The sequence below is a fragment of the Dipodomys spectabilis genome, unplaced genomic scaffold, assembly GCF_019054845.1.
Source record: "Dipodomys spectabilis isolate Male_0828 unplaced genomic scaffold, ASM1905484v1 ptg000145l, whole genome shotgun sequence".
Classification (NCBI taxonomy): Eukaryota; Metazoa; Chordata; class Mammalia; order Rodentia; family Heteromyidae; genus Dipodomys; species Dipodomys spectabilis.
Genome location: NW_024870822.1, coordinates 19061010 through 19205188, shown reverse-complemented (window position 1 = coordinate 19205188; position 144179 = coordinate 19061010).

The following is a 144179-nucleotide window of genomic DNA, read 5'->3' as shown; positions in this document are numbered from 1 at the left end:
ACGCACAGATAACTAGATGAACTTGAACTTGTGTACTGTTACTTAAGCCAATAGATTCATATTTATGAGACAGACATGCATTCCTTCAAGCACAGAGGTGAACACATTCAGACACGGCTCATAGGAGGATTATTACCCACATCTCATAGGCAAAATAAACACACACACACACACACACACACACCTCTAGCAAGGTAATTTCTTTGCTCACTCCTGCTCCCCACCTGTGTATGCAAATCAAGTTTTCAGAATGTTCTAATCCTTTGTTGACATTTATTAAGACAAAACAGAGGTAGGTAGACACAGCCTCATGGTTGGGTGGATATGTCTTTGCTAGGATGTAATGTCAGAAACTGTTGACGCAGAATTAATGCTCACTTTTACGAGTTTATCTTATGTCATAGAGTTGAAAAAAAAACCCACTCAGTGTAAATATTCATCATATGGCTTAATTGGTTTGATGTACCGTAGCAACAAGCACAGCGCCAGACGCTTGCTATGGAGGCTTCCGCGTTGTTTCAAAGTCTTTATTATTATGACAGCAAAGTCTTGTTCATTAAAGTTTCACAATCCATTTTCATTAGGTTGAAGCTGAGTCTGTAAATGAACAGTTGCTCTGAAAAATCAAGCCCTCACAGTTCTCGCTGGGGAGGCAGCGCGTCTGTATTAATTATCAGGACGCTGGTGTCGATCGACGATGTTAATTGCACTGATGGCTCGTTATTTGGGGAATTGCCATGCATTTCATGCAGGGATAATAAAAATGAATTTTTAAACAAAGAGACTTAAAATAATATCAAATCTGCAGAGAATACCAACATCAAAGGCGTATCTCAAAGCTTTGAATTTTATCTTTGTGGTCCAAAATGTTAAAGAGGCGCCTGCAATGCAGTTGGTTCAAGTTTGTAGTGAAGGAAAACAAAACAAGAGTTAATTAACTGTTATTACAAACCTTTTCAACTTTAATTTGACTTTCAAATATTAGCATTTATCTATGAACTGTGCTTCTGGGTTTGACAAATTAGTTTTCACAGAACAAGTTTAATTAGGCGTCATTGTGCTTTTATGTCAGTTTTCAGAGCTCCAGACAATGAATGGATTAACTTATTAAAAGTCATCTGTTTAAAAGACTTTGTCGAATGGCAAATGGGTGGGCAAAGTTGCTGGGCTTTGCTAGGAGATAAGGAAAATGATATTGTTGCTTAAGTGTCAGGGGGCCTGAAGATAAGATGAGGTGAGAATTGGCCTTCTTTCCAGCTACGCCTGATTCTTGGGCACCCCTACTTTCTTGTTCACTCCTGTTGTGAAGGGATATGGTACCATGTACTTGGGAAAACAGAATTTAGGAAGGTGGCATATTGTGGAAGATGTAGCATAGTGTGCCTGCCGTAGCATTTAGGATCTAGTCACCTGTCATTATTCACGTCAATCTTCATTATAGACTATGAATCTCTAGTGCAAAGATCAGCAAACTTTTTCTGTAAGGGATTATTAAGTCTGTGTTGCAATCACTCAACTTTGCCATTGTCATGAAAGTAGGGGTAGATAGACAGAAGTGGCTGTGTTTCAATAAAATTTTATTTATAAAAATATGAATTAGATCTTTGGCTCAAGGATCAATGTTTTCTGGTCTTTGTTCTGGTTGAACATAATGTGTTGATTTGGTCACACCAACAAAACTGCATTCTACGAAAGAAACTTAAGACGTCTCAGTCAAACATTTCTAACCTTCATCTAAACTCCTAGGCACACTAGGCAAATGGTGATGCGCATTTTTGAACAATGCTTCCTGCTCTTGAAAATGTCATATTCCTATAGTGGGGTTATTTCTTTGGAATCTGCCATATTAAAATCAAAACACTTAGTTGTTTTGACTTTTGAATTGCATAAAGAGAGATGTGCTAGAGCAGAGCCTGTGCGGTCTTGAGGACAAATAAGCTCATTGCTGTAACCCTGAGATTCATCACAAAAGCCATGGGAGCTGGAGGGACAGGACCAGGACCAGAACCAGGACCAGGAGCAGCCTCAGGGTAGAGTAGGGCCAGGGCAATGCAGGTCAAGCAGCCAGGATGTGGAATTCAGAAGGTACCACATTCAGATGTATGACGGGAACAAATTGTCCAGAGAGACATAATTTCTTTGGCTCATGTTCAAAATGGAGAACAGAAATCCAGAAGGAGATCTGGACTAACCTGAGTTCAAACTGTAGACGGAGTAATAGGCTTACAAGTAGGGAATCCTAAGGAGATGAGCTCTCAAGAGAGAGGGAGGTAGATACCAAATTCCTGCCATTTTGGTTCCATTGCTGCCCTTTGTTCCATCTCTGGCATCTGCTTCTTTACATTCCATTTATGGGGTCACTGTTCCTTAATCTCATAGAAACAGTCTGCCCTCTTGCCCAGATCAGTGGGTACATTAGGATTTAAATTACAGAGGTATATTTCCACCCTTGCTGAAAATGGTACACTTTCAGGGGCTGTTCGTCATATCCTTGTGATGGTTCTCTGTTCAGCTTCTGCCTGAATTTTTTTTCTCACTTCCCAAATTCTAAGGTTGCCTAGATTCAGGACTTGATTTTGATTATGCTCATATTGTGTGCAAAGCCCCTGTCTTGAAGTCAAGTTGTGTTCATGGCCTGGATAAACATCCTTGGGTCATCCCTCCTGAAAATTTCCCACTTGTATAACTCTGTGTGCTAACTGCCCTCCTGCTCTGTACTTCTGAATTACTCCCTGATCGTTTCCATATCCAGAGATTTCTGAATCTCTGAGAGTTGAGACTTTGGTTCTCAGCCTCCACAGAGGCCAGACACTGAAAGTGCCCAGGATTAACCCACAGTTCCCTGCAGACTTTTATCAACCTTGAGATGCTGATGCTAGAAGCTTCCTGGTCTTCTACTCTGGGCATAAGTATGACATTTGGAAGACAACTCATTAGGGAAAGGGGAGCATTAATAGTACCTGGCAGTCATGGTTTGTGCTTAGGATGGATGAAGCAGGCTTCTTCCAGTCATCCAAGTCTAAGATTACTGTACAGATACACCTGTCACCCCACCAAGAGATGCTACCCCCCCCCATGAGAAGAAAAGCAAATTAATCTCAACAGATACTTATGGTAATCTTTCAAGGACAGATTTGGTATTCCCATTTCAGAGATGTGAAAACTGAGCTTTGGAGAAGCAAAATGACTTGGCTCAAAATGCTGTTAAGTTGTGAGCCTCACTCTAAGAGGATGCAGTCTCCTGGCTTCTCACATTGACTACCCTCTGGAACCAGGAGGATTCTGGCTGGCCCAGGGCTTCCTAGCTGAGCACACAGGGTGTCCTCTTCTCCTTACCTTGTCAGTCTCGAGAAAGACAATGACGGCTTGATGCACATATGCAAATGACATCCAGCTTCTCACTGGAGAGCCCTGAGCACGAGCACTTGTTGTTCATTTCTATAAATGTTAACATATCAGGATGTATTTTGACACACTACTAAGATAAGTGCTGGAGCTGACAATAATAATGTATAATTTATGTCTCTCATATTACCTTCCTATCACTGTGCTTACATTATTACATAAATTAGTTTAATGTATCTGACATTCATCAGATAATTTAAGCATTTGTTCTTTTGTCTCTGTCTCCTGCTCGGCAGGCTTCTAGGCTGAAGATCATGGCACCATTTTGGCATTGAATGGAGGAAGCCCTGGGAAAGTTATGGAAAAACATTTTCTGATACGCACAGAGGGGATTTACATGTTGAGTGATTGGACCATAGAGTGTCAATTGTCCTAGAAGCAGACCTCACCTCTGGATAAACTGCAAATATGGCCACAGATTCTCATCTTCCCAGGACGCACATTCCTTTATGACTTTGAAACTCTTCCTGTCCTGAGGTGTAGACTATTTTTTTGCTTTTAAATTTTTTTTGAATCTCAGCATGTGGTGGTTTAGGCCAGAGAAGCATTTGCAGCATTGTGCACAGTGATTTGCCCTCTTGCAGTTCTTATAAATATATACTTAACCATTTGGAGCTCATTCACATGAGCTTCAAATAGCTTGGTAGATGGGGATACCAAGGCCCAGTTACCTCTTTGCTCGACCAACACTCAGTTCTCTACCAATGATTTGTATGTGAAGGAGGCCATTGACTACTAGCTGACTGTAGTCATAAAGACAAGCAAACCCAGTAGAGACTATTGGAAGAATCACTCAGTTAGCTGATTCTAGGATGGAAGATCCATAGAAGTCTGCATGAGTCTCGTTTCATGTCAGTATGCTTTGGGGTGAATAGTGACACAACAAAAGATGACAGGAAACTAAGGTTGACTGACAGAGAACTCCTTCTTAGAGTTGCCAGAGAGGAGAAACGGACATTTCATGAGCTCCTACCCTTCTTTCTGTCTGGGCTGGGCACTGACATTTATATTCTTGTCTTTTGTGTTCACACAGTATGTGTAGTAGTATAACAGAATGCTTAGATTTCTTGCCCAAGGTCACAAAGCTAGTCAATGGCGAAGCCAGGATCCAAATATCTCTTGAACAACCCAGCTCTGATCATTTTATTGGAATCTTTAAAATGGAGAATATACAGGTATATCCAGAGCTTGTAGTTTTTGTACTAGGTAAGGCAATATAAAACAACTCCAAGTGTTTGATATGGCCACAGTCCAAGAAAAATCACTACAGTGATTTGCAGCCCTTTTCATTCACATTCTTGTTTAATCATTCTAATTATGTGGAGTCTATATATTTTTCTAGGTGAAGAGAGTAGAAGTATAGTGTGGATCCCTCCTAAAGAAAGCAAAGGAATTAGGACTTGAGCTCAGAGCTCCTGACTCCAAATCAGGGACTGCTCTCTTGAGGCAGCGATCTCCTTTCCCAGTTTTCCATTATGTAAATCTCAGCATTAAGAGAGATGAAGACGGTATTTAGAGTGACTACTGTGAGCAGGCCCCTTTATCAGCCGTAGTGGGTTTCAGAGCCAGTATGGCATCAGCCCTACCTTCACAGGGCTTGCTCTCTTGTCTGGGAGACATCACTCTGCAGTGTGTTAAGTCTGGGTGTAGCAGTACCATTGGATGGCGTGTCATCACATAATATGGTGTATCAGCACCTTCCTTTCAAGTGATGCTGACACTTGTCCACTTAAATAAATCAACTTGTCCATTTCCACACTCAACGCCTGGGCCTTCTGGAGGTCCTATGGGAGCCTTCCAAAGTGCATGTCTCAGTGTTCATGTTCATGAATGTTAAGAAGCAAAGATTTAAAAATGAAATGTCTAGTGTGGGCAACAATCTAGAGGAAAAAGCATAGAAGTAACAAATTGACAAGACATTTTACTGGAAAGCAAATTGGATTATGTAACAAAACATGTAAGCTAGTTATACATTTAAACTTTGAACTCTAGGGATTTATTTGAAGAGAACTACCTACTATTAAGATGTACAAAGATTAGCTATAATATTTTTATGATGATGCCATTTAATTGAAAACATCTTTCATGCTAATAATAGCTATTGGTTAAATAAAATATAGATCCATGGGAGACTGGTAACTAGTGAGTTAGATTGACATTATAAATGATTCAAATATAATTCATAAGAAAGGTAGATTACAAAAACAATAGTGTGGTATGACTTTACCATGCAAACCAAGTATGAATAGAAAAATTCTGGAGGGGCTGGGAAGGTGGCTCCGTGGTAGAGCGCTTGCCTTGCATGCATGAGGCACCACATAAGCAAAAAGAAAAAGCCACAAGTGGCGCTGTAGCTTAAGTGGTAGAGCGCTAGCCTTGAGTTGAAGAGCTGAGGGACAGCCCCCAGGCCCAGAGTTTAGGCCCCACGACCGGACCCAAAAAGAAAAAAGAAAAAAAAAAGAAAAATTCTGGAAAGTTTGGTACTGTTGTAATGGACATTTATATTAGAGGAGTTAGGAAATTAGGAGTATATATTTTTTGTTGTGATGGTTGCTTGTGGGTCGTGGGGCTTGAACTCAGGGTTGGGGCCCTGTTGCTTTGAGCTTTCTCACTCAAAGCTAGCACTCTACTACTTTGAGCTACAGTGCCACTTTTGGTTTTCTGGTGACTAATTGGAGATAAGAGTCTCACAGACTTTCCTGCCATGGCTGGCTTTGAATCTCAATCCTTAGATCTCAGCCTCCCAAGTAGCTAGGATTATAGGCATGAGCCACAGGCACCTGGCTAGTATTTATTTTTGTCTTTATGTTTATTTGTATTTCTTCATTAGTGGTATAATATTCTTTTTTGGTCAGTAATAGGGCCTGAACTCTGGGCCTGGGTGCTGTCCCTCAGCTCTTCAGCTCAAAGCTAGTGCTCTAAGTGGTATAATATTCTTATGCTTAAAAATGGTGAATGCATCAAGCAACTTGAATAAAATTTTCACAATATAGCCAAAGCCAGTAGCACATGCTTATAACCCTAGCTACTCAGGAGTCTGAGATCTGTGTTTCAAAGAGAGCCTAGACAGAAAAGTCAATACAACCTTCTCTCCAAAATAACCAATACAAAGTAAGGTGGGAGGCATGGCTCAAATGGTAAGTGTGCCACTGAGCTAGCAAGCTTGTGAGCACCAGACCCTCTGTTCCAACCCTATTAGAGAGAATAAAGGAGAGAGAGGGGAGAGAGATATCTGGGTACCAGTGGCTCAAGCTGGTAAGCCTAGTTCCTCAGAAGGCTGAGGAGGATCCTCAGGAGGATTGCAGTTCAAAACCAGCCTGGGCAGGAAAGTCTCTGAGACTCTTATCACCAATTAATCACCAAAAAGCCAGAAGTGGAACTATGGCTCAAGTGGTAGAATGCTAGCCCTGAACAAAATATCTCAGGAATAGTGCCCAGGTCCTGAGTTCAAGTACCAGGACTGGCATTTTAAAAAATCACAATATGTGTTCCTAAGCCTTGGAAAACTGAGTAATACTAATGGTCTAGATCTGAGTAAATTAATAGTCTACTAATAATACTAATGGTCTAGATCTGAGTAAATTAATAGTCTACTCTTAACAAGAGTAGTTGCAGAATTTAACAAGTGAGCAATATGACAGTACTACCAAGATTTGAGAACCAATATTCCATTCTTTTTACTCCCCTCTCCCACACTATTTGGGTTTCTTACTCCCAGTGTATTTGACCCTCATTTTGATTCAAATAGATCTACCCATTATTTAGTGCAAAGAGGAAAGACTTTGTTTGGTATAAGAAAAATAGGGGCTTGAAATTCTGCCCTTCTTCTAACTCAATGATACTGAGTGAGTCATCCCAATTCTCTGAGTATCCATTTCTTTGTCTATAAAGTGTAAATGCATAACCTAGTTTGCAGTCATGTGAGAGTCAGACATGCTGAGAGAATATGTAAGAGTCAAGCACATTACCTGACATATAGTTAGTAGTCAACAAATAGTGTTGTTATTGTTTTGGTATTTCTTTGTAAGGAACCAGATAGCGTGGACATTATTGCCCTTATTTTCTTATGAGCAAATTTATTCAGCAATAGAAACATTCTGTCTTATAATCCTGGTTGGCTATTGAGATGGCTTATCTCTTAAATGACAGTGGCATTTTTGTTGTTGTTGTTGTTGGTTTTGGGGCTTGAACTCTGGGCCTGGGTGCTATCACTCAGCATTTCAGCTCAAGGCTAGCAATCTACCACTTCAGCCACAGCACCACTTCCAGTTTTCTGGTGTCTTATTGGAGATAAGAGTCTCACGGATTTTCCTGCCTGGCTGTCTTTGAACCGTGATCCTCAGCATCCTGAGTAGGTAGGATAATAGGTGTGAGCCACCAGCACCTGGCAACAGTGGCATTCTAAACTGCTTACTACACACTTCTCAGGGCCCAACCTAAAGTATCTTCACTGCTAGAGAAAAAAAAGCATGTCTCCCTGTGTAGGCAGCCTAGGTTTTTATCTTGCATATAAGTGAAAATATATGGTTCACCTCCATATAACCTAGAGTTGGGCCTAGTGCTTCATTTTGCATGCCTGTGCTCATGGCTGCTGTTAGGAATTCATCATGGTTCTCTTTCCTACCAAACCCAGGAATGATATTACATTCTTCTCGATGTCATCTTTCTGTAGCTATTACCTCTTGATCAGAAGTGGTACATGAAATGAAAACTGGGTTTGTGTAGGAGGTGAAGGATAAGGATTTATTTCAACCTCCTAATTTACTCCTTAGAGAATAGTAAGGGTCTTTCTTCCTCTGAAATTCATTTTCCTCATCAATCCAGCCAAGTGTTAGGATTACATCACTGCAATTGGTAAATTTCCTTTCATATATCTATTTTCATGAATCCAAGTGCTATGGTAGATTAGTGATATCTGAGATGGCATGGAATGGGTTGAGTAAGAGACAGATGGACCAAATGATTGCAATTTCTGGATTGGATGATTTATAGAAGCTTTGGATTTCTACAGTTCTAGGAAAACATGGCTCAGAGGGAGACTTGATTGATCCAAATAACTCTGTGGCAAGGCCAAGACTATAACCTTGGGGCTTCATTCTCTGTTTAGGTCTTGTTCCACCAAGACAAAAGCCCTTGTTCCACCAAGACATAAGTGCTCCTTGAGTGAAAACGGAAATGAATTTATGTGGGAATAACTGATGTCTATTCTTCCTCGAGGCTGAGGTCTCTTCTGCCTTGTGGTGTTGTCCTCTCTGCCGATGCGCTGGCCACAGCTGTGTGTTCTGTAGTTAGAACAAGGTAGCTCCCCCAAGCCTGCCTGGGGCCTCTCTCTGGGTCCTTTTTAAAGGGCTTGAGGAAAGAAGTGGTTATATCCCCATGCCTTTCCCCTGGGATAGAGTTGGGGGGTGTGAGGCATCTCCCAGACTGGGGCTTGGACTAGGCAGGGGGCTCAGCGAAGAACTGCAGAGAAGCAGCAGGGGCTCCTTAAATATGCAGAGGGAACAGCTGCCTTTGATCTCTCCAGTGCAGAAGCAGCCACTCCCTGCTGAGCCTGAGTGTGCAAGTGTGACTGAGGGTGGCATGTATGTGTGTTTTACATGTAAACGAGAGCAGACAATGTATGTATTGTGCATGCACATGTGCATTGTACATGAGCACTGCAGGTTTACATGGGTGTATACATGTGTCCATGTGTTCCTCTCAGCATGCAGGAGTTAGTGTGCGCTCACATGTGTTCTATGTGGAATGTTGGGTCAAATGCACACTTGCATACTGGTATATTTGAGATTATCTTTATAACATAATGTATCCTCTTAGCAACCCCAATCTGAGATGATCACCTTTCTTTTTCTCTCAACTTTATTGCTAGCAGGACTATATTAAGTAGCACAACCTGGTGTTGCCCAAATAACCGATGGATGAGTCAATCCCAGCATGTCATCATGTGGTCACAGAATGTTAGGAGATTATGTGAAAGGTTCAAACTTGTCTTATCTCCTACCCAATGGAGTGAGAACTCAGGTCACATGTGCCAGGCTTAAGCAGAAGTTCTAAGAGCTTTTGCCATCTTTCTCTCTTTCATGAGACTTAAAATATTCAGATAGTGGCTGTTCTACCAACCTGGGTCCCAGGAAGAAGATGGCATGGGACAGAGTCACAGCCAGTCTACAACAATGGCCTATAGATGAGAAATCTTGTGGGAATGAACTTTAAAACAAAATCTTGTGAGAGCAAGGCATGGAGATATTAAAGGCTTTTGTTGTTACTGCCGCATAATCTATTCTAAACTGCCTAAAACTGTGGGCACTGAGATCAATTGTCCTTTCCCTTGGGTTTTTGGTTTTGCTACCAGAAAACATGTCGTTATTTCCATTTATAGCACCATGTGTGGTCAGAGATCAGGATGTGTGGTAATGTCTCCTATACATGAATAAAGGCCTTGATTCCCACATTTGGCTCCCTGTTTTTTATGGTAAAGCCAACATAGCGAGACATAGAAATCAGCAATAAGGACCAAATCGACTCATAAAGTTGATAAAGTACCTGGCTCTGAATTCAGCTTATCCTGAGGCCCAGTGGCAACTTTGTTTTATTGTCCCTCATCTTGATTTTTTGTTAGAAATAAATGCCTTTTTTTTAAAGTAAGTAAATGTGATGCAGATATCTAACACTCACACTAGTACACTAATGTAATGTGCACAAAGATGTGCAATTATACACTTGTGTATATTACACTGTTATGTGTTTGCATGCATGGTATATGTTCATGTGTCTACCCCCTCTAGAAGATATAATTCAGTTCAACTGATGTTTGTGCTATACAAGTACATGACTTTGCCAGATATATGGTAGATGCTCAATAAATATTTCCTGAATGAATATACTAGAGTACAACAAAGTGTATGCATATTTGTTTCACAATGACTAGCAAGGATAGAAGTGTGTGTGTGTGTGTGTGTGTGTGTGTGTGTGTGTGTGTATAGGGGATTAGTTGTGCATGGTGACATTTTGCTGACATTTCTTGGCTGTATTCATGCTTCTATCTAGCAAGCTTACACATTGAGTTTTCAAGGTACCACTAGGCATGGATAGAGGTTTCATCTGACCTTGGTACCTTGACAGAAAACAACAAAATCCAGGTCTACCCAGTCAATCTTTGGTGGTGATGGATGGCCACTGTGAAGAATGGGCAAGTGTATCAGAAGGCACTTCTGGTTATTTGTTAGCTGGAGCTCTGGTCAAACATTCTTTGTTGTAATAGGGGATTTAATCAGCAGACTTTTCTCCATTTGACTTTGGCAATTTTATGATCAGGTGGTTTGATGGAAACTTAGGCCTTGATTTCTGCTATTTGCACTTCATTGTCATGTGTTAGGGAAGAATTTTGAATTGGTGAGGTGGAAAGATTGAAGAGACAGCGGTGAAGGGCAGTGGAGGCGAGATGGCAAGGTTGCTACGAAGAGGGGACGCAGCACACTTGGGACTTTCCTGAGTGGGGCTAAGACCAGCTGGCCCAACAAAACTGTGATAGTAACTGTTCTGTGCTGAACCCCTACCAGCCTCAAGGCAATTTTTGTTCTTAACTTGGGAGGTTATAGCGAATAAAGGCCTACCCAGGATAGCCATTGTTCTCTCTCTCTCTCACACACACACACACACATTCTCTTTCTCATTTTCTCTTTCCCTTTCACCTTTCCCTCTTTACTTTCCTCATTGTTCTTTACTCTCAATCCCTCTCTCTCTCCCTGTCTCCCCTTCATTCTCTCTTTCTTCGTCCCCACCTCTCCCCCAGCTGACTGTTTTGAACGTTTAACCTGTGTGTTTGCCTTGGATTTGTCTCTTGGAATAATGCAAGTCTAAACCTCCTTCTATGGGTATCTGCAGAGGCTGGAGTTAGGGGAGTGGTGCCTTCTCTAGGCCATTTAGCTGCAGTTCTTCCTCTCCTAACCTAATTCTAGGCTCCCTTCCTATTTTGTCTTCCCCCTCAGACAAAGTGAGCTTGCTGACTTCGCTCTTCAAGTATAATTTCCTGTTCCAGACATTTGAATGTTTGAACCTAATTGAACCTAGTAGCAGCATAGATGAAACCACTCATTCAGTCCCATTTGTGTCTCTGAAGTCCCTTGAAGCCCACTGGAACCTCGTGGTAAAGAGTCCCTGAAATCCTTGGGGATCTCATGTCCTGTCAAGATTGTCAGTAGTCATATCTAGAAGATATAATTCAGTTCAACTGACAGATATTGAAAGTATAGAATTTAGCATCAAGTGGGACCTTAGTTTCTACCCAGTTGGGTGGCATTTCTTAGTTATCTAATTTACTAACTAGTAATGATTACTCTGAGTCCCAGTTTTTTTTTCTTAGCTGATTTGCAAGGGGAAGTCAGACCTGACCCATGGGCTTTCTATGAGGCTTAAATGAAACACATGGTAAAATACTCAAAACAGTGATTCATCTACCTATCTAGTTGTTCATTCCTTCTATGTTAGGAGGTTGGGGGATTCACTGGTAAAGCCCTTGCCTTCACAGTTTACATTACACACACTTGCCACTGCTTCAGCAAATATTGACACACAGGAGGTAGAGCTGGGCCACTGGATATGGGCAGAGATACAGAAATGATTATAGAGCAACTTCTCGGAAGGAACTGATGTTTCAGGGAGAGTACTTTGCCACTGTGGAGCTGAGAAGGGCAATGACCCACGTTTTTAACCTGGAATATTAATTTGATGCTAAGTCCTAGAAAGAAATTGGACTTTCTTGGTGACTGGGATGCTGACCAAAGACGAGGTCCAGTCTGTAGTAGGAACACCTTGGAATTGTAGATGTTTTACTTCTCAGAGTACAGCAAAGAGAGAACCTGAAAGAAGAAAAATGAATCTCTAGTCTAAGTCAGTTCAGACCAACTTTGAAGGAAGGTATAGGGATATGAGGTGTGTTGACTCTATTCCTGAGGGCCTAACTCTTGTTCATTCATTCTTATTTATTGAACATTTTCTATGTGCCAGATATGTACAATATGCCCAGAGATCTTTCTCTCCCCTCATGTTTTTCCAATATCAGTGGGAGAGAGGAGAGTTAGTTGTTTAAACATTACAACCCAATATGATGATTGCTCAGACTCCTATGTTATAGGAAATAGAGAAGGACTAGTCTCTATCCTGACAGTGGTTTTGCCTGTAGGTAATTTTTCTCTCTACTCTGGGACATTTCACCATGTCTGGAGACTTATTTGGTTGTCACAAGTGGAGCAAGGGCTTGCTATTAGCAGCCCAGGGCTTGAGGATGATAACACGGTTAAAACACACTGCAGTAGAATGATTCTTCAACAAGGAATTATCTGGCCTAAAATATTAAAGTGTGCTGATCTTGAGAAACCATAATCTAACAAGATCTTATAACACTTCTTTTTAAAAAAGTAGAGATATAAAAGTTGGGTTCATACAGATGAAAAATTAACTGGATATGGAGTAGGTGCTCAGCAGACTTTCCAGAAAGAAGGCTAGCATATTCATTTGATTGAGAGGAGAAGACAGGCAGCTGAGGTTGGAAGGAGTGGACCACCCCAAGACCTAGAGCTGTAGTGCTACCAGTGTACAACTTTAGCTTGAGAGATCCAGGGACCTACGACTGACTCAGCGTAGAGGAGCTAAGTGTGGGCTGGGCCTTGTAAAGCTGTGAGGGAGGGAGGGCCTGGCTCTTGTGTGTCAGGAGTTAACCTGAAGATGGTTTCTAGAAGATCGGTAGGGAATCTATGATGGTGATTCTCAAACTTTGAGATTTAGTGTTGTTTGTCCTGTTGACTTTGACAATGTACCCCACTGATGTTTTGTCTTGTCTTTTTCTCGCCTTTCTTTGTCTTGTGCTAGGAGAGTCTTCCTCTGGCCATCATATGGACATTTGTCCTCCGTAGAAAGTCAGATCCCTGGAGTCCCATTCCTGCAAATATTATCCACCTATGTGTCCAGAAGGCAAAGAAAATGAACTTTGGGACCACACAGCTTTCTGTTTTTGCTGTAAGCAGAATGGAAGGGAGAGTTCAGAGACAGGCAGGCCACTTAGAAGAATTGGTGACATCCAGTACCAAAGGAAAAGCAGTGTTCATGGGGCTTTTTGAGAGACAGGGATAAGGCTGCTATCAACCCTGAGAGTTGAAGTCACAAAATCACACACTGGTTTGATGAGTTCTTTGATAAAACTTATCTTGGAACTTGAATCCAAACTGCCTTCTGACCTTGCATTTGTCTTATGAGAAGTTCATCAGAGGATGACATTGTCTATGCTGCTCTGGGAATTCTATTGTTGATGTAAAGTGACAAGGTTCGGTCTTACTTGAAAAGATCATTGGAGCATGAGCAAAGGGTGAGGTTTTAGGGGTACAAAGATTATCCAGTATTCTTCTTTGATACCTCAATTCTTTAAATTGCACAAAAAGTCATTTCAACAATAGGAACATACTCGTTCTGTGCCTACTTCTGCGCCAGATGCTAGAGATAAAATAAGGGAGAGATGGGAGCCTCCTCCTCAAGTGATTTGACTTTTCCACCAGGGAGTCTGAAATGATTCATGTGACACAATTATGGAACCCCAAACCCCAGAGTCTGGGGAAGTAGGTGCTAAGTGTTATGCGGCTCCCAGCAAGGTGAGACAAATGTGGACAGGTGTTGATGGAAACATGTAGGAGGGAGTTGGCACTTGGCTCTCTTAAAGTTCACTCTGAAGCATGCCGTTTCTGCCTGACCTTGTGCATTCCAGAGGGAAAAAAGCACGACTTTGGAAGAAGGTAGGTCCAGGTTTGGAGCTGGCTTGTATCTCTTACCAATTCTACGATACCAAATAAGGATGGGTAAAGGAGATATCATAAACAAAGAGTGCTTGGCTCAGAAGTCATCTTCGGTTAAGTGGTAGATGCTGGATCATAAAAGAACATTAAAAGTAAATATTTTGAAGTCACAATTCTTGGCTGTGAACTCCAGCTTAGCCCCTTACTTTCTGTCATCTTGGACAAGCCACTTAACCTCAGCTTTTTCATCTGTAAAACAGGTATCTTTCTATTTCTTATCTTATGCAGTTGCAGTAAAGGTTCAATCCCAAGAATGCAATAGTGCTAAATTCAAGTTGTAGCTATTAATGTCACTATTACAAGAACATACATGATCATTTCTACTCTGAGAAATGGTGTCACTGTCTGAAGAACAATAGGGTAATCCTTACCCTTGCTCTGTGTGGGGTGGGAGTGGGGGTGGGGCATGGTGTTTGCATATTGTATGTGACGGGAAGTGAGGGCCCCAACGATGTTGCCTTTTTCACTTTATGACACTGACACACATATTTTAAAATAAATTGAGCTCCTGTTTTGCTCCGCTCATTAGCAGCAGCCACAGGTTCATAGAAAAATCTGCATAGACAAAGGAAAGGTGCATCATCAACAGGGAGGGAGTAGGGATGTCAGAAAGTCAATTTACTACTCATCAAGATGAGAGTATTAATGACTTTTTTTTCTATAAAACATAGTCCAGCGTGGTTCATAACAGCTAGAGCAATCACTTACTGAATGTATACTATGTGTGGGGAAAGGTTGCTAAGTGCTTTAAAATGCATTTTCTCATTAATTTCCACAATTCCCTAGGATGTTGGTATTATTTGAAAGGGTTTGGTTAACCAGCCTGAGGTCACACAATCAGTATTTGATGGAGCCAGGACAAACGTATAAACCTCTCTGACTTCAAAAGTCAAAGGTCGTGGCCGCAACTGACGATCACATAGGACCACTGGATGGTAGGCATGGTCTTTCCTGATGTGTGCATCTCCTGCTACACTGTCAAATTAGGTCTTTATAAACAGAGATGAAAGGAAAAATATACAAAGGAAAAAATGTGGGATAGCTTTAAAATTGATTATACATGGGTGTGAATCTGAAAGGAAGTAAGACAATTCAAATGCAGGAGAACCTTAGTCCTAAGGCAGTCAAGTGTGTTTGCCACAGGAAATGGGTGTGGAGGAAGGGGAGGGCACTGAGTTACAGGTGTGATTTGAAAAAGCAAACAACCCTGCCATTGCCTTCTCAGGAGAGATGCTGTTGACAAAACAACAACAATGATGAAAACGTGGCAAAGGCAAAAAGCACAAAATGAAAGAGGAAAGAAGTCATCAATGCTGCAATTCTTATCTCTTACTTCTTTGAAAGCTCAGTGGCTATAATTTCAGAAATGCATTTGTAATATTCCTATAGGATAAAGGTCTTGAACATAGCGGTCTCTTCCGATGGAAGAGCATCTTGACAGTCATTCAACAAACTCCTGCCAAGGTATGGAAAAGGAGAAGCATGCCACGTTTGATTCAATCTAGCAAGCAAGCAAGAAAACAAAATTGTCTAAAAGGAAATTTTCTTCGTGTGTAAAACTGAAAAGCAGAACTCAGTACAGTACGTAATCCTAACAATGCCATATGAAATGCAGTAAAAATAGAGTCAATTATACACTGTCAAAGCTTTTCTCCAAACAGCTGCCTAACAGAATATGACAATTTTTTTTCTACAATGTAGTAAAAAAAAAAAATTAAAAAAAATAGGCTCTCACAATGCCGACTACACAAGGCCGAATTCATTAACACTTTATTACCTTAAACTTCATTGTAAGAGAAAAATAATGTGACGCAACTTGTCACTTTTTTCTTTTCTCGGTTGTTACTGCGACACATTAAGATTTGGGTGCCTGCTAGTGTGTTGTGATCTACATTTAATGATCTTAACAGGGACTTTGTAAGACATTGTTCATTTCTCTTGTGTTATCCCTGAGCGGAGTGTTACATGAACAGTGAGACCCAATTATATCATAGTGTAATTTACAAAGGAGAGGAAAAAAAGTTATTTTCATGGTGTGTTCCCCAAGGAGTCTAGGGGTATTGTAGCAGTTTCTTGGCTCTGCTTTGCAACAATATAATTAGCTATAATCTGAGCATTTGCATATAGTACATAGAGCAAGAGTAATTCTCCACTTGCCGGGTTAGGATGTAAAACAGTCTTTTATAAGACCGTTGCTCTGATACACCTAATTTTCCTTAGCACATTTGCATCTAGGTTGTGGCTCATCATCACAAATGGAAATTGTCACTCTCAATATGGAAGCAAAATGAGGAAATTCATCATAATGAAAGGTACTTTTTTTTAACCAGTGGATTTTAATGGAGAGCCTATTGTGCATTCTGGACTAGGGAAGAATCCTGATGCTTTTGAAACAAAAGGCTGGATTTTATTTTAGTTCAAAATAATGGCCTAATAGTTAGGATTGCATTTCGCTCATCTTTTAATTTATATCTGGAGGTGTCAAGTCTTTGGTACCATGACAGCCAGAGCCTCGAGTCTAAGCACAGGTCTTTGCTCCCTTAAAAAAATAAAAACACTAAGGAAACAGTAATGGAAAGAGAATTTGTCAGCTTGCTATTTCTTTCTTGAAAATGCTCCACTTTCTCACTCGCTTTGTGTGATTGAAAGGATCTACTAATTCTCCAACCTACAGTCATATGAGAAACTCAGTTCAAAAGACGGATGCCTTAGAAAGAACCAATCCTGTACCACCTATACTGTGGCTCTCAGCCTCTCTAACTTTGCTTAAGCTACCCATTCTGTGGAGCTTTGTTAGGGCAGCCTTAGTAAACATATATGGTGGGTAAACTGAAGTCCAAGTTTAGGCTAGTAGAGGCTTCTTGTTTGGCCAAGTAGTAGGTAATTTTATCCTGGCTTGATTCACTCTGAAAAATCTTATCACTAGAGGCTGTTTTGGGGAGGTCAATGTTCTTCATGTGTGATAACATTCCTTAAATGTTTAGGAATGTGTAGGATAAGAAAGCATATATAATAATAACAGAATCATAGCAAAAAAGTTGCCAATCATTTTCTACTGTTAAGTCTGCTTTACTCAGATAACAAATTTGTGAACTATCAGTGAACTTTTCCTACTTAATAAATAATACTATATTAGGAGATGTCAGAGTTACTATTTATATTTTTAGATTTTTTTGTTGGAAGTTGTGAAGGCAATAGGGAAGAGAATAAAGTGTACAGAAGGAGAAAAATAGAAAAATGAGAAACTCCAGGTATAATTTGTCCTTTACTATTTGCCTTTTAGCTCAAAACAAATTTAATCATAGAGAAAAGTTTCAATAATAATAAAAACAACTTTTACATACCTTTCATCCAAGCTCACCAGTTATCAACATCTGTTACAATTTTGACACATTTCCTTTATCATCTATATGTATGCTCCTTTCTTCCTAAACGTATTAGTGTGGCCCTTGAGTGAGAATATTTCCTTCTATGACTGAAGTATGATCAAAATCAAGAGATTTAACACTGATATTGACTAGCAAAACATCCAAATCATGCTAATCATATCCATAGTACTCTCTAGATTATTCTCCCCTGTTCCCATTCAGGATCCAATTCAAGATCAAGAATCTCTAATATCCTTTCATCTGGAAATTTCTTGATATATTTTGAAGACTATAGAGCATTTGTTTTATATAGCATACTTTTTGTGTTGCTATTGGTCTGATGTTTTCTTGTGATTACCACTTCTTTTTGCATATCTGGTAGGAAATCACTGATATCCATTGCGTTCTTTTCAACCTAATGCTAGAATATCAAAAGTGTCTCACCAGCTTCTTCTCTATTCTGCCAAGTCGACAAAACAGCAGGTTAAAAATGAATACAACTAGGGATAGTGTTTTAGAGGAAACGCCATTTCATCCACTCATTCATCACACACAAGTAATTTGTAGGCTTCACAGTACCAATAGGTTCTCTTTAGAGGATAGATTAATTCACTTTTGTTTGGTTTCAGTGTTCCTAAAATTTTTTCAGGTTGTGGAATGCCTGGAAATCAGGACCTAGTAAAGATTTTTGAAAGATTATCTGTCTAAATGCATATACCTGAAACAAACACTAAATCTTCCCCAACTCTTAAGACCTTCAAAGTAAATAAGAAGCGAGCAAGCTGTTGAACTAAGTATTATCAATTAACTCTGCACTTTTTCTTCTAATAATTTGTTCCTTGCCCATTTACTTTGTTACCTATATGCAAGTCTAGCAGGATATGCAAGGTAGCTGGATAGGAAATCTTTAAAAAAATCATAGAAAATGGTTTAGTTAACTGTGTTTCATTAGCAAATTGTATTCTACAATTTGGAAAAGTGCTGCCTATGTTGGCTTTTAGCTGCAGAATCCATTCATGGAACATATATGCCTGCAAAGAGGAAAGATGAGTATGACAGGTTTTTGGAGCATATGTTTCCACAGTTACAAGGTGATTATAATGGGTTACTTACATGTGAAGTGTTGAATGTCCCAGTCAAAACTCAGGTTGCAGTTTAACCCCTGCACGGGAGGTACTAAGAGGGTGGAAGCATACTCTGTATATTTTGAAGGTAAGCCTTTGAGGAAGTAAGTAAGGCTAAATGAGACCATCGTGGTGGATCTGCGGCTTTTTAAGAAGAGAAGAAGAGATCTAAGCCAGGATGCTGTGCCTCAAAAACATGTTGCTGCTGCAGAAATCTCACCAGCAAGGAACTCACCAGTGGAATTTGCCTGATCTTGAACGTTGCAGCCAGAACTTGAGCTTCTCAGGACTCTGAACTGACTCAACTTCTACCTTTACTATTTGGCCTATATTACTGTTATAGCAACAGAAAATTGATTAATATAGGAAATATTGGTTTTATTTCTCTTTGTCTTTTGGTTTTTCTCTCTCTCTCACTTGCTCTTGCTCTGTGTATGTGTGTGTGTGTGTGTGTGTGTGTGTGTGTGTACGGTGATTTGTTGGGGGCCTGGTTACCTTTGTTCACAGCAGTCTCATGAATTTAACCTTGTCTGACCACCAGACTATTAATATTTTCTGTGATTATAATAGAGTGAAAACTTGGGAAACAGTATAGCACTCTGCTTTGTTTTATGCTTCCCTGTAAGCAGGTGTTTAAGCCAAGACCCAAGACTGTAGAGCACATTCTTTCATTTGTCTTTTGTAATGCACAGGGTTAGGCCAGACACATAGTAGCTGTTCTCTCTCTATTTTTATGTAGAAATTGCTGATTTCCTGTTATGAGCAGGCTCTGGGAGAAAGGTTGAGGTGGCTAAGCAATGAGACAGTGTTTGAAGGGCCAACAGCTGTTGACTTGGAGGACAGAGAGTGTTTTAAAGCACAGCCTAAAGGACACCTTGAATCTGAAATGGAGATGACAAAGTGGTGAAAGAAGAGACATCTAACACATTTCTGGAGAGAGAGAGTGAACCCGATGCCTGACAGGATTAGCAGGTTAATTAAAGAAGCTGTCCTGATGAGGCTGGCACATCTTCAATTCAGACTGACATTAACTCAAGGCATAGGCCCCAATCTATCTTTCCACCAGCTGCCATGGTGCTGAAATACTTACCCAACAAGTCAGCTCCTAAGAACCTCCCAGATGTGCATAACTGCATGCCAGGTCGAAGCCCCACTCCAAGAGAGGTGATAACACCTGCTCATAGATCAAGAGCATCAGGTTTATCTATCTTTTGACCCCTAGTAATGGTCAGTGGATAGAATGAGCAACAGGAAGGGAATGTTTAAATAGTAGGGGTGAATTTACACTACCTGAGCATCCATCATGTGCATGGCATAATGTTTGGCACATGGTCCCACTTATTTTTCTTGTTATGGTGGTGAAACTGGTTACAGTTAGGAAGACTTGTGTTCGATCCAAGCTCCACCATGTTCTGATGGTATGACCTGGGATCATCTTTAAGCATTCCTAGTACTCTTGTAATTTTCCTTCCCTGGTGACATAAGAAACCACCACCACTTTGGTGGCATAACACAAGAGAAATGTATTCCCTCAGAGTTCTGAAGTATAAAAATAATCGCAAATTAAGGTGTCATAAGGATCCATTTTTCTCAAAAGCCTCTAGGGGAGAATCCTTCCTGGTTTCTTCAAACTTCTGAGAGTTCCACATATTCCTTGGCTTGTGCCTACATGATACCAATCTCCACCTCCTTCCTCACATGACCTTATTCTCTGTCTTCCATTCTCACAGACATTTGACTTTGGATTTAGGGCCTACCTTGGTAACTTATGAGTTGATTATTATAGAGGGCTGTGTCGCAGCATGACAATCTTGAAAGTACATATTTTAAACCTCAATTGACATGGCTGAAATAGGTCCATAGAGAAGGATTGTATTTCCCAAGATTAAACTGCTCTCCAGTGTGGAGCCATCACAAACAAGTTTTCATTTTGATTCTTCACCAGCTAACAGACCCTGAAACAAAGCTACCCACTATTGCAGACCCTGAAACAAAAATGAGGGCTACCTGTACGTTACTTGGAAAGTGATCTGAAGAAATGGTGGTAGCAGAGAAGTAAAAACAGAAAGACAGGAGTAAAAATTGCATTATAGCAACTGAGGCACCTCGGCCTCTAGCTTTCTAGAAACTTCTGAGAAAGTTGGTGTACATGATCAGTACTCACCAAGACACAGGTGACCTAAGGGTGGGCTGAGAAAGGCACCAAGAGAATCCTTTACCCCCAGTAACTCTAGGGAATTACTGGAGATCTTGGAGAGTCAGGGTAGGAAGGATCACTGAAATGCAGGTTAGAAATGGGCAATCAAAGTCAACTCTAGCTTTCCAAGTCATTTTGATTAAGCCACTTCTGGAGATTTGATGAAATCCTAGGCTTTCCATGCTGGAGTGAACCTTTAAAAAAAATCATGGTTTAACCATTGCTGGAGTCCCTGATACAATATTCCATGTCCCCTGTGGCCTTCTGCAGCCACTGCTTAAGACAGCCATGGGACCAGAGGGCTCACTACCTCCTGGCAGACTGCTCCACTGCTCCACAGCTCTAGTGACAGAAAAAGATCTATACATTGATGAATAATTTCACTTTGTGAGTCTCTCCTCACAGGTTCTAGCTCTCTCAACCCTTAAGAGATACCTGTTTCCTCACACACTGGTTTTCGCTCTACAATCCCGTCCTGTCTCTGCTGTAGCACTGTGGCTCTTTTGGAGACACTGTGTCCAGCTCCTGTTTATAATGATCTAGGAAGTAACTTAAGTGGTTTTAGAATGAAATATAGCTGGACCCTCAGGGGCAGTGGAAGCATATGGTGTAATAAGAGGAGCATCCATTCAACAGATGCCGAGTAAGCACTTCATGTGTCATATCTGTGGCTAAGAGTCTGTTCAGAGAGTTGGGCAGAAAATGGCCACCTGTGATAGTCAGGTGAAGGTCTTGAAAGATCATGAAATAAAGACAGAATGAAATGTACCTCGTTTACCACAGCTAAAAACAACATATTCTGAAACAGTCATTTTGTCAGGGGATTGGGAAAACTTCACAGAGGTGGCTAGGCCTTGGGCTTGTGGGAGAGATAGGATTTTAACCAATTCTAGGAATGGCATGAAATGATTCTGAGGATATGAGAAAGGTACAAGAAAGTCCTGGAGAAGAAGACATGCACTCTCTATTCAGGGAATGACAAGTTGTCAGGTTTTCCTCCAGTTTAGGGTAGTGTGTGTGTGAGCTTGCACACACATGTGTATTTGGTAGCATGTGAGGCTAGCGTGATAGCATGATAGTGTAATAGTATAATACTTAAATAGTATTCTGTGATTAGTGATTTTTTGTCTTATCCATTACATGATAGGAAACTCCTCGATTGATTTTGCCTATTTTTTAGGGCTCACTTTGATACCAATATGTATAACAGTCCAGGTTTTAGGGTCATGACAGACAGGGAACTAGATAAGATGTGAGTATTTTAGTACATCTGTACTTCTATCCATTCTTCTGCCCATCTGTCCATCCATCTATTCATTCATCCCTGTCTAGGCCTCTGTCTATCCACTTACTCTTGGCTATTTGCCTGATATGCATTGACTTAGAATTAAGACTTGAAAAAAAGAAAAAAAATGCTTTCTATTTTTCAGGTGGCTTCTGCTCCAGTAGGGCTTGAGTTAGGAAACTAAAGAAAAAAAAGCAAGGATATAAAGATGTTTCAGAATTGAGGAAGACTCTGCAATCACATATGGATAGAAAGGGAGAAGAAAGATAGATAAAAGTCATGACACTGAAAAGGGGTGGTGGGATTGTAAACCTAATTATTTTTCTATTGGCTATGTTGTACTATATGCTGGCTTTGAGATCTTGGGCCAGTTATTACTGCTTCCGTAGGCCTAGTCTTTACATTGATAAAGTTTAAGCTTGATGATTTGGCATCCCAAGATTCCATTATTCTGTTTCTTTATCCATTAGTTAGTAAGATTAGGAAGTTTGAAGCACTGGCTAGAAACAAGGATCTCTGAGAAGCTGGAGGATCTAGCTGGAGAGGCAGAATAGGAACACAGAGGAGAATCAGGTTGCTGAGGCTGGGAATGTCAGAACAACAGACTGTGTAATTCTTGATCATTTCATCTTCAAACTCTTCACATCCTCTTCACTTCTATCTCTGACTTCTCTGATGTGGCATCGTGGTCCCTACTACAAAGCCAGAGAACCACAGTTCTTTCTGCTTCCTTTCTGAGCAGGAGGGGGCCCTGGACTCAGCTACCACTAGGGGTGGATCTAGATATACTTGGATGGGACATTGAGCGCCCTCTTCCTCTGTGGCTGGATGCCTTGCCAATGCCTTGCCACTTTGGTCTAGCACTGATTTTTTCCTGTCTCCTTTGGTCTCTTCTCAGGGCCTTAGCAAAGAAGAGTTGCCAGGGTCAAAGAGTCAGGGTTACTTGAGGTTGAGGACTAGGCCCCAGTGCTGGCTGAATTCTCAGTTCTTTACACAGATCTTTCTCAGTGAGTGTGTACTGACACAATGAATAATTAAATGAGTGATTCCAATCTATTGCGTGTGGATGACAAACTAGGGGTTAGAAGGACCTGGAGTCATGTCTCAGAGCCACCATTCTTGGTGGTAGCTCTTTAAGACAAAGACATAACACGTGCCCCGCGAACAGTACAGGTGTAAGAATCAAAAAGGTATCGAAGATGATGCTTCTAGAATAGTGCTGAGCACACACAGTTTACACCCAGTATTCTTAGGCACTAGCCTAACCCAAGACTGCCCTGAGTGTTGGTGGCAATCCCTTGACCTTTGAAATGTTTTAATAACACATACAGCCTGATCTATCTAAGGCAGCTTTGGATGTAACTCCATGGGGGAACTGGCAGGATTGAATGACTCCAGGCTCTGTCCAGTCCCTTTTGGGTCTTGGAACCAAAGATGCACTTCCCATCTTGACCATTGGGTGGCACCAGACCATCAGGTTAGGCAAGTGAGAGTGAAACACCAGGCCCCCACTGCTTCCCAGCAGGGGAGTTGGAAGGAGGGGCGGGGTGGAGAGTGAACAAGAATGGGGGTGGGGGAAGGAGCGGCTTAGAGAGTCCAGGTGTTTGTGCCTCTGTGCGCCTGTGTGCATGCCTTTGTGTGTAACCAGGGTGGGGGTGGGCTGTATAAGCATTATGAGGGTGCAGGAGTGTGTGTAGAGAGAACTAAGAACTCAGAAAAAGGGGGCCTTTGTTTCACTCTTGTTTATGTGCAGGGAATCATTTGACCTAAATGAAATTGCTCTGCCCTGGGGATATTAGTCTATGGCTGTGGGTGAGGTAAGGCTTAGGGACATGGAATTTTCAAGATGTTAGGGGCATTACAAAATTTGTTTATTCAACCTCCTCATTTGAGGAGAAACTGAGGCCAAAGAGAGGCCTACATGGACTTGGGGATATACAGCAGACCCTTGAGGGGCCAGGCTGGAACTCGGGCTCACTAACCCTGTCTACCAGTGTCTCTGTTTTTAAGCTTGAGGCTACCTTAGGACAGAAGCTGGCACGGCCAAACATGGTGGGGATGAACTCTAGGAAATAAAGTTGGGCAAAAATGGAGCTTGGGGCTCATGGCCTGTTACCCTAGCTGCTCAGGAAGCCAAAATCTAAAGATCACAGTTGGAGGCCCAGACAGGGAAGTCCATGAGACTCTTTACCTCCTTTAAACTACTCAGAAAAAGCCCGGAGTGATTCTCAAGTGGTAGAACACTAACCTTGAGCACAAAGAAGCTCAGGAACAGCACCCAGGCCCTGAGTTCAAGCCCCAGGATTGCAGCCTAGGGCTTACGGGTTTGTCATCACATCTGAGTCCCAGAGAAAGGCCATGATCAGCCGTGCATATCCAGAGGAATGTCCTTGCCAGGGATTGCGTGGGGATGGGTTACATTTGGGAACTAGAACCTGTCTTTGGTTTTCCTTTCTGTGCTGTTTTCCTGCTGTTCTTGTTTTAGTCTTACTCTTTGGGAGGACTTTTTTCCTCCCTGATTCCTTGGTAGCCTGAGGATCAAGATCTGGGGACACGAGGTTCTGGTATTCCCTTAAGAGATCTCCATTGCCATCTCGCCCTTTTATTTTAAGTTTACTCTGCCCTAAGAACTGGGCTGGATTTTTAGTTCTGGGCTCAGACTGTCTAGGCTTGAATGTTGTCCCCTTCATAATGACCTCCCGCCAACCTGCTAACCTCTCAGTGTCTACATTTCCAAATCTGAAATGCTACTGAAGGTTGTTGAGGGACTTAAGTAGATTAACATACAGAGAATTCCTGAAAGTAAGCCTCACTAAGTATTACCTGTGTTATGTTTTACTCCTTAGAGCAACCATGCCAGAAATGGGTGGTCTGACATCTCCATTTTATGAAGGAGGAAACAGAGACCCAGAGAGGTTTCATAATGCTTAATGACAGCATAGTAAGTGTTGGGTCTCATCACAGAACCCAAGTCTATAGAAACAGATAGTGCACATTTATATACAAAGAGAAAAATTAAGCACATATAAAGTAGCTTTAAAAAGGACTTTCTCCTAGACATACTATCTCATCAGGCTTAGAATTGATTTTAAGTGCTGGTAGGCTAGTACTCAGATGCTTGAAGAGAGTGACACATCCCAGAAACTTTTCCTGGTCTGCTAAATCCCAAGCTTACAGGAGAGGAGCCTTATCCTTGGAACTCAGCCATTCTTTGTCAATTCAGAGCCAACACACAATGGGCTTCATAGACAACATAGTGATGAGCATTTGTTACAGCTGGAGACAATAGTGAACACAGATATTACCCAGTTGCAGATGTGCAATATCAGGTCAGTAAGGAACCAACCGGACAGGTGGTGGGCCCTTCCATCCATCTGGCCAACTTTCTTTCACCTTGGAGTTTCTACTACATGATTTGAGGAACCATGTCAACTCTTGCTCTACTTTCTTGGATCTTGCAAAGCTTTTGGGTTTTACAAGTGACAATTAAAAGCCAAACCCCACTGCCTTTTGAAAATCTAGAAGACTCATCTGACCCTAGCTTGTGCTGAGCCAGCTGGACAGATGAGAGAGAGGTTGGTTGAGAAGGCTTCCAGAAGGGCAGTTTGAGACTTGGGAAGCCTAGGGTCAGAGTGGAAAGAACTAGAGAATCTGATTTGCTAAGCAAGAACTTTAGGATCGGAAACAGGAGAACTATCACTCCGCTAGACTCCCCAAAGAAAGCAAGCTGAGTCTTTCTGCTTCACTTTTGTTCCGTCTTTAATTTGTCTCTCCATCTCAGAGGAATCTTTCAAACCCTGAAAGCATGCACAATTTCCTCTCGGTTAAAGCTTTCCAATGGATCCCACATTATGTTGCAAGTAAAATGGGCTTAGACAGGCTCATTTTCTCCCTTCTTTTCCTCAGACCTTACCATCCTCCCATTTATTTCTACCACCTCTCGCTCCTCTGCTTCAGCCAACTTGCCTTCTTTCAGTCCCTGGGAACATGGTCTGGTTTGGTCCGGACCCAGAGAGCCTTTGCACCTACTTCCCCACCCCATCTGGAATGCTGTTCTCCCATAGTGTCCAAAGGTTGGCTATTTCTTAATATTCAGGTCCCAATTCAGATACGATGTCAGAGTTGTGGCAATGATGGGAATTTTAATCTTTCTGTCTTAGAATTCATTATTGGATACTTGGAAAGACATCAACATATCATGACACCGAGAATGTGATCTGGATGAGATCTTAAGGGCCAGGGAACCCCACATTGCCCTAACTACACAATCAGAATGGTTACAGATGTTTGTGTTTAGAATCAGAGTAGGAAATACAAAGGACGTGTGTACCATGCATTCTGAGCTGTTAAAAATCAACTTTCAAAGATTCAGTGTGGTGGTCCAAGCTCATATGCAAGGCACCATTCCATTATTTAGGAAAATCTGTGAAGAACTTAGTATAGGGCAGTCCCAGGTCAGACAATGAGTGTAAAGGAAAGAGTTGGATGTGTTTTTTCGGTGTCTGACATGGCCACTACCTCTGTAACCAGACCTGCTAAGTTCACATCATGGCTGGGTATCTTTGGGAAAGTTAGTTAATAGCCTTCTCACGCATAAAATGTAAACTGTTGCAAAACACAGTGGGATACACTTACAGTTCCAGCCACATGGGATGCTAAGGTGGGTGGGATGATCACTTGAATCTAGATCAACCTGCATGAACAAGTGATACCCATCTCAAAAAAAGAGAAAGGGAAATGATGTCAATATACCTCCAAGGTCTACTAGAATGATTAAATGAATTATTTGTGAAAAATGCTCTAATAAGAGTGCCTGGGTCAAGGTAAATGATATATAAGCGATAACCCATATGGAGTGGTTGTAAGTCAAAGTAATGATGCTTCGAGGAGAGAGAAGCAATGTGTTCTGGGGACAGTTAACAGCTGTCAGAGGATGGGGAGCACTTGTTGCAGGAAACCTTCAGGGTTTCTTATGGACATCAGCAAGCTGTCAAGGTGAAAAATAGGCCTTTTGGGAAAAGAGGCCTCCTTCTCTCCTGGCTTTGTTATTTGCCAGTTCTGTGGGGTTTGGACAAATTATTTAACCTTCTTCTTCGTTTCACAAAGATGCTGTAAAGATCAAATACAACAACATGAATGGTGCTTCTGGTACGTGGTGGGTGGTGGCAAAAGGGCATCTCACAAGCTCCGTGGGGACAACCTGCAGTGGGATCCTGGGGCACATTGAGTCCTGCGAGCCCTCTTGAAAACTGCCTCAGTGAAAACACATCCCTCCCAGAGTGCGACCGCGTCAAGGGTAGCTTATTTCCAATGCCCTGTGATCTAGGAGGTCTAACGGCTCAGCTAGACCCTTACTCCATGCTAGAAATGACTCCAAAGGGCTATCTCAGATCAGGAAACATCTGTGGGGTCAACTGGGGTGTTAATTGGGCCTACCATATATCACTGCCTCTGCCCTTTCTTTCTTCCATCCTGTCTCCTGAATGAGTCTCCTTGGGTTGTTGTGATACCAGAATATCAGTAACTGGATGGCTGAAACAACAGAAACTGGTTTCCTCGCAGTTCTGAAGGCTGGAAGTCCAAGATCAAGGATTAGCAGGGCTGGTTTCTGATGAGGTTTCTCTTCTTGGCTCACACATGGCTTTGTGCTGTGTCCTCCCATGGCCTTTCCTCTATGCATGTGTGGATAGACAGCTCTTCATATAAAGGCACCAGTCCTATGGGTTAAGGCCTCATCTATACAGTCTTATTTAGCCTTAATTCCTCCTTACAAGCTCTATCTCTAAATGCAGCTACATGGGGGACAGGAGGGAGGGCCGACCAGCACAAGATTTTCTTTTTTGAAAACAATTCAATACATAAGCATCTCCTTTATCTTCCGCCTTGTCCTTCAATTGCTTCCTTCCATCCTTCCATTAACGTCTGCTCAGTTTCTGCCTTCCAGAGAGGCCAACCTGTGGGCACTTCTAGATCATCTTGGCATGCTTAGTGCCTGGGACACAGCACTTGCTCAGTTAGTAGTAACTGTATGAATTGCTCCCTGATTTTGAATTTGCCTTTGAGAGTGGAGAATTACTCAGGGCCATTATTTGTGAATGATCAGAGAGAATGCAGATGTAACTGTCCCACTGTCGGTTTATTTGGTTGAAGTATTCATGCACACAGGTACTGTGAACTTCTGTCCCGTGAGTATAGGATAAGGTAGCTTTTACTCATCAAGTTAGGAAAAGAGGTTCTCTGACTGGGGGAGGCCCCAGTTAGGAAAATTTGAAGGCAGAATAAAGAAAGACATTTCCTTTACCGACTATCTTCTACTAGTCAGTATAGTGCCAGGAGTCTCACTGGGGTATAGTTCCTAACAGTTTTCTCAGAACCACCCTGGGAAATAGACCTTTGCCCTTTGTTAACTCTATTACACAGGAGCCCCCCCAAAAAAATAAAAAAAGAAAAAGAAAAAGAAAAAAATACACAAAAGAAACCCTTAAGCATCTTGTTCCAGTGCACATGGCCAGCCAGTGGCAACGTGGAGGAAAGTCAGTCTCTACCCAGGCTCAAAGTCCCTGAAAGGAGGGTCCAACTGCTCTCCTTCATCAGAGGCAGATGAAGCTCCCATCTCTCCTCCCACCCACACCCCCCCCCCCACTCCCGCCCTGAGCCTGCACATGCTTCTTCCTGGTTTCTAGTTCCCAGAAGCCTTTGCAAGGCTGAGGAAGCAGACCTTTGGGGATAAAGCTGACACTGGGAGTTAATGACTATCAGTTGAAACAAAACACTTGTTTACATGTTGCCATCATTAGAGGTTCCAGCCTTACCTCTGCTGGGCCTCCTGCCAGATGTTTGGAGGGGGTTTTCACAAGCTGTGCAGTTTACTAAATACAAAGCACTCTTATTAAGGCCTTTTAGTATCAGGCAGTACAAGTCTGATCGCTGATAATTGAATTTTTTTCCTTTGGAGCAAAAGGGACCAAGACATACTCAGAATTTGCTCAGATAGGGGAACACAGGTTATTGCCAGCCACATGGCAATTGCCTTCTTCACTGAAGGGGACAGTTTAATAGTTCTGGGCCACAAATGTCAGGTCTGGTAGATGAGCTGAAGTTACTCTCCTGAGGAAATCAGGGGAGACAGCATTGGAAAGTGACATTTGTCCTAGGTGCTGAAGATACATAGAGTTTTCCAGATAGAAGAAGGCCACTCCAGAGAGACAAAGAGCCCATGCAAAGGCACAGAGGCACATCGTTTGTCATTTCCTGGGCAAGAAGAACGAACAGAATCAGGTTCCTTTAATATGTGACTGGTTACTAACTAGACCAGTGGTTCTTCATCCAAATTAAATAGTAAAAACATCTGGGAAACTTTAAAATAAATTAACAACAATCTCTTTCCCTAGATGTTAATGTCATTAGTCAAGAATGGTGCTCGGTGCATCATTACGCTTGAAACAGTTTCTGGATTATTCTAATACAGAGCCAGAATTGTAATGGATACTGATACCTCAAGACCCTCTCGCCTTCCTAGTCTTTGGACAAGCGCATTGGGCAGAAACTTTCGCCAACTTTTTCATTTGTTACCCAGTGTGAGTGAAGTGCAAGCTGGGGCTTTCTGAGTGCTCAGCCTGGAGGGCAGAGATTGCCCTTTGGGCTATGGAAGCATTCAGGGCACCCTCTTTCCTGTCAGAGCCTGTTAGGGGGAAATATCACTTGCCTGAAGAGTTCCACTTTGACTGGATCCAGACTATCACATCAATCACAGAAGTAAACAAACACCAATGGGGCTCCAGTGCCTTTACCTGTAATTCTCCTTCTGCTGACTTTTCTGGATGAAGAATAAAAAATGGTGAATTATTCAAGTTTGGGGAGAGCAAGTTTTGTAACTGTGAATTATAAGATGGCTGAATAAGAAACTATAGTAGCCTATACATATTTTATCCCTATTTTTTTTCTCTCCCTTGCAGAAGATTTCAGTTTTCATTTCTCCCAAGCAGGGCTGCTCACTTTGACATTCCCAGGGTGTCTGTAGTACTAGGCAATAATTAAATATCAGGTGCATAAGTTGCTCTTTAATTTGACATGTGTGCTCCAGGCAATAACGGCACGCAGTGCCATGTGGGAGTGTAATTGCTAAGGAATAAAATCTTGTAGCGAGTGAGATCATTGTATCAGGTACGATGTGACAGCTCATTTGATCATTATGCCCAGGCTAAAGAGTTTGCCTAATTAGTTTCCATTAAAACTCACCCTTTAATCAAGAGTTATTCTTGCATAAAGAATGTCACTCGGTCCAGATGAATGAACAATGGTTTCCCCTCGAGATTGGACTCTCGGCTACACTGGGATGCCATATGTCTTTTCCAACAATCCCTACCAGGCTGAGAAGCCCTGAGTTCTAATGGCTGGTGTGAATGAGGGGAAGAAAGTCACCGGGAACAGAGCAATGGATGCTTCCTGCCCAGGTGGGTGGGCTTGGGGTCTATAGGAAGTCCCTTTACCAGGCACAGACATCCCTGATGTAGAGTGGGGGACACAGTGGGGAAGTGAGTTGGTCACAGTAGTACAGCAAGTGTAGCAGTGTTAGGATGCGTTCACTTTCCCCCATCCAATCCCCAGCCCAACTCTCAAACTTCTTAGGAGCAAACCTGGATTTTACATGCTGACTTCCTCTTACTAATGGAGTTTGAGAAAGCAAGAGTGAAACTCAGCAATCAACCTGGTTCCATTTCTATCTCCTGGACTCTGTTTTCCTGTGAATTCAGCTCAGTGTCTTCATATTTGTATGCCTTTGCGCAATTCAGTTAGCCTCTCTCTAAGATATTGTGTGTTTGTGTGTGTGTGTGTGTGTGTGTGTGTGTGTGTGTGTGTTGCTACAAAGTAGGAGAAATGCCATCTGCCTTCTGGATAAAAAAATACATATTTTCTGGGTACCTATAATTCAAAGTTCTTTCTTTTGATTTAGGGTTTTGTTGGAGAGAGTTGTTAACAGTATGACATATGATGTTCCTATTATTACCCCATCCATTCTCATGAATGTACCCATTCCAACATGTGACTGATACCAGGTTTCCTTAGCCTTGATCTTTTTATTGTTAACCTCAAATTACTGTCAACTTGATCAGACCCTTTCAGAAAAACTTATCTGATTCTGCACACATAGCCTGCCTATTCCATACACTCATTTAGTATTAAAAATTCTAACTGACTTTGTCAAGCACTGAGACCTCCAAACTAAGTCAACTTCAAGTGACCCTTAAGCACAGTTTGGATTTGAAATTTCCTTCATAGTTGCTAGAGTGGCACTCACTAGATCAAACCGAATTGAAGCCAGATGGAGCTTGTTGAAGCCAGATTGAGCTGGATTGAGCTGGTTTAAGCTGGATTGAGCCCAATTGAGCCCAATCGAACGGGATCAAGCCAGATTCAACTGGATTGAGCCACATTGAACTGGATGGAGCCGTATTAAGCCGAATCAAGCCAGATGGAGCCAGATAGAGCCCAATCGAGCTGGATCTAGCCAGACTGAGCTGGATGGAGCTGGATAAGCTGGATTCAGCCAGACTGAGCCAGATGGAAATGGATGAAGCCAGATTGAGCTAGATTGTGGCAGACTGATCTGGACCTTTGAACCAGGATCCTCAGATCTCAGCCTTCTAAGTAGCTAGGATTACAGGTGTGAGCCACCGGTGCCTGGAAAACTCAGATTTTTTTGGTGGTTATGGGGCTAGAATTCTGGGCCTGGGCACTGCCCCTGAGTTCAAGGTGAATGCTCTACCACTTGAGTCACAGTGCCACTTCCTCAAAGTACTTTTAACCCACCTTGGACTTCCTACTTCACAGAGTCTGTTCTACCCTTCATGTCTCTCAGCTTTTCCTTTATACATTTTTGCTTAACATTATCTCAGTCCAGTGTACTAATTCAAGAATTGGTCTTTCTTTAGTCAGATTCATCTTTTTACTTATTCCACTGATTATATTGTTTACAATGGCTATTTATACTGTTTCACATGTGAAATTTCCACTTGGTATTGTCTATTGAGTTCTGGTGTTACTTTATGTCACTAACAATTCTTTTCACATCTCATGTAAGTGTATTTACTGTGAATATTTTACATTTTTGGATCATTTGTTAAATAATTCTGCTTCCAAGATGCTCTTTTACCATTCCTTATAGTAATGATATCTCAAAATCTAGTAATTTTGGTTTATGAAGAGGTGCTTTCCTGAGGCTGTCAATCAAACACTTTGGTAATGTGTGTAAGGGGGAAGGTTGAGGTCAGGAACCTGTTCACTTAGGTTTAAAGAAAAAGGGGAATGTGAATTCCAGTACAAAGAGCCCAAGATCCCCTCTCTAGGCCCCTTGGTGGTGGGGGAAGGGGTCACTAAACTCATAGGTTGAAGTGACCTGAGCAGAGGGCATTCTTTTTAAGTTGTGTTGTCCAACCTGGACTTGGTAGGTCTGGAGTGGAGGTGTGGAAGCCGAAGGGTTTGGGACACACTCAACCTGTTTCATCACCTCTCTCCAGCACGGCTTTCCCGCCTGGTGTTGGTCTGGCTGTGTTGTGAAAGGGCAGGAAGTAGTTTGTTTAAGGCGGTGCTCAGGGAGACTAGGGCAGAGTCCTAAAGTCTCCCTCCCACACCTTGGCTCATCCCATCTTTGGCTGTGCAAATCGATGCAATTTCCCTCTTTCCTGAACACATGCCCATCCCAGGCACTGGCACACAGTCTCAGGGGCCTACATCTTGTTATTGTTAGTTCTTGGAACTCCGGTTTCCTCTTTGCTTCTATATATTTTTCTAATATATTCGTTTTGGTGAAAGGAGAGAAAATGAGTCAATTACCCTGGCAGAAACCAAAACTTGATACTTTATAATGCATGGTTCAATCTCTAGTAATGTACAAATTTGTGAGACAACTACTGTTAAAAGCAAAGACTCTGAAGTTAGGGTGGCTTGAGTTAACTCTTTGTACTTGGGAAAGGGGTTTGCTTTTAGGGAGAGGAGAAGGGGCATCTGCCAAGGTCTCTGATGTAGCCCCAAGTGATTTATGTGATTCATGTTGGAGACTTTGAAAAGAGGAACAGAGAAATTGGTTTATGAAGCTTAGTTATAAACAGCACTAATCGTGTGCCTGGCAGATGAAGAACAATGCAGTAGAGAAAAGCAGTTTACTACTTTTAAACTTTTATTTTTGAACTAATCTTAGATTTATAGAAGAGTTGCAAAAGTAGTTTTGAGAATTTGCATATGCTGAGGAATTGAGTTTTTGGTAGACTCCTGTGTGTGGTTTCCTGTCCTGACAAGGAGACTAAGAAAGACCATACCTGGCAGGCCTCACGGGGTGCTGCCCACCCGCTGCATAGCTGGGGCATTGCTACCTTGTAGGAAATTTCAGTCAAGGTCTCAGGGCCCTTGGCTGGGTGTGAATGATCATTCACACATGACCATTTCTAGTCTAGGTTCTTTTATTTTACCTGGGGCTTTTGGTTAACATTCCCTTTGGACACCTCTCCTAAAACCCTTTGTGGGTTATATTCGTACATTTAGAAGGGATACTTAGGGCTGGGAATGTGGCTTAGTGGTAGAGTGCTTACCTAGCTTAATAAAACTCCTGTCACCATTATTGTTTCAAGAATAGCCCTGGGAGGGCGGGAGAAAGCTGAGCACATTTCCCTGTAGGACTGTAGTCAGGTGTGATAATTACAGACTTTTGGAAATGGATTAGTTAACAGGAAAATGAAAAAAAAAAAGGGTAAAGACCTTAACTTGGTTTTAAGGAAGAATGGTTTTATACCTTGGTAACACTTTTCTTGGGGTATTCTGCAGAATGTATTTCCTTTTGGCCTTGCAGATGTACTTTTGAATTTATCAGCCTAGAAACATATTGTCAGCCTTACAAATGTTTTATCCACTTGCATTCTTCCCTGCGACAGAATTTAATGTGGATTGCAGGTAAAAGATAGGGAATGAGGATGAAGTTGCTCATTTTTAGACTTTTAATTCTTCCCCCCCCCCCCCCCCATGGGAGAGGATTCTCTTGGAAAGGTCATGACCTTATGGTTGCATATCTTGGAGAAAGACGCTTTGCCAGAGAGATGTTCTACTTGGCTCAATCTGGATGGATCCAGTTCAATCCAGTTCATTCCGGTTCTATGTGGTGCAAATGAGTTCATTCAGACTCAATCCAGATCAATCCAGTTTAATCCGGTTCAGACTGGTTCAGTCTGGCTCAGTCCGGCTTGATCCAGCTCAGTCCAGCTGGATGTGGCTCAATCCGGTCGGACCCAGTTCAAACCGGCTCAATCCAGTCAAACCATTTCAATCTGGCTCAATCCACTTCGAAGCCACATGGTACCTTCTTACCCTCCCTAATTTATATTTTTTTCATATTTACCTTAAGTAAAAATTATATGAATATTTTAATCGAGCTGCATTGAGCCAGATCCAGCTGGACTGAGCCAGATCGAGCCGGACTGAGCTGATTCAGCCAGACTGAGCTGGATTCAGCCGGATCTAACCAGACTGAGCAGGATTGAGCCAGACTGAACCAGATTGAGCCATATTGAGCTGGACTGAGCTAGGTCAAGCCGGATGGAGCCAGATTGAGCCAGACTGAGCCGGATTGAGCCGGATCAAACTGGATGGAGGTAGAACGAGCTGGACTGAGCCAGACCAAGCCAGACTGAGTCGAATGGAGTTGGATTCAGCCAGACCGAGCCGGATCGAGCTGGATTGCACTGGACTGAGCCAGATTGACCTGGATTGAGCTGGATTGAGCCAGACTGAGCGGGATGGATCCGTACGCAGAGGATGAGGAGGATGGCAAAGATGGCCACGAGCAGAGCCTTGCTCACGGGGGAGATCAGGGCCTGCATGGCCGCCCCAGCCTCCTCCTCCTCCTCTTCCTGGACGGGAGGGGGGCCGAGGAGGAGGAGGGGGTCCTCCTGCCCCTCCGAGTTCTCCCCCTTCCCGGAAGGAAGAGGAGGAGGGACGGGTGGGGCGCAGACGAGGTAGCTAAATAATTCCTTTAATACACAAATTCCTCCTATACAAAAAGTTTGCTTTGAATTCTAGTCCTTGACCATTTTCAACGGCCTTTCTGAAAGTGAGTGGCATTAACTTCCTTTACAAGTGAAAGACATGGAAATGTGAAAAAATTGCTTTATGAAGTGAAGCAGTTTTATTTCAAAGTATAGATTACTATACTCTTAGGAAAGGATCCACATTTTTAAGTACATGATAGATGGACTTTGACATAGATTTTTGAATCGGATATAGCATCATTAAGTGATAACCAGCTTATAGTTGATCAAAAGATAAAATTCACATGGAAATTTTAATTGTATAAGGGGTGACTTGTGTCCCTTGTCCTAAATAAACTGGGAATGACTGAATGGAGGATTTATGAATCTCATTCACATTAAGAATCCTAAATTGGTAAGATGATTCATCTATGATGGAGTTTATATTGTAATTTTTCATGCTAATTTGTTGCTTCTATGTGCATTATTTTTTCTCTGATTATACATCTGCAGTGATCAAGAGAGTGGATTATATTAAAACTCCAGTGAAACATAAAAATCCAAAGATACAGTGATTATGCGTTATAGATCACAGGAATAAATTATATTAAGGGCATCTTTCAACATACTTCAGATTCAAATTGAAGCCCTGGGTTCTTCCTCAGTACTACATAAACAGAAAAAGCTGGAAGTAGTGCTGTGGTTCAAGTGGTAGAGTTCTAGCCTTGAGCACAGAGAGGCTTGGGACAGGGCCCAGCCCCTAAGTTCAAGTCCCAGGATGGGCCAAAAAAAAGGGATACATTTTACCTTGCTTTGACTCAACACCCAGTTAAAGACCACTTTGGTTGCTTTGAGCGCAGAGCAAAAGAGTAAAGATAGAAATGTAAGAAAAATTAGAAGACCAGTTGTTTCAACTCTGAGATTCTGTGATGGGGTGAAGGTGAAATTGTTAACAATAATTATGCTTATAATACATAATATATTCACACACATACAAACATGTGCACATATACATACACACACACCAAAAGGCCATAACACAACTCTCATTGTGTGCCCTTAAAGGGAAGAACCTCTATTTGTTCCCTTGTGTGTATTTCTCCTGTATTGGTAGGACTGATAAAAGGCGTCATTAACTACCTTTTCCCCTTGGAGTCTTCATGAATACTTCACTGGTAATTGCTTAGGTCCCTTCTCAACAGGAAGAGGATTACCCAGCATGATATCCATTGCTGTCAGGAACACACAGAAATTGCTGATGTTGAAGAGATAAATGGGGAGAAAATTGCTCCCACACCTCATACCTCCTGAGGGGTGGCTGGGCCTCCCTAACTCTGAGGGCAAGGACAGACTAGGGAAAAGATCTTGATGCCAATGTAGGGAGGCCAGGGCCTTGCACCTCCCAGATTTTGTTGATTTCCTCTTCTCCCAGGGATTTCCACCATTGTTATTTCAGGCACAGAGTTAAGTGGTTGCAGGAATAGCTACAATATTATTTCTTCTAAGACCTTTAAGAATAACTAAGCCTTGCTTAGCATAGGTCTTTTCCAAAGTTATTTTATTAATAGAGAACATAATAAGTTCATTGATTTGATTTCACTGTTTTCTCCCTCTTTATAAGATAGGAATTTAAAGTGGCTTCTGATAATTTGCTTAAATGAAAAAAAAAAAAAGTAGGCCGGGCGCTAGTGGCTCACGCCTGTAATCCTAACTACTCAGGAGGCTGAGATCTGAGGATTGCGGTTCAAAGCCAGCCCGGGCAGGAGAGACCGTGAGACTCCTATCTCCAATAAACCACCAGAAAACCGGAAGTGGCGCTGTAGCTCAAGTGGTAGAGCGCTCGCCTTGAGCTGAAGAGCTGAGGGACAGCGCCCAGGCCCAGAGTTCAAGCCCCACGACCGACAAAAAAAAAAAAAAAAAAGCATGTTGAAAATAGTGGCATTGGATCATCTTAGGGTGGTTGGTTACACATGCTTTTTTCTGAATTCTTTCCACTTTTTCTCCTTATTTGTTTTACCATTGTTCAGAAATCAACCAAATGTAAAATTCAACATCACCATAGCATAAGTTCACACAAATTTTGAACCTTTTATAACCAAATTAATGAGATAAGGCAGCAGTTAACATTGATATAGATACATATAGTTCCTATAGATTAGAGATTTTTAAATGCTGGAAATGCTTATTAAGCAACAATTAAATATGGTAAGGTTGACACATAATCTGGAAAGAGAGACAGTCTCAAATAGTTGAGGGGCCAACTCTCAATGAGGACAACCATACTCAACAAATCAAAAATATGCTCTGGGCTCTACAGTGTTCTTCGCTGACTGCATTTCTTCCTCATAGAAGCAAGAAGAAACTCATTATAAGAACCAAAGTTGATCTCATAGAAGTTGAGAGTAGAATGGTGACTATGGGTAGGGCGAATTGGGAAGGGTTGATCAATGGGTATTAATCTGTACTTAGATAAGAAAAAAAAAGTTTAGCATTCTATTGTACAGCATGACTATAGATAATTATCATGTGTTTCTTTTCAAAGATTTTTTGAAAACCCTTGTTAGTTGTACAAGAGAGCTTTACTGTGGCATTTTCATGCTTGTATAGAAAGTACCCAAATCAAACTATTAATACAGAATGAGATGATGTTAGATGCTGTTGATCCTAGCAAGGGAGCAAGTGTTTTTCATTCTTTGTTTAATGTTTTTTTTTTTTTTGTAAAGATGCTGTAAGAGAGGTTACAGTTACATGAGTAAGGCAATGAGTACATTTCCTGTCCAGCATTGTTACCCCTTCCCTTGTTTTCCCACTATCCCTTCCCTCCCCCACCTCCCTCACTCCTCAAGCTCCCCATCCTCAAAGTTGTAAAGTTCATTTCCAATATACTGTCTCATGGGTATCATTGTTGCAGTGGGTCATCCTGTGTCCTTGTTTCAGTGTTTTGTTATTCCCCTTTCCCTTCCTAAATTAGACAAATGTATATACAAGATACAGGGTACCAAAATCAAGTAGTAACAACAGGGGATGTACCATAGGGGGAAGAATATACAAAGGGAACAAAAAAAAAATCACATAATACATTAAAAACAACAACAAAGAAAGACCTCTTGTGTCTATATCTTGGGCTGTTTGACTTCTTGATGTTTCCTGTTTCCTGAAATTCATAGCCCATGGCATCTACCCAGTTCAAGGTTCTATTTCTTTCACCTGAATAGCACTTTATTCCAAATTCTCTTGAGGCCTTCCTTTAACAAGTTGAACAACGTCTACTTGAAAGCAAAATATCTGGTACATACAAGTTCCCAAAGGGTTCAGATATTTTAAATTCACAATTTATAGGTTTTTAAGCTCTGACTGTAGTGTGATGCTGTTCAAAAGAACTGTTCTAGCATTATGTGGCTCGTTTCTGTTTCTGGTCTTGCTCTTGATCTATACAACTTGCATATGCTCCTTGGCTGGTCCAGCCCCCATGCTAAAATGCAGGGTCTCGGGGAGATGCTTTCTGAGGTTCCTGTTCTAGCAGGGTATACTCTTAATTTGTTGGTGTCCTGGCTTCTTGTTAAGGGTTCTAGAAAGGACTCAGGCTGGGAAAATTCATTTTATTTTTTTCTTATTTATTTGCAATTTGTTACTAGGATTTGGACTCATGTTCTACCACTTAAGCCATGTTCCCAGTCCTTAATTGCTTTAGTTGTTGAGTTACTTGAGTTTTTCTGTGTGTGCTGGTTTACAGTGAAGTCTGTATGAAGGTCTGCTATTATTAAATATGTACTAGTAACTAAACATACACCCTTCTTGAAGCTGGGCCCCAATGGCTCAAGCCTGTAATCCTAGCTACTCAGGAGGCTGATATCTGAGCATCTGAATTTGAAGCCAGCTTGGGAAAGAGATTCTGTGAGACTCTGATCTCCAATTAACCACAAAAAAGCCAAAAGTGGAATTGTGGCTCAAGTGGTAGAGTGCTAGCCTTGAGCACAAAAGCTTGGAAAGAGAGCCCAGGTCCACATTCAAGCCCCAGGACTGGCACCAAAACACAAGAAAACATATACCCTCTAGGAACGTGTCCCTTCATGGAGTTAATTCAAATGAAGGAAATAAAATAAGCAAGTGATTAAAGTAATGTCAGGCAATAACCAGACTGTAAAGAAAATAAAAGTGAGAGAGTGCTGGAGAAGGAGGCGGTGTTATATATAATGGTCTTAATCAAAGACCTATATGATGACTCAGTAATGAAATGGAGATGTGGAAGAAATGGAAAACAACAGGAAAGAAAGGATTAGCCCAGGCGGAAGGTGTATGTGTATGTCTATATCTCTATATCTGTGTCACTGACACAGGAGCATGGTTTATGTGTTCTAGCCTCCATAAAGGACAGTGCAAAAGGTTTAGGAAGGAGTAGATGGGTGGGGGCTAGAGAGATATGTCTGCCTGGGTCATGGGCAGATTGAGAATTTTGAACTTGATGTCGTGTAACTTATTGATTGATTGATAATAAGCTTTAGTGTTGTCTAAAAGTCACTCTCTAAGTGTGAAGTATGATAAATTTTGACAAATGTATACAACCATGTGAATACCAACCTAATCAATATATAGAACATTTTCTTTTTTGGCACTTAACTTTCCTTTTGGTATTAGCTTTTTAAAATGATTAAGTAGTACATTTTCAATATACCAAAAAGCTTCCTTTCACAGTCAGTATTCTAACCCACTCCCAGGATTAGGCAGACACAGATCTTCCTTCAATGATCATTGTTTCATCATTTCTAGAATTCCATAAATTGAATCACATACATTATAGTCTTTTATAGCTGATTTCTTTCTCTTAGCATAATATTCTTGGGATTCATCCATGTTGTTGCACATTATGAAATTTGAACTCAGAGCCTTGCACTCTTGCTTGGCTTGGTATTGGTGCTTTGCTATCTAAACCACGCCTCCATGTCCAGATTTTTGCTGGTTCATTGGAAATAAGAGTCTCTCAGATTTGTCTGTCTAATCTGTCTTTGAACGGTCAATCCTCAGATTCCAGCCTCCTGGTAGCTAGGATTACTGACATGAACTACCAGTGCCTGGTCATCAGTTCTTTTTATTTCAGAGAAATGTGACATTCTATGGACATGCTACAATTTATTTATCCATTTATCCTGTGATGACTTCAGATCTTTGGATATTATGAATGAAGCTGTTATGGACATTAATAATCAAGTCTTTGTGTGAACATATATTTCTATTTCTCTTTAGGAAATACAAGAAGTAGTACAGCTGGATCTGAGAGTAAATGTATGCTTATGTTAGAAAGAATTTGCCAACTGCTCTCCTAAGTATCTGTGTCTTTTTGCTTTTTTCACCAACGGTGGATAAGGGCTGCAACAACTGATAAATCTAACATTTATCCTGTGTTTCTGTCTTTAGTCAGATGAGTGGGTGTGTGTTGGTATTCCATTGCTCTTTTATTTTACGTTTCCTAATGACTAACATGTTGGGCATCTTTTCATGTGCTTTCTCAAAACATATATCTCCTCTAGTGAAATGCCTGGTCAAGTATTTTTCCATTATTTTACGCTTTGTTTGCTATCTTATATGTGTGACAGTTCTTTATTCGGATATGAGTATTTCATCAGGATATATGATTTGCAAATGTTTTCTCCCAGCCTCTGAAGTGACGTTATCTTCCTTTACAGTGCTTCTTGACAGCAAAAGAGTTTTAGATTTAATACAGATGAAATGCAAGTTTACATTCTCTTTTCTTTGATATTTTGTACTTCTGTTTTTAAGAATATTTTTCTACCCAAAAGATTACAAATATTTTTGCTGTTTTCTTTTTAAAGCTTCTTATTTTGACCTTTTCAAATAGAAAGGTGATATATTTCATGCCAACTTTTTTTTTGTAATTGGCACAAAGTAAACATTGAGAGGTTTAAAATTTTTTTTTAATAACAAAAGTATCTTGTTTTCATTTCTTGGAGTTCATTTTGATAAATACCATTTTATCTGATTATATGCATTATATGCTATGTGATCCTTTCCTAAGAGTATCCTACTTTGGTCTCACTGTGTGAATATCTAGAGTCCTGTTTAATTTATCATGTCCAAGTATACATTTTTGTCTTTTACCATCCAGTGTGTTTACTTGTAGATTTATAGACACATTCTAGTTACAACAAATGAGGGAAACCATGCAACCTATGTCTCTTTGGGTCTGGCTTACTTTATTTAATATCATTTTTCCCAAGTCTTTCCATTTCCTTAAGCATGGTGTCATGTCATTCTTTCTGATAGAAGAATAGAAATTCATTTTGTATATGTACCACATTTCATGATCCATCCATCCCCAGTGAGGGGCATTTGGATTGATTCCCTATCTTGGCTATCATTAATAATGCTGCAAAAAATGCTGTCAGAGTACTGTTGGTGGGAATGTAAACTTGTTCAAACACTATAGAAAGCAGTATGGAAGTTTCTCAAAAAACTGAGCATAGAGCTTCCCTATGACCCAGCAATTCTTCACTTGGGCATTTGTCCAATAGAACACAAACATTACCACACTAAAGCTACCAGCACAACTATGTTCATTGCAGTATTGACATTTTTCTTTCTTTTTAAAAAAGCTTCTCTTTGCTTTTGTTTCAGCAATACAAAAGAAATTTCTGAAATATGGACACATGTCACTTACAAAAGTGACACTATGCAACAGTGACTCAGAGGAGAAAGGCTCATAATTTAGCAAATCCTGGAGTCCAGATCTGGGTCTGGACTGTAGGTATCTTAGTCACTTTAGTCATTCTTTGAGGTAGGGATTTAGATATGAGGAAACAGATTCAGTGGGTTGAATTTGCTTTTCTAATACTGTATGTGAATCAATATCAAGATGACCTGATTTCAGGGATGTTTATAATAAGGAAGTGAAAATATAGAAGAAAAGAAAATAGAGAAATCATACATATCATTAATGATAAAAGCTTCCCTTATTGTATATTAATTGCATACACACATAGATACTTTTATATACAAAAACATGTGCTATATTATGAGTATTGCCTATTTAGACTAAAGATTTCAGTTCAAAGTCTGTCTTGTTAGAATGATTGATCTGACATGGAGGCAGGAATTCTATTTCTCTTTTTAAGACTGTATACATACTATCCAAAACTGCTCATGGGACCCCCGAACAGTGACTGCTCATCACAGAGGAGGAATAATTTTTTTGGGCAAAATGACTATGAAAAGAGACCATTTAAAAAATGTTAATATTCCAATAAACCAAGTACTATTCATTCTAATTGTTGGCAGACACTGAGCATGTTATTTGAACTCTGAACTCTGTCAATTTCAGTTTGATCATTTGCAAAATTAATCATTTTTTGAGTAACACTAGGTGCCATTTTTCTGAGGTAGTTCATGGCATAGCTGTTCACAGGTTAGTAAAAAGGTCTGTGTCTAAAGGCTTGTGTCTTGGCCTCTGCTTTCAGTAGTGGATTGTGTTCTGTTTTTAGCACTTGGCTCATTCTCAACTTTCTGTGATATTACTTTTAACCTTCATGCCTTGAGAGAAACCAGAAGAATAACCTGAACCTGGCCCATCTGGCACTTATCAAATAGGGGATTTATTCCCAAAACTTCTGATTGCCACAGTATGTCTGCTGGAAGGCAGGTCCCAGCTTTGCTCTTCAACCATCAGAAGCATCCCAACTGCTTTTTCCTGTTCCAGCTGCATATTAATCTCTGGCTAGTATTTAGCTTCCAGGAGAAGAGAAATTATATTATAGAACATTGAGGGTTCTATGAAACAGGAGATCTATTTTCTCTGGATGAAGTAATGGGATGCCAAAACCAACCTGAGAATTCATATTCCCAAAAGATAATTTTATCATCCAAACATATATTCATTTAAGTTCAATATATATCTTGTTTAAGTATTCTTTGCATGCCCATTATGTAATATGAACTAAGTGACAAGAATCAGCAGATGACGAGATGGAGGAAGCACCTGTCCACACGAAGCTTATAATCTATTAGGTTCTAATAGATAAAACATATAAAAATATGAGAGTCATTATTCCAAGACTGTCTATTAACCCCACTGTACTCTCAACTCATGTAAGGTAGGTACATTGATATCATGCTGATATCACAACCTTAAGGAGCAAACTGAGGGCAAGAAAAGTTAATAACATGCCCATAACTACTTGGCAAGAAAGAAACAGGTAGGATGGAAGTCTAGCAACCTGTATGCTTCATCATGCATCGATCATATACTATCCTAAAATATTGTAGGGAATGCAAAGTTGAATCAGGCCTAAGTCCTTCAGGCAGAGATAAGATAAACTGACATTTTTAATGCAGAGAACAGTGCTATTAGGGATGCATGGAAACAAGTTAAGGTCAATGTAAAGAGGAGACATCATATCAGGAGGCTTCATTGAAGAGGGAGTGTTTGATTTGGGTTTGGGCAGGTGGAAGTGAAGGAGGAAGGAATTGGGGAAAGGATAGGTGAAGGCACAGGATTTAGAAAACATATATACAAGTCAGTTTGTTGGAAGCATAAGATCCATAAAATATAGGAGATTTCTGAGGATGAACAGAACTTCAAGAAGCCTGAACATAATGTCAGAAAGTTGTGATCAATAGTGTGGCTCTGGCTTGATGCAGGAGCTTATGCTGCCATCCCTAATTGTATCTGAAAGAGGAGGATCCCACACATCCATCCCAGGGGACTACGCAGAGGCAGGCAGGCAGGCACAGAAGAAAGATTATTATAAGGTTTATTAGAGGAGCCATATTTCCCCCAAGAGGGAGCACATGGCCTCTGTCACCATCCAGGTAGCAGGAGGGTATGAGGGGTAGGAAGTAAGGTCGATGGGAGTTCAGGTGGGTCTGGGCAGAGAGAGGGAGGGGCCAGCTGTATGGTGGGAACTCCAGGAATGGGAGGGGGGGCTCGGTCTGGGTGGAGCTGAGGACCAAAAGTGAGCATAATGCTAATATTTCCTGCATTGTTGTTTAATAAGAACAGGGGGTACCAGGCTGGGGGGTATGGGTGGAGGTCATTTCTTCTGGAGCTACTTCCTGCTGTCAAGGGGCAAAGTAGTAGGGGTCTCTGCTTTGTTGCTTGGCCTGGTACTGTCGATGAAGCATCTGTTTGACAGTTTGGTTGGTAAAGGTCCTCCTTTTTCCATGGCAATAGTTATCTAAAATGTAAGACACAATAAATGAAAGGCAAAAATTGTTGTTAGTACCCCCAGAGAGGAATATGCCATGGAGGGATTGATTTCCAGAAGGGGCTATCAAAGACCTGAAATTGCCTTTTTTGTCTCGGATTGGAGGCATAGAATGGTACCTGAACTCCCGGCATCCTGGAGGATGGGGAGTAAGACTTTTCTGCTTTAGGATCACAGTAACCTGAGGAGGGGGTAGCAGAAATATTTAAAGGTACCAGAGCCGACAGGTGTCTTGGGCTCTTTTGGCTACTTCCTGCTGGACTGGGGGCATCAAGGAATCCCTGGAGCTGGGGTCTTCAGGGTCTGGGACTGCACTGGGCAAAACAGAGAAGTATAAGTGATGTCTCTGGTTGCCTGAAGAAACAGGATGGCCTTGACTTGTTTCCAAGTGGTCCTGGGCAGGGAACATTATCCTGTTGAAAGAGACTTTTGGAAAGATCAGGCAAAAAGCTGACAAAACATCAAGCAAAAAGCTGACAAGGTCAGTTAACATGAATAGCATAGGAAAACACTCATTGGCCGTGGGCCAGAAACGTTTCATTTGGAGTATAAGCCCAGTTGTAGCCCATTACAGGGAAGGTGAAATAACTGGACTCGGGGCAAGAAGGCGGAAAGGGGATGTCTAGGGTCTTTGGGGTAACTGGGTAAGCCGAGCATATTGGACTGGATGGGAGTACCAGTCAGAAGCTACTGTAAATACAAGTAGCAGGCAACAAAGGCAAGACTGCTAACTTTTTGTCTAGTTAGAACGTAGACATTAGGTGGGCAAACAACTATTTCTCTTGATCTCCTGGCTCTGATTAATTTTGAAAGGGGGAGCACAAAGTGACTCCATTTAGGATGTCATCTCCTCTTACTCCTCTCCATGGTTTTCCATTGTCAGGACTGGCTTTGTCCTGGCAGGTGTCTCAGCATCCATTGCTGGGATAGCTTGTCCTATTTGGCATTTACAGTTTGGATTCAAGGCCTGGGCACTGTCCCTGAGCACTTCTGCTGGAGGCTAGTGTTCTACCACTTAATAGTCACAATGCCACTTTCAGCCTTTGGCTGGTTACTTAGAGGTGAGAGTCTCAAGCCATGCCTCCAGCCTGGCTCCTTGCTGATTAACTGGGAGATGGAGTTTTAGCCAGATTTCTTTGTGTGCCCGAGATGGCTTTGAACTGTGGCAAAAGGAGTCTATGTTACAAAAGCCCTTTTATTTCCAATTAAAGCAACAAGGAGATCAATGAGATAGGGGTTACCTATAACTTATTAACAATTGGCTAACAATTACTTGTCAGAGTTTTTTAAATAAAACCCAGTAGATGTTTTTAACCTGGGATTGATTGGCACTCTAAGTACAGCCCCTGCCTCTGGGCAGCCTGTTTAAAGTGGCTTATATACAATATTTAACCTTTAACAAATGTACAGGCCTTTCTTGGGCTATAGCAGCATAGCCTGTTTAACACCTTGGTTTATAAAAGCATTTTTTGGCTGGCAGAGGAACCTGATTTCTATTGGCCCCAACAATGCCTACCTGGGTAGGCCTTTAGACAGATCTCAAAAGGGACATAATCTCAGCTCTGCAAGATTTTTAACAGATGAATTTAACCAGCTCAAAAGTTACTGCCAATTAGGACTTTGAGCAGATACAGGGATTTGGGATTTACATTTTTATAACCTTAGCTTTTACTGCTATCACAGATGACTGGCAAGTTTTGCCCAGTTAGACCAACATGGGTGTTAGGCATGTTTACAAGCTATCTTTCCATGACTTCCTGGTTTGATCAATTTTTTGGAGGGCCAAGCTCAAGTAACTCAGGATCTGTTACGATTTTTGTCATCCAAGCAATTGCTTGCAATTGTCTCTGGATGTTTGAACATTGTCGGGGTCCCTGGAGGGCCTTTTTTATGCTGGGATAAATGCACCTTTGGCATTTTCCTTGGTCAATCGCTGAACTTGAACTCAGGGTTTGAGTGCTGTCCCTCAGTTCTCCAGCTCAGGGCTAGCACTCAGTCACTGAGCTCTCAAGCAACTCCCTTTTGAGCACTCTGCTGGTATATTAGAGATGACAATCTCTAGCTTCGAACTGCAGTTCCCAGATCAATGAGTTTTTTTTTTTTACAAATGGCCACTTGTACTCCAATTTAAAAACAACAAAGATTGTCATTGGAAGTAGTTTTATAAGCATGGTCTTATGTGGAACTTATTAAGTTACATTTGACAAACTTGTCCTGTCTTTTACTGTGGACCTGCTGGAAACTGTTACAAAAAAACTTTAAGGGCAAATTGGAATAATCTTAATTTTTTTTTTTTTTTTTTTACTTGAAATAACCCTTTAGGACCATTTTATCTTTTAAACTTTGTCTGGGAGGCCAGACACTCCCCACAACTTCCTACATTTTTACAAAGGAGATGCCATTTCAATCCTTTTATGTAAAGTTACTTTAATTTACATTTAAATGCCTCACTAAAACACTGGGCTACACCCTTTACCTCTTGGCTGAAACTTTAATGTACTAGTACTGTAGCATCTCTCTCTCTCTCTCTCTTTTAACAAATATATCCAATTGTAAAATAGTATAGAAGTTAACTTATATCCGTTGCTCATACACCCCTTATGGCCTAGTAACTCGTGGGGATTAACATTTACAGAACCAAATATCTGAAGTGGCCTGTGTTTTACCCCAAATCAGCAGGCTTTCGGTCATGTGTCATGGAGCAAGGCTGGCAAGGTCTGGGCAAGGCTGTGGCATCTCCCAGCGTGTATCAACTGTTGCACCTCCTGTTGGTTGCCTGCAAAATTCTATATATATTGGTTAAAGACCTGGTTTACACTGGCTTTTGTACATTGGTGTCACTGGTTTAGGCAGCTGTGACAAGTCTGTTTTGTTTCCTGGGCATTTCCCATTTACAGGCCACACTGTATCTTGTGTTACTCTGGTCCTTTGATCTTAAAGGGAGTTGATCAGCACTCAGGGGAGAAAACAGAGAATTAAAACCTTAGCCTTAGTTTACTAGCCATGGTCAGAGGTACAATATTTAACTCTTAGCATAGATGGGCATAGGAATGACATAAATCATAGCCAACTTATTTACTTTGTAAAAGAAACCGTCTTTTTAAAAACTCTTTTCCAAAAGCCTTTTAAAACTGCCTGTTTTTTCTTTGGCTTATAGTCAGATCACAAAGTTTTAAAGCAATTTAGATTAAATCACAGCTTTCATTGACAAAGATCTTTTAGTACACAGAATACTTAGTAAACTTGAAACCATAACCGTTTACATATAGACAAATAGACAAATGGACAGACATGTTTGCACACAAATTATAGAGTGTGCTTAGATTTTAAACTCAGCCCTTTTAAAGTTTGAAATTTTAGCAGTATTACTTTGCCTGATTATGATGGAACCACGTGGTCAGTTTAAAATACAAAACTTTGCCAACACAAGAAACTTAGTAAACAGGAGATAAGACATGAACAGACACATGGCCTAGCATAATGGCGCCTCAGATCAGGTTGTGGGGGAGGGTCACATAATCAAATTGAGTCAGCACGAAACAGCACCTGGATTACCACGATGCCAAGATGGCACATCCACCACAAGCTCAATGCTAGAGAGAAAATTTAACGGAATTTAATACATTTTTGGTAATATCCAAACTTGTTGACCTTTTTTATTGGGGAGTGGGTGGGTGAGTTTAAACTTAACTCATCCATTCTTTTATCTCAAGGAGTATAAACAATCTTTTGTTGGCTACATTCTTCCAGGGCTTTACCAAGGTATTTAGCATAAGAAATACTTGTGAATACCTTTAGTTGGAAGAAGGGAAAGGTTACCAGAAGCTAATTTTGGAAGAAAAGCAGCAGAGTTTAAGGGGAGGTAGAGAGAGACAGAGAGAGACTTTTATCTGCTTGAGCTCTCATAGAAGTGGAGTTTTAAATTTGGGGCCAAATTTGACTCTGAGTGGGGCTCAGCAGCCCTCCAAGGCCCAGGTGGCCTTAATGTAAAGCAATGTAGTGTCCTTCCCATGGTAAGTGGCCTGAAGCCATGCGCCTACAGTAGAGCATCCTCTACAGTACAAGTTGGCTCCTAAAGAGGGGGTGGCCCTGCCAGTGGAGAATGTCATCACGTTTGTCCATGGGGGGGTTCTTGGGCCACAGTGGGCCCCTTGTGGCTAGGTCTGCAGGCACTTGGCACTTGCTCAGACAGGGGGCTCAGTTAGCCCACAAAGGCCCAGGTGGCCTTACCACTGAGATATTGGAATTAGAAACCCAGACCTTGGATAAACTGGTCACTTACCCTGCCTGGAATGGGACTTAATTAACGGTGTTGGATGGGCAGGTAGAGTGCTTGGTCAGGAGAAAGTTACCTTGGTGGTCCTTTGGCGACCAGAGTGTAGGATCTCAGGATAGGTCCCAGGGCAGCTGATCGAACCCCCTTCTGAAGTGGAGGGGGGGAGCAAATCCACTGAGGAGCCTATTGCTGTATGTGCCACCAAAGAAAGAGGAGGATCCCACACATCCATCCCAGAGGACCAAAAAGAGGCAGAGAGGCACAGGAGAAAGATTATTATAAGGCTTATTAGAGGAGCCCCAAGGGGGAGCACATGGCCTCTGTCCCCATCCAGGTAGCAGGAGGGTCTGAGAGATAAGAAGTGAGGTAGATGGGAGTTCACGTGAGTCTGGGCAGAGAGAGGGAGGGGCCAACTGTATGGAGGGAACTCCAGGAATGGTTGGGGGATCCCCGGTCTGGGTGGAGCTTAAGGCCAAAGGTGAACAAATACTAACAGTATCAAGTTTCCAATACACATTTCATGAAGATTAATATCTATATTAAACTAATATACAGATGCAGACAGAGAGAAAAGGAGAAATTGAGAGGGAGGAAGAGAGTGTGTGTGTGAGAGAGAGTGTGTGTGTCTTCTTAGTTAATGTAGGCATACAGTGATACATTACTTTAGAATGTTTACTCTAAACGAATATCAAATATAACCAGGCAGTGGAACACTACAACACAGATTTCTTACTTTCTCAATATGTGCCTGCTCAAATACACCTGAAGAACACAACAAATATATTGGTAGTGGGTTGTGATGCAGTAAATTTAATTGTGAGTTACTTCAAGAGCAACTTACCAAAATCTCACAGAGGAGTAAGTATAGAACTCCTATTTCCCTTACTCCAGAGGTTTGTTGCACAGATAAGAAACACTGCAAGTAACCCAGTGAAGAAAGGATACTACAATAATACATACTGTCACCACTCCTACTCCACATTATTTGAAAAATCCTAACTACCACAGTAGGAAAATAAAAATAATTATTAGGAAAAAATACTCTTGAAGATTTTTAGAAAACCACACGTGAATCACTTAGAAACACCATTCCAGGTCTGGAGGAAGATGGTGGAAGAGAAGCTGGGGGCTAAACAATATCTTGCATAGAAACCAGTTTTAGTATTCCAATGAAAAATCCAAGTCTAGAGAGTCACACACATCATAGCACAGAGTTTGGCCAGAGAAGAAAAATTTAGGCAGCTTGGTTAAGGAGACAGATTTGAGCACTCCCTGGTGTCTGTGGCAGTGGTGGCTGCTGCTGCTGAGGCTGCCATATCAACAGACAGAGCCCAGGATAAAGGCATCAGAGACAGTGTGTGAATGGATTCTACTCACTGCCCACAAGAACTGACAAGGAATAGAAATCTCCATCCTGACCACAGACATTTGCAGACTGTGGATGGCCCAGAAACCAAGGGAAAGGCATGAAGATCCCATAAGACATCCTCACTCCTTCTCACAGAGCAGCAGTGGGAAGGTAACCCTCCCCCTACTACTGGAGAAGAACTCTGTTGGTAGAAGATACTGACAAAGATGGGTCAGAGCGGCTACCACATAACTCAGGGCTTGGATGACCACAATAAGAGCCTTTCAACAGGTCAGAGGAACCTGACCTGTGGGGCTCAGCTCCACCCCCAGGGAAAGTTGCCCTTCCCAGACAGAGAAATCTCCACCCATGGAAGAGTGACTTTCTTCACTGGGTAAACAGAGACAGAGGTGCCCCACCCCTCTGTAGCACAGGCAACTCCAGCTGCAGGAGGGTAAAAGAAAAACAATTGGAAACTCAGTACACATAAATCCTGAGAATGGTTTGTGGCTGGGCTGTGTGAGTGGCTCAGGAACTAGCCCCTCAGGGAAAAGCTACTGATTGCTGACAGTCCTTAACCTTACCCAGAACCTAGCCCCATCACAGAAACTCCAAGCAAGAGAAAAGAGCCATCTCCCTCTTTTGTGATACTTGAGGCAGATTGTCCGACCACTGAACTAGTCTGTGAGGAGGGTCATAAAGCCCTTGGTAAGGCAGAACTTCATTCTGCCTGTTCAAACAAACTGATTTAAGAAACCAATCAAGCCACAGGAAAACCAAACACCGCAGACAAACCAGAGACTCCACCAAGACACTGGTTACAGACACAGGGGAAACACAGATCCCTCACGCCCCCCCCCCCCCAAAAAAAAAAAAATCAAAGAAATACTTTTTCTACCAAATTAAAAAAAAGTTACTTTCTTTTTTTTCAGCATTTTATTTTAGAATTTTTAGAAGTCTCTTTTTACTCATTTCCCTTTTGGTCCTTTTGGTTTTTTGCTTCACTTAATTGCTGTTCTGTTCATCCCCAGATATATACCCATCTTCAATTATTAGACCTCATACTTCATTGTATACATACTTAATTCAGACATCGATTACTCAATCCATAAACTCTCAGCCTTAACTCCTTTAATTGTAGTATTATTTCTTTATACTAATTAATATGTGTTTTATTTTTGATTTTGTTATTTTTCATTTTTCTTTGTCTCTCTTCTCCTTTCCTTTTACCCTTTTCCTATCTCTGAATTTGGTCTTCCCTCTCTCCCTTTCCCTCCCCATATTCTTCTAATCTTATTTTTCTACTCACAATTCTCCCTTAACCTATTAATTTCTGGTCTGCTGACTTCTTTATTTTCTTAGTCCATTGATTCCTAGTTGTTTGCTGTTGAACTAGACTGTATCTCTTGAACTAGATTGTATCTGTACTCATTTTGACTGGGTCGAACAATCGGTGCAAATACATGGCTCTGGTTGATGCTTGCCTACATTGTTCTGGTTGATCTTTGCCTTAAAATAGTGTTCTAGCATGGAATTGGTTTTGCTTTCGTACTCAAGTGGGCAGAACAACCCAGAGAAGCACAAGAAAAATGGCAAGTCCAAGTATCTAAACTCCCACTCATGATAATCAGGCATCAGAGAAGTTAATGAATAATCCAGAGGAAAGTTCCCAAAATGCTCTACAAACACTACTGATAAACAGGCTGAATGAAAAGATTGAAAGCCTGCAAAGGACTCTGTGTTAGTGTGATAGGGAAATGTGTGAGTATGATGAGGCTAACTAAAGATTAATACAGAACTTTAGCAAGTATGAGGAGGCTAATCAAAGATTAATAGAGGAATTGTGTGAGTGGGATGAGAATAAACAAAGATTAATAGAGATATTCATGGAATCCACAAACAGAAAGCTGGAGGAGTCCATGGAGGCCACAAAGGGAATGCTGAATGAAGCCCAACAGAAGGAAAGGGAGTCTAATGAAACTATAACCAATCAACTAAGGGATTTGAGAATGAACACTGAAAACCAAATTAAAGAGGTAAAGAAGTCCATATAAGATCTAAAACAACGCTTTGACAGAGATTTTGAAGCCATCAAACCTGACCAATTAGAAGGAAAGGAAATAAAATGCAAAGTATAAAGCCTTGACAGTAGGTTGGACCATGCAGAAGATCTAATATCTGGGATTGAAGACAACCTAGACATTATAGAGAAAGAACAGACAGATATTCAAAACAAATCCAAGAAATATAATCGATCTATTCAACATTTAGAAGACCCCCATCAGAAGACCTAATTTGAGGCTAATGTGTTTAGAGGAGGGCCTAGAGATAGAAGTGAAAGGTCTAGAAAATTATTTAACAGGATCCTAGCAGAGAACTTCCCAAACATGCAAAAAGATAGGCCCATTCAGATACAAGAAGCCTTTAGAACCCCAAATAGACCAGACCATAACAGGACATCCCACTGTCACATTTTAATACACACAGGAGCAATAGAGACCAAGGAAAGCAATCACCTTTAAAGGGAAGCCAGTCAGAATAACTTCAGATTTCTCAGCAGAGACTATGAAAGGAAGAAGAGCCTGGAATGATGTATGCCATGCCCTAAAGACAAACAACTATCAACCAAGAATACTGTACCCAGGTAAACGCTCCTTCATAATGGAAGGACAAATAAAAACTTCCTACAGCAAAGAAAATTTGAAACAATATATCTCCACCAAACCATCCCTACAAAAGATACATAAAGATGTCCTACACATACAAAACCACAGCAGCACCATAAAAACCAAGAAATAGCCCTCAAACAGAGAATCTGAAAATTATAGGAAGAACCCAATTGACACAGCCCCCAAGAAGGTGGGTAGCATGACAAGAATTACCAAACACTTCTCAGTCCTAACTCTCAATATTAATGGACTTAACTCTCCAATTAAGCAACATAGGTTGTCTAGTTGGATCAAAAAGCAAGATTCTCCTATCTGCTGCCCAAAACAAACATTCTGAAAGTGAAAGGCTGGAATAAAATCTACCAAGCAAACAGCCCCCATAAACAGGCAGGAGTTGCAATCCTAATATCAGATAGAATAGACTTCAAATTAAAATTAGGGTGAAGAGATAAAGAAGGTCATTACATACTAATTAAGGGATCTCTCCTTCAGGAGGATATTACAATTCTAAATATCTATTCACCAAATAACGGAACACACAAATTTATCCAAGAAACACTACTTACCCTAAAATCTCACATAGATCCAAAAACATTAATTGTAGGGGATTTCAACACACCACTATCCCTGCTGGATAGATCAACCCAGAAAAACTCAACAGAGAAACCTCAGATCTAAAGAACAGCATAGATCAACTGACTTAACAGATATCTACTGAATATTTCAACCAGCAGCATCAGAATACATGTTCTTCTCAGTAGCACAGAGAATATTCTCCAAAATAGACCACATTTTGGGTCACAAGGAAAATTTGTTCAAATTCAGAAACATTGAAATTATGCCTTGCATTCTCTCAGGACCACAAGAGAATAAAATTAGAATTCATCACTAAAAGCCACCAAAGAAAATCCTGTAACACATGAAGGCTGAACAACACACTGTTGAACCACCAATGTAAGAGATTAGAAAGGACATTAAAATATTCATGATATTTAACAAATATGAATACACAAATTACCAGCTCCTGTGGGACACAGCACAGGCAGTACTCAGAGTCAAGTTTAAAGCTCTGAGTTCCTACATCAACAAATTGGAGAGATATGAAACCAACAATTTAATGATGTACCTGAAGCTCCTTGAAAAAGAGCAACAAGCTAAACCCCAATCCAGTAGATGGAAACAAATCATTAAAATTAAGTCAGTATTAAATGAATTAGGTCCAAAAAAATCATAGAAGGAATCAACAAAACAAAGAGTTGGTTCATTAAAAAAATTAACCAAATTGACAGACCCTTAGCAAATCTTATCAGAAAAAGAAGAGAACACACACAAATAACCAAACTCAGAGATGAGAATGGAAACATCACCACAGAAACAAGCAAGATTCAGAACATTATAAGGGAATACTTCTCAAACCTTTATGCTAATAAATTTGATAATCTAGAAGAAATGGATGAAATTCTAGCAAATACTGATGTACCCAAACTAAACCAAGATGATTTAAAACAACTTAATAGACCCATATCAAGCATTGTAATAGAAACAACAATAAGAGACCTCCCACCCAAGAAAAGCCCAGGAATGGATGGATTTACAGCTGAATTCTACAAGGCCTTCAAAGCAGAACTCACACTAATACTCCTCCAACTCTTCAATGAAATTGAAAGTGAAAATTTACTACCAAACTCTTAAAAAATGTTTTTTGTCTGTCATGAGTCTTGAATTCTGGACCTGGGCACTGTCACTCAGCTCTTCAACTCAAGGTGAGTGCTCTACCACTTGAGCCACAGAACCACTTCCAGTTTTCTGGTGGTTAATTAGAGATAAGAGTTTCATGGACTTTCCTGCCTGAGCTGGCTTTGAACCATGATCCTCAGATCTCAGCCTCTTGATAGCTAGGATTACAGGCTTGAGCCAACAGTGCCCATCTATCCAAACTCTGTCTATGAAGCCATCAGAACCATCATCCCCCAACCAGGCAGGGTCTCAAAAAAGAAAGAGAACTATAGACCCATTACTTTGATGAACATCAATGCAAAACTTCTCAACCAAATTTTGACCAATCAACTTCAACAACTCATAAAAAAAATCATACACTATGATCAAACACAATTTGTTTCAGGGATACAAACTAGTTCAATATATGCAAATTAATATGATTCATCACATCAATAAGAGCAAGGATAAGAGCCACATGATTATCTCAATAGATGCAGAAAAAGCATTTGACAAGATCCAACACCCCTTTATAATGAAAGCTCTGGAAAAACTAGGAATCCTTGGAATATTCCTCAAGATAATAAAGGCTGCATATGATAAACCTACAGACAGCATTATACTTAATGGTGAAAAGATAAAGCTATTTCCTCTAAGTTCAGGAATGACACAAGCATGTCCATTCTCTCCACTTCTTTTCAATTTAGTTTTAGAATATCTATCTAGAGCAGTAAGACAAGATGCAAACATAAAGAGGATCCAAATAGGGAAAGATGAAGTAAAACTGCCTCTTTGCAGATGATATGATCTTGTATTTAAAGAACCCCATGGACTCCACTCCCAAGTTACTCAAGCTGATCCAAAACTTTGGCAAAGTAGTAGTAGTAGTATACAAAATTAACCCTCAGAAATCAATGGCTTTTCTGTATGCCAATAACGAGAAGAACATGGCTGAAATCAGGAAAGCAACTCCTTTTGTAATAGCCCCACAAAAAAAAAAAAATACCTAGGAGTTAACTAAAGAAGTGAAAGACCTCTCTGATGAAAACTTTAAAAACCTGAAAAAGGAAATTAAAGCAGAACTAAGGAAGTGGAAAAACCTCCCATGCTCCTGAATTGGGAGGATTAACTTCGTGAAAATGGTAATATTGCCAAAGGCTATCTAAAAATTCAATGCGATACCTATCAATATCCAACCTCATTCTTCAAGGAAATAGAAAAGGCAACCCAAAAATTCATATAGAACAATAAAAGACCAGAATAGCAAAAATAATACTTAGCAGACAGAACAGTGCTGGAGGAATATCAATACCAAATTTCAAACTCTACTACAAAGCCATAGTAATCCAAACAGCTTGGTACTGGCACAAGAACAGATCTGAAGACCAATGGAATAGAACTGAAGATCCAGAAATGAACCCACAGACCTATAGTCACCTAATCTTTGATAATGGAGCTAAAAAATAGAATGCAAGAAAGCCTCTTCAGTAAATGGTACTGGCAAAATTGGTTAACCAACTGCAGAAAATTAAAGCTAAATCCTTATATATCACCCTGCACCAGAATCAACTCCAAATAAAATTCTAGTGTGTGTGTGTGTGCGCGCGCGCTTGCGTGTGTGTATACAATTTTTATGCCTCCATCAAAAAAAAGACACTGCTCCATTTGTTAGGAAATGGAAAGACTTGGAAAAAATTACAATAAGTGAAGTAAGCCAGTCCCAAAGAAACATAGGTCCCATGGTTTCCCTTATTTGCAATAACTAGTATAGGTCTAGGACAAGCAGAAAAGTTCAAAAGCTATGTACATATGAGCATATAAGATGATGCTAAGCTAAATGAACCCCAAGATAGGGACACAGAGGTTTTATCTTTCTTGCTGTTGTTTTTAATGTAGTTACAATGTACTATGTAATTTTTTTGTTTCTTTTGTATGTTCTTCCCCATGGTATAACCCCTGTTTTCACTATATTTGATTCTGGTGCCCTGCATCTTGTATATGCATTTTTCTAATTTGGGGAAGGGAAAGGAAATAAGAAAATGCTGAACTAGGAAGTGGTGCTGTGGCTCAAGTGGTAGAGCGCTCGCCTTGAGCTGAAGAGCTGAGGGATAGCGCCCAAGCCCAGAGTTCAAGCCCCACGACCGACAAAAAAAAAAAAAAAAAAAAAGAAAAAGAAAAAGAAAATGCTGAAATAAGGATACAGGTTGACCCACTGTAACAATGAGATGTACAAGACACTATGTTGAAAATGAACTTTACAACTTGGGGGGGAGTTGGAGGAGTTGGGGAAGTAGGGAGGGAAGGGATGGTGGGGCAAAACAAAGGAGGAGGTAACAATGCTTGATAGGAAATGTACTTATTACCTTACTCATGTAACTGTAAACCCTCTGTACAGTAGCTTTGCAATAAAATATATATTAAAATAAATAAAAGAAACAGTATTCCATGCAGTGGTTCAAAGAAGGTCAAATATATGATAATGTTAAAAAACAAATTTCTTAGACAAGATGCCAGTGATTCATACCTGTAATATTAGCTACTCAAGTTGCTGAGATCTGAGGATTGTGGTTAGAAGCCACCCAGAAAGAAAAGCTTGTGAGACTCTTATCTCCAATGAACAACCCCAAACTGGAAGTAGAGCTATAGCATAAGTGGTAGAGTGTCATCCTTGAATGGGAAAAGCTAAGGGATAGCAATAGACCCTGAGTTCAAGCCCCGGTACCAGCACAAAAATGCGCCCCTACCCCAAACGGATTTCTTATGAACCAGAAAAAAGTATTGCGAAAAGCGGAGAAAGACTCTCAAAGTCTAACATTAACATTATCAAAAATAATTGTATGAACCTTATAAATAAAACTACACACTGTTGACAGGTGCTGGTGGCTCATGCTTATAGTTTTAGCTACTCAGGAGGCTGATATCTGAGGACTGTAGTTTGAAACCAACCTGGGCAGGAAAGTCCCTGACTCTCTTATCTGTAATTAATCACAGAAAAAGCTGAAAGTGGTGCTATGGTTCAAGTGGTAGAGTGCTAACCTTGAGCAAAAGACGCACAGGGACAGCACCCAGGCCCTGAGTTCTAGCCCATGGCCTAGCACAAAAAAACAACAACAAAAAACCTTATAAAATATTATTGGAAAAGCACATAAGTAATGTTGAATAAATGCAGATGGAGCAACATCCATTCTCCTAGATGAGAATACTTACTAGCAAATTATGCTGACTCTTTCCATATCGCTCTGTAAGTCTAAATAGTTTCAATTAAAATGGTAGAGAGAGTCTTTTTCTCAAACTTGACCAACTTTTACAACGTATCTGACGGAATGTGTGCAGATGAATACTTTGAAAATAATGACATGGTAATCTTTACTTCGAAACAGTGATACATAAAAAAGTGTCCTAACAGTTCCACAAGGATTGGTTTTTATGCAGTAATAAATGAACAGACCAAACAGAATCCCCATATATAGATAAACTTATATGATGGGGATAACATTTCTAATCTCAGTGTAAATGTTTAGACAGCTGCCAATAATTATTGAGAAAAGTGTTATTTGCATTTAATATTTGTATTTTTTTCCGACTTATACCATTCTTTGATCTAAATGTCTGTGAAGGCATTAAAATGATACTTTGTTTGGATGAGGACTGAGTCATAGGGCTAAGTTTAAGCAAACAGACTTGTGAAGATTTCTTTTTACCAGTAGCTCAGCAGGGAAGTCCCTACAAAAAGCAGATTCATTGATTTTGGATCACCTTTCATTTTCATGCGAAGTGGATGAATGACAGGGTGGGGCAGTCTAGGTATGATGAGTCGTATGCCTTATCTGTGGTTTCTAAATACTAGTTTTAGCTATGAGACAGTTTCTACTTTGTCGCAAAGTAATGAGGATAGTAGGGAAAATAGAATGTTTTTTAGAATTCAAGGCTTATTCAATATAAAAGCATTGTAAGTTTCCGGGACAAACATTTTTTTTTCAAAGGAAGTCATGGTCAGTAGGTATAAGAAAAAATGTTCAGTATCATTAATCACAATAAAAGGTTACCTTACACCTGTTAGAAAACCCCCAATAAGAAAGGCAGAGGATAACAAGTGTTGGCATAGGCATGTCCTGACACTCTGTTGGTGAGAATGTAAATTAGTACAGACATTGTGGAACATAGAATGGAGGCTCCTAACTTAAAACTTCAGGGCTGGGAAGGTGGCTCAGTGGTAGAGTGCTTGCCTTGCATGCATGAGGCCCTGGGTTCGATTCCTCAGTATCACATAAGCAGAAAAAGCTGGGAGTGGTGCTGTGGCTCAAGTGGTAGAGTGTTATCCTTGAGCTGAAGAGCTGAGGGACAGTGCCCAGGCCCAGAGTTCAGGTCCCACGACCCACAAAAAGTTAAAAAAATTAAAAATTGAATTACCTCCATGACCCAGCAATACCATCATTGGGTATATATCCAATATATGAAATCACCATGTCAAAAAGTTATCTGTATCTCCATGTCCATTATAGCATTATTCATAACAGCTAAGATAAGCAATCAAACTAAATGTCTATCAGTAGAAGAATAAATATAGAAAATATAGTAAATCTATAAAACAGTATACTCAGAATATGAATCTAAGCAATATGGAATCAAAGGGCTTTATTTTTATTGACATAAGAAAGACATAGAAATGCAAGTATTGCACAATCACATTACTATGTAGAGTTTAAGAGTTGAACTTAAGGAAAAAGAGGAAAATGGTGGTTTTGTGATCCTTTCCTAACCATCTCCTCCTTTGGTCTCACTCTGTGTGAATGCCTGGAGACCTGTATAATTTATCATGTCCCATACCATCCAGCATGTTCACTTCTCTTAGGAGAGGATCACAAAAGCTCAATAGCTATGTGCATCTAATCATATAAAATAATATTTATTGAAATAAACTCCAGGAAATGGAAAAAGTTTCTTGTTGTTGCTGTTTTTGTTTTCCTTTCCTTTTGTTTGTTCATTTATCTGTCTTTGGGAGGGTAAAGGAGGCACAGAAATGGTGGAAATATGAGTGAGCAAATAAAGCAGTGATACTCACTAGACACCATGTTAAAAATGAACTGTACAATTTTGGGTAGGGACAGGAAGGAAAGACTGGGAGAAAATGAGGGAAGGGGTGACATTGTTCAAAAAGAAGTGTACTCTTTATCTGACTTGTGTAGCTGTAACCTCTCTGTATATCATCTCTACAATAACAATGAAGAATTTTTTAATAATTAAAAAATGGGGATTTATAGGGATTTGTAGTACAGGGGTTGAAGAGATTCACACCAAAGGACACAAAACTTCAGTTAGAATAAGTTCAGGAAATCCATGGTACATCATGGTGACTACAGTTAATAAAAATATATTTTAGACATTAAAATTGCTCAGTAGACTTTAAGTGGATTTTTTTAAACAAAAAAAGGTAAATATATTAGTGAACGAATGTATTAAATAGCTTAGCTATTCCACAGAGTACACATGCATCAGAATGTTATATACCATGAATATATACATTTTTAATTTGTCAATTAAAAAGAAACTAAAATTATGATTTTCCTGAGATGGATTTTTATCTTAAATTTTGATAAAATATGGATGCTTTTATGAAATATGGATTTGGTGTTTGATTGTATTATTACATGTGAATGTATGAACTGAGGTGGAAAATTGAGTTGCAGACTTTCAGGTCCTGTAGCTGTGATACTCACTTCATTGTGGCATACATGTGTTCTCAACACTCAAGTCTACATCCAAGCATACAACATTGAACTTCTTGAAATGGGTCAGAGAATCCAGGCATTACAGAAGTGTATGGATTTGAATTACTATGCACAATATCTTTGTTTAGATCATCTTTATAACAGTTCCCTCAGGGCCTACCTGTATGGCTTCCTGCTGAATAGGGGCATATAACAAGGAATCCTGTCAATTTCTAGACATATCTACCAATTTTCCCATTGAGTAGCAAAGAACTTGACTTTTTCCTTTTCCAAAAGATAGCCCTTTATATATTTAAAACAGTATCCCTATCTTGCCAAAGACTTGGTTGTGTGATATTACATACACACTCATTTCCTTCAACCAACTGCCATCTTCCTCTGGTAGTGCCATGGACGAGCAGTCCCTTGGCAATCATATCAGATAGTTTTTGGATATTCAACTTACAACTAAAACAACCTGAGCTTCCATTTAGATAAGTATTGTACATGTCTACTTATGAAGAGTTCACTTTTTGAGCTTTTGGTGGGGTGCATGTGTGCATACACACACACTAGTACAAGGGCTTGAACTCAGAGCATCACAGTCTTGCTTGGCTATTTTTGCTTAAAATTTGAACTCTACCACTTAAGCCACACTCCCATTTCTGGCTTTTTGTTTGTTATTGGAGATTAGAGTCTTTCAGCTTTGTCTGCCTGGGCTGTCTTTGAATCTCAGTCAGTCCTCAGAACTCAGCTCAGGAGTATTTTTGAGCTTTTTGTTTTTTTGGTAGTGGTGGGGCTTGAATTCTGGGCCTGGGCACTGTACCTCAGCTCTTCAGCTCAAGGCAAGTGCTCTACCACTTGAGCCACTGTACCACTCCCGGCTTTTTCTGCTTATGTGGTTCTGAGGAATTAAACCAAGGCCTCATGCATACAAGCAAGGACTCTACCACTGAGCCACCTTCCCAGCCCTACTTTTGAGCTTTCTGAGAACTTCATATTTATCCCCATCACTTTGATACCTGACTGTATTTCATTAAGTTATACGATGGTCCCCCCAACACTTTGTCACCTACAGAAGTTGGTGAATGTGTTGGAAGAATCTTTTACAATACTGGGAGAAATACTAAATGGGCTAAAGCTAAGGATAGTTATGAAGTCTGGGTTTTCTAAATTGATGTTCTCATTCACCAATAGTCTCTTCTGTTATCTTCGCTTACTGATGGAAGCCCATGGTAAATGGGCCTATAGCATTTCAGTAGAGATTTTTTTTTATCTGAGCCATTATCACATAATTTTAAATTTTAATTTAATTTTTATTTCCATTATCCTTTCAATATAAATGTTCAAACAAGTATTAAGCACATTGCCACTGTCTCCTGATTGCAGACATATCAAAGCACATCATCTGAAACACTTGACTTACAATAAGACAGGCTTGGTCTATTGATAATGAAAGCAATCTCATGGTATTTACGTGATCAGATTCATCCTGGTGGGGCATGGTCACTACTGCTTATTTTCTAAAACCATTGATTTAGTAATCAATTACTGTTTTGATAGCTACAGAGTAACTAGAATCTAGTGTCTAGAGTTTATTTATTTAGGTTTACATCTCTTTGTAAAAGAGAAGGGGAATTTCATTGTTATATCTCTATGTTTACCCTGTATTTCTGTCAATTTCACCCTCTCTATCAATTCCCTGCACTCTTTCCTCTAAGAAATACCACTCCCAACAGGTTTCCTTGCTCCATTTCCATAGTTGCAAACAATCTATTTTGACAGTATTCAATGTGCTTTATACTCCCTCTAGGCAGAGTCCCCCTCCCTCTCGCCATTTTTGAAAATCAACACAATGCCATTTATTCACTCATTCATTATTCAGTAAATATCTAGATCTTTTATATGCCAGGCACTGTCATTTAGTGTTGGCAACACAAATGCTATCTATGATTCATTAATCTTATCTCTAAGTACCTTTCTTTATTAATTCTCCACACACCCCCCGCCATGATTTCTGGGTAAAATATTGGCAGGAAGTAGTTCAGTCCATGTGTTCTTTTTAGATCTTGAGAATTATTTTGAGTCCTCTGGACATTATAGTTTATCACAGCTCCCCACACACTTTCTATGTCTTTTCATTTTCTTCTCTTATTCTTTCTACTTTTTCTACCCCTTAGCCTTTTACATAAGACACCATCTCAAAGATATGGAATGTATGGACAGGATTACTTCAGATGGCTTTTCCGGAGTTGACAAGTGACTGTGACTGTGTGGGGGCTGTATAATGCTTGCAAGGTCATGGGGTGGGGATTGAATATATTTATTCTTCAGTGGGCCAATAGAACTATGACAAAGAGACTGGAGAAGGTCTTATAAATGGACAGGACTAATACTAGAATGACTTTTTCCCTTTTAGTTCTTAGCATCGTCAGCTATTTCCCTTGGTTCACGAAAACTCAAGCTCTTTAAATAACACTTAACAGCATAAACATTTTCCTCCCTGCGGTAGTGTGTGGTAAGGAATAATAGTAATTTACAATACTTGAATCTAAGCAATTAACTCTGCAGCATTTCATGAAAATGCAATTATTCTCTAAGTAGGAACTTGTGGGCTACTGGTTGGAAGAAGTGGTCCTTGCATGCTCTGCTCTGGCTGGGCTGAGGGGCTCTGCTCGTTCACCATATCCTTAAGCCTGGCATATAAACCAGGTTGCATGTGAGCTGACTCTGCTCTTTGGTTTGGGTGCATGGTGACAGCCAGGGGGGATTTTGAGATAGATGACTCTTGATTTCAGTAATAGTTGAAATTTCCTGAAAAAGGGGGAAGTGCTGCTTTTCTAAAAGTCTTGTTCTGTTTTACTCTCAATTCTTCTACCTTGCTGAATTGAATCTCTCCCTCTTTCTCCTTCTCCTCTCTTTCTCTCCTCTTTTTCTCTCCTTCCCTCTATGCATTCTAGAGTGGTATACATACACATGCCCTCTCTCTCTCTCTCTCTCTCTCTCTCTCTCTCTCTCGTTTTCTCTCTCTCTCCCCAAAGCTGGTGGGCCTAAAGAATACCATTAATAATGCAACCAAGTCTGGATGCCTTTTTTAAAAAGTCTATTTCTTGCTTATAAATAAATGGTAATTTGTTTAAAAGCATCATTACACACAGTGTTCAGTCAGATCCCATGCATTCGATTATTTTAAATAAATGGACCATAAATGGAACAAGTTCTTTCTAATTTACAAATGATAGGAAACATTTTTCAAGAAAAAAAGGAAAAAGTGTAAAATTTGTTCTTAACTACATCTCATTAATGTGGATCTGCTCAATGACCTGTAAAGATTAAAGAATTAGTGAATTGGTGGAATTATCAGAATGAAAAATCTGTATAATTTTGGTTTCAATTTAAAAATCTACTAAACCGTCTAGCGACTTTAGTCTTGGATATTACTTTTTAATATCAGTTCCTATAAACGCAGTGGCATGAGGGTTACAAATGAATGGAGTGAAAAGCAACAAATAGTGTGTTTAAATTCACAGTACAACAGAGGAGCTAAGTGGGAAGGAGGGACCCTGTGTGTGTGTGGGGCGGGGGCAATGCCATATTTTTTTCAATAAAACAACTGAAGACACTTAATTAGGTGACCACTCTGCTAAGTGGAGCAAACATTAATATACATAGATGCATTTATGTCCAGGCAATGGCGCATAATTAAGAAGTCAGCTTCAAACAGAAAACCACAGATAGAGTTATTTAACCAACATGACCAGACCATCTTCTCCTTCCTAAAACTGCCCCAGTGGTCACAAATAGAATGAAGGCGGGCAGGAAGGGAATGGGGAATGTCCTATACATTTGAAAGGACGCCAAGAAATGTAGTTATTGCAGCTGATAAATCTACCCATAGGACAAGGTATGTTGGCTATTCATTGCTACGACAACATACTTAGGGAAAAAAAATCAACTTAAAAGAACAGGTTTGTCTCATGGTTTCTGAAACTGCAGTTCAGGACCGCCAGGCCCCACTGCTGTGGGTCTGTGCTGAGGCAGCCCATCCAAGTGGGTGTAGCCCAGCAAACCTGCTCAACTCATGGGAGCCAGGAAGCAGAGAGAGGAGGTGGAGAGAAAGAGAGAGGCCGAACACCAGGATCTGATATAGTCACAAAGAGCACAACCCCAAGGATCCACTCCCTATAGCTAGGTCCCACATCCTAATTTTTTATCACTGCCAAGTGACTCATCAAGTTATGAACCCATCTGTGGATGAATTCATTGATGAGATCACTGCCTTATGATCCAATCACTCTAGAGCTCCACCTCTGAATGTAACTGCACTGGTGACAGGCCTTCAACACACCAGGGGGCATTCCAGATCCAAACAATAACAGGTGGCTTAAGTTCCCCCACTTCTGTTCACTTCTCTGTCTCATCCCCACTCACCTCCACGACATTGCAGCTCATGTCTTCCAGTGAGTGCTGTCTCTCTTCTGAACTCTCCGTTAGTACTTGTCTGTTTTGGATCAATTTAGGTGTGATTTAAATGGGACTATATTCCATTTTGAAGTAATACCTATTTCTAAGGTGTCTAAATCACCACCGTTATGCAAGTTCAGATTACAATCATGATGAAATTTTGTTGTTGGTAGTGGTGTTTTTGTTTTTGTACCAGTCCTGGGGGCCTGGATGCTGTCCCTGAACTTCTTTTGCTTAAGTCTAGTGCTCTACCACTTGAGCCACAGCTCCACTTCTGGCTTTTTCTGAATGGTTCATTGGAGATAGGCTCACAGACTTTCCTGCTCAGGCTGACTTCAAACCTCACATCTCAGCATCCTGAATAGCTAGGATTACAGGTGTGATTCACCAGCATCTGTCCCACAATGAGTAATTTCTTTTTCTTTGTACCAGTCCTGGGCCTTTGACTCTGGGCCCGAGTGCTATCCCTGAGCTCCCTTTGCTCAAGGCTACTGCTTTCCCACTTGTGCCACAATGCCACTTACAGCCTTTTCTGTGATTAATTGGAGATAAGAGTCTTACCAACTTTCCTGCCCAGGCTGGTTTTGAACCACCATCCTCAGAGCTCAACCTCCTGAGTAGCTAGGATTACAAGCATGAGCCACACACATCTGGCCCACAATGAATATTTTAATGTAGGATTCCAGACATACCTAAAGATTTTGTAGTGCCAGTCAGTGCCAAGGCCTTCCTAGGAAAAGAAGAATTATAATGGGAGCCCCAAGGCAGCAGTCTGTGCCTAACGTGCATGTGCTACAGGAAGCTGTATCCCAAAGCCTGTAGCCCTGCTGGTTGTAGGAGTCTGGACCATGGATTTTTGTGACTCTCAGAAAGTCAGGTAGCTTGATGTTAAAGTATTGGGTGTGTGTCTGAAGAATGAGGAGATATCTGAGAGACATCTGTGTCTATCATCAAACCCACTGGATCTGCCAAGATTCTTGTGTGTGCATCTGCAGTGATGGCAGACTGAGTATACTTAACTCAGACTATACTTAACATAGGCTTATAAAAGTTTATACAGTTTGGGGGATACAAAAGTGTTATAACTCCAAGTTGTTTTTACTCCTTGCTCTCCTCCCAGGATCCTATGAAACAGCTGAAGGACAAATAGGAAGTTGAAGTCCTGCTTGAACCATGCCCACTCTGTGGCAAAGATTCCATCCATGCTGAAGGGAATAGAAGGAGGCAGACTCTTGACTTTGGCAGTGATTCTGGGAAGTCCTCTTCCACACGGCTATCACACAACTATATGAGCACATCCAGGAATTCAGGGCTTATAGCATCAGATATACATTTAAGAGCCCATGAAGATTTGTTTTCTGTCAGACATCAGATCAGGCACTAAGAGAACTCAGACAGTTCTGCAAAGATACCCATCCTTTCAGAGGTGTATAATCTAAAGAAAATGCCATTTGTGCCAGAAGCACACTGGGAAATGCAGGCAGCAGCTCAGGAGTTTTGATTGGACAGGTCCTTCCCTTCTTGTTTTTCAGAAGTGAACTTTGCAGCCAATACAAGGCCACCATTACCATTGTCTTTTCAAAATCTTCCCAGGCCACTTATTTAATTAGTGTACAGTAAATTGTCCATAATAAAGGATTTTGTCATGGCATTTCCATACAAGTACATAATGTACTTGGATCATATTCACCCCCTCTATTAGGCTTTCTTAGCCCTCCATCTTTCCTTTTCTTTTCTCACCCTCCCCCCAAATCCTCTAGTGGCTCACACCCTTATTTACCTTTATATCTTTGGCTCTTTTTGGTAGGGGCAGGGAGGTTATTTTCTCTTAGCTCCCACAGTGAGAGGGTTTTCTCATTTTTTATGTGATGCTTGTTTTTGTGGGACTGGCTGATCTTACTAAATAAGATGATCATTATGCACTCCTCTGGACTGGTTCCTTCTGGCCCTCTGTGGCCCTGCCTTTGCCTTGAGTTGCTTTTCTGTGTCTTTGACCATGCCTTGGCTTGAGGAACAGACCAGAACAACAGTCACCTTTCCTTCCTCTTCACCTCTTTGATCTACTTCACTCACTTCTTCCTGCACTCTGCTCTGTTCTCTGGAGGTCTGGCCCATTGAACACAGAACCCTTGTTTCTGGAGGAAGGAGTGGGATCTAGTGGAGAGTGGGATTTGTTCCCTGCTTCTTTCCTTCTTGGTAGCTGTGGGTAGGCTGACTGTTTTCAGCTATTCTCTCAAGCTTCTGTTGAACAGCTACAGTTGGTTGTTATTCACTCTCTCTGTTTCCCCTTCTGGATCAGGGTTGAAGACTGGGCCTCTGCTCTTACCAGCCTGACTTCCTCCACTGTTTCATTTCTTCAGACCTTTTGTTAAAGAATGAAAAAACTACTTATACCTCCCACTTACTTTCTTGAACCCTTCTAAGAGTGCCAGTTCAAACTAGCTATCCCTATGATTCCACGTCCTTGACTCTTTCCAGATCATCCCCTTTGGTAATTCCCCTCCAGCCTTATACACCGTTACTATGATTCAGGGGTTCACTTCCCAGACACCCTCACTGGGTCTCATGGGAGCAGTCAAATGGATCTGCAGTTCTCATGGTTTTTGTAGATGGAAACAAGTCAGCTAATGGCATTCAGAAAGAAAAGTCTGGTCTTTAGTAGAGATTGAATTTCTTGGATATTCAGAAGTATGAGAATGATAACAGATTCCTGACTTCTAGGTCCTATAGTGAGCCAAAATGTTACAAGAAAAGCAAGTAACATACATTTTATGCCATCCTATGAGTTGCTTTTACTTGTGTTGTTTTCTTACAATTGCTTGGAGAATTGTCTAGTTTAATTGTTGCCAACTTCAGTGAGTTTGTCTCCAGTGGGATAGATGGTGTCTGAAGACATTTATTATTTTCCAAACCCGGATCTCTGTCCTTGGTATCTTAGGGATGCTGCTGACCATCCTAAAATGCCCTGGAAAATCCCCTGACATGAAGAATGGTTTCTCACCAGATATAAATAGATTAGAAGCTGAGTAATCCTGACGAGTGTGCTTTTGCTTTTGTTGAATGGATCTGCAACATGTGAGGACTCAGAGTATTCTGTACAAACTTGTAGTCAGAGCAGGAGTATGAGGAAGTAGGACTCACTGTCGGATTTGAGAGATGAGGCCTCTAGTACTGAATGCCAACACTTCTCAGAGCTGTACTCTGTGGGCGCGCACGTTTGGGGACTTTCAGAAGAGGATGGATTGTTCAGTGTTAGCAATAGAGGATTTTTTTTTTAATTTAATTTTATTTGTGAACATACTGTACAGAGGAGTTACAGTTACATGGGCAGGATAATGCGTACATTTCTTACCAAGCATTGCAGCCTCCTCCTTTGTTTACCCTTCACATCCCTTCCCAGCCTCCCCCCTCCCCCCCTAATCCCAATCCTTCTCCTTCCCCCCCCCACCCCCTCCCCCCACACCAACGTTGTAAAGTTCCTTTTGCACATGACAACTTGTACTTCTTATTGTTGCAACAGCTCCACCTGTATCCTTAAACAACTGGTTTTTCCCCATCTCCTCCACAAGTTATACTGACATCAAATATAGTGAAAGCAGGGATTATACTGTGGGGGAGGGACATACAAAGCAACAAAGAGATAATCTTATAAATGCGTTAGAAACACATGCATGAAAGAAAAAAGACATTAAAATACACATCTAAGGGTTCATTTTCCTGACATCACATTATCTGACCTTTTCCGCTTGACTCATACCTATACTAGATATTACAAATAAGGGAAACCATGGGACCTACGTTTCTTTGGGCCTGGCTTACTTCACTTAATATAATTTTTTCCAAGTTTTTCCATTTCCTAACAAATGGGGCAATGTCATTCTTTCTGATGGAGGCATAGAATTCCATTGTGTATATATACCACATTTTCTTGATCCATTCATCTACTGAGGGGCATCTGGGTTGGTTCCATATCTTAGCTATGGTAAATAATGCTGCAATAAACATAGTTGTGCTGGTAGCTTTAGTATGGCCTTGTTTGTGATCATTTGGGTAAATGCCCAAAAGTGGGATTGCTGGGTCATAGGGGAGCTCTATGTGAAGTCTTTTGAGGAACTGCCATACTGCTTTCCAAAGTGGTTGAACAAGTTTACATTTCCACCAACAATGAAGTAAGGTTCCTTTCTGTCCACATCCCCTCCAGCATCTGTTGTTGTTAGAGTTCTTGATTTTTGCCGTTCTAACTGGAGTGAGGTGATATCTCAATGTTGTTTTGATTTGCATTTCTTTTATGGCTAGGGATGTTGAACATTTCTTCATGTGTCTATTGGCCATCCTTCTTTCTTCTTCAGAGAAGTTTCTCTTTAAGTCTTTCACCCACTTATTTATTGGGCAGTTGTTTCTTTGAGGATTTGTTGTTGGGGGGTTTAATTTTTTGAGTTCCAAGTATATTTTAGATATGAGACCCTTGTCCGTTGTATGGCTAGTAAAGATCTTCTCCCAATCCGTGGGCTTTCTATTGATCTTGCTAGCTATGTCATTTGCCCTGCAGAAGCTCTGCAACTTTATGCAATCCCATTTGTCCAACCTTTCTTTGATTTGTTGTGTTTCCGGGTCTCTATTCAGAAAATTTCGGCCTGAGCCAAGGAGACCCAGGGTTTCTCCTATTCCATCCTGTAATGTTTTCAGAGTGTCTGCTTTGAGTTCAAGGTCTTTGATTCATTTGGAGTTGATTCTGGTGCAGGGTCATATATAAGGATCTAGCTTAAGTTTTCTACATGTAGTTAACCAATTTTGCCAGCACCATTTACTGAAGAGGTTGTCTTTCTTCCATTCTATTGTTTTAGCTCCCTTATCGAAGATTAGATGGCTATAGGTCTGTAGGTTCATTTCTGGGTTTTCAATTCTATTCCATTGGTCCTGAGGTCTGTTCTTATGCCAATACCAAGCTGTTTTGATTACTATGGCTTTATAGTAGAGTTTGAAGTTTGGTATTGATATTCCTCCAGCAGTGTTCTTTCCATTCAGGAGCGTTTTTGCTATTCGGGGTCTTTTATTGTTCCATATGAATTTTTGGATTGCCTCTTCTATTTCCTTGAAGAATGAGGGTGGAATTTTGATAGGTATTGCGTTGAATTTGTAGATAGCCTTGGGAAGTATTGCCATTTTCACGATGTTAATCTTTCCAATCCAGGAGCATGGGAGGTTTTGCCATTTTTTAAGTTCTGTGTTGATTTCCTTTTTCAAGATTTTAAAGTTTTCATCATAGAGGTCCTTCACTTCTTTAGGTAAGTTAATTCCTAGGTATTTTATTTTTTGTGGGGCTATTACAAATGGAGTTGCTTTCCTAATTTCAGCCACACTTTTCTCATTGTTGGCATACAGAAAAGCCATTGATTTTGGGGGGTTAATTTTATAACCTGCTACTTTGCCAAAGTTTTGAATCAGCTTGAGTAATTTGGGAGTGGAGTCTATGGGATTCTTTAAATACAAGATCATGTCATCTGCAAAGAGAGAGAGTTTTATTTCTTCTTTCCCTATTTGGATCCCCTTTATGTCTGCATCTTGTCTTATTGCTGTAGCTAGGCATTCTAATACTAGATTGAAGAGAAGTGGAGAGAGTGGGCATCCTTGTCTTGTTCCTGAGTTAAGAGGAAATGGCTTTAGTTTTTCACCATTGAGTATAATGCTGGCTGTAGGTTTGTCATATACAGCCTTTATTGTATTGAGGAATGTTCCATGGATTCCTAATTTTTCCAAAACCTTCATCATAAAGGGGTGTTGGATCTTGTCGAATGCTTTTTCTGCATCTATTGAGATAACCATGTGGTTCTTATTCTTGCTCCTGTTGATGTGATGAATAATATTAATTGATTTGCGTATATTGAACCAGCTTTGCATCCCTGAAATGAATCCTGTTTGATCGTGGTGTATGATTTTTTGGATGAATTGTTGAAGTCGATTGGCCAAAATTTTGTTGAGAAGTTTTGCATCTATGTTCATCAAAGAAATGGGTCTATAGTTCTCTTTCTTTGATGAGTCCCTGCCTGGTTTTGGGATGAGGGTTATGATGGCTTCATAGAATGTGTTCGGTAGTGAGCTTTCTCTTTCAATATCATTGAAGAGTTGGAGGAGTATTGGTGTGAGCTCTGCTTTGAAGGCCTTGTAAAATTCCGCTGTAAAACCATCTGGTCCTGGACTTTTCTTAGCTGGGAGGTCTCTTAGCAATAGAGGATTTTTTCCAGCCAGCTGCTTCCTAGAACAAGTAGGGAACTGATAGGTCCTTCTTTGTGGCCAGACTCTTACAGTGGTCCTTGTGGTGGGGATGGGAAGAGGGGGACAGCCATGGAGGGCAGTTTATCACATAGGTGGCTCTGACAGATTTTTGGTCTTCTTGAAGCTATGTCTTCCTTCTTTAATATATGTGTTAGTTGGCTTGCTTGCACTTTTTGTCCTCTCCAGAAACAGGGCTCAAATTCAGGGCATAACACTCTCACTTAGCTTCTTAGCTTTTATTTATTTTTTTGGTTAAGGCTGGTGGTGCTTTATCACTTGAACCACAATTCTACTTCTGGCTTTTTGCTAGTTAATTGGAAATGAGTCTCTTCAATTTGTCTTCCCAGGCTAGCTTCACACAGTGAGTAACCTTCAGATACCAACCTCCTCAGCAGCTAAGATTATAGGAATAAGCCACAGAGCCTGCCTTGCTTGCAATGTCTGGAAGATGCTGGGTGGTTTGTGGCAGGTATACCTCTCATCATTATCTCTGTCTGTGAGAAGGGCCTGTTTCTTCACAGAATATGTCCTGTTCTCCCTTGGATGTGTCAGATGACACTGCGAGGACTTAAAAGGTCATCAGTCAAAAGCATTTGTACTATTTGTAAATGCGGGTGGTTTAGAAGAGATTTGGTGATGTGGAGAATCTATCAAAAAGAAGATTTTAAGGCAGTCATGGGAGGATGGAGGAAGGTGCAAAGAACAACTCAGGTGATCATCCACAAGCTCTGTAAAGACATGGTATGGGAAGCAACAGGTATGGGGGATTGACGAGGAAACATCCAAGTCAGAAACACTTGGCTTTAGGTTTCTTGAACTATCTTAATGACCTTTGGAGAATATCTTAACCTTTAATAGTCTTGGCTTTTGATGTTGAAGAATGAAGATGATAATAATACCAACTTCTTAGTGTTGTGAGGAATAGCATTGTGCCTGGCAGAGTGTAAGTGATTACCAATGGGTAGTGAAAAGGTTGGTCTCTGAGAGCCTGAAGTAACTGAGTACAAATGTCTCATGAAATACATGTGAGAATGTGAGAGAGAAAGGGGTTGGAATAAAAGAAGAGCATTTGATAATTTACTGTGTTGTGCAGACGTTATAGGCATAGCTGACACCAGAGGAGTGGAGCCAATGTGAATCTCCACTTCCTAAGGCTACCTAAGAAAGTCAAGATACTTGGAGGTTTTGATTGGGAAATCCACATAGCATTTGGAGCCATTTGGGTGATCTGGAGCCAAGACAATCAATGAGCTATGTGAATGACAAGGAGGAGCAGAGAGCTAGCCTGAGGAAATGAGCTCCAGCTTAAAGTGTCTTGTGTGCCAAAGGTGGGGTGATCATGTAGAAGAAAGGAAGAGTTGGGAAGAGTGCTCAAACCACCCTCTGGGAGGAAAAAGAAAGATGAAACTTCAATTCAAAAGGTAGTAGAGGAAGTGAACTTTGAATGGTGAAAATGGTATTTTACTATTGGAGAAAGTTCCAGATCCCTGACATCTGAAGAACTTTCAGTAATTATGGCCAGAAAGTCAAGAGAGAGGATAGGTTAAGTGCTTGAGATGGGTTGACCTGGAGGATGGCCACAGTGGAGGAGTTGTCCATAAATACATGTCTTCCTTCCAAGTGTGCAAGGCATCCAGCATCCTTTGAAATCAGTGAGCGGTCTGCTGTAATAATTGATGTGCACAGTCCCCTAATCAGAGGCCTGGGTTTAATGCCAATTGTTTCTTTTACTTTTTAATGGATTCGAACTCTATACCCAAGCTTAGAAAAATCAAAGCACTTCTGGAAGATATTTATTAGCGGCCAAATTATAAAAACACATAGCAAACCTTTAGTTTGCATTACAAGTGTTAATATATGCAGAGCCCCGTTGAATAGCTCATCTTTCTGCCTCTCTTGTATCTTAAATTTTTCATTACAAATTTCCAGGGCTTCAAAGTAGACTCTCACAGCCGGCGCCTTTTTTCTCCCTCGCATGACAAAGAGCTGTCAAAAACGTTTCCTGGGCTGGTGAGTTTCTTCCCCTTTTTCTCTCATCTAAATGTCAAACAACTTAGCTTAAATAAAGCCCAGCATTCTTCGTCTGGTGCTTCTCAAAAGAAAAACACCACCACAGAAGGCATCTACAAAGGCCCTAATTAATGTTTCTCATTGATTTGGTTTTAGTGTGATGTATTTTATGAAAAAAATATGAATCCAGAGGCACTCTCATTAAAATCATTAGCGGCTCCACATTGGCTGCAAACAGCCTGGTGCGTGGTAGGGCTGAAGAACCCAGACTCATATAAACATGCAGACATAGAGTTTTCCTGTGTGCTGGTGAGCACTCAGGGTATGCTTTCCAGCTCATACTCCTGTGCACATCATATGCACACCTGGAGGCGAATACATGCAGAATCATTTAATACACACATTAATCACCAATGCATATATGCACATACATGTGCCTGTGTATGTGTGGGCTGTTCATACGTGTACACTAACATGTATATGATATCCTATGCACAGGAGGCTCAACCCAGCTTAAGCTCATACCCAAGGTGTACCTCAGTGTGTACACTGATTCCTGTGAGCTTGGCTGTTGACTATATGCCAGTAAATATTCATGCATTAGATTAGAGGCAGAGGGAAGAGAAGTGTTTCAAACGTTTGGGCATTATGTACATAGGAGTGATCAAGAAATATCAGGGCCAACAATGATTTCCCATATCACATCATTCCTTATTAAGATTTTCTTTTTCCATTTCCTTTTTTGGGGGTCTGGGAGAAGCTTCCTAAATACCAGAGGTCAAAGTGATCAGGACATATTAGGGATATCTATCTGTCCCTCTTTGGCTGAGACTCTTTGTATGGATGGAATGTGTTCTGGAATAGTCTCCTCTGATCGGTCTCTTGGCTACTCCTCAGTGGAAACGGGGAGAAGAGAGGAATTGTCGATCTTGAATGGGCAGTGAATGTACATGATCTGGTACTAATGAGGTTGACTATCACTAGGAATGGTTTTAGAGTTGAGAGTCTTACTGTTCCCTGGGGTCTTGTTCCTGTATCTCACATTTGGTTTCCCTTTCTTAACAGAGTTCTTGACTAAACTAACTTTGTTCCCACATAATATCCTCTTTTTTGTTGTCTTCTAGGGATAGTAATTTTGAAGATAGTTTGGTGATGGACAGAGGGATCTGGAGGAGCTTCACCTGCCCTTTCTGCTTTCACTGAGAAGTGCTTGAAATTACCTACATATTTACATAGTCAGCAGGAGCTTGAGACTTCAATGTCTTTCTTCCCAGGTTAGTCATGTAAAGGTTGGCATTAGGGTTTGGAGGGAACCCAGCAGTGGCTACTATGAATATCAAAGAGATGTGTGCCTGAGTAAAGATGCTTTGCAGTTGCTTCACAGGCCTATATTGCTTTCAGGAAGCCTGGACTTTCATAGCTTACATATTAAGATATTATCTTACCCCTAGTGACACAAGAAACTTTGACTAGGTGGTGAAGTTTTTCTGCAAGAACTAGGCAATGGCCAGAGACTCCACTTTTCACTCTTTCCTAGGTTTATTTTTTCCCCTTGAGCCTACAGAAAGTTCAATCTTTCCTTTCAAAGACCTAATCATCCTTCCTCTTTCTAGGTATGGAAGGGGCCACCTTGCATACATTTCCTCCCCTACAGAGAAGAAGTTGCTGACTTCACTGTAAAAACTTCACACATGGATGCCATACTAACCTTGGAGAAAGGCTTCTGTGTTCAAGGTCAGAGCTCCTGCAAATGTCTTCTTAATCTCTTGGTTTTCTTGAACTTCTCACTGTGGCAGTTAGACTGGCACATAGTCCACTTCTTTCTTTTATTCTTTTGACATATTGATGATTCAGGGTCCCATGTTTGAAATTTGGATAGAAGGAAGAAGGCTTAGTCTTATGTTCTGTTCTAAAATACATGCCTCTAATCTTTAGGGCTTTGGATAATTGCTGAGCTTTAAAAACACAATTAAAGTTTTTTTTCCCATGTGACTAGTAACCAGGGTGTAGTATTATTTAAAATCCTTAGAGGGGAACAGAAATGAGGGGAATTTCAGCCTTTAGAATATATAAATACAACATCCAGTAGTGACTATCAAGATAATATAAGTAATGTTTATTTTAAACATGTATGTGTGAGATAGAGAGAAAGGGAGAAAGAGACAGAGAGACAGAGAGAGGCAGAGAGAGGGAAACAGAAAGAAGGAGAGATGGAAGCAGAGAGAGAGAGAGAGAGAGAAAGAGAGAGAGAGAGAGGAGGGGCAGGAGTTATGCACCAAAGCCTTTCCAAGCAATTAAAGTGCAGTCTTCATGTTTTGCCATTTGTCAGAACAAAGTAAATATTGGAATCTTAGTACTTGAATCTTTTCAGCTAAATATCCTTCTGTGGCTATTGCTCAAATATTGAAAATACTTGTGTAAGTTTAGTGCAAAACTGCCACTGGAGTGATGTATGGGGAGACATAACCTGCTGCCTCCCTGAATTCATGCATCCAACATCACAGTTCATATCAATTTTGCTCTGGATCCCATTAGCAATGTTGTCAAAAAAAATCACAGAAAAATAACGACCCTGCAAGCCCAGAAATTTAGATCCGGATATGAGCCGTAAATCTGTATTAATTTAATAGTTAAAGTGCGTTAATGCTTTGTAATATTTTTTCTTTATAGAGAACACAATAGTGAGGTCATCTGTAATAAAGATGTTAATCCTGAGCCACCTGCTAGTTTGTTTTGCCTCTTGGGGCAAAAGGACATTAATGGATGAAATATGGCTTTGAGCTCCTTAAAATGTTGTTTTATGGCAACCTCTATGCAGGGCTATAAAACACTCACTCTGAGTGATAAAGGGTCTGGAGAAGGCATATCCACTCTCCATCATGCCTGATCTGACATTAGCTTTGTTCACTTATCATGCACCCATAGCTACCCGTGGGGCTGAGCAGCCAAGGGAAGGCCAGGGGTAGCCATGGAGCTGAGAGAGGAGTCAGATGTCCATCCTTCTGAACCAGTTTCTGGCCTTCAGTTCTGGGAAAGGTGTCTATTTTAGAATCCATACTCATTATTTCCTCTGGTGTTTTGGTTCAAGAAAATGGCCTGTTGGTTTATATTTGGATCTTTGGGAGAGTTTTATTAGTGAAAATAGAATAGGACCTATTCACTATCACCCAACGCATTTCTTTTCTAGTATTGGTGAGGATGTTCTTTGCTCAAATTGAAGTAACTTATTCACTTTTTTTTTTTCCAGTATGAAAGAATAAGCTCCATTTAGAACCTTCTGTTCCTTTCATAATATTTGATTTTCTTTTTAATGGGCACAGTTCCTTGGCAGACACACCTGACACTATGCAGACTGGGCCCATCTCAAGAGGAGAAAAATCCCTCCACAAGACTGACAGTATTAGGGGGTTTGCCCATTACCATGGCATTAAAGAGTCTTAGACAATAGGAAAATAGAAGAGAATAAAATGCCAATTTAGGCAGTTCTGATTGTTAAATAAAAAAGCTAGCTTTATATGATAAGTAACTTACAAATGTATTAGCAGAGTTAAAATTATCAAATCTTTTCACAAATAGGCACATGATATTCAAGTTTTCCATATATGACCATGGAATCAAATGAAAAAATATAGAACATAAACATTATTCATATTTTGCCAATTCATTTATCCACACGTAAAATTTGTTGAGCGTCTGTTATGTAAATGGTACTATAGTCAAATCTGTAATTTCTACGAAGGATGACTGAACATTGTTCTCTGATCTAGAATGTATTTATTTCTTAACATTATAAATGTTTAATTTAATTTTTTAGAGTCTTGATGTTGGTGTTATCCCATTTCAATTTAGCTGAGGAAATCTCATGAATAAACGATCTTCTGGGGAAAAAAATAGATCCAGTGTTGGGTCTGCCTGATACCAATACCTGTGATCAGGAACATTTGTACCTTCTGTTACAATGTCCTAAGACTTAATGTTTATGGTGGTCCATCCATGCTTGTTTATTGAATGAAATAGTGTTGGTGACAAAGTTATTCAGCCTTGCCAGTTCCCTCACAGAGTCCATAGGTTAGTACATCAGACAGATTTCCATTTTGTTCAGGTTGGACTCCTGTGTGTCATCTTTGAGGAGGGGCGGAGGGCCTTGGAAGACATTCAGCAGGGATGTTGGTTCTCTTTCTGACAGCCTTCTTTCTTCCCAGGGATTGCCGTCTCTGATAGCCTTTGATTACATATTCACTTCTAAGTCTTTGCTCAGCTTTGGGAGGGAGGAAGAAACTATATTGTGATATGAGAGTTCTGCCTCATTTATTCAAAGGCTCAAGAGACAGAGAGACCCTGGGGTGTCTGGTGTTCACTTTAGTAGCTCAACCCTCCCAGCAATCACCAAATGGGAATAGATTTCTGGAGTCTCTATGCTGCCACGTTGGGAGAAAGGCTTGTGAAAATGAACACTTAATAAATACCACTGTATATCAAGTTCTGTGTTAGTAACTTGCCCTACATCTCAAGTCTATGAAATGAGGATTTGACAAGTAAAGTGAGGTTCTGAGAAGTTAGAAACTCATCCAAGATTACTTATAGCAAGTGAATGGTAGAGTTCTTTTTGACTGAGATTTGACCCTAAGGCACATGTTTTATTTTGTGTTGTTTTGTTTTAGCACAGTACATAAGGAAATTGGCAATAAACAAGACAGATTACTGGATGTACCCAATGGGAAGCAATGCATTGTTTGAGCACAATCTTGATGTTAATCTTATTTTAGTCTTTCATTGTCATCCTAGAGCTGATTTACAGTGTAAGTTGTATATGGCTGTTAGCAATGCGGTCTAATTCTGTCTATAGAGATGCAAATAAATTCTGTCCAGTCTGGGTTTAATTGACTCGCCCCTTCCAGCCCCTTAGCCAAAACAAAAACAAATCAAAACACAATACCAGTTTCACTTCGATTTGTACATTCATGTCTACATCTTTTTACTTCTTATATTTGGGGTTCTTTGATGTCTCTTTTGAACAAGTTATAGCATCTTTTCAAACTCTTCCACACATGTTCTTTTAATGCTTTGCATTAGTTTAAATATGAGAGCCAGGATGTTCCTTTTTTTTAAATATCAAGTTACCTTTTAACATTGATGTGGCTGAAGGCAGGCCAGGATGGATGCCCACTGTGTGTAGCTTGGTTGTGAAAATTTAGTCTTAGACAGGGGAATTAAGTTGACCCATTGTCTCCACCATCCAAGCCAGGCTGGAGAGCCTCGTTATTGATTAAAAGAACCATATACTATTGCTATGTATAAATCCAGGACTCCAAAGAAAATGTTTGTTTTTCCTGCTTTTAATTATTGAACATGAGATGCCAGTGTTGTTTTGCCAACAGCAGCACAATAAGTCCCTAATGAAACTCACAGAGCTACTAATAATTAAACCATCAAGCAGAAGTAACCAGTGCAGTGAGATATCAATTAACATTCTTCAATAATCACCCTTTTGTCTTGATTGTTTTAAAGAAAACTGGCTTTGATGCCATGTCTTTAAATTTGTCACATAGAACAACCACCTATGGTGAAACTGTTTAAGGCTTTAGCTCTCAAGCCAAATAGTCCCTGGTTCAAACCATTGTCCTGCCACTAATTACAGAATGGCTCTGGGCACTTCAGTTCTGAGACTGAACCCTTAAATATGAAAAGAAGAATTTACAACCATAGCTATTGGGAAGAACTATCATGAGGCTAAAACAGGATGATTTAAATTTAAGAATCTGTGTTTTGCTTAGCACAGTTTCAATATATTATAGTTTTATTTCTCTGCCTTTGTCCTCTACCTCTTCCATCTTTCATTCTCCCCTGTTTGTATAAACCTCAGAGGTACCTAAAACATCTCCAACTGTGTGCCCATGCCCTTATCTTTGAAAAATTGCAAACTGGTCACAGTTCCTGCCCAAGGACTGGGTCTGGATATGCATGAATGTACTATGGGATAATGGAGATTGGCCTGGTGGCAATCAATTCAGAAAATAGATTCGGCCAACCAAATTCTCTGTTGTGAGGCTCTATTAAGATACGTGTATTGATTAGTGGTACCTGAAACTAAATAGTCATATCAGTTTAGGGTGAAAAGGGGTGACATGTCAAAGCAAAGGTAATATAAACTGTCCTTATGATTCCAGGTGAAGTCACAATGCAGTGAGAGGCAGGCCAGAACACAGATGAGTAACTATGTCAAGTGAGTTTCTGGGGCCCACAAAGCCTAGTTGTGTTTCTTTTAAAAGTTCTTTTATTAAAGTAACTAGAAATGATCTCTGATTGAGCGAAGCAGCCCCTGTTGGAATGAGGCAGGATGAGAAAAGAGTAATGGAAAAAGGACATTTTCTTCATGGATGTGAGAGTATTAAGAGAACAGCAAGGGAAATAAAGTTTTAAGGTGATTCACATCCAGTGGATATTAAAGTGAGGCTCATGTGGCAGGCCCTAGACATGGTAGTCAGAGATGGGCACCTAAGATTCCTTCACCCATTTGTTAGCATGGGAGTGACTACCCTTGGGAGGTGGTCTAAGTGGATTGTCAGTTCATTCCTTCTGGTGAGTAAGGATTGGTGGGAAGCCAGTTTCCTCTATCAGGGCCTGAGAAAAGCTCAGATTGCATCTTTCAAGGGGAGGTTGGAGAAAGACTTATCAGACTTAAGCTTTTAGTTACCTTTAAACTCATTTTCCCCCAGGGATCTGTTAATGGTCAGCTGGAGGGGACAAATCATTTCTAAGTAAGAGAGAGAGAGAGAGAGACAGACAGACAGATAGAGAGAGAGACAGAGAGACAGAGAGAGACAGAGAGAGACAAGACAGAGACAGAGAGAGAGAGAGAGAGAGAGAGAGAGACGGGAGAGAGAGGGAGAGAGAGGTGCATAGGTGGGGGAAGAAGACACCGAGGGGATAGAGGGATGTCAAACTGCTTACTTTATAATTTGAAAGAGAGCACTTTCCTAGCCTGCCACTAAATTAATTAAATACTGTGAACTCTGTCTGATTTAACAAACCTTTCCCTAAAATATGCAAGGCATAATGCCGAGGCACAATAAGGGTCACAGGAATGATTTTCAGTCCTCAAACAAGGAGATGCTCACAAAAACTATAATACATGTCAGAACACCATGAGAGACATAGAAAACTGAGCTGGAAATGGAATGGAAGGGGGAATTGTCCAAGGCTGGAGAGCTTCCTAGAAAATGTTGGTCAATTAAGTTTAACAGGTGTCAGTGTGAGGGTACAGAATTGTATTGTAGAAGGAGGAAGCATCATGTAGAAAAGCATAAAGTCCAAAATTATGAAAATACTTGTAATGCAGGAATAATTCTTCAAAGGGTAGAGCACAAGGCTTTGCCCAGGATAAACTGGATATATATATATATATATATACAGGCTGAGGCCTGAGAATGAGCATAAAGGCTAGGAGGAAGAATTAGTTCCAAATTCGCAGGCAAGGAGATGTTTCTCCCAACTGGGAAAACCTGAGTAGAAGTGAGATGTAGGAAAATTAATTAGGAAGCTTACTAATGGTGGGTTTGGAAGAGAAGAGCCTCAATGCACAGGAGTGAAGGGATATCAGTTTAATGTAGAGGAGCACGTGCATCTAGATGCATTCAAGAAGTCCTGGTTGTGGTGAAGATGCAAAGCTGAGAAGGTAAAACTTGAGGCCACCAGTATTTTAACCAGATCTACTGGAGAAGCTGAGCTTTCATTAGCATTTTTAAATGAAGTCCTGATTTCAATAGAAAGCCCACAGACTGGGAGAAAATCTTCACTAGCCATACAACGGACAAGGGTCTCATATCTAAAACATACCTGGAACTCAAAAAATTAATTCCCCCAACAACAAATCTTCAAAGAAACAACTGCCCAATAAATAAGTGGGTTAAAGACTTAAAGAGAAACTTCTCTGCAGAGGAAAGAAGGATGGCCAATAGACACATGAAGAAATGTTCAACCTCTCTAGCCATAAAAGAAATGCAAATCAAAACAACATTGAGATACCACCTCATCCCAGTTAAAATGGCTATAATCAAGAACTCTAATAACAACAGATGCTGGAGGGGATGTGGACAGAAGGGAACCTTACTGCATTATTGGTGGGAGTGTAATGGAAAGCAATATGGAGATTCCTCAAAAGACTCCACATAGAGCTCCCTATGATCCAGCAATCCCACTTTTGGGTATTTACCCAAATGATCACAAACAAGACCATACTAAAGCTACCAGCACAACTATGTTTACTGCAGCATTATTTACCATAGCTAAGTTATGCAACTAATCCAGATGCTCCTCAGTAGATAAATGGATGAAGAAAATATATATATACACAGTGGAATTCTATGCCTCCATTAGAAAGAATGACATTGCCCCATTTGTTAGGAAATGGAAAGACTTGGAAAAAATTCTATCAAGTGAAGTAAGCCAGGCTCAAAGAAACATAGGTCCCATGGTTTCCCTTATTTGAAATTACTAGTACATGTCTGAGTCAAGCAGAAAAGGTCAGATAAGTTGATGTTAGGGAAATGAACTGCAAGATAAGGACTCAAAATGTTTTTTTCTTTCTTGTGATTATTTCTAACATATTTATGATTGTTTTGTTGCTTTATATGTCCTTCCCCCACGGTATAACCCCTGTTTTCACTGTATTTGATGTTGGTATAATTTGTGGAGGGGAAGGGAAAACACAAATTGTTTAAATAGGGATACAGGTGGACCCATTGCAACAACGAGATATACAAGATGTTATGTCAAAAATCAAAGTTTACAACTTTGGCTGGCAGGGTGTGGGGGAGTGGTGGGGTGGGGGAGTGGGGAGAATGGGGGGGGGGGAGATGGGAAGGGGAAACAAAGGAGGAGGCAATAATGCTTGATAAGAAATGTACTCCTTACCTTGCCCATGTAATTGTAACCCTTCTATATGGCATTTTCACAATTAAAAAAATGAAGTCCTGATTAAAATTTTGTTTGTATAATGTCTCTCTTCATCTTCAGGTAAGGGCTTGTCCCAGATGCAACTGTACCCTCATACAAGTTTGAGAATGGAGAAAAAGATTCAGGGGACAGATGGGACCATTTTTGGCTCTGATGCTATTCTTGTTTGGAGTTAGAATATTGCGTGGCCAATTCAAGAATGCGTTGATGGCCAGCATATTCTGGATCCAGAAGATTTTTCAGAAGACTTTGCCCTTTAGATATAAGAAGGTGGAGTTCTTGCTTAGCTATATTCACCATTTGTTCCTTGGTATCAGTTGCATGATGAGCTTTACTCATTGGATCCCACAGAATTCTATGTGATAAAGCCTCAGATGTTCCTCTCCATTTGAAGCAGAGCACAATGCACACATTTTCTATGGGATCCAATAAGCAAAGACTTATCCTGGGATTTCTTTGTCTTTGTCTTCTACTCTACAACCTTAAGCCAACAACTAGTCTTTAGGCTTCCATTTCTCTATTGTAAGGGAATTGCTTTAGGCTACAACTCAGTAACAGTCTATGTAGAAATAGTTCAAAGATTTGGGCACATAAAATGATACCAATAGGTATGGTTTGTCAGGCCCTTAATTGCTAAGAATTTTTGATGTGTTGTTTTTTTCCCCCATCTGGTCTTGATCCGAAAGACATTCTTAAGGTACTCCCCTATGTGATCTTGTTTGCAGCTATCTGTCATACTATCTCTGTTGTAGGCCTTTCTCATCTCCCAGGTCTATCAAAAAGCCCAGCATCACAAATCCAATCACTTTCAAATTCTAATTCCCATACTTGCTTTATTCAAACACTGAAACGTCAACACACAGTGATGCAAACTGCTTTCAGGCATCCAATTTTCAGCTCCCAATTCAAGCAGCCACACTATATACCCTAGATGATTCTATAGAACTTTACTTGGTTAAGTAAGTCCTCACAGAGTGGGAATCAAGGTGACCAGTGTCTTGTGAAGGCATTTGCCTATATTAACTTACCATCTATAGCTTGTCAATGAGGAAATGGTAAAAAATAAGAAATGAAGGTTTCTTAAGTTTAGCAAGAGGTAAATGCTTTGAAGACTCATAGGTCTTGGTATACACTAAAAGTTGTGTGGAATCTCCAATATTCTGCTTGGTCTGGGTAGTGCCTCATGATATTTTTATGTATATAGTAGTATTAGCCTATTTTTTAATCATCCCAGTTGGTTCATTTTAGAGGCAAAAAAGACAAGGCTCTGAGGGTTAGTAAGTTCAATGACTTTCAGAGAACCAACCAAGCTTTCCTTTCAGGGTCGTTAGATCCTCTGAGCATTTTAGAAGCTCTATATGGGCACACAGATCTCAGCGAGTGGCCACAGAGATGAACCCTCTTCTCCCAATCACTGTAATACCACCGGCTCAAGATCAGGATGTGACCTTTTGTGAGGAACAAGGAAGCTAGCAAGGCAGGAACAACCATAGTTCACTCCAGACTGATTCTTAAAATGTAATGGCAGCTGGGATCAAAGAGGATAAGAATGAAAGATAGGAGAAAATTAGAGGAGCTGTTGATAAAATTGAAGTAAAAAAACTTATCAGTTAGTGATAAATTCAGAAAAAGGGCAAATTCACCATGCTAATATACATACATACATACATACACACATACACATACATACATATATATGTATATATATGATTCAGCCAGTGGCTCTGATTTGTTGTGGACATAACTAGATATGGATATGAATAGGGAAAAGAGGTTTCATGGACACCCTATGATTTGACACATGATGGAGGTGAACCATGGGTATCCATTCATTGAGATGTGAAACAGGAAGAAGATTCTCCTTTCTCTACTCCAAGAATCCTTTTCCCCAGGAACATTTGGAATGTTGTATGTTTTGTGTCTGCCTCTGATTTATCTATCTCATACCCACTTCTGCTTCCATGAGTTCCTACAGTTGATCCTGGTTCCGCTAATATCATTGCTCCTTTTGGTATGGATCCATGTTACTCCTGATAGAATACATTTCCTCTTCCATGAGCAAGCAGGACTAGGTGATGTTTCCCTGTTGGTCATAGATGCTTCAATTTTCATACCAAACCCACATGCTGTTGTGTGGTTGGCTTGGATTTTACAAGACTTGGAAGGAATAAAAGGAAACTCAGCTAAAAAAAAAATGAAACTGGCCCAGTGCTCGTGGTTCACGCCTGTAATCCTAGCTACTCAGGAGGCTGAAATCTTAGGATTGTGGTTCAAAGCCATCCCGGGCAGGAAAGTCCAATTAATTACCAGAAAACTGGAAGTGGCTCGAAGTGGTAGAGCACTTGCTTTGAGCTGAAGAGCTGAGGGATAGTACCCAGGCCCAGAGTTCAAGAACAGAACTCTTTCTAGTAGGCTACTGTAGACTTAGACTCACCCCAACATTTTGTAAAGCATGACATTGGAACCTCAAGGCAGAAGTCTAGATTTATACCAGGGACAGAAAACCACTCTCTAGAGGAAACAGTCTGCACATATTCCTAAGGGAGTTGGACGACTTGCACTCATGCAAGTCTTTGTTTTTGGTGAACAGAATGTAATTTGGGCCTCTTTGCACATATGAACTTAAGCACTTGCTATTTGCTATTTTTTTAAGTGGATTAACTCATTTAGTCTACCTATGGAAGTTCCATTTTATAGATGAACTTGTGGAGTCTATGGTAATCAAATGGCTTGTCCAAGTCATCCAGGTAGGAAGAGGCAGACACAAGTTGTGCATCCAGGAATGTGGAATAATGCTACACTGATTCACTCCTTGTATCCTAGAACAAACTGCATTTCTAGGTAACATCCCATACAAGGATCCTACCTTCTATTCAAGAAAAAAAAATTCTCACAGATAGGGGTTGAAGTGTTGTGATGGGAGGGAGAAGATAATGACACATTTTCTGCTTATAGGTAAATCAGTGCAGCCGACCTCAGATTCAGATGTGGTGAGTGTGAGGAGTTTGGGGCTCACTGAGACACTGAGTTGGTATGGGGTCCTGGGGTGATTAGGGAGACTACACTATAACAAGTAATTAGAAGTTGCTTTTGCCAAAAAGCAGAGTCCTCTCTTGGGCCTGTAAATGTTCAAAGTACGACTAAAAGTGGGACAAAAGCTTGACACCCATGCCTTCATTTTGCATGTATCTTTGCTTTGAGCTGTTCTCTTTGTAGTTACCTTACTACAGCTGTAGAATCAAGGAAGGGCAGCACTGCCGTCTTGTGACAGGTAAAAACTGCCCCTCAGCCAGGTGCTGGTGGCTCACACCTGTAATCCTAGCTATTCAGGAGGCTGAGATCTGAGTATCATGGTTCGAAGCCAGCCTGGGCAGGAAAGTCTGTGAGACTGTTATCTCTAGTAATCACAGAAAGAGCCCAGAATGACACTGTGACTCAAGTGGTAGGATGCTAGCCCTTGAGCAAAAAGGAGCTCAGGGACAGCACCCAAAACCAGAGTTTGAACCTTAGCAGGAGGAACACACACACACACACACACACACACACACACACACACACACACACACACACACACACACACAAAGAAAACTACCCAAGAAAACTACCTTCACAGAACAATGCTTTTCTCCTTGTCACTAGGTGCCTCCTGACCATCCTGAGATGAAAATCGATCTCACCCTGCCTTGGACTGTTTAATAAACCGGTATATTTACTGTCCTTTGCCACAGTTCTTTTTCTATTTAAACCTAAAGCTTCACGTCTTTACTATGAAGAATGGCTGATATGCTTAGTTTGACTCTTTCCGTGGCATGACCGCGCTGTGTAATAAGTTCCCTTTCTCTACTCCGTTCATCTCTTTATTTGGTGTACTGGATTGAGTGGCCAGACATGACATGTGGATCCCAGAGTTGGATCTCTGGCTTAGAACTTCCAGTTATAACACTGAGAATGGATGATGTGGTTGAGAGAAAGTGCTCCTTACTCAGCACTACAGCAGGTTTGACATGCCAATCTAACTTGGTATCTTCAAGTTGTGAGGCTGAATCTCCTGAAGGCAACTATCGTAAAAGAACCTGAGAGTCTGAGGTCTGGAATGAGGAAGACTGTGGCAAATAGTCTGCCTTCTCCATCCTGATTTAAGAAATTTCTTGTCTAGGGCAACTGGTATCCATTCAACAGGTTCACAGAAGAATGGGTCTGAGTTTTCTTTCTGCAGATTGAGGTGAGTGTAGACAGGTTTTCAGAGCCCATACCAATACCAGGTCATCCACAGGCCATTCTCTGCACACAGTTCTGGCTTTCTTGGGAAATCAACTAACAGCTTTTCCTGGACCACTAATGTAATAGTGCTTATTTTCAGAATCTTTGTGAGGCTGGGGAAAGCATCAGAGTTTCATTGTAAATCCATTATGTCTTCTTTGGTTAGAAATTATCTCTGACAAGTAGTCCCATAGCAAAGAGAAGTCAGTATTATTTTTTGCAGAATAAAAAGGAGGATTGGCCTGTTCTTTTATTATTTTTTCATTATGACTGTCCTCCTTTTGGTTATGACATCCGATGTATTATTTAGCTTAAGTGCTTGATTAAGGATAACCTGGTGGGGGTAAAGTAGGAAGAGGAAGGGGAGAAGTTACAGAATTGCTGGTCTTCTTGTTCCCCTCTTGGTAGCTAAGATAGAAATAAATTGCCACAGCTCTTTGGGGATCCCAACTTGTTACCCTCAGCACAGGATAGTACACTCTGGCTAAGGGACTTTCTGGACGTTTCTGGGTCAGAAGAACCTTGGTGCCTTTCTTTCATATTCTGGAACCCTGTGTCTTTATTAAATATTAATTTGCTGTCAATAATTAAATGCTGATTATTTGATCTCTAATGGGGTCAGGATTCCCACAGTCCCATATTAGTGTAATAATGCAAAAGTAAAAATTGCCTTTCACATGGAAAAAATGCACTTATTATTCTTTCTTTGTTCGGAGTAAAATGGTTTGTCTTAAATTAAAAATTAAAAGCAGAATTTTCTTTAATCTTCGAATTAAATTAGTGCTAATTAGTTCTATTTTCTGTTCAACATTCACATGCTAAAATCTCGACCATTCCTTCAGCGTATTAATGGTGCCCTTTGGCTGTAATCAAGATTGTCTTACATTAAAAATGATACAGTTAACTCAATTATATTAAGATTCATTGTTCTCAAATCACAGGGTTATGACTAGAAGCTGTTGGAGCTGTTGGAAGGGCTGAGATTGCCAGGGTGCAAGATAAAGTCAGTCATCATTTCCATTTCAAAACCCCAAATCTTGGGGTGAGGCTCACAAAGCATCTGAGATCTTCAGGTATCTCTGGGGTACGTGGCAGCCACGGGGAATGGATGCTGATTTCATGCCCTAACTGGGGAAGGCAGTGTAACATTCATCATTCTCCATGAAAGAGAGGGAAAAGAGCCCTCCTTCAGGGCTGATGCTGGGTTTAGCAGCTGCCCCTTTCTACCTCATCCCTCACTACTTAGGGAAGTAAGACCTGGATTCCAGATTCAGACAACAGCAGTAGCAGCAACACTATATCTCCTGTTTCTTTACATGGTATTTACCACTTGTACTAGGTACTGAAAACCTGCTTCATCAAAACAATAGCCCTATAAAGTTGGTATTGTTAGCTTTATTGGACACTTGGCTTGAGGCCCAGAAGGGTTGGGTGTTTTTCCCAAGGCGACAGTACTGGTGAGGCAGTTTGACCAGCATTTTTATTTGGTGTGTTGGACTCAAAAGCCCATTTCTTCAATGATGCTTTTTTATCACAGTAATTCAAGATGGGTTTTTTTATTTCCACAGCCTCCAAGATCATGTATATGTCGGCAGGCATGTGTTGAAAAGGAAAGAGATAGAATGAGTTTGGAATATTTTAGCAAGTTGATATAGTTACTCAGATGCCTTGGTCCAAAGCATGATCCTTCTTCTGTCTCTGGGGTATCATCTTTGTGTGGAGTTGTATAGGGAGGAAGGGGAAGGTCTCATCACAAAGCCCTACTCTGAGCTAGCTCTATTCCAGGGAGAACCTGAATGGCAATCTTACTGTAGCATGGTCAGCTCAGATACAATATATAACATTGACCTGAACAGTAACTTGAACTTAATTTCTAGGCCTATCAGTACATATGGGCCTATCAGTGTTGCTATTATGTCCGTATGCCACATACCTGAGCAGGTAGAGTTCTGTGACCATATGATTTAGAACTATCCATGGCTCTGATCTTGAAGAGAGGAAAATTCTCCCAATCTTGGTTGCAAATTTGCTTGAGACCCCAAACCAGTTATCTAAGCATCATGCATCCTAACCTGACTCACTTTTCCCAGCAGCCCTGTGGGCTAGGAAAGCCCATTTTGTAGTGAGAGAGTGTAGTGGGAATGAAGGGAAGGAATTACTCGTAGGTCTCCCAGACCATCTTTTCCCATTCTCTGTGCCGCTCTTCACCTCATGTGGGGGAATTGTGCATTGGATTGTAGATTTAGGAGAATATCATATTGTAGACCCAGATCTAGCTCAAAGCCTGTCTGTACTGTGAGGGCTCTCTTTATGACTAGGGCTATTGCAGAAGGGCAGCGCTTTTCCAAGGATACCATTCACCAGGTTTAATCATCTCATGGATTTGATAGGAGGAAAGACAGACCCTAAAAAAACTCAGATGGGGATGAGAGAGAGAGAGAGAGAGAGAGAGAGAGAGAGAGAGAGAGAGAGAGAGAGAGAGAGAGAGAAAGAGAGAGAGAAAGAGAAAGAGAAGAGGAGAAGGAGGAAGAATAAGAGGAGAAGGAGGAGAGAGGATGAACTAGAAAATAAGGATACTTCAAAGACCATAGCCTCTGAAGTCCCTTATATTATAATAGCATTAGCCAGAATAAATGTACATTCATGTTATAATTTTTATGGCATCTGGTGTCCCTTTTGCCTATGCTCCTTTCATTGGATTTGTAAATCTTTCTTGCACAAACCATTTTCATGACACAATTTCCGATTTTCTATTTTGATTCAACTAAGTTGGATCTACAATGTAATGTTACTTTCAAAGCAGTCTTCCTAGATGTTTACTCTTTAGCTTTCCAGCTCTAGTATAGTTGTATTATTTGCTTTAATTCACAGGAGTATGCAGATGCTTGTTTGTTTGTGATATTAAGTTTGAACTTAACACCTTTTTCTTGGTAGGCAAGTGCTCTATCACTTGAGCCACACTCCAAGCTTTTAATACTTTAGTTTATTTTTCAGACAAAGTCTCACATTTTTGTCCAGGCTAGCCCCAAACAGCAATATTCCTGCCTCCATGAACTGAGTAGTGAAGATTACACTGAATACTACACACCTGGCTTATTTTCTGAAATAGTATCTCACTTACATTTTGCCTCATCTGGCCTCAAACCTCTTGAGTAGTTGAGATTACAGGCACTATGCCCAGCCAACAATATGATTTATAGCAATGCTCTTTCTCAAGTTTTCCAAAACATTTTATTTTATTTTCACAGAGGTAAATCTTACTTTTCCTATGTTTAGACTGAATCAGTTGTGGAATATTTTATTGCCCATAATAAGGTATTGACACATTCTGGGTATAAGCACAGGGGAAGAGAAGAGCAGGGATGTGCTGCATTCCAAGAAGCAGCTCAACCTATTGGCTGCAGGAATTGAGAGTGTGTTGGGAGTCAGTCAGTGTTCATCAGGCAAGACTGGAGAATGTCTTAATCTAATGAGTCAGTTGGGTGGAGGATGCTGAAAGCACTTAACACACAGGGCCTGACTGGGACCAGAGTCCTGGCTGGGGGTCTGGTAGCTCTTTTCAACATGGCACATCACATTCTTGTCACAGTCCACAGCAGTGCTTCTAGGCTCTCATCTGTCACAACTTTCTCTTCTATTTTTCTACCTAACCTGTCACTTACCTATGCTTCAGAAGTAAAGTTCTGAGTTAGAAAGATTAATAGTTGGACACTCTTCCATGTTCTCAAATTCTGAATTAAAAGTTTAAGAAATGTTTATTCTTCTTCTTACTATTGCTATTATTCAATGCTTTTTACTTTTTGCTGTGGAAGAAATGTTTTTAATGGCTTAAAAATCAGTAAATTAAAAACCTATACCTAGGAAGTAGAAAGAATATCATACAGAATTTGGGAAATTTCTGCTCCATGGACTGTAGCTGGGGTCATATTAATAGAGTTGGGGTGGAAGACTGACTCAACTTCTTTGAAGAAGCAGCATGGTGGCTACAAGAACCAAAGAAAATTCCGGTGCCTCCAAATTCAGAATAGCCATGTCTGTCTGTGAGGATGATGTGTACCAGAGTTGGGGGAGCGGGGGCACTGACCTGCAATCACAGTTGCTGCTACAGGGCATCCCTATATCAACAAACAGGAAAATGGCACATTCCAGCTCAGGCAAAGTTGGCAGTCAGGGAATAATGGAACTGCACATCAGTCCAAACAGAAGCCCTAAATTATGGGTGGCTTCACAAAGCCAGCATGTGCAGACACCCTCACTAGGGGTACCTTCAAGTTGAGTCCTCATTGGATTAGGCTGTTGTTGTTGTTGTTCTAAGCATGTATGTAAGGCAGACTACTTTACAAAGGAAGAGGTTTAACGTGGCTCATGATTCTGCAGATGCAGGTGCTGGGGCCTCCCCTTATGATGGCTGTCTTGCAGACAGGGTCCCAAGGTGGTAGTACAGTGCAGCATATTGCAAAGACAGGGAGAACACATTTTTGTTGTTGCTTGTTTGGTGTGTGTGTGTGTGTGAGAGAGAGAGAGACAGAGAGACAGAGAGAGACAGAGAGACAGAGACAGAGACAGAGAGACAGAGAGAGACAGAGAGACAGAGACAGAGACAGAGAGACAGAGAGAGACAGAGAGACAGAGAGAGAGTTGGGGGAACTGACTGAGACTGAGACTGTCTGGTCCCTCTCCCTCTTCCCTATAACTGGGATAATAAACACATGCTATGGTGCCCAGCCACTGGGCACAAACTTCCTTTTGCCTGGGCTGTCCTTGAACCATGGTTCCCTCATCGCTGCATCCCAAGTAACTAGGATTTCAGGTTTGAGCCACTATACCAGGTAAGACATTTGAAAATTAAACAAAAAAATTCAAAATAGCAGAAATAGTTACCAAAACTAATTTCAAGTGAGTAATTCTTAAGATGTAAACTAACAAAACTCCCTTAGAAAGAAAGAATATAATTCACCAGAATTCACTCAAGAAGTTAAAAACCTAAAGAAAGGATAGGTATGGTGACTCAAGTTTGCAGCCCTTGCCACTTAGAAGGTAGGAATGAGGGGATGACAGTTCCAGTTTAGACTGTAGAGAGACCTTTTGAGACTTCATTTCAACCCATGGCCGAGCAAGTGGCATACACCACTTATCAGCCCAGTGATGTAGGGAGGATAATTCAGGCTGGTCTTGGCAAAAAGCATAAACCATAAAGCTCCAAATGACAAAAAAGAGACTAGTAGAGAGGCTCAAGTGGTAGAATGCCTGCCTAGCAAGTACAATGCTGAGTTCAAATCTCAGTACTACCAAAAAAAAACCCCAACAACAAATAGTGGAGAATAAAATATTTAAATATTAAATGTCAAAGTTTTAGCTCCAATAAAAGCATGAGGCGAATGTGATTTTTCTGCTTGTCATTCCCATTTTCAAAAATCTGTTGCAAGAAATTCTAGACTGTAGAAAATGTAAAGAATTTACAGGTTTTGTAGTCAAACCTCAGATCTGAAGAAAGGATGATTACTTTGGAGAGCAGTTTAAATATAATTAAGAAAGAAGGAAGCTTGTTGGTAAGTAAGTAGGTTGGAAAAGGGAGGAGTGTAATGAAAAATATTTCACCAAAATTTATCATGTAATAGTAAGAAACATTAAATAAAACATACCTGCCAATAGAATCCAGCAGGATATTTTAAGGCACACAGTATCAAGACTAAGAACAAACTCCTCTAAAAGTTCAATGATTGCTCAGTAACTATCCCAAGCTTTTAAATTCCCTATGTTAGAAACAGGATGTCCTATTCTTAAAATGATAGACACTCTCAAACAGATAGTATGGAGAAAGCAAACATAATCAGGCTTAGAAATGACAGGAATTCCTATTACCTTTACTATTTTTAAATGTATTTATTGAAGTTCTAACTACAAAATGGAATAAAATGAAACCATTGTATAACTACAAAAATACACATTTAAAAATTTTTCTCTTACATCAAATACAAAAAGTCAAACTCCCACTAATCACTTGATAATCTATTTGAGTTTTATATTCATTAATATTAGGCATTTTAAAAACCTACAACATTTAGGACTTTTCCTGTATTTCAGCAATTAATAGTAAAAACATTTAATGGTAGGAAAAGCATTGTTCCTTGAAGCAAGAAAATACCTATAAAAAGCAAATAAATAAAAATACATTAATAATACATATATGGGTAAAGCTTTTTGTTAAGAAACAATTGTGGGATTCTGCTTCTGGCAGTAGAAGATTCCAGGTGGTAAGACAAATTTCTCAATATTTGTTCTGCAATAGTAAACACTCATAATTCTAGAAAAATGTAAGAATAAAAATGTGCATTTTTACCTAACCTCCTAAGGCAAAAAGAAAGAAAATGAAAAGGGGGAAGGAAAGGGAAAAAGAAAGGGAAGGGGGAAAGGGGAAGAGAAAGGAAAGGGAAGGGAAAGAAAGAAGAAAAGAAAAGAAAAGAAATATGCTTTGTGAGGCAAAAGAAGCAAGTTAGTGATAAGTAGGTGAGCCCTTGTGATACTAGATTAAGTGAAGGAACCCAGAGCTGTGGATCACATACACTAGGGATCTGATTTTTATACTTTTACCATCCCTAGTGAAGGAGGATTTTTACTTGGGCCAGGTGTGGCAAGAGAGAATTCCGAATGAAGCAGGCTATTTCCAGCAGTTCAAGGGCAAACCAGAGAAAACCTGCTGACAAAGGCGCACATTGTGAAAACAGGGAAATTTGTCTCTGATGGATGTCTAGGAAAAGGGGGAAAAAACCCAAAAACCTCCCCAAGAAATTTTAATGCAGGCTTGAGGTTGAAATGCAAACTTGAGGTTGATATATATGCTACTGTGAAGCCTGTAACCATGACATTCTGCAGCTGTCTCTGTGACATCTGGAAACAGTTGATCCAAACTTGCCCTGCAAAAAACTACTCCAGCTCTGCTTTGTGGGTCATGTGTGTAAATTCTAGCTACTTAGGAGGTGAAGATTGGGAGATTGTGGCTAGAGGAGTGGCTAGTCCAGCATGAATGTTCATGAGACTCTATCTCAGCCAATGGACAGGCATGGTGGGGTCTGTGGCTGCTATCCTCAGAGACAAGGGAAGCTAGCAGCTCAGGCTGGCTCAGGCATAAAGCAAGAGCCTAGTCAGAAAAAATTACATACATAAAGGAGCAGCAGATGTTGTTCAAGTAGTAGAACATCTACCTGGTAAGTCAGAGGCCCTGAGTTCAATCCTCATTACTGCCAATGAACTACCCAACTAACTAACTAACTAAATACATAAATAAATTCAGTCAAACTACATGACATACTACCAAAGCCACTGAAGATGAATTCACATTTAAGTTACACACACACATACACACACACATACACACACACACACACACACACACAAAGATCATTGTGTGCAAAGACAGCAGAAAGATTAAAACCCTCCAAAAACAACTAGAAATAAAAAAAAGACTACCAAAAGAATTCTTAAAATGAATAGAGATAGAGTTATAGATGGTAGACTGTCACTAAAATCTAAGATGAAAAATCTAGGCTGTTTTCTAAAAAGTATCCATTGTGACTTTATAAAAACATGAAAAAATATAATCTTTGGCATTGACAACTCCATTGGCAATACAAACAACACACGAGACACAAATAAAAACAGAATGAGGACAGTAGTGAGGGATCTGGAAAGAATGTTCAGGAAAGAAATGGAACATACCCATAATGCTTAGGAGACACAGTTTATTACACTAAAAGGCACAATAGGAACACTGTAGATGTTGAAGAAAGAGCACATAAAGAGAAAAGAGCATAAACAAATAAAGACAATTTTTCTTCAGGGTTGATGAGAGGCATGAAACCTTACATTTAATGAGTTTTGATTAGAATAAGTAGAAACAAATTGCATTTGCTATTGGTAAGAATACTGTGGACCATCCAAGTTAAGAGGAAAACTTGGAAAGCAGTAAATAAGAAATGACATTGAGAATGATAATTTAAACATAAAAACTTTTTGATATTTTGAATATCAAAAAGTAGAAATGGAGACCAAAGATAAATACTATTTTCAAAATGTCAAGTAAAGTTACACTTAAGCATAGAATTCTATACATACCTGAATTACTATTTAACAACAAGAACAATGTAAAAACATCTTGAGGAGATATTTTTGTATGCCATTCTGGGGCTGGCACTCAGTGCCTCATCTTCTCCTTGAGCTTTTTCACTCAAGGCTTCCATTCTACCACGTGAGCCACAACTCCACTTCCAGGTTTTTGGTGGTTTCATTGATTTATCTGCCTGGGCTGTGTTTGAGTGTTGACTCAGATCTCAGTCTTCCAAGTAATGATCTCTATAGATGGAAGCCACTGGTGCCTAGTAAAATAGAGATTTTTGACTCTCATTTACTCACAGATAATATTTCCAGCAAAAAATAATAATGAGGAATAAACCTCAAGATGAATGAAATAAAATGTGGAAAAAGGATTAGAGTGCAGAAAACAATATTTTTTTTCAATGAAAAATTAGAATTTGCTAAGGGAAATGAAAAAATATGAATAAATGTAGAAATATATCAAGATCTTGAATGAGAAGAATTGCTGTACAAAAGTTCTTTAAATCAATGCTTTATTTTGCCCTAATTTTTAAAAGTATAGCTTTTTTATTTTTTACAAAAAGTGAGTATCTTTTTCTGTTATGTTTCTATTGTATATGATAGTTTTGCTCGAGGGCACCTGTGGCATTCATTTGATTTGGTTTTGTTTCTTTAGAAAGGGAATGAAATGGTGAAAAATTATTTGACTTTAGATACTGAATAAGAAAATAGAAGTACAGAAACACAGAAATTATGAAGCCAGAACAAGATTTCTAACTACCATTACTTCTTCCTCCAGTGTGTGAAAATGTGGGACTGTCATCATAGCAGTTTACCTACGGAAGGTTTAGACCTGAAGAAGAGGGAAAGACTTCCCTCCTAAGAGTTTGCACACCCTGTAATCTCCAGCCTCAGCAAGGGGAAAGGGAGATAGAAACACCCAGATTTGTTTCTGAGAACATCAGGGAAAGTGGCACATTAGACATCCTTAGAAGGTATACCTTTCAAGAGGCTTCTGGAGAAGATTTTCATGAGGTAACTTCCAGTGGGGTGGGGATGGTCAGGCAGCATCTATTGGCAGAGTGGAGACAAGCCAGCCAAGGCAGTGAGCCAGTGAAGGTCCTGCTGTGAAATGCAGAAGGTTGAGTCCTCATGAGCCTGGTGAGAGAAGGGGAACACCTCTGACTGGAAGAAGACCGAGCCTGTCCTATGATGCTTCTGCAAGTTAGAAGAGCAAGGAAAAGGTTGGAACCACTGCAATCTACTTCCTTTTCTATAGCTAGTTACTTGTTACAGATAAATAACTATAGCTAGTTATTATCTATTTGATATGTTTATTTGATTTTTACTTTTTCAGTGAAATTATCTTTTAGAAAAATGTTGATTTTTCCCTATTTTATATTCTGTTTTTAATCCATCAAGTTATTATTTCTGCCCGTGCTTCTTGTTCATATGACTGTTTTCCCATTAAAAAAATTCAGTGCTTATCCTGTTTTCATTTTCTTTTTGCTTTCTTTTTTTTTTTGTCTGTCATGGGGCTTGAACTCTGGGCCTGGGCGTTGTCCCTAAGCTCTTCAGCTCAAGGCGAGCGCTCTACCACTTGAGCTACAGCGCCACTTCCAGTTTTCTGGTAGTTTATTGGAGATAGGAGTCTCATGGTCTCTCCTGCCCGGGCTGGCTTTGAACCGCGATCCTCAGATCTCAGCCTCCTGAGTAGCTAGGATTACAGGCATGAGCCACCAGCGCCCGGCTCTTTTTGCTTTCTAGTAAGTATATTAAAAGCTACATTTCCTTTAAGGATGCCTTAATCTGAGTCTCACAAATGCATACTGTTTGGACAGCAATTTTTGGATATAGGATTTTATATGTGTGCGCCATGTGACTATAACAAGTAATTATACCACAGCCTATGGTATATTTTCTAGATTTATGTGTTTTAACATATTTTTTTAAATGATTTTTAAATTTTATTGCATTGTATATTGAGGACACTTAGTAATCCTTATTCTTTAGAAATCAGCGAGGTTTGTTTAGTAGTCTAGTATATGATCAATATTCTTAAAGTTCCTTGTGTAAATGAAAGAATACAAATTACCTATTTATACAGTTACTTGTTTACTTGTCTATCATTTAATAATTTAGGAATATTGATTTTGTTATACAAACCTCTATCTTTGCTTATTTTTTATCTGCTTAGTCTATTAGTTTTTGAATGTATATATTAAATCTCCAGGTTAACCTTGTTGGCCTATTAATTACTTCATATAACTTAAGACTATATTCTTAAGATAATTTATTATGATATATAATGTAGTTTCTCAAACTATTATTCCACTACTCATCTATAACCTACTTATCAATAACACCACTTCTGGTGTTTTGTATTCATTTATATTAGTAGATGTTAATATAAATATCGATATTTTGTATTTCTTTGATTTATTTTTTCATCTTGTAACCCATGATCAGATGTATAATTGCTCTGCTCGTGTTTTAGTTTATTTTTGTTTGATATATCTTCTCCCAATAGCTCAGAATCTTTTTATTTTAAAATCTTGTCTTTTTTCCCTTAATTCAATCTAAAAGTATTTATATTAAAAATAAAGACTATGTTTTTGTTTTAAATACTTCATTTCTTCATTCTTCCTAATCTCTGTTCTTTTCTCTTTAACACACTCACGGCATGTATTTCTTTTAAAGATGTGGTTTGCTAACTCCAATATGTGTACAAACTCTGCTGTTCTTTTTATTTGTTGATGAAGGCTTCTCATCTATTTTTATAGTTGTTGCTTGTAATGTAATCTTTGCTTCTTTCATAATATTTTTCTGCATGACAACATTTTGTATAAACTTGATTAAAATGGTCATTATTTTCCACTAGAAGTTCTTTATCCTTTCCTCTTAAGCAGTCATTGAGCTGCTTTCAGTTAAGCTGGGTTTCAGTTTTAGAGTGAGTCATCCTACGTTTGGTGCTTTGCACATAAACTAGTAGCAAATTTTGGATCTGATAATCAGTCAATCTGTCATGTCAGCCTAGCACACCATAAGAAAGCTCACCAGTCCCTCTATCCTCTGGTAGTGCCCTTGCTTAAAGAATCCACTCAATCTGTCATTAGGATCAAAAATGTCCCTGGGGAAGAGAAACAGGTGTGCTCTCAGCTCATCTGGGAAGAGCTCTTTCTCCTTTGCAAATTGATTCACCTAATCCTCTACTTTTAAAACTATAAATACGATTTTTAAAATAGTTCATTTTCTTCTAGCTGTAGCAGTGTGAAGGATGGCTTGTTAAAATATAATATATCCTGCCAGGGAAGAGAGGCTGTAGATCTGATTTTTGATTAGTGATTTTAATCTTTGTGTTTATTATAATCACTACCTAGTTTTGCTATTGTGCATCATCTAATTACTACATTCTTTTTTCGTACTCTTTTCCTCATTAACTACATCTAATTTTATCTGCTGCTTAAAAATATATTTTGCCTGGGATCTCTCTCCTCACATGCCTATGTGTGCGTGTGCACATACACTCTAGTGTATTTTTTAATCTTTATCTTGTCTATGTTTGTTTTCGTACCTGCCATGTTAATATTATCCCCAAACCTGGGTTTTAAAAGAAGCTAGTAGCTCCCCCTTTTCTCAGAAACTCTCCATTAATTTCTTTAAGCCAATATTTCTTTAACTAAAAATTGGGGATATATATCCCTTATATATTATTCATAAAGATGATTTATTCATGTGCTGTTTATATTTAAGGTACTAGCAATATAGAAATGAACAAACAGACCAAAATTCCTTCTGTCCTAAAATTGATATCAATGTGATATTAAATTCTATGCCTACAAAAATGATTTTATAATATAATTGACAAAATAATATTAGTATTTCGTACAAGGTCCTGTGCAAACCCTATTCTATGTATCAGCTCTCTCTCTCATTAGCCTTGTGCTACCATAGTAGCAGTTTTTCTATACCTTTCCAAGAGAATCTAATTGGTCATTGTAGCATGATGTTGTTGGTTGATTTGGCCAGTTGTCAGGAGGAAGGCACTGCTGTGACTCTTTTACACATTGTCCTTCTTAGAAGGTAGACATTGTCCAAGCATATCTAGAATCTGAAAGCCCTTACTTTCATTGCTACACCACAAAAGTAAGTCCTCCTTATAACTTGGAACATGAATGTCTTTTTGTACCTACCAGATATTTTTCACTCACTTTGATAGCCATTTTTATGGACATTCAGTCTTCAGTTGGTTGGAGTTCCATAGAGGACAAGATGACAAATGATCACAATCTCCCCTTGTCCATCTCTACTTCTCTAAGCCAATTGTACATTTATATATCTATTGATAAATAAGTCCATTATTCTTCCAAAATAATAGTGGTATTTCCTACCTCCATGTCATCTCTTAGCTGGAGAGTCATGTTTGGATTTGGGACAGAGCATAAAGGGCTTGTAAATAATTCCGTAATTCTGACAGGCTCCTCATGGTTTTCCTTCTACTTGAACATTTTCCTTTAACTTAAGTTCTTATTTTAAGATTTAGAGCTGTCATTTCCACAGATACTCCTGGGTGTCTCCATGCCTGAACTTCCTGACAAGTCCCTACCACTTCCTTCTTCTAACATAAATAGGAAGATGTTTTAGAACCAATGTTTTTAGAGCTACTCCCTAGCTTATCCAGCTCTTTCAGCTCAGAGTCAGGCTTCATTCTTTTCTAAATCCAATCCACCACCCCTCCACGCCAAAGTTTCTTTTGCCCTCAGTTGGCTGCGTGTTAGCTTGCTGGTGAAAGTCCTCTATCTTAATTTTCCTCTTTAGTTAACTCAGTAAACAGATGGTTTCATGGAGGGTAATAGCCAGGTAAGCAGAGCTTGGAGTGGCGGCCGGCCTTTTTTGTGACATTTTTTGTTTGTGAGTTCATCATTTCCTTTGGGAAATGGCCTCTCCTGCCTTAGCATGGAGTCTGTTCAGTTAGCTAAAAGTCTTGTCACTCAGGGCTAATTGCCTCTGGCACCACACTTTGCACTTTCACCAGAGAAGCAAGGGAAAGCCAGGTCCAGGCTTTCAAAGTCAAATTAGATTTTCTCCTTTCTGAGTTATGCTACTGATACTGTTAATATTGTCTGAAAGCAGAGCTGAAGGAACCATTTTCTTAACTACTTCAAAGCCACATGTGGATATGGCTTGTGAGATTTGGATCGAGATGTAAGTTTTCCATTGTTTAAATATGTGACTTCACTCCCCTGAAGCTAAGGGAGATGAGGCCCATCCTTCCAGCCTTGTAATAGAGATGAGGAGGCCAAGTCTAAGAGCCCTCAGTGCTCAGAAGAGCACTGTGTTATGTGCTTGAATCTACTGCTTGAATAGTTTGCTTGCAGTGAGATCTGCCTTAGAAGTTTGCCTCCTTGTGGTTCTGTTCTGTGCATTTCAATTATCCTTAAGTGTCCACCTATTATTGTCTCCAGGCTCTGTGTCCAGCAGAAAGGTGTGTAGAGGAGAAAGACCTGATTTAAAAAAAAATCTCAATTGCATGCAAATCTGAAGGTCTGAACATAAGGACTACTTAATTAGATGTGGTTGCTTTGAATGATACCAAATTGGCTAGATTCATTTACCTGCTTTATAATTCCTTTATGTTTAAAGTAGGCCACAAGAGAAATTCTTGTGTGCAACCCCCATATTCAGTGTCTTTACTGTTACTTATGCGCTTATTCATCTTCTCCTATGAAGCTATAGCCAGGCTTACCTTATTCTACCTTACATCGCTCTACCTTCCCCTCAATCTTCCTCTAGTTTCTCTGACTTCTGAGGTAGTTACTGCATGCCTAGTCCCTTGATGAAGAGCTTCTACCAGTCATGGGCCACGAGAACTGTACTAGTTTCAACTATTCTCTTGGGCTTATGGGTTCTGATTTTTTTCTTGCCTCTTCCCTGTTCCACATCCTAGATCACCTTCTTTCTGAAAGCCTGTGATGCCATCTGCAAGCTCCAGCAGCAGACATGAAAATGCAGCCTTACAGAGACTGACTGCCTGGCCAGCTCCCACCTAATTCTGCTTCTCTGGTTGAACTCTGACTTAGACATCAGGCTGAAGGTTGAGGCCAGAGAAGTCTGAGGACCATCAACAGTCTCCTGTCCAATTTACTGGATTGTGTCTTCTGAAATTTATGTTAAAGTCCTACCCCTTGGTACTTGAGAACATAGCTTATTGGGAAATATAATTATTGGAGTCAATTGGAGGAAAGGTAATTTTAAAATAAAGTAGTCCCTGAATTCAATGGCTGGTACCTAATGAGGGAGATTTTGACACAGAGATGACATATAGGTGAAAAGGCCAGGTGAAGACAGGCAGAGATTGGAGTATGCCATTTATTGGCTAAGGGATGCCAACAGTTACCAGCAAATATGAGAAACTAAAGAAGCATGGATCAAATTTTCCCCTTCGAGCCTTCAAGGGGAACCAACCAAGCTGCCATCTTGACTTTGGACTTCTAGCTGGCAGAAATGGGAAAGGATAAATTTCTACCACATGAATCTAGCCAGCCCATGAAATTTAGATACACGAAGCTAAACAAAGGCCAAACTCAGCTAAATTTGGGTAGAATCTGGTCATCTTGCTCTCATCTACATCCCTAAACCCAGCATTCTAAAATGCTGTGTAATCCCTGCAACTCCCCAGAAAAACTTGAACTCCTTATTTAAATATTTTCTGGTTCAACAGAAAATGAGAACTAGACCCATGGCAGTGGCTAAATCTTGCAGATCAGACCTTCCCATCCCTACAAGACTCAGTAAGTTGAGTGGAGTCTTTATTTCTATAAAGTGAGACAGTGTTTCAGGCAGCCACGTGTCCAGAGTAGAATCTCAGAATCCCAGAGTTAATCAACCCTCTGAGGACCCCAGCCTGGCTGCTCCCCAGGCCTGGCAAAGCACCCCAAAGGCGTGATTATCTGATGGTTCTTGCACAACCAGCACCAGGGCCTTTTGCTTAATTAATCACAGAAATGTTCCTGCCTAACTTCAGACAACAAAATAATGAGCAGGCCTGCGAGAGGTTCAAAGACTGCAGGAAAAATAAGCATTCCCTAAAGAAAGGGCCGGATGGAACAGGAAGGTCAGAAAAATCACTGGATCCAGTCGAACTGCTGCTTGCATTTTGTTGCATGCCCCTTTAATATGAACATAATGATATTGTAAATGTGTGGCTATAGGAGATTATATACATAAAACATATGGAGGTTAGAGCTAGGAAATAACAGTTTTGAGAAGGATGTCTGGGTTAACCTGTTCATTGATAGGTAAAGCCAACAGAGCCCATAGAAGCAAGTGACATGGCCCCTGGCCATGAGGTTAGAGCATGACAGACTCATCCTAGAAGAATATCTACTAAGTCTAAGTCTGTGAAAGTGAAGATGGAAGCCACTGGAGACAGAGGCTTCTTGGAAATTGTTGGGAAAAAACACAACTAGAGTCAGAAAATCAAGGTCAGATAAAAGCTTACTAGATTTAGAAGGCAGATATTAGATTGGTGCACAGAGCATGTCTGAAGGCTGAGGTCACCTGACAGCTTGTAAAAGAGTCAGAGGGTAGAGGCCAAATTAGTAATCTTGACAATTTATGGTTTCAGCATTAGACTCTGGGAGTTCTCAGTTTAGATGAGACAAGAAAGCTATTATTAAGGAGCTCAAGATAGTTCAAGAATTAGAGAGAATATACTTGAATAACAGAAAGGGCCATGGATCAAGACTACATGAATAAATGCTGCAGAGTGACAGTATATACTCCTCTAGCTGCAGTATCCAAAAACAGGACCCAACGAACAAAGGATGTTGGAATAAAATTCCTGAAGAGGTGGGAAAGCTGTGGAATTCACATTGACTGGAGCAGAAGGTACATGAAAGGAGGATCATGTAGGTAGAGCTGGTAGCAGAGGGATCACCAGGAGTTTAGACTCTATCTAGAAGCAGCAGGAAGCCACTACCCAGGACCATCATGCATAGTTGCACAAGGTTGCTGTGACTGTTGGGCCACTATTCACATCATACATAGAACTTTGGAGAGAGCCTTAGAGAGGTAGCAGATTATGTGAGACCTTATTGCTGAGTCCTAGGGCAGCAATGGAGGTGGGAAACACAATGGTTCCCAAGGCCACGCACATAGTTTTGCCACTCACATGTGTAAGTCTGAACCCATGTTAGCAATACACATAAGAGTCCCTCGAGTGCCTTTCATGCCTATGAATCTGCTTCATTTCCATCCACTCTGCCATACAGGGCTGGGAGGATGTTAAAACTTTACCATAGACTTCTTCCTGTAGGAGCAGATCTCTAGCATTTATATGTAGGATGGTTTGGAGGTACAAGACTTAAAGAAGACTTAGCCAGAGGATGTGAGTTGGTAAGGTGGTAAGGAGAAAAATGGGCAAAAACCAAGGAAGGACCATGGCCCATACCAAGGCAGAACATTCTTGCTCCTGATGGGATCTCAATGGCCTTTCATTTCTCCTTGTTTGCCTGTAGAACCAACAGAACAACTCCCTGGACATTGCTTTATGAGGTTTTGAATTTTCTTGGAAATTTTGTAAATGCGAAAGCTTGGGCTTGGTGTCTAAACCATATGCTATTTAAACTTTAAATCACAAAATATCTAGGGGGGGGGGGAATCTGAGCTTTAAGAAATGTATGACATGTCAAGTTCTAGCTAGTCTTCTCTGAATGGGAGCTAAAGGCTGTTGGGCAGAGGCAGTCACAGTCTGGATCAGTTTTGGGGAAACAGGTAGTCTGAGCATCTGAGCTGCTGGAAGGCTGCAGTAACCTCATGGGAAGCATTGAAGGAGCAAAGAAACACAAATGTGCTTGTGCTATAGGATGCATCATGGAGAAGGGTAATCCAAGAAGGGCCAGTTAAAGCTGTGAGGTTGGTGGTAAGTGGGTACTGAGATATTCAAGTTCTATCCCTAACCTGAGAGAAGGTGGTGGAAACCTGGCTTTGTTCCTGGTTCAACCACTAGTTGGCTAACTATTCTCTTTAGATCTCAGTTCTCCCCACTTAAAAATGAGAGCTTGAAATGGCACTTGGTGACATCTAGGATCTCTTTAGCTTTCAAAGACTATGATGTTTAAAATACAATATAAATATTAATGTACTTTCTTTAAATGATACTTCTGTATCTACAAAGCCAGTTTCTGTAGATCTTGTTTTCTTTCTCTTTCACTCTTTGTTACTCTTGTGGGCCTGTGTTCTTGTGACCTACACCGAGTAGTTGGTCATGGCAATGGAGCCTGTGCAGTGTTGAGCCACCTCAGTGAACTCTGTTGGTGATGCAAATAATGTTCAGGTACATTAAGCTCTGGCTCCACATTAGACTCACCCAGGAAGAGGAGCAAATGCAGTGAGACTGAATCCACCCCAACGCTGAAGACTCTTCATTTATTGACCAGACTCGGTACCATCTTATTTTTTTTTTCCTAGAAAAACTTCAATTGGAATATGCAGTCTGGAGGGGGCAGGCTTTGAGTAGAGGAGGGCCTGGGATGGGGTCTTCCATTTTGAATCAGACAGAATAGTAAAATTATTGTAATACCTCAACTGCGGGTTATAATGAGGGACAGGGAGATCTATGGCCTCTAGGCCATTTTATAATGTTGATAGCACAACTTCATGATCCTTACCACTGAGATGATGCCAAACACTTCGTGTGATTATTTGATTACTATTGACTGCAGTTCCCATGCAGAGCTCCAAGCTTTACTTACTGTTGCGTAGCTAGTGCCCAGGGACTGGATCAATGAATTCCAAGTAGATGAATGAATGATGACATCATGTGACATGCCCTGGCTTCCTTATTGCCATTGAAGCCCCCATGGAGCTAGGCATTGATCGAGAGCAGGCTTTGGGCTCCCTGTGGTTTGAACTACATGGTTAATACAGCAGAACAATGCTGGGCCTCCACACCATTCTGTCTCAGAAGCTTAGCTGAGGATCTGATGGAGTGCCAGCTCTCCTAGACATGTCTGCAATGTGACACAGACAGGAGGAGAGGCCGCAAGTGCATATCTGTTTGCTCTTGCCTCAGTTCACCGTGAGATCTGCCAGGTCTTTAAAGAAGCCTTTTCTGAAGGCAAAATTGCACTGAAGACAAATCCCTAGGCAAGCGATGCCTAGGCTCTGCAGCCTGCGCCATGCACTTCATTAGAAGTCTTTCATGCCAGGAAAGAACAATGGAGACCACTGTGCCTCCCACTCCCAGGCCCCAGGGTAGCCTTCAGAGGAAAGCCTTGGCCTTGGACTTGAAGCCCTTGTGAGGGTGTGGGGAGAAAGAAAATCATTCCCAGAGCAGATATCAATTACCAGACTCAAAGTTTTCCACCGCCTCTCTCTTATTTCAGTCCAGGAACGTGGGAGGAGGGAGTGGGGGTTGCCTGGTCAAGGTAGTACACTCCAGCAATGGTTTCAAGAGACACAGAGAAGGCTAATGAAGCGATGATGGCTTTTCCCCTTGTCAGGTGGAGAAGCCTGGCTTGGCCTGGCCTGGTGTCTCTGTCAACATCTTGGGGAAGACATTTATTCAGTTGTCTCTTCAGTTCCTAGAAGGCATCCCGTTTTGTCTATGAGAGTCCAGAACAATTCATCTCTCCCTGGAGCTCTGCGAGGCAACAATTCCTTCATGGAAGTTGTGGAGGGTTTTAAACTATAAAGTTATCATTATTATTCAAGTGTTATACAGAGGGCTTACCATTTCACATTCTGGTAAAGCATACATTTCTCTTTTGAGCGATGTCACCCCATGCCTCTCAGTTACCTGGTTTTCTCCTCACAACCCTGCCCTTGAGTTGCATAGTTCATTTCTGTATAGTGTCTACCGAATACCACAACTGCAACTGTTCACCCTTCCCCCTTCCTTTTCTGCATCCTTCTTTACCCCCCCCCCACACACAAGAAGCAGAAAATGAAAACAAACACACAACAACATCAGAAATAATAAATAACTCGTGTTTTCATTTCCTGGAATTCATTTCAATAAGTATTATTTTACAAAAATACTATCTTAAAAATATTTATTATACATATTAATTTTATGCAGGATATAGAGCTGTCACTCCATTTGCAAATAATCAAATTGAAATAGAAAGATTTTGTTGATTTTTTTAACCCAAGTCTTATTATTACTGCTTATTATTCTTACACTGTTAAAAATAAGTTAGTTGCCAAAAACTCAAGTGGCTTACACTTGTTGCAAAGAGGTCCTGTCATGTAATGTGTTGTAATAACAATTCCCCAGTTACACAACAGACTAATGATGAGGAAAAGAAGCTACAAGAGGTTGGGGAGGTGAATGAACTAGGAGCCAGCAAGGTTTCTGCCTCCACTGAGGTCATGTACTGACCTTCAGTGGAGCACTGTGGGCACAGCGTCTGGTGAGCCTTTCCACAATGATGTTAGCTGCAGGGAACTGGGAGCTAATGCCTAGGATGAGGGGCACCTGAGAGCAGCCACACCTGAGGATGTCAGCCAGGCAGAAAGGAAGACAGAGCCTGGGAACTGGAAGCATTCCCATGGAAAAACACAATGTTTGAGCCAAAGATGTCAGGTCGTGGGCAGAAAGAGCATTTATTTGCCAAGGAATAGTTTCAAGGGATAAAAAGATGGGATTCAACTAACAAGTAAAAGTAAGTCTTAAACCTGGTGTCCTAAGTTTTCCTCAGGACAAACATCACTCTGTGGGAAAAATAATGCAGTGGAAGGTCAACCAGAAATGAAGAAGAGGGTAGGTGCTGTTATATGCTGATCATGGAAGACCTCATTGATGAATGGCTGTTTGAAAATTACCAGAGCCAGAACGAGATGCCAGGAGGTTCTCAGAAGAAAGCTACAGGCGGAAGTGATCAGGAAGTGCCAAGGCCCTGTGGAGGGCATGCTCAGGTGTGGCAGGAACAGAAGGAAGGAGGCACACGTACCCTGTGCCCTCTTGTCAATACCAGAGTAGCAGCAGAAGCAGCATCCTGAAGACTGACTCGGAATCTGTACAAAGCCACTTAAGAGGCCAGGAGCCTGGGAATGGCTTAGGTTTCTCAGCACCAGTCCTCTTCACTATCATGGTTCAGTTAAAGATTGTGTTAACAGCCAGCACACTCTGTGATGGTTCTGTTGAATGGTTTTTTGTTGTTGTTGTTGTTGTTATTGTTTGTGTTTGTTTTGCATTGATACTTGGGCTTGAACAACAGGCTTGCACTATTACTTGAGCCATACCTCTACTTTATGTTTGGAGATTAAACTGCCCACTGTCCCTAATCCAAAGTAGAAGGTAAGACAGATGAGGCTGAGAAGGTGAGGAGTGGAGCAAAATAAAAGGGGAGGGAGAGGACTAGATTCTGGCCACCAGTTCAGAGCTAAGAAGACTTCCAAGTGGTGATGCCCAGGGCCAGGCTGATGTGAAAGATGAATTGCTTCTCCAGAGACCTCACATCCGCTAGTTCAGTGTCACCATCAGCGTAGCATGGTTGGGATGGTAGGAGGTCTTTTCCCTATTCCCTCTGGATTGGTGGGATTTGGAAAAGTAAAGATGGAGCCATGTGTGGAAACCACTGGTGCAGGTGAAAGAGTCAGAGTAACCCAGTATGATTCTCATACAACTGCCTGAGGATCCTTCTGTTTCCTGACATGTTCTGGCTTCAGGTTGGCATGTGCTGTAGGTCTCACGTGACTGTATCATATATTACTGTTGGTCAGTGTGTCACAATGCACTTTGTCTGTCAGTTTCCCTTCCTGATTGTATTTGGACCATTTGGCCAAAAAACAGAACAGTTGATATCCAAAGCCAGGTGTCCTGCATCTCTACCAGGATTACAGTGGACACCTCAAATCCATGATTAAACACAAATGCACTTAGAGGAAGGAAGAAGAAACTGGCATTCATTGAGTCTGATACTTCAAATATATCCTTATCTACTTAAATAGCCATCAAAGTCTTAAAGAACAAAAATAACTTTGGTAATTAGCACTAAGTTGATTTTATGGTAAGGGATTGATATATCTTGCATTTATTTCCTACAATATCCTTATAAGCTAGGTACAACTAAATACGTAAATGTTGTAGCTGAAGAAATGGAAGCATACACAAATGTTAAGCAACTTGCTTAAATTAAAACATCCTCTCAGATGCCATAGTTTTAAATGTTTCCTTGTGATTACACATCTAGTAAGAACTGAGATTCGATCCTAGATCTGGGTTTGGAAGTTCTGAATTTTTTCTGTCTTAAGAGGCAAGAGAATAAACTCCTATATTAGTATCTCTGATTGGAGGAGGAAAGGGAAGATGAGGAAACATCATTACTATTGTTTGTCTCAGTAATGAGCTCACATAGTATCCTCTACAAAATTCGTGCTGAAACTTAATCTCATTGCAAGTGTTAAGAGGTGTGAACTTAAGGTGGTTTTTAAGTCCTAAGTATCAGAAAGCACCCTTATAAATGTAGACCAGGTTAAATGAAGTGACTTCATGTTCTTTCTCCTCATGCTCTATGAGGACACAACATGCATCCCCTCTTGATAAAAAAAAGCAAAAAGACTCCATCTTAGAAGCATAGAGCAGCTCTCATTGGACATTGAATGCTAGCACCTTGATACTGGACTTTTCATTCTCCAAAATAGTGAGAGATCAATATCTGATCTTTATCAAATTTTCACTCCAAGGTGCTTTGTTATAACAGTACAAATGGACCAGGAGAGCTACTAAGGAACCCAGATTGGCAAATCTTGAAAGTCTGCATCCTCTGGAATCAGAGCATCACTGAGCATCTATTCCCTGGGCTCTCTCTCCATGGCGCCATGTCTGTTCCTATGGATTGCCTGTATCTCACCATCCCATCTGGTCTTGGCGTTAGGCATAGAGCCTTGCTTGTTCTTGTACTCTCACAGGACCAGATAGCTCACTGTGTGCTTTTGGTGACTACTTCCTCTGTGTTTTCCACTTCTCCCTGCTCTGTGGCAGGCTGGGGACTCCCTGCCCTGCTCTTCTTCCTCACTTGTTTGCAGAGCTCTTCCTTTGTTTGGACCTCCCTGTTTGTGTCTCCTGCTGTGAGTTCCTTAAAAAAAGGCTTTAATTTATATTAAAAAATTAAAACTTGGAGAGGAGGGTGGAGACGGATAATTTACCTAGGACAGCATATTCAAAAATGAACACATAATTACTGTTTTAAAATAAGGTGTCAGGCAGCTAGATTGATTTAAACCTGACATCTGTTTACACACAGTGAACTGTCATGAGAGGCACAGGTAGGTCAGAAGAGCTCTGTTCTGTCACCATGACAGCTTAGCTTGGTTATAGAAATTTGACTCCACATGCTTCTGCACCAAAGCAGCAAGATGCTTCTACATCGTGGGCTGTACACTCACATTTTCTGTCAGCTATCCTTTTCTGTTGATCTTACTGTGTGCGCATAGTACACATGCAAGAGAATAGACAGTTTGAAGTAGTACAAAAGAATATGGCAGAGAGGTTACAGGCATAGATTTTGGAGTAGAAATATTCGGTACCGAATTTTCTATTCTCACTGTGTTACCTCCGAACCAGCAAGTCCAAGCCCACCTTTCTAAGTCTTATCTCAACAAGCAGAGAGAGGTAAACTGAGTGCTGGTGACTCATGCCTGTACTCTTGGCTTACACAAGAGACTGAGATCTGAGGATTGTAATTTGAAGCTAGCCTCAGCAGGAAAATCCTGTGAGACTCTTATCTTCAATTAATCACCATAAATCTAGAAGTAGACTTGTGGCTCAAGTGGTAGAGTGCAAACTATGAGCAAAAAGAGCTAAGGGACAGTGCTCAGGCCCTGAATTCAAGTTCCAGTACCAGCACACAGAGACCAAAATAATACACTAGAGATAATAATAGTACTTCACGCTCATGGAATAACTAGATTGTGATATACATTCAGGGCACTAGCTCAGGGCCAGGACAGATCAGATGCTCCTCCAACAGTGGCTATTGTTACTATTAAAATTGAGAAGTCTTTGCTCCATCACATTTGGGATCTTGTGAAGGAAAATGACTCACTTAATAAACAATCCATGGGCTGGTGCTTGAGTATTGTATGTTGTAGGAGATCAGAAGAAGGAAGAATAAGAGAAAGACTCCAGGGAGACCCTCAAAATCTTTCTGTATAGGAATAAAATAAAACTTATGGAAAGTCAGTTCTGCAAGGAAGATCTCTGGCTGGCATGCACTTGCAAGTGTTTTCCATGCAGTGCTAGCAGCATGACAGAGCCCTTCTTCAGCATTTTCTTGCCTCTCTCCATCAATCCTCTATGAACCCTTTTTTCCCATTATCTGAACTTTATGTCTGCTCTTAGTTATTGTTGTTTTACAATTGATTTCCCTCTGTGGATAATTGCTTTTTGTCCTCTCTCCTTTTCTTCTTTCCTTGCTATTTTTTCTTTCCTTTTTTCTTTATTTATTTGTGATAGCATGGATTGAATTTAGAAGCCCAGCACTTGCTAGGCAAGCATGCTACCATTTGAGCCACACCTCCAGTCTCTCTATCCCACTGCTACATTTTTAGGTTCCCCCCCAGTTATACTTGCCTGATAACTTTGCTTGAGGTGGTCTCAGATTGTGATCCTGCTACCTCTGCCTCCTGAGGAGCTGGAATTATAGGCATGCACCCATCACCATTGGTTCCTCTTTTATTTCCTTCAAAAAATGTTTATAGGTTTAAATCAAAACTACATCTGGAAGTGGCGTTGTGGCTCATGTGGTAGAGTGGTAGCCTTGAGCAAAAGAAGCTCAGGGACAGTGCTCAGGTCCTGAGTTCAAGCACCAGGACTGGCAAAAAAAAGAAAGAAAGAAAGAAAAAAAGAAAAAGAATTCTTTGGGCTGGGAATGTGGCTCAGGGGTAGAGTGCTTGCCTAGCATGCCTGAAGCCCTGGGATTTGATTCCTTAGTACCACATAAACAGAAAAAAGCCTGAAGTGATGCTCTGGCTCAAGTGGTAGAGCAACTAGCCTTGAGCCAAAAAAGCTTAGAGACGGTGCTCAGGCCCTGAGTTTAAGCCCCATGACAGGCAAGCAAAATTAAAAAAGAACTCTACATGCAAATTTAAAAAATGCAAATATACGTACATGGGGCATTTTGTAAAACAGATTTTTCTCGTACCTTCATATTGGTATCCATCCCCTCCCTTTCTCTAAAAGCCATGGCTCCCTCCTTTTGATTTGCTGGCTTTGTCATTATCCCTTCATTTCCCTCCTGTACTTCAGAAGTGTTTTAGCTTTATTCCTCCCTGAGCCCCACTACTGAATACACAATGTACTTCATATTCCCCATCCTTCCAATACAATTTGTCATAACTGTGGTTAAGTCAATGTTAGTGTTTACATTTTTATGATTATGTGGTGCTTAAAATTTTATGGAAACTTGTCTAGGCTACAGTACTCAAGTATTTCATCAAACCCCAAACTAACTGTCAGGGTGAAGGCATTTTTTTTAGATGAAATTAACATTTATATCAGCAGACTTCGAGTAATGCTGATTACCCTCCATAAAGTGTATAGGTGGGCATCATCCAATCAGTTGAGGAACTTAGCAGAACAAGTCTGAAACCTCCTTAAGAAGGAAGGATTCTACCTCCAGGCTTCTTTTAGCCTTGAGTTACAATAGTAACTGCTCACTGGGTCTCTAGCCGGATAAACTTCCCTGATAAAACTGAATTTTCTGTCAACTATTATATGCAAAATTCCTTAAAATAAAATCTCTCTCTGTCTTTCTCTTTGCCTCTCTTTCTCTTTGTCTCTGTCTTTGTCTCTTTTTCACAGTGTACTCAAACTTACTCTGCTTCTCTGAGAGCTCTAATATACTATGCAAACAGTATTCGCAGCTGAGCCATGAAAATAAACAATTACTTATCTTTTTTTCTTTTTTCTGCTCAACTTCTTTTTCCCAGAAGTAATAGTTGTCTTATTTTGTTGTTGATGTTCTCTTAGTTTTCTATTTACTCATGACTAATTCAATCCTAATCTCCCTTGATTGTTTAAATCTCTCTGGAGACAGGCAGATGTGTGACAGAGTCTCTCTATCTCTTCTTTCTGAAGTGTTTCCTAAACAGTGAGACCAGTTTCTTGAGCAACCTGTGCTATTACAGAGTTAATACTCTGTTGTAATCATCTTAAAATTCTTAGTAATTTTCAAACGAGGAATTCCTTGTATTTATTCAGCACTGAACTCTACAAAGTATGTAGCCCCTCCTGCCTTCCAGATCTATCCAATTAGCCCTCATCTAGACAGGCACACCAGAGTCCTGCTGGTATTAACTTAGTGTCTTCTTTCACCAATCATAGAGAGTACCTTTACTCTTGGTATACCAGTCCCCACATGGAAAGAAACGTTTCTTGAAAATAGTAACATTTTTTTTTCATTTTTTTATTTCCCAAACACATTTAGCAGAATGGCTAAAGCCCACAGTTTATGTGTATATATATTTGATCTAGGTGAACTGTTTAAGAAGACTAGGAGAAGGAGGGTGGTAAGATGATGCTCCAGAAAAAAGCTTAAGAAGGAAGTTTGAAAAGCCCCCTGGGAGGAGGAAATGTGTCTTTGGTGGTGGGTAGCAGAGAGGAGGCCTTGTGTCTGTGTCAGAACAGGGAACATTGGAACCAATAGGAAATGATGTTGAAAATTATGCGGGAACCAAATTGCAGAAAGGCTCGAATGCCAGACTAGGAATTTTCTACAGACTTGTAGGCCTCCAGGGACTTATTTCCCCATCTAATGACATGTGATATGTGTAGTTAGAGAAACTCCAGCTGGGCAGAATTTCACACTCCCCTTTACTTGGCACTGAAATAGGGTGGGTGGGGGAGGGAGGCTAGCAACTGAAAACAAGGAGTGGTAAGAGAGTGCTTCCTGTAAATTTTAAAGCCCAGAATAGTACAGAAGCAGAAGCAATACTATTGGAACTCTGGAAGTCATCCAGGGAAGTCTGGGTAATGGGACATCCAGGCATATCAGCCTCAGACTAGCAGCTCTGTTATCACTATAAACTTGTAGGATCTGAGATCTTTAGCACTTCATGTGTGCATCTGTTTCTTTGGGAATACAGCACCAAGGAAGCTGGGCCTGCCTACTGGATATTATCATCCCACCATGGTTGTTTCTGGAAAACATGGAGGAAGTTTACTAAACCTCAGTCTCCATGTGTGGTGTGAAATTCTTTGACTTTCTTTACGTGTGCATTGAACTAGAGATACCCTGCTGGGCATTGATGGCTTATGCTTGTAATCCTGGCTACTTAGGAAGCTGAGATCTAAAGATCATGGTTAGAAGCCTGCCCAAGGAGACAAATCCATGAGCTTTGTTTTAAAATCTCTACTTAAGTAGCAAAATACTGGAAATGGAGGTGTATCTCAAATGGTGGAGCACTAGTCTTGAGTGAAAAAGCTAAGGGACAGGATTCAAGCCCTAAGTTCAAGCTCCAGTACTGGCATAAAAAGATAAAAAGAAAAGAGAAAAGAAAAAAGAAGAGGCTCCTTTCATTATCCCTGGCAATAGCATTCTAACATCTATATTATAATTCAAAACTACTTAACTGCTATCTATTGACTTTACTATTTTATTTTAGCAATATTAAGTTGAAGATGCCTATTGGATATCCATATAAAGATGTCAAGTAGACAAGTGAAGACTGCTCTTTTTAACTCTGCACTTAACTCAAGATTATGAATTAGATCATGAGTCTGATCTCTGAACCACTAACAGTGGCTGAAGGTTGAAAGCACTTTTTGATTTGCTTGAGGTCACAGACCAACTTCTGCTCAATTCCATCCAAACTCCATGATGGAGCTTGGGGAGGAATTAGTTCCTTAAGGAAGTGGAAGATATCATTAGTAGAAAAGAGAGATGAATAGAAAAAATAGGATAATGAAAATATAATAGAAGCAGGGGGCTGGTGGTTCATGCATGTAATCCTAGCTGCTCAGGAGGCTGAGATCTAAGGATTGAGTTTCAAAGCCAGTCAAGGCAGGAAAGCCCAGAAACAAAAATGTAATAAGTGTTTCATTGATTTAAAATGAAGGCTATAATCTATACCAAAAAATATGACTTCTAAAACTTTTTATATACTTACCAAGAACAAACATTCATAGAACAAATAAGTCAGAAAGTACAAGAATAAATATATAGAAAATAAAATAAAAGTCCAACATCTTAACATACCTGGGAAACATTTAAATTTAACATGTGTTAATATATTAATATTTAGATTTAAATAGTTTAAAGCCTGAGTGGATACCGAAGCATAAATAACTCAAAATGTACAAAAGCAGGCAAGTTTAGGGGCAGACATGATTCGAGATAAAGGATTAAGGCAAAACAACAACATACAGAAACAACTTGAAACAAGGGGCTGGGAATGTGGTTCAGTGGTAGACTGCTTGCAAAGCATGCCTGAAGCCCTGGGTTCAACTCCTCAGTACCATAGAAGCAGAAAAAGCCAGAAGTGGCATTGTGGCTCAAGTGGTAGAGTGCCAGCCTTGAGCAAAAGAAGCTCAGAGACAGTGCCCAGGCCCTGAGTTCAAGCCCCAGGACTGGTAAAGGAAAAAACAAAAAACAAAATAAAACTTGAAACACAAAGGCTGATTTGTAAGAAGTTTCAGAGAAACAGGATGAGCAGTACAATTTAATTTTTCGAAGAGAAGAACAGAAATTATTAAAGAGTTACCCAGCTTTGTTGAGACCCAGACAATTAGTTTCTTGAATGCAACAGAACCATTTAAAGCTTCCATTGCTTATTTGCGGAACAAAAGAGGCTCGGCTATTATTTCTTGTTTAACAAATGTTGAATACACTCAGACTGGGGAACTCCATACAAAAGAGGTAGAGGATGAACAGGGAAGGTCTTTGATTACTAAATGTTTATTTTTGCCTTCTAGGTAGCAGAATGTTAGTACTTTTTTTTGAAGAACATTTAGTAAGGGGCAAGGAATGCCTGTCCCTCAAATTCATTTCATACATGACAGGACAGACATGTATGCTTTTCGTAGGCTTCTGACCTGCGTTGATAATTTTGTAAGGGTAGCAAATGATGTTATAAATATTCAAATGGCCCTTGGCAGAAATAAGGTTTCCCACCCCTGACTTAGATAGATGATGTTTGCATTTGTGGGCAGTGTTCTAAATTCAGTTTAGCAGTCAGCTCAAGAGTCAAAGGGACTTGGGCAAATTACTGAACATACCTTAGCTTTCATGCTCTCCTCTGAAAATGAAATTAATATCATTGTGAAGAATTAAATATGTAAAGATACATCAATTTGATAGGTTTCAACTAATGCCATTCATCTAACCACAGAAGGCAAACTCTAGCTTTCAAAGCAAGACTTCTGTTTTCCTTTTCTCTTTTGGATCTGATACTATGGCTTGAACTCAGTGCCTGGGTACAGTTCCTTAGCTCTTTTATTTAAGGCTGGTGCTCTACCACTTGAACTACTGCTCTACTTCCAGCTTTTTGGTGGCTAATTGGAGATGAAAATCTCATGGACTTTTTTGCCTACATTGATTTCAAACCACAATCCTCAGATCTCAGCCTCCAGTGTTACTAAGATTATAGGTATGAGCTACAGGCACCCAGCCAAAAACTTTTGAAGCTCCACTCTGCATTGAAATCTTTTGCTGTATGACCTCAGCAGTTATTCAGTTTCCTCAACAGCAAAGTGGACACAGCTAGAATCTAGCTTATGTTTGCCATAAGGCTTAATATCTAAACTTCTTAGGATAGTTTCTGGCATGTTACACATCAAGGAAGAGTTGATAAATATTTGTGCCATTGTTCTGCTGTTTTCCAGTGGGCTGCCAAATAAGGGCATCAGACACAGCACAATCACAATAAGAAGTAGGAATGGATTCCTGCTTGGGCTCTCTGGTGAGCACAAATGCCGGAACTAGGAAGAAATAGGAACTGAGCATTTGGAATCAGAGAAGTAGGTGTGTTAACAGGACTCAAAATTTTACCTGCAAATAGCAATTACCTTACCTCCTGAGTGTACAATTAGCCACTTACATAGTAATATGTATAAGAAGCTACTGGGAATAGGGCATATTCTCTGTTTTTGGACCATTATATATTTTAATCTTCTTGTAACAATTATAATAAAAGTCAGTTATTATTATTTCAATTAGAATGAGAAAAATGAGTGCTACAGAAGTAAAGTCAATTGCTCAGGTCAAGTAGTTCATATGTGGAGGGCTGAGATTGAAGTGTGACCCTCAAGCCAGCGGCCATGAGCCCGCCTCACACAGTGCCACAGCCAAGCATTATGGGTATTATCCCTTCTCTTATTGGGACAGTTTCCAGATCCTATCTCAAATAAAGCAGCATAAGATACACTTAAGGCCTCAGACATGAGAAACGTGGATTCTATGAGAGAGCATTTGTAAGCAATTATCCACTGTGTGAGGGCAAAGTCCCTTTCCTGCAGAAATCTCTGATTCTACCTCAAGATGAGAGTCACAGCAGCACCTAGAGGAAATTCTACCTTGGCTCCGTCTTCACCCATAATTGATACCTTGATCATAATAAGGATTTACTTTAAAGACCTGGGTGGTTTGAATTCAAGTTCTTTAATCTCTGGCAAGATCACACAACTCTTGTTCACATCCCTTCCCACCCTTTATGTTGTTCCTTTATGACTAACCATGTTTAGAACAGAAGATGTATAATTGGCGACAGTTTGTGGACAACAATGAATTTGTCTAATTCATTTAGTGGAAGATGGGCTCCATGTTGGTTGTTTATCTGCTTTTCTCTTTGTCTTTACTTTTATGCATATTGATGGAAGGAGATTAGGTAAAACAAGTCAAATTCAGGCCCTGTAGCTTGGTTCACTGGATTAGATCATGAGTCTAATCTCCAGCTGGCCAGGAGCTGAACATTGTCTGGTCTCAGTACAGCCCCCAGGGGTCTGAGGGATAGTGATAAGCATGCACTTGTTCTTTACTAAGTTCATACAGAGATTTTATACGAAACTACTGTCATCATACTAGTCAAGTCTTGTATTTATCCTCATTTTTTCCTCCCTTTCCCTTTTCTTCCCCCCTTTTCCTTTTCTTCCCCTATCTCCAGTTCAATCAACTTCCTAGAAAAAGCCACAATGTAATCCACAAGCTAACTCCATGTTAAGATTCACTGCACAATCTATAGTTGCCAATTTAGTTTTTCGAAGAGAAAGAACAGAAATTATTAAAGAATTACCCAGCTTTGTTGAGACTCAGGCAATTAGTTTCTTGAATGCAACAGAACCATTTAAAGCTTCCATTGCTTATTTGCGGAACGAAAGAGCCTTGGCTATTATTTCTTGTTTAACAAACTTTGACCACACTCAGACTGGGAAGCTCCATACAAAAGAAGTACAGGCCTGAATTTTTTTTTTTTTTACTCTAAAAACTGATTAAATTTTAACCAGCTGCTGGGCAGATAGTTTGCCTGAGGCACATTTGTCAGTTTCAAAGGGTCTTTTTATTAATTTTGCATTTTGTATTTTGTTAGTGGAAAGAGCTCCCTCTTTGGGGACTGCCAAAAGCTATAGGCTGAGAATCTTCAAGCAGCCCAAGGATGCCTGAGAATGCCAAGTAGATTTGGATTCCAGTCTCCCCATTACAGGAGCTTTATCGGTCCTAAAATATATTAACTTTAGGGGTGAGTTACATGAATTAACTTTGCAAGATCCCTGCTGACTCTGCTTAGGTTAATATGAATCCTGTTATTATTCTGGGAGACTAAGCTTGACCTTGCTGGATAAACTTGAACAGTGTACTTGACCTCTCTGAGGCTCCAATTCCCCATATATAAGATAATAGAAGTTCATCTTGAGGGTCTCTGCCATGCTGGGTTAGCTGCTTTATGAATGGCTGGGGATTTCTGATATGGTCAAGTTCCCATGGGTTTTTCTGTGTTGTGAATGAGATATGGCAACCAAGTCAGTTATAAGCTAGCATATTAATGAAGGTGATAATAATAATGATCATCAGCATAGTAGCGAGAAAGTTGATTATTATTATTTTGTGCAGACACTATGGCTTGAATTCAGGGCCTGGGCACTATCCCTTAGCATCTTTTGCTCAAAGCCTGTGCTCTACCACTTGAGCCGCACCTCCACTTCCAGCAAAATTGGTAGTTAAAGTGTAGATAAAGTTTCATAGACTTCTCAGGTTGGCTTTGAACTGTGATCCTCAGGTGTTAGTCTTCTGAGTAATTAGGATTACAAGTGTGAATTACTGGTGCCCAGCTAGTTTATTAAAATTTGTGCATGCTAGAGTCCAATGTTAAATACTTCCCATTCATTTTATTTTATTTATTTATTTATTTTTTTAAAGAAAGTGGCAATGTTTTATTTTTTTTTATTTTTTTGCTTATGTGGTACTGAGGAATTGAACCCAGGGCCTCTGGCATGCAAGGCAAGCACTCTACCACTGAGCCACCTTCCCAGCCCCTTCTCATTCATTTTAATACTTATTTTCTCAGAGAAAACTTCTCATATGAGATTCATCCACACTCTTATATCACTGATTATGTAACTGAAAATAGAGAAGTTAAGGAATTTTTTTCCAAGTTAAATAGTAAGTGGCTGAGCCAGGGTTTGAAAACAAATCTGCTTGTTCTTGAGGCTCTTCCCAAAGTTGTTTCTTTCCTCTGGATGTGTTTCTGGGCTGGAAATATGTTTATGTTTCCTACAGAGACCTTTCTAATGTCAGCTCTACCTGATCTCGGTCGTGGTAAAAATCTTTATGTCCAACTCCCACAGTGTCCTGAAAGACCCACACAGGCCTCTCAGCTAACACAGCTCCAGGCTGAGGTGCTGTCAGCAGCAAAGAGACAATTTGTGAAGAGGAGACAGTACTCAGGGGTTAAATGGAAAATACAAACCTCTTCTGTGATGCTGGGAATTTCATAAGTTCCACTCAAGCATCTTCAAACAGCATTAAATACAAAGTAAAAAAGTCTACCCTGAGGCTAGAATTTGTAGACGACTTACCTGTAGGAGAATATGGCTAAATTTCTGCCTGAAGACAAAGAATCCAGGCTCGTGTTTAGGAATATAAGGAAAAGGCAGTATGTGTGTGTGTGTGTGTGTGTGTGTGTGTGTGTGTGTGTGTGTGTGTGTGTGTGTGTGTGTGTGAATGTTTTTTCTTTCTGTACAGTGTGTATTCCTTTTTGTATTGTAACATTTTATATATTTTTATACATAAATATATCATTTCACCAGTGAAACTTTTTATGCCAGATCAATACCTGTCAGACTGACTTCTGCATTATTTAATGTCCTTACCTATTGGGAGGGACACGATCCCATCAGCCTCAATGTGATCTTTACATTCTTGTAGAGGGTTTTTGGTTTCTGTCTCTAAAGGCAAATTCTCTGGGGTATGTTGCTCTATCTTGAAATGTGGCTTTGGTGTGTGTGTGTGTGTGTGTGTGTGTGTGTGTGTGTGTGTGCGCGCGTGCTCGCACACATGTGTGTGTGTGTGTGTGTGTGTTTCTTGTTGTTTTGGTTTTACTCAGTATATGCTCTTATCACTGAACTACACCCTGTCTGAATATGGCTTTGTTTTGCTTGTCAGGCTTGGTTTTTTGTTTTGTTTTGTTTTATTTTCAATCATGATAGCTTAACTTGCCAAGTGGCCAGTAGCTCATGACTGTGATCCTAGCTACTCAGGAGGCTGAGATCTGAAGACAGACAGTTTGAAGCCAGCCCATGAGGGAACTGAGTCTCTTATCACCAGTTAAACACCCCAAAGCCAGAAATGGTAGGTACTAGACTTGAGAGATAAGGGGAAGGGACAAAGTAAGGAACAAGACTCATGACCTGAGTTTAAGCCACAGTATTGGTACATGCACAAAATTGATGGCTCACCTATTCATTCAAAGAGGGAAGAGAAAAATGTACCAGCTTTTTGTGTTATACTTTGGGTTGAGAGGTGGAATATATCTCAAGGGGCTAGTTGGAGTCTTTTTTTGAGCTATACTCTCCTGAATTTCTGCAATCTACATTGGCTGCTCGTCCGTGTATTAGAGGTAGCAAGTGGATATCTATTTGGACTGGTCCAAAAATCCATAAGAACTTACAAATTGCTTTTTGTTCCATGAAAGAGAAGCGTAAGTACTCTGTCATAGCATAGTAAAAAATAATAACATGGAAAAGATCATTTGGTAAATGCTTCTAGACCTCAAATAACTTGGAAAGGAAGGGAAACAAAAATATATGGGACCCAGAGTTGATCACTAGATATGTCATGCGATATAGGAATTTGGGACTCAAGAAAATGACATAGTTTGCACAGAACTATTGGGAAAGTGAGTAACAGAGTCAAGCACCAGATCTGGTGTGTTATTCTTAACACAGCTCTCTTTGTACTGCACCTGCATTTCCCAACGTTCCAATTTCATTATATAACTCAGGTTTGTTACATTGGGTTTATGTGAGTTTATAATTGCTATGGTTTTCTGGTGAATTGAACCTCTGTCTTATGTAGTGATACTCATCATATCTAATAATATTTTTAATTCCTTTTTTATTTTCTTTATGTAGTTGTTCAAAGGGGTTTTAGTTCAACATATCCATTTATTAGAACAATGCATCTTGATCAATGTTATCTACTCTTTTGATTATTCTCTCCCACCCCTCCCAATGCTTTTTATGTATACAATATCTAATATATTAGTTATTTTCACTGAGTAACAAGTAGCAACTTAGTGATTTAAGATGCATCACATATTCTTTATCTTGCATTTTTTCCAGAGCATGACTTCAATGAGTCCCTATTTCCTTGTCTTTCACAAGGTTACTTTGGAGGGTGGCGGAGGGTTTTGGCCCAGTGCTTTGTGGTCACATGTAATAGGGAGAATGAACTTGGGAAGTTCCACACTTACCATCTTGCTATATGGAAAGCAGTTTGCTGACTAGAAGTGTGTAAACTAAGGATGTCATGGAGAGTCTGTCAGAAAGATAGAAGGCATACTCTTCAAAAACATAATGTGATATTGATTCATTTCAGATATATAATCATTCCTCATTATATCATGGTTCACTTATTGTGGCTTCACAGTATTGTGGGTTCTTTTTTTAAAAAAATAAGTAAACAGTGATCTCTTACCTATCATGGGAGCCACATTCCTGAGATCCCCATGATAGGTGAAAATCCACAAGTTTACTTACTTATTGAACCACGACATAGCAAAGGACAACCTTCTAATGCTGCTACTTCATGGAGCGTAACTCCAGGGATAAATGAAGGATCATTGTATATGTTTTCCTCCCTTACTACTGAGGCCTGAACTCAAGCTTGTTGAGCTTGCTTGATAGCATTCAACCTCTTGAGTCATGTCTTTAGCCTGATATTTTGCTTGTTAATTGAAAGTAGGAGTCTCATAGACTTTTCTTCCTGACTGTTGTCAAACCTCGATCTTCTGGATCTCAACTTCTTGAGTGTCATGAATCACTAGGACCAGGATAGATAGATGCATTTTTACAATTTTTGAAAGTAAATATCTACTGATGATAAATTTCAATATCTTATTTTATTTTCATCTCAAAAGACATTGTGGGAACTTATACAAACCTAAATTTATACTTGGCACTTTGGAGGCATCTCGTATTTCACTCGTAAATTATAGCCCGGGTGACGGACATATTTGTTTGTAAACTTGACTTGGCCAGAGGATTCTCAGGTAGTTGGCCAAACAAAGTCACAAAGGCTGTGTCTCTGAGGGTGTATCTCATCTCCTAAATGAGATTAATGTTTAAGTTGGAAGAGGGGATAAAGTAGTTTGTCCTGCCTGATATGGGCAGTAGGCCTCATATAATTAGTTGAAAGTTTGAAGAGAATAAAAAAGCTGACTGGGTGTGAAAGTGTTCTTCCTGTCTACCTTAAACTGACATTAGTTTGGTTTTCTCCTTCAGAATTGACTGGAAACATTGTTTTATTTTTGTTTTTGTTTTATTTTTCTGATTTTCAAGCCTGCTGACCTTTGATGTGCAATTTATATTACTGAGTCTCCAAAAGAAGGAGGTGGCAGACTCAGTATCTGGTGAGGGTCTGCTTCCTGGTCCATTGAGGGCATCTTCTTGCTGTGTCCTCACATGCTGGGAGAGACAAAGAAGCTTTCTTTTTTTATTTTTATTTATTTATTTATTTGTTTGTTTGTTTATTGTGAAAATACCATACAGAAGGGTTACAATTACATGGGCAAGATAACGAGTACATTTCTTATCAAGCATTGTTGCCTCCTCCTTTGTTTCCCCTTCCCATCCCTTCCCATACTCCCCCCTACCCAATCCCACCCCCCCCCCCCACCAAAGTTGTAAAGTTCGTGTGGATTCTCAGCCAATGCATGAGAACTCTACCTTCATGATCTCATCACCTCTCAATGCCATTGCACCTGCTAATAACAGTAGTATTGTAAGCAATGAGGTTTCGGCATATGAATTTGGGGAGGGGACATAATCAGACCATATATATCTGTTTTCCCTTGAAATGTTATCAGTCTTGTTCTCTGGCTTACATCTGGATAATTATTTCAGCTTTGTCCAGTTCACAAATTCTCTCTTATATTTTATCATAGCTGTTAATTTGATCATATCCAATGAGTTCTAAAGAAAAAAATTCTTGATATATTCTTACTTCGTTTTTATACTTTTTCCAATATGGCTGGCAAATTTATAGTATTTAGTTGCTTGCTTTATTTTTGTATTTAAAAATTCACATACAGTTATTATACATGTACCCAATATTTGTAATAGCTAAAGTTCTTGACTGTCTTAACCTAAGTTGTCCCAAAAGTAGACATGAAGGGTGACTATTTTTAAGGAGGAAAACTTCAGAGATCAGGAATGAGGGCAAAGACAAAAGAGGCTAGAAAACTAAGTGAAGACATCTTCTTAACTGGCTGGCACAAAAAGCAATGGACTGCCTCCATAGCATAGATCTATGCTGCAGTAATCTCAAGTCTCCATAAAAACCTTCAGGCCTATCATGCAGGAGCAATGCTATGGGCAAGAATCTGTCCTTTAGTTCTTCATTGTGTGTGTGTGTGTGTGTGTGTGTGTGTGTGTGTGTGTGTGTGTGTGTTGGGTATGCTGGTATCAGCGTTTGAACTCAGGGCCTGGGTATTGCCCCTTAGCGCTTTTTTGCTCAGAGCTAGCACTCGACCCCTTGAGCTACATCTCAATGTCTAGCTTTTTAGTGGTTCATTGGAGGTAAGAGACTCATAGACTTTCCTGCCTGGGCTGGCTTTGAAGCTCAGATTTCAGACTCCTGAATAGCTAAGATTACAGGCTGGAGCCCCTGGCACAGGGTAGCTCTCCATTCTTATTGGCCAGTTTTGAGCATATGGTATTGAATCTCCCACACTCATGGTTACTTCATGTATGGACGGGGTCTCTTGGTATCTTGGAATTTCCTTAGCTGCATCAAGGAAGCCCTGGGATAGGAGGTGATAATTGTTCAGGGTAAGGATGCAGTCTGACACTTTCAGGGTTCACTGGCATGAGGTTGCTGTCCACCGACAAACATCTGGTAATAAGAACAGTGATCAGGAAGGTGAAGTGAATCAGAGCTGCTACAGAAGAACTAGTGTAGTGCAGCATTTAAATCTGGTACTTGTTTCTTTCTTACTACTTTATGGTGGTTTATTTCTCCTGCTTGATGCTTATTTGTTATAAATTCTTAGTTGGTTGACTTGGGGAATTCTGTGTGACCTACATCAGGGTTGCTTGATACCATCTAGAGACAGATTTTATTTGTTTCTACAAGAGGGTTTCTACCTACCTGGGATGTCTTTACAAACTTCTTTCTGAATTTCCAGATTACTGTCAGTATTTAAGGTAAACAACTCCACTGTTCAGCTGGCCTGAGCCATTCATCAGAATAGAAGGCTAACCGTGGCCTTTCCCTCCCATAAGCCTTGCATTTAGATTTGCTTACAGGTCACATTCATCTTTTTGATCTTTTTTTTTTTTTTCCTTTGAGTGGGAGAATGAGTGCTTGGAGAATTTCCTTACTATCTGAAAGCCTAGCAATGCATTCAAAATTAAGTTCTATACAGCACACTGTGAGTTTGTGGTGGGAGGGCACTTGTGATCATCTGATTACCACACTTTTGAAAGCAGAAGTTCCCCCTTTCTAATCTTTTTCAAAACAGGAAAGGAGGAGAATTACCACCGTCAAAGGCAATTTCAGGAGATGGTGGAATATAGCTCTGATCTGATTCTAGATATATATTTAAAGGGTGTGCATGTGCTCTTACACCTGCCCCTAGGACCTCTCTCCTGTTTGGAAACTCTTAGACAATAGCCCCTGCTTTGTGGGAAAGGCTGAGTTCAGGCTGACCTTGGGAAAGGAAGGATCAAAATCAATCATCCAAGGTTCCTTAGAGAGCCATGGCCTCGCCCCTGCTGGGACATTAGCCACGCTTCACACCCCGCTCTGCAGGGCTGGCTCTGGAGCAGGTGTGTTTTCAAGACACCGCTGACCATAGGTGTGAGTGACAACAGGCAGACAAGTGTGAGATATGAAAAATATAGGCTTCAGCAGCATGGCCAGGTGTGTTAGGAGCACATCTGGCCAGGGAACCCCAGGGGTCTGGCCTCCTGCTGCTGGAAATGGAGTGGAGTGGGCAGGGCCCACCAAAAGAGAGCAGATACCCCATGGAGATGAAATAGGGAGGCTATTAGACCTGGGAGGCAGACATGGGGACCTCTCTAACTCCCCACCTCACACTCTCTAGTGGGAATTGACATTGGAAGAAATTGAGGCATGGCAGCCTGGCTGAGAATAGATGTGAAACACACAGTTCTGGACAAGAGGTGGGTTTTGTACAAATAACTCAAGAAAGCAAAAGGGAAAGAAAAGTAGGATTGGGTAGAAGGGTGGAGAATGAGCAGATTGAAATGTCATGTAGACAAGTGCTTCTAGGCCAGGTTGTCTTCTTCTGGTGGCAAGCTGAGCTTTTGTCCAGTACAACAGCCTGCCCTTAAATAACATTCACTACTAGGAAACTTTATTTTCAGATTTCAAGTCTCCCTTTTACCAAGGAGAACCTTTAGGTTGTTGTTACCTTATCTTTTACGCCTCTTTGACCTCTGCTATTTGTACTTTGTCACAAAGAGAAAAAAAAAAAGCATTTGGCAAGCAAAAAAAATGCCTGGCTAGAGTTGAAAGGCCTTGTTTTGTTTTCAGTGAATTAATGTTTAAGTTTTTATAGGATGACTATTAACATATATTACTTGTACAAATCAACTGGTTTCATTGTGACTTTTTATAAGAACATATGTTGATTTTATTCATCCTCATAGGAGAAGGGAGAGGATGATATAATAGTTAAACTGTAGATGATTTGAGGAAAATTATCTCTCTCCCTCTTACCAATCTCCAATTTGAAATGGTCCTCTTAGTTTGGGGACCATGAATGATGGTATAAGGATTCATGAGTCAAGATGGTGGTGGTTTTTGGAAAGGGAGGTCTTTTTTTTTTTTTGGGTCCGGTCATGTGGCCTGGACTCTGGGCCTGGGCGCTGTCCCTCAGCTCTTTCAGCTCAAGGCTAGCGCTCTACCACTTGAGTCACAGCGCCACCTCTGGCTTTTTTCTTTTTTGCTTATGGGGTGCTGAGGAATCGAACCCAGGGCCTCATGCATGCAAGGCAAGCGCTCTACCACTGAGCTACCTTCCCAGCCCCGAAAGGGAGGTGTTAGATTATTTCCCAAGGAGAATCTCTGGGTTCGTAGGGTCTGAGAGCAAGAGGATCCTACTTCTCTTGCGAGGCCTTAGGAATCAGCAATACCATAGAAATGAAGTAAATATAATGGCTGAATCAGGAGAGAGAAAGATGGGGCAATGTCAATGTGGTACACAAGTAAAGTGCGGGAACTCACCAATTGAAATACCATGCAGGTGAGGTGGAGGATAATGGGCAGCAGGGAGAGAGTGCCGAAGATCAAATAAGATGAGGACGGACTCCAAGGAGACCAGAATTATGCTCTAATGTAACAAGTTACATTTTCACAGTTGATTTGATGGACCGATTCACATCTGATCACAGAAGTAGGAATAGGGCATGTGAGTGCTCAGAGAAAACAACTAGTACCTGAAACCAGGAAAAGTCCTTTGTCACATCTTAAAGGATGGCTAGAATTCCAAAAGGCTGAAGGGCTAGGAGAAAAACATATCAGAATTGTACTAGGTTATGCTAATAAAAACTGTGGGAGAAAGAAGTAATGAACGGGGCCTTTTCTCTCCAAAAGCAAAGGAATACGTTTTATTATGAGAATTTCAAAGAAAATAGAAAAGGCAAAGGAAGGAGTAACTGATTTTCAGTGAAGGGCAGGGAGGAGACCTTTGCCAGAGGTAGCCAACAGCACTTGGACTGGAACAGGTGAGTAGAGAAAGTTGATAGTTGAGTGCTCAGGTTTTACCTACTGATCCTTATGGAATGACCTGATATCTCCTGCCCTATCTTGTGCTCTCTGCAGAGAAAAGATGGTATTTGGATATTCATCAGCTAGATTAGGAAGCCTAGGAATATAGGGCCTTCAGAGGTTAATAAACTAGGGCCAAACCAATGTTTTCCTAGAGACTCAATTCACATATCTGGAGAATGGGAATGATATACGTACCATCTGTGATTGATGAGAAAAAAAATAGACAATTGTAAACCTAAGGTTACGAAGCAATATCAGGCATAGAGCAAGGCTTTAGTAGCAATTGGTCTTACTTCTTTTTCCTCTCTGAAGAGAAATTCTTTTCGTTATCTCAGCAATTGTCACCATGCTTAATATTTTGCCTGTATAAACAGGGAGCAAGGAAGGAAGCCTTCATTCATTCATCTTGAGATAGGGTCTTACTATTTAGCCTAGGCTGGTGTTGAGTTTGTAGTGATCCTTCCATGGCACCCTCCAGAGTGATGGGATTACAGGTGTGCACAAACACATCCATCTGAATTTCTTCCTTTGACTTACTCCAATTAAAAAACAACAACTATAATTTAAAAATGAACAAAGAAAATCAGCATTGCCTAAGTACTTGGCTGTTAAGAGGAAGTTTTCCATTTAAGCAAGGCAGGTTTTCTTTCTTTGGCTGTCAGTCAGCACAGAGACAATCCAGGGAATCAAGGCACCGACAAGTGAATTTCTGCCAGGACTGATCACAGCAGCCCTGACATCACACAGCTGCTGCTTTCCATAATCAATGTCAGAGCTTAGTTTATTCACCTTATGAGTCCCTCGTGAAATTCCAAACCGGGTACCCGGACGGTAACATTTCCCCTAATTGATGCATGTTTGCTCAGGGAATTGCATCCTGTTTGATTAATTTTGGGTTTGATTTCCCTCCTCCTGCTATGATTTCCATGGACAGAGCTGTTCTTTTGATGCCTTGCATGTGGTAGGGAGATGGATCTATGGGCACTGAGCTGGGTCCTAATGCTAGCCTCCTCCTAACTTGAGGAGGATTGTGTGGGCAGAGATACGGAAGTGACTACCCTGGTCTTTGTGCAACATTTTCACTTTGTTAGGAGGAAGATGAAGAATTGCATTGAGCACCGGAGAAAACTAAGGCTTAGAGAAATAATAATTAAAACAAAACTTCCATAAACTATAATAGGACATCACTTTTGTTCAAACCTTGGGTTTCATTTTCTCTATCTCACTTAAAATTAAGCTAGCATAGGTCTGTAAAATGTGGAGGTATTGTGTGTGTGTGTGTGTGTGTGTGTGTGTGTGTGTGTGTGTGTGTGTGCACGCATGTGCACGTACTGGTACTGGGGCTTGAACTCAGAGCCACTCATTTATCTGGCTTTTTCATTCAAGGCAAGAGCTCTACTTCTTGAGCCACCCCTCCAGTTTTGTTTTTCCTGGTTAAATGAAGATAAGAGTCTCACTATTTATTTTTTTCCAGAACTGGCTTTGAACTGGGATCTTCAGAGCTCACCCTCTTGAGTAGCTAGAATTACAGGAACATGCTACCAGAGCTGGCTAAAAGTAGTTTTGCTTTTTTTAAAAAAGTAATTTAATGGCTAATTCTGTCCACCTCCTCCATGCCTGGTCCTCTGAAATATCTTCCTGCCTTCTTTCTCCCATTTGCATGTTTGGGTTTCAGCTGTAATTACACGGTTTGAAATATTATTCTGAAAGTTCTTAAATAAGTAAGTTTTTAAGAAATATGTTGCCAGAGTTCTGAGAAGTCTGCATGTATTGAGCGTCCTTTGGGCCTGCAGGTCCTGTGAGACTCTGAGGAATTATTTGTTTAATAATGACTACAAGATACAGGATTATCTCCTCACAGTAGAGTAATCCTATTTCTGTCTTTCAGTCAAAGAGTCACAAAACTATAACTCCTATTGGAGCCCCTTTCTGGGGTTTTGTGAGCAACTTGCCCAATATTGTTATTTTATGTTAGCAACAATGTCTTGTCTCTTTTGGACCAATTCTCTCCTGTACTCTGGACTCAATTTAAAATCACTTAGCCTCATTTCCCCTCAATATAACCAAAAGGGACAACATCAACCTTGGAAGACTGGCACGAGGAATCAGTAAGATGGCGGGTATTATGCCCATCAAAATGTTCCCATGTGCCACTGAGAGAAGTCTAAGCCACCGGTCTACCTTTCCTGTGAGAATCAAAGATCTCCCAAAGATTGTGGTATCCCCCCACCCCAAAGCATGAGTTTTCATCTTGGGAGATGGAAATAGGATGATGGGACCTTAGAAGATGGAGAAACCTCCCTCTGTAAATGCAGCAAAGACGCTCAGGACTCTTCTGCTGATGTGGGGAAGCCATTGAGAGACACAGAGGATCTTCAATCTCTGTACCTGTGAGGACCCCAGAAACCAGGTGCAGAGGATGGAGCTATGGGTGTACAGTATGGGCTGGCATGACAGAGAAGGTGGCATTGAGAACTGTGGACAGAGTGCCAGGGGCCGTGCAGTACTCACACCATTGCAATGAATCCCTGTGTGGTGTGTGGTGGTACTTGGTTATTTAGACTGCAGCTCTTCATCTTTATCTGACTTTGGCATTTGCTGCTTAAGGTTAGTGCTTTAGAAGGTTGCTTGATGCCTGAGGATCCCAGCTCCTCACAGTCCCAGTCTTTTTACTACTATGGAACTCTTGGGGTTGCCTGGGCCATAGTCAGACTGCTTAAAAGGTCAGAAACTAAATTTAGCCAAGTTAACTAAAAGCTTAGAAAATGGAGATATATCTGTGATTGCACTATTTTTGGAAACATCTGTGCTCATGCATTGGTCAGTGATGTGGTCCTGAGTTTGAAGATATTCCTGTACATCTAAACCTATAGATTAACAGGGGTCACAGGAGAGGATGTGTGGAGAACAAGGTACCTTCATCCTGAATAAGGACTGGGGTGAGGGTGGGGGGACTTGGACAGTGGAGCAGAGGAGGAGGGACCACTGGAGCCTGCTTACAGGGAGCTCACATTGCAATCTGGGCAGTCAATATTAGAGTTACCACATTCTATTTCCCCAGAGCAAGCCTAGTTTATGCCTCTCATCTTATGTACGTATAAAGAGGGAGCGCTTTCACTCTTGATTCAATTGATGACATCGTGGCATTTTAAAATAAGATGGCTTTGATTCATGGACATTTTGATGGAATAGAAGAGCCCAAACTGCCCTAAGGCTTTAGGGTAAAGAAGCCATGTTTCTATCAAGAGAAACTCAGAATGTCTGGGAGAGAAGTTGTAGCATCTTTGTGAGTGAGATGGATGAGTGGACAGAGCTTGTATCATAGTTGGCCTGTAGAAGTTAATTTTGTCTGATACAATTTCATACAGGTGATGCCCAGTGTCACTGGAGATAGGCCTTTGAGATGAAGCACCTGGTTTATTAGACCTCTGGTTTCTTATATGCTGGTGACTGTTCTATTTTACTGGGTGGAATAGGAGCTTGGCATATGCTATCCTCCAGGCACTCAGCTGAAAGTCTATCTTTACACTTTAAATGAGCTAATCAGAATATTGCAGTACAGGATAGTGGTACAAGCAATGACAACAGGCAGAAGATGGTATGTGTATATAGCCATTGCCTTATTGGGCTGAACTAGGCTTAGGAACATAGGATATGCTCAGAGGTCATGTGATTTGGATCATTTACTTGTCTGGGACATTGAGAGAAGTAGCTTCCATTTATTAGGGACAGAGAATGCCAAGTAAGCATTGTTTCACTTGATGCAAATTGAAAGCACCCAAGGGGAAAGTAAATACGTTCTATAGAACTGGAAAGGTCATGTCATGTTCTTTGAGGAAAAGAAGGGAAGCAATAAGTCATATCTCTGCAAGGCAGGTCTGAAGAAGCAAAGAGAGATGATGGAATAACCAGACTCTAATGCCCTTTTATTCCACCAACTGTCCTGTCCATCAATGGAGAGATCAACCCTTCAGTAGGCCATACTGAGAACCTACTATAGGCCAGCATGTCAGACAGGTAGGGGAGATAATTGTGCACAATCCCTCTAATTAGTGGAGCGTGTACTTCAGCTGAGCCTATGCCTTTCCTAGACACCATTCACCGCAGACTCAACCATACTCAGTCCTGGTCCCATTCATTTCTCAGTGGGAAGACAATATGGTGAAAGTTTCTGCCCTCCAACAGGAAGATTATGAAAGTAGGTGTACAGACAGCAAGCTGACATCTTGTGTGCTTGGTGCTTCTTCAGACCACTGTTCATCCTTTAGTTGAAGATAACTTTCAACCTCTGCTCATCCACAACTTAGACTTAGCTTCTGTTTTAGTTTGACAATGCCCACAAGGTTAGTGTGATCTGAAGGACAGTGGGTGCGCAGGTTTCCGAGTTGAGTGGCTCTGGTTTGAATCCTCTGCCAATTTCTAGTTAAGAACTAAAGGTCCACACTTGGTTTGAAATTATTGGGTGGAAAGAATGTTTGTACCACCAATCCTGAATCCTGTTCCCTATTTTAACCCCACACAACAAAGTAAGTTTGAAAATGGCCTCTGGACCCTAACTTCCAAACCCCAAATGAGAAATCTAAAGGGAAAGGTATGAAATCAAAACGAGAAAATATTTCACCTCATTTTTAGTCATTTTACTAAAAATAAAATTACCATTAAACCCTTTCGTATTTCTTTATAAAAATTAGTTGTGGCTTGAAGTCCTTCAAGGAAATTTTCCTTGAAGGCTGCCACATGAAGCAATGCACAGGTCTCTCTGGAGTGTTATTGTCTAATTCACCATACAATGCCAAAGACCTTTGATGTGCCTTCTGTGGTTTTCTTCTTTCCTTATGTTTTACTTTTGGGTTACAAACTATTATGTACTCACATGGCTTCAATTGCCATTTATTGCTTGACATAAGCCCTATTTACGTTTTGTTACTCATAATCACCTTCCATCTGAACATCTTCTTGTGGGAAAGATCTCGATGTAAGTCTCGATTACTTTCAGTTTTCTTCTCGGCAGCAGAAACTATCTGGGTAGCAGGTACCCAATATACAGTTAATATGCAGTGTGCCTGCCTCTTCATGGTAATATTGATGAATAGCTGTGCACTTCATACTTTCAGACAGTACCAGTTTATCCTGTGTCTCTGATGAGCTGATTTCCATAAAATTCCAGTGCCTGCTATTTGTATAGGACAAAAAGGTACATTGTGAAGTTGAGCAATTCTATGGTTCTCTGGACAGCAACTTTATCCCACTGTTTCCTGGCAGCTAGCGCAAGAGATCGGACTTAAACTTGATAAATCATACTCAGATATTCAACTCAAATGCTTAACAAAGAGATGCAACTATGCTATGTACTAGAAAACCTCATTATGAGTTTGTCCCCACTGGTAGCCAAACTTGTATTCAGTGCCCACAGAAGCAACATGCCAGTGGCAGTGTTCTCTAGCAGTGGTGCTGTCTTAACAAGTCTGATACTGAAACACCATGGCTGTAGATCCTACTGCTGGTCGCATCTACTACCTGGCTATTGAGGAACTCCCAGCTTATAGTCTTTGTATTGATTCTGTGGCCTAACTGGTAAACTTCAAATGTATTACTTTTCTGCTTAAATCAGACAGAATGTTTGCAACTGAGAATTTGAGAGTTGAGAAATGTATGAGAGAAAGAGGCATATATGGATGTATTTGTTTTCTGTTGCTGCATAGCAAATTCCTGTCGACCTAGAAGATTCAAAAAATACACATTTATTATTTCAGTCTCCATCGGCAGAAATATCCAAGCCTGGCTTAGCTGAGCTTTTGCCTCTGGGTTTCATCAGACTGCAGTCCATATTGGCTGAGATTTCATCAATGGCTCAACAGGACAAGAATCTGCCTCCAAACTTAAATTCAAAAAGCATTTTTTTCCTTGCTAATTTATTTCCTTGCCGTGCAGCTTTTGAAGGGTTGCTTGTGTGTGTGTGTGTGTGTGTGTGTGTGTGTGTGTGTGCATGCATGTGTGCATGCGTGTGCACTTGTGCCAGTCCTGGGGCTTGAACTAAGGACCTGGGCACAGTTCATGAGCTTTTGTGCTCAAGGTTGTACCACTTGAGGAGCCACAGCTCCACTTCTGGTATTTTGGTGGTTAATTGGAGACAAAAGTCTCACAGACTTTACTACCCAGGCTGGCTTCAAACCATAATCCTCAGATATCAGCCTCTTCAATGGCTAGCATTATAGGCGTGAGCCACCAGTGCCCAGCAACTTTACTTCTTTTTAAGGACAATAGTCAAAGTTTTATTTTTCCTGGGGGAGGGGAATCAGGATGGAAAAACTGGGAGAAAAAAAAGAAGAGGCAATACTGTTCAAAAAGAAATGTACTCATTACCTGACTTATGTAACTGTAACCCCTCTGTACATCACCTTACAATAACAATTTGGAAAAAAGAATTAAGATATAGTATAAACTAAGCACTTGTGGCTCACATCTGCAATCTTAGCTACGCAGGAGGTTGAGATCTGAGGACTGCAGTTGAAGCCAGCTCAGGCAGAAAAGTCTGTGAGATGCTTATCTCCAATCAACTACTCAGAAAAAAGCCAGGAAGAGTGTTGTGGCACAAGTGGTAGAGCACTAGCCTTGGGCAAAAGAAGCACAGGGACAGCACGTAGGCCTTGAGTTCAAGCCCCAGGACTGGCAGAAAAAAAAAAAGAGAAAAAAAGGAAAAAAAAAGTGGAGTAGTCCATAAACCAGTAACATAATCATTCATGACAACTATTAGGTCATTTTATGTGCTACATTTTGTTAAAACTACTTGCCCAGTAGGTTTGTTTACCCAAGTATATTTTCAAATCCATTATAGTCTTATGGGATCATAGGTATATAGATAGTTCATTGGTAATAGAATTAATATATAGTTTATGAATGTATTTATGTATCTTGAAGAGTCATAAATCAGATAAAGAAATTGAAGATCATCTTTGTAGGTAGGAAGTTCTATGGGTTGAATATATACTTAGTCTGGTATCATGGTGAAGACCCTAATCAAGAAATATTAAGGCTCCAAAAGTTGCAGGGGGATGTAGGAGAAAATTCAGAAACTTTGAAATCACCCTAACTATGCATTTGCCTCTCTCTCCCTGACCTTTCAGACATGGTTTTCTTCATTGTGTGATGTGCCTATTTTACCTCTGCCTTTTGCTCTTTAAAAAAAAGTTTAAGTAGTTGTTTAAAAGGGTTTCAACTCAACATGTTAGTTTATGAGTACAATGCACCTTGATCAATGTTACTCCTATTATTCTCCCCCACTGCTCCCAATCCAACCCATCCCCTAAAGTTCCCTAGTTCCATCTTCACACATGTGTGTGAAGTTCCCTAGTTCCATCTTCACACATATGTTTGTATGTTATGTATGTATGTATATATATATATATATAGAGAGAGAGAGAGAGAGAGAGAGAGAAAGAGAGAATACTATGACTGTATTGTCCAACCTTCCTTCTCTTTGTCTACTTCCTCCCCTTAACCTCAAATTCCTATTAACTAAGTATGGAATATACAGGGGAGAATTCTAATGCTGTAAGTTCTTTTAAAAATTAGCTTATAGTCTAACCAGATGAATCCCAAGAAGCTGGAACTTTGGTGCCTTTAGATCTTGAAACAGGAATTATCTGTTCTCTTATGCTGTGACCTTTTGTGGTAGGCAAGTAAATAGAGTTAGAATAGTCCCAAAGAAATTACCCTACAAAGAAAATAAAGTTTTCACCACGAATCTGAAGCCCCCCTTTTCCTTACTCCTTCTGAGTGAAATATAACAATGCCTGGTAGTGAGTGGTAAGTGCGTGAGGAACAGCTTTCTTACATTCTGGGCAAGGGTGTTTACATTTGCATAAACTCTCTGGATAATTTGGTAAAATGCATCAAACAACTTTAAAATGTTGATATGCTTTGAATTAGTAATTCCATTTCTAAATATAAATCCTAAGGATATAATAATGCAAATGGGTAGAGACTTAGCTACAATAATGTTCATCATACTATTAAAACAGCAGAAAATTGGATAAGCCTAAATTTCCAACAGAAAGAGATTAGTTGAACACATTTTGATATATCTATGCAGCAGAAATTCTTTATAGCTATTAAAATATTACATTGGGGGAATATTTATTGATAAGGAAAAGTTATTATATTTTAAGATAATTCAACAAGTTATATTATGCATATAGGAGTTATATATTTGCTGGAGGGGGTAGAAAGAATGACAAGGAATGAAAAGTGTGTGTGTGTGTGTGTGTGTGTGTGTAGTATATGTGTGTGGGTGTGATACAGAGACTGACATTAAGTTTGCACATATGCACAACCAATGTTTGTAGTGACTGTATTCAGTAGAGGTGTGTTTTTTCCTTTTCTACCTTATACTTATTTTTAATATTTTCATGAACTTTCTATTACTTTTTGTAAGAAAAATATTTCAGTCTCAAACTGCCAAGGAGATGCGGTGATCAACTCGTTCTTATTCTGACACTGGCCATGGTAGAACAGAGCCTTTTTGATCCCCATTTTACTGAAGATGCTAATTTTAGAAATTAGGACAAAGAGATTCACCAAGGGACTTCAACATTTAATCCCAGACATATGCTTGGGATCAAACTTGAGTCTCCTTCTCTCAGAGATGTTTCCTGAAATAGCAAATATTCAGTAGCTCTCATTTTAACTTGTAATATTCAAAAATAGTTTTCGAATTTATACCTTGGGACCTATGAGGCATACAAAAGATGAGGCCCTATCCATGTTGATTTCCTATGTGAGCTGCATTAAAAACTCTTCTGTTTTCAGTGGTTTATTGTATTATTTTATTTTATTTCTTGTATTATTTTAATTGCAAAACAATATGGTGTTGTTTGCCTTCCATCATATAATGATCCCCAAAATATACCTGTCAGGGTGTTTTGTTGGAATTACTAGTGTATCAAACCCAAAATGGCTTATCAAATGAGAATTGTATTTGCTTTCATAATTATGTAATCAAATGTAGGACTGGTATCAGACATGGTTCAATCCCTCCCTCAGTTAGGTTTCTATACTTCATAGAATATTATTTAATCTATATTTTCTGATGTATAATAAGATGATGTATTTCTATATGCTGAGCTTCTCATACACACACAAACATGCACACAAGTATACAGAGACCATATTAACTTCTTTTTCAGCCTTTCTTTCATTATGATTACTACTACATTTCTTTTGGCTCCCTTGTTGGCAAAAATCATCAAACAAATTCCTGATATTTTCTCTAATTAGACTTTCCCAGAGCCCATCACTGTGGTCTCTGGAATTTTGTGTGGTATTTGGTTTGGATATCTTGTGAAAACAGGTAGAGAGATTTCCTTCATTGGCTTAGACCTATAGATTATAATCACAGGCCAAGCACATTTTATAGTCTATTTTCTATGTAACATATCCAGAGCTATGGTTTTCTTGATATAATAGTGAATAATTGTGCACATCTGCCTCCCACAACCTAAAATATTTTCTACTTGGTTTTTTGGAGAAGTTTGCTGATCCTTGGACCAGGCTCCACTGCTAGAGCTGAAGTAGAGTTAATCTCATACAAACCTTAAAGCTGCAACAAAACAAGGAGAATGGGGAACACTACTACACTGTTAATGGGAATGTAAACTTGTTCAGCCACTCTGGAAAGCAGTATGGAGATTCCTCAAATAACTACACATAGAACTCTTATATGACCCAGCCATCCCAGTCCTGGGCATTTACCTAAATTACCACAAACTAGCCCACACTAATGCCACCAGCACAACCATGTTTATTGCAACATTATTTACCATAGATAAGATATGGAATCAACCCAGATGCCCCACAGTGAAAGAATAGATCAAGAAAATGTGACACATACACACACACACACACACACACACACACACACACACACAAGAGAATTTTATGCTTTCATCAGAAACAATGGCATTGCCCCATCCATAAGGAAATGGAGACTTGGGAAAAAATTATATTAAGCAAAATAAGCCAGACCCAAAGAAACACAGGCTGGATGGTTTCCATTATTTGTAATAACTAGGATATGTCTATAAATCTACAAGTTAATCCAATGTATAGTAAAAGACAACTAATTACACTTTGACAGGATTAATTAAACAGCACTCTAAGCATTTGCACAGTAAGAACAAAGGAGGATATTCTTAGGAGAGGATCACCAGGGCTCAATAGCTACATGCATATGATCATATAAAATGATGCTTATTGAAATGAACTCTAAGAAATGGAAACAAGAGGCTTTTTTATTGTACGGTTTGCAGTTATTTTTCTCTTTCTTTCTTTCCCCCTTTGGTTTATTTCCTGTTATCACTGTTTTTGTTTGCATATGAGTTTATCTGATTTGGGGAAGGGAAGTGGAATCATAGAAACCATAGGACAAAGGGTGAACCAATTCAACAGTGATACTCACTAGACACTATGTTAGAAATGAACTTTACAACTTGGGGGAGAGAAAGGAAAGGAGGGGCAACACTGTTCAAAAAGAAATGTACTCATTATTTATGGAACTTGTAATCCCTTTGTACATTACCTTTATAATAAAGTTTAAATTAAAAAAAGAATGAGAATGGGAATAATACAGAAAACCCTACTATGTGCTCTAAACCCATTAGAAAACTTCCTTTCCTGATGTTTGCATTCACAGTCCAATGTAGATGAATCCCCCAAGTCTACCTTTGCTCACACTGTGAAGAAGACTATATACCAGTTATCAGTTACTACACAACCCTGGTGGGGTTCATTTATCCCCTAGCAAGTCTAGCCCTACCCCTCCATCATCCCACAACCACACCATGCTGTCCATTTTTTTGTCTGGGTCTGTTTTTTGAACTATGCAAACTGATAAGATAACTTAATTCTCAAGATCGCTATTTTATTTCTTTAATATAGGGACAATAACATCTACTGTGTAGGTTATTGGGAAGACCTGGTGAGGTAATGCACACAGAGTCTTTCCCACAGTGTCAGGCAAATGCTAGCTGCAATTAAAGGCCACATCCTTTTCTGTCCTTATCTGTCAGGGAATTAAAAAATGATTGTAAAGGTGATGTACAGAGGGATTACAGTTATGTAAGTCGAGTAATGTGCACAACTCTTTTTGAACTGTGTCACCTCATTTTCTCCTGGTTTTCCCCTCCTTCCCCCCAAATTGTATAGTTCATTTAACATAGTATCGCGTCGGAATTGTCTTTGGTTGAGGTTGTCCACATTTCATTTCCTTCTCTTAGATTACTATGTGGGATATGGGCCTTGTTCCACCCCTTCATATCTCCTTAAATTTTCTAGCCTTGCATCTGAGTTCAGTCTGGGATTCTGATGATACCAATTGCCCAGCATGGCTTCCATTAACAGTAAGCATTTGCCCTCTTCTCCTTCAGAAAGACCTGCACCCAGGGAAATGAATGTCAAAACACCAGACCTGTTGCAAAGGCCTCTTTCCCCTTTACTTAAGAGTCCTCAGAGGTCAAAAGAAAATAGATTTAAATGTTTCCCAGTCAAGTGCAGCCCTCACAGGGTTTTACAATGGACCCACGGTGGGAGCTTTTTACACCTTCCCCAGCTGCCAGTCACAAATTGATCTAATATTGACTTCCCTGGGGTTTGTCTGGAGTCATTGTAGTCAAGAACAGCGGAGTGCATCTTCCATTAGTTGTGATTAGTGGTTAAAGCTACTGAGGTGTTTTTTTTTTCTTACAAGGTGAAGGAAAAAGGAGTTTCTCCTTGGAAAGGAGAATTGAGTGGAACATTCACTTTGTGTTTATTTTCCTCCCCCATGGGTTTGGAGGTTGTGATTGATGAGGTCAGCTTCCAATAAAGCCATAACTGGACAAATATCTAAAAATAAGTTCAAAGAAAGATGGAAAGAAGAAAAAGCTTTGACCATAAATCATTCATGGGATTCTCCACATGAGCAGAATAAAAAGTTTGCTGCTTTCTTAGCATCATCTGCTGCCACAATCTCATTTACAGGTAGGTAGACTGAGGCTTGCATGGAAGTGCCAGCCAGCCACTCTCCTCGTCCTGGACTGGATGCATGGCTCCTACTGTACTATATTGCTCCCACCCTTTGGAGATTGTCCACCAGATACACTGTGTTTTCTGAGGCTGGTTCACTAGAACATTGATCTCCTTTGGTTATTGGGAAAATTACTAAAAAGAGTAATAGATGCCTGGAAGAATCTGGTACCTGCATTTTGTGGAATGACAGTATATTTGTGTTGAATCTAAATAAAATAAACTTTTCTTTTTTCTGTAATGAGGGAAAAGGGAATTATCTGATATTTTGGATTAATTGTGGTACCTCTCCACTGTTAGGAATGCAGCCTCACTTTTCCTACCTGGAGACTCTCCAGGGTGCTCAGAATAGGTGTTGGTTGTCAGAGTCTGATGGATTACTGTGCCTGCTTTTCTCAGGGCTCACAGTGGACTTCAGATGTGCTATGGCTTGTTCACATCCTTAGAGACCCTCTACAGAATGTCTTAGCTGGTAAGAACAGGTAAAAGATCTCTGAGATACCTGGTGTTTCATATTCCCCGTTTCATTCATAGAAGAGGGTAGGACAGATTCCACCCCTCCCTACCCCCTATCTATATTTTAGGAATAGAACTTGAGAAAACTTTCTTATGATTACAAAGTAATTGAGTAGAAAAACTACAGGCCTTTCACATGCTAGGCAAGGATTCTGCCACTTAGCTGCACACCAATCCTTTTATTTGTAGTTTGCTTTTGAGATACAGCCTAGGTAATTTTGGTTGGGATGACCACAAACTCATAATCTTCCTGCTTCTATCTCCCAAATATAGATTATAGACATGTACCACTACACCCAGCTAACTGAGTTCTTTGAGTACATGTTCAGTGTTGAGTCTTACTATAAATGGATCAAAAAGATAAACTTGTATAGAATTATGCTTTGTTGGTAATCTGTAGCCACACTCTGAAGGTAATTTCCAGTGTGCTGATCAAATGAAATATTAACTGTCAGAATGCAATGTATTTGTAAATAGGAAAGTTAATTAGGCTAATGGAACTATGGAAGAGATAGTATTTATAGTTCTTAAAATGCCTTCATATGCATTATCACTTGATCTTAAAAATAGCCCCCAGAATAAGCTTTTGTTACATTATTCTCTTTTACTGTTATGGGGGCAGGAGAGACTCAGGGTGGAAAAAATGACTTGTCCAAGAACACATACATGAAAAATGTTGGAAGCTATGTTTGAATCTGTTTTATAAATTCTACCATCTTTCCATTAAGTGTGACTCCATTCAGAATGCATAGGTAAGAGAAGTTTAGCCATGATGATCAATGAAGATTATTTAGTATTTCTTCACTTCCTACAATGTGCCAAATCCAGTGAGTGAATGTGATCAAATCATTAATTAGATAAGCCAATCAACTAAATATGGAAATTACATTAATTAAATAAAGACATTAGTAGAATATTAATCAAAATGAGATAAATAACAATAACTTCTTTCCTTCCATTTCTGAGTCTTAGGTTTTCTGTTTTTTTAGCAGGATCTGTTGGCCCTTCAATAGCTTCCTTCCTGTACATGTCTGAAGCTGCTAAGGCTCTATGCAGAAGGTGCCATACTCCAAACTAATCCAAGCCTGCTTTATCCACTTCTGCTTCTAACCCTCTCCTTCCAAGGTTTCCCTGGGGGCTAGCCACATGGTTTCTGTCCAGTTGCTTCACAATGATGGCCTGATTTTTCTTTAACTATATCCTTAGGATTCTGACTCCTGTTGAGTGTAGGTACTAATTAACAACTGATTCTATGATCTCCTCCCCTGACCTATCCAAACCTGCTTTCCTCACTGTGAGAAAGGAGCATAGTGTTCTTTAACATAAATAAGAAAAAACAAGATAATATATGTAAAGTGCTGGTAGTTAATGCTGTCAGTGCTAGCCATTCATATTCTATTATCTATTTCATGTAAGGGTTATATGTCTTTAACTTTATGCCTTTCTTTCCTCCTCCTCCTCCTCCTCCTCCTCCTCCTTCTTCTTCATTGTCAGTCGTGGGGCTTGAACTCTGGGCTTGGGCGCTGTCCCTCAGCTCTTCAGCTCAAGGCTAGCACTCTACCACTTAAGCCACAGCACCACTTCTGGTTTTCTGGTGGTTTATTGGAGATAAGAGTCTCACAGACTTTTCCTGCCCAGGCTGGCTTTGAACTGCAATCCTCAGATCTCAGCCTCCTGAGTAGCTAGGATTCCAGGTGTGAGCCACCAGCGCCTAGAAACTTTATGCCTTTCTGACCTCTTAGACCCAGGTTGGGGGCGGGCAACATGTCCACCTGCTAACTTGACTGGCATTCTATACATGATTCAGGACCCCTGTCAGTAGCTATACTTCACAGAAAGGGCCCTGCTTGTTGTGGTATTGCTCACAGAAATTACATTCCATTTTCTTAACCCTTTGGTTTTTTACCCACCTCCCCCAAAACAAAGAAGCAAGCCCAAGTAACTCCTAGTCTTCCTTCTTCTTACACAGTGGAGAAGCAAAGCACTACTTATTTTCCTATGGGTTTGGATACTTTGAGTACAACTGGATGCTTATAAACATATGAGCAACTTCTCACCTCTGTGCACCTTTTAGGGTGTTGGGGACAGGGTGGTTGGGAGTGGACAGCATTACTGCCTTCTATGAATTCCTTTTTGTTATCCCCCTCCCTGAGTTTATAAGGAAATGCAATTGAAACTGCCATTATTTTTTTTTTTAAATCAAGACACTCAGTTATGAAACATAGAACATATAATTAACTTTATTGAGCAGAACAAAGCATTTTATAAAAACTCACTCAGACTGAATTAATATAAGGATACTTAGCATAATGTGTATAGTTTAAATTACCGCCTACTAATCATCAAGCAGTTGAGTGGTAAAGTTGTTAGACTTTCAATTTGCAAACAAGTAGGGGAAGGAAAAGCTTATTTTTACTTTCTGATGATTAGATAGAGCATACATTGGTCCAACTGTGGTAAGTGTGGGTTCACAGCCAAGAAACAAGGATTTAAGATGTCACATCTTTGCATGATGACATTGTTCTTCATGCCACATTTCATATCTTGTTTAGGATCGTAGTCTCTTGTCCCATGTAGCCACTGTCTTCCCACACTTAAAACCTCTTGAGCCCCACTTTGAGCAAAGCTACATTTCCCATCCACAGTCTCATGCCAAGTCTTATCTCAAATAAGAGATATTAAGAGGTTGAATTTTAACGATTTAGCCTAACTGGTTCAGTTGGTTCAACTCAGCTTCAAGCTATGCTTTTCATGTGCCACAATTCTCCTTTTACTAGAAGTCCACATGCTTCTGATAGCAGTCATATGACCAGAAAAGTCAAGCTGCTTAATTTCCATTTCTACCTCCTTCTTAGGAAGATTTCCAGATTTAGGACAGATAGAACTAAGGATGAAAAGGTTACACTTTTCCATCCACAGATTTTGTCCTCCTAGGTAGTCTTGGCTAGGGAAAATGAGCGTCCTTGTGAACTTGAATTAGCACATTAGAATTAGCAAATCAGTTAGAAGTAATAAGTGCCAGAAATAATGTGCAAAGTAGCTCAAGAAACACAGTGGAATTGTTTATCATGTAACTGAGAATCTAAAGATAGACCTTGATAAGTTTCTGTTGGGTCCATGTACCAGTGAGATTTGACTTTGCTTTCCCCAGGGCAGTCTATTGTGATGACTCCATGTTTAGGGTTGGCTCGTGGATGGCTGAAATAGCTCTTTACTTTCTAGGCTCTCACCATAGCAGCTCATTGAATATACTTGTTCTGCAGTTACCCGGCTAGGAGCCATGGGCAGCCAGTTACAATGAACTGATTAGCTTAGTTTAGTCAAGGTAATTTCTGAGCCTTGTACGTGTGTGTGTGTGTGTGTGTGTGTGTAAGAGAGAGAGAGAGAGAGAGAGAGAGTCCTGAGGCTTGAACTTAGGGCTGGGATTCCCTGAGCTTTTTATTCCTCAAAGTTAACACTCTACCACTTAAATCATAGCTCCACTTCCAGCTTTTTCTTTCTTTTGGTGATTAATTAGAGATAAGAAAAGAATCTCATAGATATTTCCTTGCCCATACTGTCTTCAAACCTCCATCCTCAGATCTCAGCCTCCTAAGTAGCTAGGATCACAGACAGGGGGCACTAACACCTAGCCAACCTTGTACTCTTGTCCATAAAATAGTCATTGAGCTTGATCAAATTAGACTCCTATTCAAGATCCACTGTTGCTGCAGGACCCTTTGGGGACCATGAGGAGAAGCATGGGGTCTAGCTTTTAGAAAGAGAGTGACTAAGATTCTCTCCCCTTCCTTATGCTTCAGTCAGATTGCTTCTTCTTGCTCTCATTTTTAGGGTGGAGCTGTTTGTGGATGTATCAGTTAGCTTGGGTTACATGACAAAAATACCAAATCACAGTGGGTTCAAACAATAGTTCCATGATTCTGTGAGTCAGCAGTTTGGGCTAGTTTCAATTCAATTTTTCTTAGCTGTGGCTCTCTTATGAGACTAAGGTCAAAGAGTTGTTCATTCTGTGATAACCTTGACTGAGAAGATTGGACTTTCTTTTTGTGGCCTATTATCCCCTAACAGGTCAGCCTGGGCTTGTTCCTTTGATGATCTTAAAGGTCCCAAAGAGTAGAAAAAGATAAGCTTCAATAGCCACAAGGGTTTATCGAGCCCTGGCGTGCATCATATTTGACAGTATTCCATTGACCAAAATATGTTAACAGGGTCAAACTGAGGGTATAAAGGGTTAAGACACAAACTCTATTTCTTGGCAGGAAAAGCTGCAATATCACAATGCAATGTGCATACGCAGGGATTGGTAGGATTTGCTGGCTGTCTTTGCAATCTATTGGGTTGAACTTGAATGGTTGAAGAAAAGATGCTTTATTTTAAAAGTTTGAGAACTCTGATCAGAGGGACTCAGAATTTTCCTGATCTGCTTGTCCCCAAACTTAATTACTCTTGTAGTTCTGGACCTCACCATTCACCCAGTGTGCTTCAACCTTCCCCTCTGCCTTTCCTAGAATGTCTATCACAGCTTGGGGACTCAAAGCATGAAGGCCAATTAATCTGGTCCAGGTCTGTGACCTAATTCAGTCTGAGCCTCCAATTCATGCATACAGTAGGCAACTTTGTTAATTTATAACTTGCCCCACTTTAAAAGTTCCAATCTTAACTTGAGTCAGATTTTATGTTTTTTTTAAACTAAGGTCTTTGATGTATAGGCAAGAGCTTCGCATCTTAAATAAATAACAGGTCAAATTCATATTTAGAGATAGGAACCAGGAGCTGCACAGTTTTTATTACTAAGACCTACTTTATGCTGGTTTCTAAATTAGAAACCCTCCCAAGGAGCCTGCGGGCTCTTCCTTTTCATGACTTTGAAGGGCTCTCCATGAATCTTCCTTGTGCCCATTCATCTCTTAGCCTGACAATCTATGACTTAGCCACAATGAATGGTGTGGGGTTCCTTAAATGCTCTATGCTCTTGTTCCCAAACTTTTGTTTATGCTTCTTCTTCTGCCTAGAGATCTTTCCAAATGTCCGACTGGATTCCTTTCATCTGGATAGTTCGTACACGTTCTTGACTTCTTGTTACCTCCTCTAGTAAGTCTTATTCACTTAACCCTGTACTAAAAGTATAGTGACAGGCTTTATCTAACTTTGACTTTCTAAACTTAATTAGTTAAAACAACCACAAATTTCCAGAGGAACATAATGAAATTGTCTCCTTTCTGGGCAACTTAACTAGTTAAAACAACTACAGATCCCTTTAAGCTACGAGTTTTGGGAGAAGAGAACACAGTTGAAGCTATTAAATCAGGGTTTGACCTATAGCTGGTAGTGTTTAGATAGTTGTAGGTTGAATTAAATGTCTGTTTCAGTTACACTTATTTTCAGGAAAGGGTGCTGACATAGTATTTTGTAATCCTAGCAACAGCTAACATGTTGAATACTTACCCTAACTCTTATACTATTGCATGTATCATCTCATCAAATCTACCTAAACCTGATGAGGCTAAGTAGTATTATGAGTAGGAATAGTAATATTATCTCTCATTTTAGAAAACAGAAGCAGAGAGCAATTAACTTTTAGAAGTTTTATCAGTTAATATGTTTTTACTTGAAAATATAAAAAGCACACAGTGAAATCACTTTTTAAAATGTAAACAGTCAAAACGTGACTGGGTAATTCAGTTAATATATTTTTTTTTTTGCAGATTCATCCTACCTTTTTGCTCCATCTTCTTGGTTGTCAGAACCATCCTCTGACTAACTTATCTCATAATAAGCAAAATTCCTAGCCCTACGTTCACCTAGAATTATATTCAGAAAAAAGAAGAGAGAAATGCCACTTAATAAGAGAGCTTTATTCAGAAATTCTTCCTCTAATTTCCAATCATCTTTCATTGGTCATCATGGATCACATGCTGTCTCTAACCC